At 31.5% G+C, this 123624-nt stretch overlaps 12 protein-coding genes and 1 long non-coding RNA gene across 17 annotated transcripts; 4 read left to right on the plus strand and 9 right to left on the minus strand.

Moving 5' to 3' along the window:
• Positions 1 to 6760: 6760 nt before the first annotated feature.
• On the minus strand, positions 6761 to 8799 carry LOC129892172 (uncharacterized). 2 transcript variants are annotated; one of them, XM_055967731.1, is made up of 4 exons: positions 8131 to 8799; positions 7541 to 7730; positions 7282 to 7428; positions 6761 to 7070 (listed from the first exon to the last, which is right to left on the minus strand). In XM_055967731.1, exons 1-4 carry the CDS (start codon positions 8365 to 8367, stop codon positions 7030 to 7032), a joined length of 615 nt encoding a protein of 204 aa, XP_055823706.1. In that variant the 5' UTR covers positions 8368 to 8799; the 3' UTR covers positions 6761 to 7029. The 2 variants fall into 2 exon arrangements, with proteins under 2 accessions (XP_055823706.1, XP_055823705.1); XM_055967730.1 differs by having other exon boundaries at positions 6762 to 7428; positions 8167 to 8799.
• A 4360-nt stretch (positions 8800 to 13159) lies between these two features.
• Positions 13160 to 15377, plus strand: LOC129892175 (uncharacterized). Its single transcript, XR_008767278.1, has 2 exons — positions 13160 to 13328; positions 14537 to 15377. It is a non-coding gene; the product is annotated as an uncharacterized LOC129892175 (long non-coding RNA).
• On the minus strand, positions 14870 to 16728 carry LOC129892173 (calcium/calmodulin-regulated receptor-like kinase 1). Its single transcript, XM_055967732.1, has 3 exons — positions 16415 to 16728; positions 15630 to 15783; positions 14870 to 14996 (listed from the first exon to the last, which is right to left on the minus strand). Exons 1-3 carry the CDS (start codon positions 16726 to 16728, stop codon positions 14910 to 14912), a joined length of 555 nt encoding a protein of 184 aa, XP_055823707.1. The 3' UTR covers positions 14870 to 14909.
• A 10192-nt stretch (positions 16729 to 26920) lies between these two features.
• On the minus strand, positions 26921 to 31395 carry LOC129892174 (uncharacterized). Its single transcript, XM_055967733.1, has 3 exons — positions 31042 to 31395; positions 30452 to 30641; positions 26921 to 30339 (listed from the first exon to the last, which is right to left on the minus strand). Exons 1-3 carry the CDS (start codon positions 31276 to 31278, stop codon positions 30191 to 30193), a joined length of 576 nt encoding a protein of 191 aa, XP_055823708.1. The 5' UTR covers positions 31279 to 31395; the 3' UTR covers positions 26921 to 30190.
• A 4667-nt stretch (positions 31396 to 36062) lies between these two features.
• On the plus strand, positions 36063 to 39508 carry LOC129891998 (scarecrow-like protein 21). The gene is made up of 2 exons (XM_055967511.1): positions 36063 to 36218; positions 37427 to 39508. The coding sequence occupies exon 2, from the start codon at positions 37512 to 37514 to the stop codon at positions 39258 to 39260; it is 1749 nt and encodes a 582-aa protein (XP_055823486.1). The 5' UTR covers positions 36063 to 36218; positions 37427 to 37511; the 3' UTR covers positions 39261 to 39508.
• Positions 39509 to 41306: 1798 nt separating this feature from the next.
• On the plus strand, positions 41307 to 45908 carry LOC129892614 (organic cation/carnitine transporter 4). Its single transcript, XM_055968198.1, has 2 exons — positions 41307 to 41844; positions 44538 to 45908. The coding sequence occupies exons 1-2, from the start codon at positions 41427 to 41429 to the stop codon at positions 45704 to 45706; spliced, it is 1587 nt and encodes a 528-aa protein (XP_055824173.1). The 5' UTR covers positions 41307 to 41426; the 3' UTR covers positions 45707 to 45908.
• A 3875-nt stretch (positions 45909 to 49783) lies between these two features.
• LOC129892283 (uncharacterized) lies at positions 49784 to 50841 on the minus strand. The gene is made up of 2 exons (XM_055967849.1): positions 50474 to 50841; positions 49784 to 49934 (listed from the first exon to the last, which is right to left on the minus strand). The coding sequence occupies exons 1-2, from the start codon at positions 50767 to 50769 to the stop codon at positions 49883 to 49885; spliced, it is 348 nt and encodes a 115-aa protein (XP_055823824.1). The 5' UTR covers positions 50770 to 50841; the 3' UTR covers positions 49784 to 49882.
• A 2899-nt stretch (positions 50842 to 53740) lies between these two features.
• Positions 53741 to 58990, minus strand: LOC129893113 (organelle RRM domain-containing protein 2, mitochondrial). The gene is made up of 4 exons (XM_055968608.1): positions 58768 to 58990; positions 56151 to 56219; positions 55953 to 56059; positions 53741 to 54130 (listed from the first exon to the last, which is right to left on the minus strand). The coding sequence occupies exons 1-4, from the start codon at positions 58922 to 58924 to the stop codon at positions 54005 to 54007; spliced, it is 459 nt and encodes a 152-aa protein (XP_055824583.1). The 5' UTR covers positions 58925 to 58990; the 3' UTR covers positions 53741 to 54004.
• Positions 58991 to 60589: 1599 nt separating this feature from the next.
• Positions 60590 to 62911, minus strand: LOC129892292 (60S ribosomal protein L8-like). The gene is made up of 2 exons (XM_055967859.1): positions 62344 to 62911; positions 60590 to 61106 (listed from the first exon to the last, which is right to left on the minus strand). Exons 1-2 carry the CDS (start codon positions 62781 to 62783, stop codon positions 60764 to 60766), a joined length of 783 nt encoding a protein of 260 aa, XP_055823834.1. The 5' UTR covers positions 62784 to 62911; the 3' UTR covers positions 60590 to 60763.
• A 4057-nt stretch (positions 62912 to 66968) lies between these two features.
• On the plus strand, positions 66969 to 70977 carry LOC129893348 (putative beta-glucosidase 41). Of its 3 annotated transcripts, none has more exons than XM_055968858.1 (13): positions 66969 to 67267; positions 67507 to 67573; positions 67681 to 67739; positions 68372 to 68447; positions 68717 to 68788; positions 68869 to 68956; positions 69046 to 69301; positions 69524 to 69639; positions 69731 to 69954; positions 70035 to 70066; positions 70147 to 70249; positions 70333 to 70441; positions 70543 to 70977. In XM_055968858.1, the coding sequence occupies exons 1-13, from the start codon at positions 67145 to 67147 to the stop codon at positions 70733 to 70735; spliced, it is 1518 nt and encodes a 505-aa protein (XP_055824833.1). In that variant the 5' UTR covers positions 66969 to 67144; the 3' UTR covers positions 70736 to 70977. The 3 variants fall into 3 exon arrangements, with proteins under 3 accessions (XP_055824833.1, XP_055824834.1, XP_055824835.1); XM_055968859.1 differs by having other exon boundaries at positions 67178 to 67267; positions 67670 to 67739; XM_055968860.1 differs by having other exon boundaries at positions 67178 to 67267; positions 67685 to 67739.
• A 1511-nt stretch (positions 70978 to 72488) lies between these two features.
• LOC129892120 (uncharacterized) lies at positions 72489 to 76066 on the minus strand. Of its 2 annotated transcripts, none has more exons than XM_055967668.1 (4): positions 75615 to 76066; positions 74159 to 74327; positions 73188 to 73290; positions 72489 to 73125 (listed from the first exon to the last, which is right to left on the minus strand). In XM_055967668.1, the coding sequence occupies exons 1-4, from the start codon at positions 75992 to 75994 to the stop codon at positions 72770 to 72772; spliced, it is 1008 nt and encodes a 335-aa protein (XP_055823643.1). In that variant the 5' UTR covers positions 75995 to 76066; the 3' UTR covers positions 72489 to 72769. The 2 variants fall into 2 exon arrangements, with proteins under 2 accessions (XP_055823643.1, XP_055823644.1); XM_055967669.1 differs by having other exon boundaries at positions 72489 to 73119; positions 75615 to 76063.
• A 3196-nt stretch (positions 76067 to 79262) lies between these two features.
• On the minus strand, positions 79263 to 80629 carry LOC129891967 (uncharacterized). The gene is made up of 2 exons (XM_055967476.1): positions 80063 to 80629; positions 79263 to 79510 (listed from the first exon to the last, which is right to left on the minus strand). The coding sequence occupies exons 1-2, from the start codon at positions 80502 to 80504 to the stop codon at positions 79461 to 79463; spliced, it is 492 nt and encodes a 163-aa protein (XP_055823451.1). The 5' UTR covers positions 80505 to 80629; the 3' UTR covers positions 79263 to 79460.
• Positions 80630 to 102546: 21917 nt separating this feature from the next.
• On the minus strand, positions 102547 to 104894 carry LOC129893377 (indole-3-acetic acid-amido synthetase GH3.6). The gene is made up of 3 exons (XM_055968893.1): positions 104468 to 104894; positions 103445 to 104373; positions 102547 to 103347 (listed from the first exon to the last, which is right to left on the minus strand). The coding sequence occupies exons 1-3, from the start codon at positions 104770 to 104772 to the stop codon at positions 102761 to 102763; spliced, it is 1821 nt and encodes a 606-aa protein (XP_055824868.1). The 5' UTR covers positions 104773 to 104894; the 3' UTR covers positions 102547 to 102760.
• Between the last annotated feature and the right edge of the window lie 18730 nt (positions 104895 to 123624).

The following is a 123624-nucleotide window of genomic DNA, read 5'->3' on the forward strand; positions in this document are numbered from 1 at the left end:
AAAGAAGAACGATGAATAAACATAGACGGGTCTGTTTTACTACAAATAAAACCTTGGGTTAGAAGAAATGTACTAAAGCGATGAAACCAAGAACGTGGTGCTTGCTTTAGACCATAAATGGCGTTAGTTTATTTGCAAACATGATGTGGATAATCTGGATGAGTAAAACCAAGAGGTTGTTTCATGAAGATTTTCTCATTAAGAACACTATGAAGAAAAACATTTTTGACATCAAGTTGTCGAATTGACCAAGAAAAAGAAACAGCAAGAGAAAGAGCAAGACGTACCGTAGTTGGCCGAACAACAGGACTAAAAGTCTCATGATAATCAATACCGATTGTTGGTAAAAACCTTGTTCTACAAGGCAGGCTTTATAATGCTTAATGGACCCATCTAAGTTATATTTGATACGATACATCCATTTATAACCAACCAAGTTCATATTATCGTTATAAGGAACAAACAGCCAAGTTTTGTTTTCTAAAAGTGCATTGAATTCATCAGCCATTGCTTGCTGCCATTTTGAATTTTTGACAGCTTGAGAGAAACAAGATGGTTCAACTTCATGAATCGTATTTAAGGAAAACAACTAAAGAGGCTTAGTGATTCTATATTTCAAACGAGTTTGCATTAGATGATTGGAAAGAGAGGGGGATGTGGGCAGATCGTTAATTAAAGGTAACATACTAGTCGAGGGGGACAAAATATGAGGAACACTAGTTGATGAAATAGGAGGATTGGAAGAAGTGGGAGGAACACTAGAATTTGATTCACTAGAAGGATTGTCGGATATAGATGAGACAATCGGAGAGGAAGAAGTTATATAACTTGGAGATGAAGATGTGATAGTTGTTGGGGTGAGGAAGCACCACAACTAAAGTTTGATATGATGAAAATATTGAAAATAAATTGGACACGAGAATTTTACGTGGAAACCCCTCTAAATGATAGAAGGGAAAACCACGGGGTAGAAGGATCTCACTATATTTTGTGGAGTACACAGCTCTCAAATACAAGGAGAAAACAACAATTAACACTTCTCTCTTGTAAAAGGAACAACTACTAAAGAGGACACTCAAGACTATAATATTTATCTTGGTGTAAAACTCTCTTTGTATTCTTACTCTCTCTTTCTGGGATGATTTAAATGAGGGCAGAATGCCCTCTATTTATAAGAGGAACAAAACGCGTAGAAGACGTGTTGCCAGTTTTTCTGTCAAAAGTTGCTTTTGGCAACTTTGACAATTCTTCCTCCTAGCAGCAACTTTTGATTCTGTCAAAAGTTGCTTTTGGCAACTTTGACTATTCTCTAGCAGCAACTTTTGACCACATTCTCCCACTTGAAGATTTAATTGAGAATCAATTAAGTCTTCACACCATCCTTTCTACCCAATTACTGCAATGTTACGTTTCTGCTAGGCCAATAGAAGATCAACACCATATGAACTTGTTACTGTTGATCGGCTTCGTAAACATATCTGCCAAGTTGTCATTAGTGTGAATTTTCTGAATATCCACACTGCCTTCTTCCACCTTCTCACGAACAAAATGATACTGAACTCGTATATGCTTTGTCCTTGAATGAAATGCCGGATTCTTTGCAAGATGCAAAACGCTCTGACTGTCACAAAACAGAGCAACCTTCTCTTGTTTTTGTCCGAGCTCCTCCAGTAGCATCTGCATCCATATTGCCTCTTTGCTAGCTTGTGTAGCTGCTACATATTCTGCTTCCGTCGTAGATGTAGCCACGATAGATTGTAGTTTTGAAACCCAGCTTACAGCTCCTCCAGCAATAGTAAACACATAACCTGTGGTGGACTTGCTTTTATCAAGATCACCTGCATAATCTGAATCAACATAACCTTTAACAGTAAAGTCTGATCCTCCATAACACATTGTAACATCTGAGGTACCCTTGATGTATCTCAGGATCCTCTTAACAGTATTCCAATGCTCTCTTCCAGGATTAGACATGTATCGACTAACCACTCCCACTGCTTGTGCAATGTCAGGTCTTGTACATACCATGGCGAACATTAAACTTCCTACTGCTGATGCATACGGTACTCGAGACATCTCCATCCTCTCTGCTTCATTGCTAGGACTCATACTTGAGGATAACTTGAAATTAATAGGAAGTGGGGTAGAAATTGACTTACAGTCTTGCATCTTGAAGCGTCTCAAGATTTTCTTCAAGTAGTTCTTTTGAGAAAGCCAAATCTTCCTATTATTTCTGTCTCGGTGAATTTGCATCCCTAGAATCTTGTTTGCTGGTCCCAAGTCCTTCATTTCAAACTCCCTAGCCAACTGTGCCTTTAAATTTGTGAGACGATCTTTGTTGGGGCCTGCTACCAACATGTCGTCAACATACAACAACAAAATAACAAAGTCTTCATCACCAAATCTCTTGTAATAAACACAAGGATCTGAACTATGTCTGTTGTATCCAAGGCTTATAATGAAGGAATCAAATCTCTTATACCAACATCTCGGCGCCTGTTTGAGACCGTATAGAGATTTGTTCAACCTGCAAACCAAGTTCTTTTTTCCCTGTTCTTCAAAACCTTCTGGTTGGAGCATATAAATTTCTTCTTCAAGTTCTCCATGAAGAAATGCAGTTTTGACATCTAACTGCTCCAAGTACAAGTCAAATGTAGCACACATCGCCAGGACCACTCGAATTGTTGTGAGTCGAACCACTGGAGAAAATATCTCATTTAAATCGATACCTTCTTTCTGAGCGAATCCTTTTACCACCAATCTTGCACGATATTTCTCCACTTGATCATTACCATTGCGTTTGATCTTGTAGACCCATTTGTTTCCAATGGCCTTCCTTCCTTGTGGTAATTGAACAAGATCCCATGTTTTATTTTTATGAAGAGCTTCAATTTCTTCTTGCATTGCTGCCACCCACAGAGATGATTCTTGGCCTTTCATAGCTTCTTGAAAGGTTGAAGGCTCTCCATCTTCTGTTAATAGACAGTATGCAATATTACTCTCCATAGAATAATCTGAGTGCCAAGCTGGTTCTCTTCTCTCCCTAGTTGACCGTCGAACTTCTGGAGTTTCGATCTCAGCTTGCTCTTGTTCTTCGTGCTCTGGTGCTGCTTCAGAAGAAACTGGAACTTCTTCTATTTCTTCAACTTCAACTGTAATAGTCTCTGATTTTTCTTTTGAAGTGCTACCTTCTTTTGCTTGTATCTTGTTTTCAACAAATACAACATCCCTGTTGATTACCACCTTGCGGGCTGTGGATCCCACAAGCGATACCCCTTGACTCCATCAGCATACCCTAAGAAAATGCATTCCCTGGATTTTGGATCCAATTTTGATTTTTCTTGGGTGTTGTACATAACATAAGCAGGACTTCCGAATATATGTAAGCGAGAATAATTAGCTGGTTTTCCTGTCCACATCTCCATTGGCGTTTTCAGATCAATTGCGGTTGAGGGTGAGCGATTGATCACATAACAGGCGGTTTTGACTGCTTCTGCCCAGAATGGTTTTTCCAACCCTGCAGTTGCCAACATAGCTCTTGTCCGTTCCAATAAGGTTCTGTTCATCCGCTCTGCTACTCCATTTTGTTGTGGAGTATATGCCACCGTGAACTGTCGTTTAATACCTTCTTGTTTACAGAAGTTATTAAATTCATCACCAGTGTATTCTCCTCCATTATCTGTCCTCAAACACTTGATCTTTTTCTCAGATTCAAGTTCCACCTGCGCTTTGAATTCTTTGAAAACTGAAAAAACATCTGCCTTCCTCTTGATTGGATACACCCAACTTCTCCTGGAGTAATTGTCGATAAATGACACAAAATATTTCGCTCCTCCTAGAGACTCCACCGGTGCTTGCCAGACATCAGAGTGAACCAGATCTAGTATTTCCTTGCTTTTAGCAGAGGAACTGCTAAACTTCAGTCTATTTTGCTTACTGGTAACACAATGCTCACAAAAGGGTAGTGAAACCTTTTTGAGCCCTGGAAGAAGTTTTTGCTCAGCAAGAATCTTCAAACCTCGTTCCGACATATGGCCAAGTTTACGATGCCACATCATCGTTGATTCTTCAAGTGAACTTGCTGACGCGGTTGATGCTTCTCCTTCTTGGTGTGTTTCACCTTTAAGCACATATAGATTTGCAGCAAGTTTTTCTGCTTTCATCACTACAAGCGCTCCTTTGGATATTCTCATGACTCCACTATGAGTCTTATATGAACATCCATTATCATCTAGTTGTCCTAAAGACAATAGATTCTTCTTCAAGTCTTTTACATGTCGTACCTCCTGGATGGTGCGAATCGTGCCATCATACATCTTTATTTTGATGGACCCAATACCAATAACATCCAAAGCATGATCGTTTCCCATGAACACAGATCCTCCTGAGATAGGATTATATTGATGGAACCATTCTCTCCTGGAAGTCATGTGCCATGTTGCTCCTGTGTCCATGATCCAGACATCAGCAAAACGTTTTCTGCCTTCATTATTTGATATTGCCTCACTGCATAAAATATCGCCATCATCCGAGGTACATGCAACATTCCCTTGAGCATTTGATGGCTCAGAGTGTTCACTCTTCTTCTTGAACCGACAATCTTTCTTGAAGTGCCCTTTCTTGCCACAGTTGTAGCACTTGATATTCTTCTTACTCCTTGATTGAGATCTGCCATGATTGTGACTCCCACTGGGGCCACGTTCCGTTGGTCTTTCTCTCACCATCATCAAAGCTTCAGCTTGTTGCGAACTTGCTTGTCTGTCTTCCTTATTTTTGCGCCGATTTTCTTCTTCCAAGACAGCAGCTGCAATTTCATCGAAAACTAGACTGTCTGTATTGTTCGTCAGGTTGATGATAAGTTGATCATACGAGTCAGGCAGACTTTGAAGTAGAAGCTCCGCACGTTCAGTCCCCTCTATTTTGCAACCCATTGTTGTAAGTTGCGAAAACAGAGTATTCAAAGTATTGATATGTTCAGTAACTGACATGGACTCTGCCATTCGAAGAGTATACAATCTTCTTTTTAAGAAGATTTTATTATGCAAAGACTTGGCCTCATACAATCCTGTAAGAGTATCCCATATTTCCTTCGCCGTCCGCTTTTCCGCTACACTAGACAACACTTGATCAGCCAGTGCCAAGTGTAGATCAGCAACTGCGTTGCTGTCTATGTCATTCCACTTGCTGTCATCAGCAAAGTCTGCGGGCCTGCCTTCAATTGCAGCTAAGCAATTGTCTTTTCGCAATATCGCTTTTATTTTCATTTTCCACAATGAGAAATTAGTCCCATTGAATTTTTCAACATCAAACTTTGTTGTACTCGACATTGTTATTTGCTTCACACCCTTCTAGATCGTTTCTGAATATTTTTGCGAACAATCGTGACAAACTGTACCGTCACCGAAATTTACTATTCACGTGAATAGTACTATTCACCGAATTTTACTATTCATGAAAAGTTACTATTCACAGGTAGTATCTTCGCATAAAATAGACAGAATAACCGAGGGCTCTGATACCACTGTTGGGGTGAGGAAGCACCACAACTAAAGTTTGATATGATGAAAATATTAAAAATAAATTGGACACGAGAATTTTACGTGGAAACCCCTCTAAATGATAGAAGGGAAAACCACGGGGTAGAAGGATCTCACTATATTTTGTGGAGTACACAGCTCTCAAATACAAGGAGAAAACAACAATTAATACTTCTCTCTTGTAAAAGGAACAACTACTAAAGAGGACACTCAAGACTATAATATTTATCTTGGTGTAAAACTCTCTTTGTATTCTTACTCTCTCTTTCTGGGATGATTTAAATGAGGGCAGAATGTCCTCTATTTATAAGAGGAACAAAACGCGTAGAAGACGTGTTGCCAGTTTTTCTGTCAAAAGTTGCTTTTGGCAACTTTGACAATTCTTCCTCCTAGCAGCAACTTTTGATTCTGTCAAAAGTTGCTTTTGGCAACTTTGACTATTCTCTAGCAGCAACTTTTGACCACTAGGGATAGAATATAAAGGTGACATGACAACGAGCGGGTTGGAAGAAGCAGAAAAAGAGATGGACGCAGCAGTTGAGTTAACAAGCTCTGAATATGAAAGTCTTAGTTCATGAAAGAGCGTGTGTCAGCTAATATAAACACGACTAGTTTTAGGATATAGACAACGATACCTTTTACAATTCGGAGCATATCCTAAAAATACACATTGTATAGAACGCGGGGCAAGCTTAGTAGAAACACGAGCAGATATATTCGGAAAACACTCACATCCGAATACTTTGAGAAATGAATAATTTGGAGGTTTCCCAAATAGCTTTTCAGAGGGAGAAATTTCATTAAAAATAGGAGTGGGTAGCCTATTAATAGTGTAAACAGCATAAAAAGCAGCATCAACCCAAAATTGAGAAGGAAGTTTTGACTCGTGAGAATAGTTCGTACAATTTCAATTGTGTGTTTGTGTTTTCCTTCAGCAACCCCATTCTATTAAGGAGTGTCCGAAAATGATTTGTGAAAGGAAATGCATGAGGTAGAAAAGTGAAAAAGCATGAATTTATTATCAAATTCTCCTTCCCCGTCACTTTGAAAGATTTTGATATTACTATTAAAAAGATTTTCAATCAATTTTTGATAAGTACAGAAGTGTGTGAAGACCTTATACTTATTTTTCATAGGATAAAGCCAAGTAAAATGAGAAAAATCATCCACAAATATGACATAATATTGAAAGCCTAAATTAGATAATATAGGCAATTGCCAGACATCTGAGTGAATAATTTCTAAAGGTGAGGAACTGCAATGATCAACTAAATTGAAAGACAAACGTTGAGATTTTCCAAGATGACAAGAGACACGACTATTGCTAAAAGAATTGAGCAAACTAATTAAATTATTTTTCCTAAGACTATCAAGGACACAAGCACCACGATGGCCAAGTCAACGGTGCCATATATCTCCTAGTTGACGCAAAGCAACAAATGGATGAGGAAAAGAATGCGTAGATGAAGAGGACACAAGATAAACGTCGCCTTTACTGGAAGCCTGGAGAAGAGGTTGGCCCGTGACTTTGTACTTAACAGAAGCAGAAAAAGAGTCAAACATTACGGAACAATTAAAATTAAATTATGACTAAGATTAGATACATGAAAGGTGGAGTTCAAATATAAATGACGAAATGCTGCAGGTATTCGACAATATCCAATTTTATTAATATCAAGCAAAGCTCTATTTCCAACTAAAACACGATCGCAACCATTGTAAGAGGATGTATGTAAAAAATTACCTATGAGCAGAGGCAGCCAAGTCAAGGTACCAGGTAGCATCATTTGTTTCACCAACCGACATTGTCGCAAAAAACTTAGGAAGATCACTAGCAACAAAAGCATGATTGAAACGATTTGAGCATTGCAATGCTTGGTGGCCAATAAAACTACAAATTTGACAAAGAAGAGTCGAGGGATGAGAACCTAAAACTCCAGAGGATGGAGAAGTTGTAATTGTGGACGGTGAGCCATAAGAGACATGAGAAGCACAATAAATACCTGTAGTGGTTTGTCTAGTAGAGCCGTTGCGAGGAAAGTTATTTGTCGTAGATCCTTGATGTTGTTGAAACCTGCTAGTTGAGCCACGACCTCGACCACCGTGGCCTCGACCTCTAGGAGAATAGGTACGACCCCTGCCGCGACCCCCTTGATATGAATGAATTGTACTTGAAAAATTTGAGTGTATATTCTGAGCAGCAAAAACATGTGAAAGAGATGGTGGATCAGGACCTTTAAAATGTTGCAAACGTTGCATGTAGTAACAACTTAGAACGAAGTTCCTCAAACGTCAATTGTCCAGAAAAATGAGTGATAATGCCAACTAATGTGTCATAGTCCTTTCCTAGGACAAGCAATACATCATCAATAAAGTCTTGATTTGAAACAGGTGAATTAATAGCTGCTAAGGAATGTGCGATTTATTTTGCATCTCTCAGATATTGATCAATAGATGTAGAGTCTGATTTACGCAGGGTGGTGAGTTATCGTTTTAAGTCAATTGATTTTTCTTGACTAGCATCCATGTAACGACGATGTAAAGACATCCAAATATCATGAGATGTGGGTAAAAAATGGACATCAACAAGAACCTCACGTGATAAGGTAGCAAAAATCCAAGATCTCACACTTTGATCTACTCGCATCCATGAGCGGTAGTTGGGATTAGGCTGCTGATTTCCAGAAGAATCACAAATAAATTGACTTGGAGGTGAAAACGAGCCATCAACAAATCCAAGTAAATCATGAGAAATCAAAAGAGAGGTAAACTGAGTTCTCCATGTCAAATAGTCTTCGACAGATTGAAGTTTGATGGTAACGAGATTCATAATATTTGGTGCAGCAAGAGACGCTGAAGAAGAAAAGGTAGAAGAAAGGATAGGATCAAAATTAGTAGAGCATGGAGGAACAAATGGTAAGCCAATAATATTTCCAAGAGACGTAGATAACGCCTAACCAGATAAGAAAGTCGGTATAGAGACCAAAGGAGATGGCACAGAAGGAAGAGAAAAGGAGGACGCCAAAGGAGTAGTGCTCACGGTAGAAATAATAGAACTGATATTTTGTGTAGAAATTGGAAGAGAACAAATTATTGAAGTAACAAGTTCCGAGGTAGAAAGAGATTAAGAAGCCATGACTGAACGAAAATAAGAAAAGAAACAAACAAATCGTGGGCTAAATTTGTACTTCTGATACCATGAGAGAGTTTTGATAATGGCTCATTATTCATCAAGAGCCCGATGTCATATTTTTATATAAAGATATAAAAATTCTAAATATACATGATAAAGTCTACGTAATTATACATCAATACAATGGACAATCCTAAAAGTCCTAATCTGATAAATATAAGGATCCTAATAAAAGGGTCATTCATAACTTTAATATTTGGATGGATAAGGACATCTAGACTCAAAAAGGTTAGACTAGAATTTTGTGGTGATAAATAATTCACAATTCCAATTTGTCCAACCCCACACGACTCGTATATAATTGATTCATATTCAATCTGCTCATTTAAAATAGAGATAAATATAAGTAAATTTAATTTAATTTAATGAACAATTCTTTTTTGACTCGTATGAAATGAGCTTTCCTTTTTCAACAATTGAATGAAATGATAATTAAATAGAAAAATCATTAAGGAAAAATTACTTTATTGAGTGCTTTTTAAAAATTAATTATTGATTTTAGCGATATTTTTTATTTATTACTATTTATAGCAATACATAGCAATACTATGATAAATCTACGCTTATATTAAAAGTGAATTATGCATACAATATAAATATATTATAAGTATTTTAAAATATATATTATGTTTGTGTAGTAAGAAACTGACATAATATATTATAAGTCTATTAAAGTATGTGATAAATGTATTATCCATCTATAAAACTTGTATCATATATGTTTTATAAATAGTTCTCTGCAATATGTATTAAAACTGTATTATAAGTGTTCACTGAATTATTTTTTTATTGCTATAAATAATAAATATTTTCTTATATATTTATGTAAGTTTCCTATAATTAACTTGGAAAAAGCCTATAGGCTTGTAGCTATGACTATTAGGTTCCACTCCCACCTTAATATAACTCAAAAAGAAAAGCAAAAAATAAACGATTTTGAAAAAGATTCTACTAAAACGGAGATGTAAGGGATAGTTTGATAGCTAGTTTAGTGGTGAGTTGAATCAGGTGTGGAGCTTATCTTGTTCGAGGGGTGTCAAGCGATACTTTTTCATCAAAAAATTATATTATATATATAAATCAAAATTTGATTTAATAAATATATATACACAATTGTTGACAATACTTCTTGACACAAGTTAAAGGTTTGATTTCAAATAAATAAACTTTGCATAAAATAATATACAAATTTCTATTATAACTAATCCATACATAACTCTGACCAACTACCAAACCCCTAAATGCATAGTATTTCGATATTGTACTATGAAAATTGAAAATACTCCAAAGTTCCCAAATTATTGAATAGTTATTCTAGAAATGTTTATTGGCCTAATAACATGTCACACAATACTTTAGGAATATTTTACACTATGATGCCTAGTTAATAAAAGGTTTTCCTTGTGAGAATCCATAAGAACATTATATTAGATCAACATTAGGAAGAATGATATGTATTTGGTCATAATTAGTAAAAATGCAGATAGAAGAAAAAGGGGGGAAGTTGCCTAACAATTAGATCATGTGTAGCTTTATACCATAAGAGAATCAGGTTTCTTTTTTTGTTTTCTCCTTTGGTATATTTGTTATTTATATTGAGATTTGATAAATTTATATTCACGCTAAAAAAGTTTATGTCAATGATAAAAACTTTTATATTAAAGACGATTTCATATTTTAAACTTAAACTCGATATTCGTTATCAAAAATACAAATTTTTTGATTAATAATAAAAAATATACTTACCATTCCATCAAATTAAATTTCATTTTCCCCCAAAAGGGTCTTATCTTGGATACGCATGACATAAAGGTTTTATGGGTCATCAAGACCTGTAATTACTATTTTTTAGATGCGGTATATGAATAAAGCCCACCTCTAGCTCATAAATAACACATAAAATATAAATCGCACAAATCAAACATCGTGCAATCAACTCAATTAAGAAATATATGCAAATAATATCGAATTCAAAACTTTTCATTTTGAAGATTTCTTGCTCAATCTACACGAGCACGTCCATCATAGTGGCCGTCACAGAAAGTTAATCATTTCTTTTCATTATTTTAAAGAGGAATTCGAATCACCAATCCCATCATTTTATTCCTTTTTTTTTAGTGGAGATCATCATTCATTAACAAACATAAATTCACTACTTACTTAATTATTATTTCCTCCGTTATATTTCATGTGACATTGTTTAACTTGTAACATAATTTCAATTTTTTTTTATTTTAAATTTTATAGTTTAAATTATTTTATAAAATATATATAAAAAATTAAAATTATATTATTTCTAATTATAATAAAATAATATTGATTTGAAATCGATAAAAAAATAAAAGAAGCCACGTGAAATAAGGTAGAGGGAGTAGTGGATTAATCATCGTTTAATTATTTTTCGACAAGTACATCCAAATGCACTTTTAACTTATTTTAAACGTTAGAAGAAATCTTTGTTGTTGTTTTTTTCTTTTAGAGGAAATTAATGAAACTAGAATATTACTAGACACACTATTTCTATGTGACACACATTCTCTGTTACTAGAGTTTAAACGAATGCAATTTCCTCTAATGAATTTAATTGAATCCAATTTTTTGATAAAATTTAAATTCTAAATTTTAGTTCTAAAATTATAATATACTTAATAAACATATCAAACTTAAATTTCTAATTAATCATTGCACATGCTACTTAATATAACGTAAAAAGAGAATGAACGAGCAAATAGCGAGGAATTTTTATTTTTGAAAAAGATATATAGAGATTATAATTTCATTATCTGTAGGATCAATTCATTTCTCTCAAAATAAATTTGTCACACCTCTCATGCATGTATCTGACATTAATCTGATCATATATGAAATTTTTAAAAAAAGAATATTTATAAAATTTATAATTTAAAATAATTTTATAGATAAACATAGTCTTACTTTCCCTTACCGATAAGAGCCTTATTAAAAGGATTTTTTTTTTTCATTTCTCTTCATTTTCATGTATTATTTTGGTCCATTTAACTTCTTTTTCTTTCTTTCTTTCTTACTAGGAGGCATTATTAAACGGAGGACGTTGGAAATGTCACGTGTGCGTCCAAAGAAAGGTGCATAGGTAAAAGTGATGGTAAAATCAAGTTGGCATATTCAGGTCCTGAAGACCAAAAAACAAAATAATCTTTGCAGAAGACCCATAATATCAAAGTCAGCTAAAACGCGTAACGCGCCAAGTGGTCAAAAATATATGTGTCATCAAATAAAACAATTTAACGAGGCACAATATTTGTAATAAAGTGATAAATATTATTTTATTCTTAATTAAAAATTTTGAAATCAAATTCTCTTAGATATAAAATCGTCATTATTAGGAATTGATTTACCTCCTAATGTAGAATTTTCAATGCGAATTTAATTAAATTTTACTATGGATACTGAATATGAAATGTGAAAAAATAATTTAATAGCTAACCCATTGTTTTTAATTGGTCATTGTGTGTTGGCTGAATTAAACACTTGGAGAAATTATTCAGCTAGCTCCATACAGTGGGCGGGAGCATATTGTCATGTTGCCTCACACGTGATTGTCACCTCCTATCATAACCACCTGCATCTCTCTTCAAACTATGTTTATTTATCCCAACTGTGATACTCCTATTAAAATTTAATTAAATTTATATTAAAAATAAAACGCTTTCTATCAACATATGGAAATCTAACTTTCAATTTGTGCGTTTACATAAAAAAAAAATGATGTTTAATGTAATAAGTATTCTAAATTATAGAAGAACTGAATGTTATAGAGTTAAATCTAGATAAAGATCTCAAAATTTTTATTTAATCATTTAAACTACAAGTACTATAATCTTTTTTTATTGAACATATACGATAATTATTCCATGTTCTAATTTATGTGATATTGATTGACTTGATAGGAAATTTAAGAATTTTTTTAAAACTTGTGGTCTAAAATAAGTCATAGATATTTGTGTGATCTAAATCATCACGTTAAGGATGAATGTGAATTTTAAAATTAAATTATTTCTAAATATAAAAATATGTCATTCATTTTAGGATCGACTAAAAAAATATATATATATATCACATAATTTGCGGGAAAAAAAGAAGATATTTTCGACTCAAATTTTAGAAAAGATATTTATGCAGTTATTGAAGATAAATCATAGCTTTTAGTTTTTACACATTAATCTCAACTAATACATGTGTAAAATTTTACAGTTTATTTAGGATAAAATAATTAATCAGGGAAATCGTGTTTTGTACACAGTAAAAGAGCGCGTGAGTGTGAGAAACATTCTGCAATTGTTGAAATTAGTCGTCGGCGAAACCTTCCGTTAAAAATATTCCGTCAGTGCTTCCGTCAAATTCAACCCTATTAATACTCCATTCAAAATTACTTAATCAAAGGGTCAGCTCTCCCTGTTAAAATTCAACTTCTTTCCCCTTTATAAATATAAATAAAAACAAGCAATTTCACATTTTGTTGCTCAATTATTCTTTCTATATCTCAAGATATTAAATAATAGGGTTAGCTGATTTTGAAGAATTTCGAGTTTGCGTTTCCCCTTCTCCCTAAATTTTACCAGGTATTCTTCATTCTCAATTTCCTCCTTTCATTTTTCCAACACAAACACCAGAAATTCAAGTGTTTGTTTTCTTAATTACGAGGTGGAGAATCGAACTTATCTGAAAGTTCCATTAGTCAACCAACTTAGTTATTAAAATAACATTCACGTATGAGGTTTCGCTGAATCGAGACTGAATTTGACATGAATATTGTAGTTAGAGGCGGAATCAGGATTTAAAACTCATGAATTCGAGATTTTAGTTGTTTTTTTAAAAGAAAAGTTATTTGATTTCAAACTAAATACTTTGTACATATTTAACGGATTTCTTAAAGAAAGTTACTATTTGAACTATTAACTAAAGCTATTAGATTCGGCCAAACCCCGTGTTACGCACTAGCTTCACCACTGATCGTAGCTTAGTAAGGTTTCCCTGCTAAAACGTTTCTTTTTTAGTTTTATTATATTTCAAAGTCATAAATGAAAATTTTCAGTTACTTTAGAGTATGAGCTACTTCCTCCAAATTGACATAGTGAGTTATAAGATTTTTGAAACTTAATGAATTTAAACATGTTGAAATGTTTGTGTAGCTATAAAGATTTATTATTAGAGGTAAATGCAAAGTTGAAGTTAAATTATTTATAAAATTAAGAAAAAAAGTGTCAATTTCTGGAATTGAGTAACAAGGAAATAGTCTCCTTCTTTTTTGAACGGAGGGAGTATTAGTTTTGACACAACTTTTGAAGTTTTTTTTTTTATATATAATTATTATTATAACGGTGGTGTCCAAGGCAGCATACTTTTTAGGTTCTTTGGGAGGAGAGTGGAGATGGAGGTTATGGTAGGGTAGAAAGTGTATATTGTATCTAATTATTTATGTCTTCAAGGGGTGTAGATGTCTCACTTGTCGGATTATACTCAGTATGTTGGAGTGTATCTGTTATGTTTTGAAAATCCTAAGGATCATGGTTGTGAACTTGTGATTTCAATCTATTTGTCGCTACACATAAAAAGGTTCTCATATTGCAATCTCATTTACTGAAAGTGTTACATACTGTTGTTAATATCACATGATAGAATATCATATTTTGCCTTATAAAATTGTGCAACATGATGTTCTCTGTGTGCTTGAATTTGTATTTTCTGCTTCTCTAATTCGTTATAAAACCCTGTTTTTCGATCAACGAGGGCTGGCAAACTGATATATGCTTGTTTGTATCTTTTGCAGGTTGATATTTTAACAGATACTAACTGTTAAAGTGTGCGTACTGGGAACGATTTGTGCTTAGAGAAGCTAATGATAGCCATATAGTATGGAATCACACCAGCTGTATGGATATGGTGTGACTGATGCGAATTTGTCATATTCTTACTCTAAGACTACTACTCCTTCGATACCTAATAGGCTGTTGGGAACATTGAAATTTGATTCGGGAAATTCTCCAAATTCTCCATTTGTAAACTATTTTGATCCTGGTACCCCTACCACTTTAAGTGATAGCCTGGAGCAGCACAGCTCTACTGAAAATATTTCAGGGACTAGTCCTTCCAATAATTCCTTGCGGGATTTTAATCATTATTTCTGTAGGCCTAGCCCCTCTTCAGATAAGCATATGCTGACCCTTCTCTGCGCAGTATCCAACTAAATTCACCAGGTTTCTATGGTGTAGCCTTCCCAGTAACATGACCTGTGGAAACAAAAGAAGCAGGAAGTCAATTTAGTTTTAAAAAAAAACATTTACATCATACAATGTAGTTCAGCTATTACAGCATACATACGGTTTAGCACAAAATACGAATAAAAGGATGAGGCTCAGAGGATATCTTGATGAAAAGTTTTGTTAGCTTACTAATGCTAGGATTTGCCTCAACTTTTTTTAGTGTGCTGTGAAATTTGGAGAAAGCATTGTTCATGTTTGGAGGGTACATCAATTTTCCTGTCCCCTCTTGCTTATGATCAGTTGCAAGCACAGAAGCACTTCACCAGCTACTGAATCAAAATATGAGGGAAGTGGAAGTAAATATACCCTTCTCTTTTTATCTGAAAACCAGATGTTTATTAAAGATCACTTGGGCTTGTACCACTGCCATGTTGTCTAAGTGATATCTCATGATTTAAGGTAAACATTTTACGAGGTACAAAAAGTAAGTAAATTTATTATGCATTTTCCACAACTACACCATATTTTATCAACTGGTTATTTGGTGAACTGGCCTTTCCATGTGTTCATGTCAAAATTTACAAAATGTTTGAACAAGTTGACTTGTCAAACACACGGGATATCGTCCTGAAAAGAATTCTTCTGTAATGTTTAGAGTACCTCTGTTTGGAATTCTTTCTCCCCTTGTTTAGAATCAGTTGCAAGCACTTTGACAGCAACCGTCTTACCAGTAGACATCTGAGCTTTATAAACAGGACCATAGGCCCCTTGACCAATCAATGTGGTGAAGTTGTAGGTTGCTCTCTGCAAATCCCTGCCCATGAGTAGTGTATGATCATCGTCTTAATTAAGAATCGAAAGCATTACAGCATGTAGTCATGGCCCTAAGATGCAAGGTCTATTTATTGAAGACTGCAATTTTTATGTTAACTAGTACGAACGGAATTGCAAAGTCATGAATCAAATACATTAATAGGATATTGCCATGAGACAGAAATGCAAAGTCTTGCTACTGGATAATGTTCCTACTTTTGCACGAGATCCAAACAGTACAATGTTCGGAATTCTGAAATGGGAAAATCTAAAAGTAGCCTGACAGTGGATGGACGACCTTTGAAGTTGTATGGTCTAAGACAGTTTCTGTGATAGAGAGAATAAAAAAGAATGGCTCATTTCTGCTTTGGCAAGTTCTGTAGGGACAAGTGCTACTATAAAAGTGACAGTTTTGGATTTCGTAGGATCCTTCTATTTTATTCTACTTCCGGTGATCGAAACAACTATAATAGTATAAATACTGATTTTAAACAACCTCTCCAGTGATAAAATAATAGTCTTAGCAAAACTGCTCAAGTTCAATATCCCTTTCACAAACAATAAGAGTGCAGTAGATTGGAGACCATACTAAGGAGTTGCAATACTCTTTCCATTTTGTCAAAGATACATACTTGTAGGAGTACTCGAGTATACCGGATGCAGAAACCACATTCGACTTCCTGACGTTCCCCAACCACAATGACATGCCATTCTGGATAGACTTTGGTGATTCAGTACCCATTGAGGAGTCTGATAACACTGTACATGTATCAACACCATTTACACGAATAGGAACGGTGGCAGCTCTCCTAGAACTGCTATTCCCTATCTGAGGACGTCTCCTATGGTACCTCCTAAAGCAGAAAAATGCAGCTATAGCTAAAAGCACTCCTATCACCACTCCGATTGAGATGCCTATGATTAATCCAGATGACTCCTTCTCCATCTCTTCCGTGTTCCTCGATTCTCAGCTACCTATTCATTGATCCCATCGAGAAATAACTGTAAGAAATTAAAAATAGTTAAATCCTGCACTTGGTGGCTCAAGCATCAAAAGTCAAGGAGAAAAAAAAAACGCTAATACAACATTTTCCAACAATCCCAAACTAGTTGAGATCAACCATATGAATCCTCTATATCAATTTAGCTCCATTCGGACTAATTTCATCCCAATACAAGAGTCAAGAAAAATAATAAAACAAAATTTTAATCAAAATAATCTCCATTTTCGAGATGAAAACAAAAACATGCCTTGAGAGATTAAGCTTGCTTGCTAATTAAAAGTAATATATGAAACCATAATTGCAAAAGATAATCCAGCTCAAAGCTTAAAAAATTTCGAACATGCCTCCCGCTAATTCTCCAACCGAAGCAATAAACTGCAATACAATACGTATTTATCAGTTTTCACAAATCTATTTTCCAAACAGAGCACCGTATAAGAAGAAGTTCGAAAATCCAGATTTGGTCAAAACACGCCGGAAAACTTGACAGTTTCAAATTCAACAAAAAGATGATGAAAAAAAATCACTAAAACTTACGACTAAGCTTATTCCACCAGCAGCCAAAAGGAAAAATCTACGAATACATGTTCCAAACAACAAATCAAATGAAAACACACATCATGATTCGTACAAAAGCCAAATTTCATAAAGTAGACTAGTACAGATTAAAAACTAGTGAGAAAAAGTAAAAAAAGGATACTCAGAAAGAGCAATTTTTCAGGCGAAAAACTGTAAAGTGCATATTCATTCCTCCATTGTTGTACCTTGAGTGAAGCAGTTAACAAAGCGTGATGAAGAAGGATCTAGCCACGTTGAGAAGCAACAAAAAAGGAAGGAATCTGGTTAAGACCGTGTTTGGAATTTGCCGATAGAGAGAAAAATGAAAATTCAGGAAAATTCAATTGCAAGAGGCAAGAGAGCAGAGTGTTGTTTCTGGCAACTGGACTTGTTCTGACATTTTTTTTACGTTGACAGACTTTAAAACGCGCGTGACAGATGATGATTATTATTTTACATTCCCATAATGCCCTTTTAGTTTATATAATACTCCTTCTATTTGTGAGGCAATGCACATATATTAAGAAAAATAGATAATTTGAATCATATTTTTTACTATTTTTTTTTGTAAAATTATAAATAGAACTTTGGAAATAGTGTAATCTATCTCTTAGAAAATATAAAACTTCAATAAATAAAAGAATAAATATGAAAAAAAATTTAAATATTCATCTTTAAACAATTCAATTATTTTGAAATTAACATGTATTTTTCTTCTTGGGGTGAATTAAATATAGAATTAATGATGGTCTAAGCTACTTTTGGGACCCTTAAATAAATGTGAATTATTTTTCTTGTGTTACTAGGAAAAAGAAATTGAGAGAGAGAGAGACAAACTTTTCTCTTTTTTAATTTGTATACTAAATTTATTGATGGGATTAATCTGAATCATATCGTATACAATTTACTAAGAAAAAGTATTTTTCTTTTTTCATTTTATAAAAAGTTTTAATTGACAAATTTTTCATAACCTTTGATTTTGATGATTTATCATGATAAGGTTTTAACCTTTGAATTGAGAGATACATTTTGGGCAGAAGTTAGATGTCTAATACTTAAGAAATAACCTTCAAAATATCCACACCAAAAGATACTATATAAAGGTTGTTTATGTAACTTTACTACTATTTTCTAACTAACTATGTATAGAGTAATTGATCTGTGGATAATATGCTCGATAAAAATCAAATTTATCGAAGTTTGAATTTATTTTATCTTTGAATCATTTTTACACCTTTATGTCCTTTTTTTTCTTCGTTTGGAATTCATTAGTACACTCCTTGCTATTTTTTGTTATTTTCTTGGTTAAAAACTGTGTAATTACTACTATCATTGTTACATGATAAAGTGAATCCACGTTTACCATTATTTGGGTTTAATCCAGCTAAGCATGCAACTCCTTTTAACTTTTACAAGTACATAACCTCCCTTTATTGAATAATGCTTATCCAATTTTTGTCTCAAGATTTTACTCCATCAAATGACACAGAGATTACCAAGGTAAAAATTATAATCAAATCAATATATACATATAATATGTGCGTGCTTATAAATTTATTTTACTTAATTATGATTAGTTAGTTTATATACATTTTTAACTAGCTCGTTACTTTATTAAACTATGATAAATTAATATGATTAGATATTACATTATATATTTTTTACTGATTACCAATTAGTAACAGTAATAACGGATAGTTTTATCTACATTTTATTTTATTTCATAAGACATTGTTGCAACTTATTTTGAAGTTCAAAAAGATTGACATTACATCTTATGGCCCCAGTTGAATAAACAAAATAGAAAAGCTAAATTGAAAATTAAAGGACATAGAGCTAGCGCTAATGGAATTCAAAAAATATTTATGTATATATATGAATTAGAGAAATTCAAAATGATGTTTGATTATTTTATTTTATTTTTGTTCTTTTCTATTCTTTCCACTTTTTTTCAAACTGAAATAATGCTGGTGGCAATGGTTCGTATTATGTTATTTTTCTTTCTATCATATGTTGATTTTGTCATATAATTTATTTTCTAGATAAATATTTCTTATAATAAAGTCATTTTTTATTGTTAGATATCAGAAAATGTACTTTTTTTGGTTCTTCAAAAGAAACAGTTCGAGAAGGTTTTCGCACAATTATTTTTTATTAAAAAGAGAAAGAAAAAAAATGGACTATCCTCACTTGCGAGAGAAAAAGTACTATTCATTATGATAATCTTAAGAGAAAAAGTATTATTCATTATGATCATCTTAATTAACTCTTAACTTCAGGTTACTAATTAGCTCAAACTTAAATATTATTAATTAAATTCAGCATTAAATGTATCATATATACTAGCATACATGGACAAAATTAGAATTTGAAACCTATGTGTTTGAGATTTTAGTTCTTTTAAATTACTAAATTCTAAGTTTAATTATTTGTACATATTTAACAATTTTTAAAGACAATATTAGACTTAATCAAAACTAAGGTATAGTACCCGTAACCTCAACTCCGTTCTTGGCTTCATAAAAATATCTCCAAACTTTCTAATATTATTATTAAACTTTAATGTATATCTATTCTGGCCGGAAATGACTTCCGTTTACCAAATTTACTATGAATAATCTTGTCTATTTTTTTTTTGGTAAAGTAAACCTTACTAACAAAATTACATTAAGTCATATCAACCCTCACCAACCCATTTATCTAAATTATCAAACATCATACCATAAGTCCCCCTTAAAATATCTGTAAATAATTAGTACATAAGTTCAAAATATGAAGTATCAAAGCCGTACTAATAAAGTACAAAATTAATCTACCAATCAACATGAACCGACAAGGTTTAATTCTAATTAATCTGGTAAAAGTTCGTGTATGTTATGGTTGTATTTCATGCTGCACATTAATAACCATAAAGGGCAACTCAGCTATTCATTTTAGATATCGGTGACAAATGGACGATTTGAATTGAATTTGGACAAACTGAAAGTGAATAGACTCATTTTTTACCCATATTATAAATGGTAAATTCAATACGGTTGGATTAGATCGATAAGTCATTTTGGTTGAAATTTTCACTTTTAGATGTAGTACTATCTCAAAACTGTATTAATGTCGAAGCCAAGAATTATACTATAAAATTCAAAAATATAAAAAAGTGAATTCATGAAGAAATATCAATTGATTCCACTTGTACAAGAACAACTAGAGCACCGATCCTGCATACCTTTTGACTATTTTAACTTACAAGCCCTTTGATATTTATTATAAGCTGATTTGACTAAAGTATGAATGCTTAATTAGTCAGAATCTTTAGGAGGCCGAAGGTTGATTAATAATATAGCCATTTAATGGTACTATTAGAGAGTGATAAGTGTTTGGTCGGACTTATTAGGACTCTTAATCTGCATTGCCAATGAATTAGTACTATATTCCTTTTTTTTTTAAAAAGTTTGGAAATGATATACGAAAAATAAATAAATAAAGTGTAGATATAGACGGTTTATGAGTTTTGGAAGAAATAGCAATGGCAGTAATCAACTGTCAACCTAACCCAACCAAGTTGAATTTGATATATAAAAGTTGAAACACACTAATTTCAAACACTGACAAGATATGACATCCATTCCCAGCTCCCACGTTGAACCATGTTTGAGTACGACTTCCATATATGTAATATAAAATTAAATAACTTATGTAATTTTACAAATGAGTCTGAGAAGGATAAGATGTATGCAATCTTGTTTTTAAGTTTATAGGATAGTGATTTTGTTTTCGATTGATCTTCAAATTCTTCTTTTTTATTTGAATTTAAGATCAACAATGTGAACAAGCTTACATAGATAGAGTTATATGATAGCTTCATTTTATTATTCTAGTTTTTCTAGCTATATACGTCATATGTGTGTTTACTGATTGATTTTTTTTCTAATTCTAATTGTCTAAACTAAGAAGTTGACTAGGAGATTAGTTTTAACCTAGAAAAAAAGAAATTCAAAAATGACCTAGAAATTATATATATATTTCCAATTATACGTTTTAAGCGATATGAATCTATTTGAGTGAACACAAAGTTTAAAAATAAACAAAGATTTTAATTTGGAATTTGTGTTCTTAAATAACATGTCATCATACTATTTGTGTGATTATAAGACTTTTGAAACTTGTGATTTTAAAAATGTAATGTCAAAATATTCGATACGTAACTAATGGGTGATTATTAATTGATTCGTTCGTTTTGTAATTGTACAAAACAAAATTTCCTTTGTGAATAATATATGTATATGATCGTGTCTTTTCATGATCTCCGATAGTCTTTTATAACATATTGTGTAGATGTGTGAACATAATGCATGTGGATATATTGGAACTTTTTGTTTACCCTTTAATTTTAACATTAATAATTTTGAGTAGAGAAGAAAACGTGGTTGATGATAATAAAGATCTCTTTGGATCTAAAGACGTGCAGGAAAGTCACATCACATACATACTCCCATTCCTCAAGATTCACGAATTCAACATCTACCTCTAAAAATGTCCAACTACAATATCTTAGTTCTGTCTATTTTAATTTGTTTGTATTGTTTTAACTTAACATCTAGTTTAAGAAAAAAAAAATTATAAAATCTTATGATATTAAATTAAACATATGTCAGATATAACATATGTCAAATATATCAAAATATTTCTTAGTCTTGTGGTTTTAAATATGTCACGTGAAAATTTGAAATTAAGAATTGTCGAAAAGGAAGAAGCTATTCTTTTTAAAAAAGAATTAAAAAAAATAGAATAGATAAATTGAAACAAAAAGTGTATAAGTGGACGTTTAACCATGTTTCATTGTTAAATTAGAAAAGAAGTAATTTTTATGCTTAAAGTGGAAAAAAATACTTGAAAATTAATTATGTTTAGCCATAATACAAGTTAAAGTTGTTTTTGACTTTTGTGAGTAATTTAGAGTGAAAATACTTTTGTGTTATTTCTCAAATACTTGAAAAATCTGAGATTCAACTTCAAGTTGAATGCCCAAATATGTTTTCCAAAATTCAATTCGGAAAAAAGAAAATAATTTTTTTTCATAGTCAAACACTTTCTAAATAAATAAAAAAAATGAAAAGGGAGGGTAGATTGGTAACTTCAAGCTAAATAGAGAGGTGGGGGTATAAACGTCAACTAGGTAAGGAAAATTAGGTCATTAATGGTTACAGAAAAGAATGCTAATAAAACAGCAGAATGTTTTTGACGGGATATGTTCCTCTATCATATAAATAAATATAATAATATTGATATGTTAAAGCAACAAAAGCAAAATAAAGCAACAAAAGCAGAAAATATAATTTTAAAAAAAGGGGAATTAGGGAAATGTCATGACTCATGACTGTTTGGTAAAGAAGGGACCAAAATGAGAGCCAACGCCCAAAATTCCGCCGCATACCCTTAAAAGCCGTAACGCGGATTCTTGCGTACCATTTATTAATATACGTATGAAAAATAATTTTTAACTTATATATGTTATATAATTTTTTTTGATATGTAACGATGAAAGATGTTTGATTGGTTGTCCTTCACTATATATATGACTACTCCACTAATTGACCTGGAGATATATGAAATGAAGGGAGTAATTCATTTTACTCGGAGTGATAATCCGCTAAGGGGGATGGAAAATAAAATTTATGTTTCTCGGTTTAAGTTGTTTATTTGAAATTAATTAAGTTAATTTACTAAGCGTGCAAATCGAATTAAATTGAACACGTTAGTTTTATTAGTTTTAGTTATAACGGTTGTTCTGATTTTATTTTGCTTTAATAGTTCCATCATTGGATAATGGATATGGGTTTGAATTATAATTTTTTTCTTTATACTATCAAATTATCATAATTTTGTGATCCAAGAAACATGTTATCAACACATGCAAACACGTGCAATTTTTCTCTCTTTTGGAGGTATTAGAAATTGATTAAATTTGGATTTGCGCATTGTGAGCTCATTTCTAGGAACGACACTTTAAATTTATAATATTTTTTTTTCATTCCTAGAGATTCAAACTCAAGACATGTAGAACCTAACGGAATCTCAACCATTCCACATTAATCAAGGAATTTCACGACTCTATTTTCTCTTTTTCTTCCTTACTGTTTTTCTTTTCTAATGATATAATGTTTCTACTTCCCCTCCATAGATCTCCATTTTCCCTCTTCCTAAGTATTAGAGAGAAATTTTCGTCGAATTTTTGCAGATTTAAATTATATATATACGTGTGTATGCTGATAATATATAAATATTGTTGCGATTTTCTCTTGCAGGTTACCGATCATCTTTAATTTCTAGGTTAGCTACACGGACACACAACAGATAACTAATATTTGAATCATTTGGTTTTGTGAAAAATCATTCCATTTAAGAGTTAAAATTTTTTGAACTTAATTTTTTATAATATACTTTCTAATGGAGACGCAGTACTATCTATCTTGGTCTATCTGTTTAATAATGAAATTAATATTTGGGCCTGCTCTATTGATTATAGCTTCTGGGCTCAAATTAGGCCTTTATAGTTTGAACACCCAGTAAGCTTTATGTTGGGTCTGAAAACTCTTGGGCCCAACTTATTTGTGGAGATTAATCAGCCTTAAGCCCAAATGACCAGTACAACACGTCCAAATTTTAAGTAAATTTTACCTAAATTTCGTAGTGATGCTTCCCAATTACATTATGTCCCTACTCTTTTATAAATTACCCAAAATCCCTTCTTTTTGGTTACTTCCGAATACATCACGTACGTCCTGATATGTGATGTATCCGACCGATACATCACGTACATTGATGTATCAGAGAATATGAGAGAGTAGAGATTTTTGTAATTTTTTCAAATGATAGGGAATTTTAAACAATATGATAAAATAAGTTGTGTATTTATGTAATCTTTCCAAATTTGAATGGGTTGGGCAATATATATTTACTAGTTGAGTTATGTCCAAAGTGACCCATTAGAAAATAACAGCCCACATTGACCTGTATAAATGCCCATCCTTTAGAAAACTAAATATCATTTCGAAACATTGAATTGTATCATTTTGAGAAATCGAAAAAATAAAATCAAATTGTTTTATTGATTAAACTAATAGATTGGTTGATAATATTTATTGATATCTTAATAAAAAATGGGTCAAGTTTAGTGAGTTGAGCTATGATCCATTGTTTAATCTATTTCGACCCATCCATTTTAGCCCAATTAAAATTTAGGTGAATCAATAACCCACTCATTCGATAATTTAACCCATCTTGACCTGACACATTTTCGTTCAATCCGTCCAATTGTCACCTTTAGTGGAAATAATAAAACCCATCGTGGTAATTGCTTAAATTTGGAGAATACTCTTTTCCTTGAATCATATTGTTGATATTACCCAAGAAACTGGTTAATTCCATTCCACCTTCACATAATTTTATTTACACCTTGAGAGTGTGAGTGTGAGTGTGTGTATATATATATGCAATGGTAAAGGCCACAAAAAAAAAATACTTGTACGGTATTGTTTCAAGTTTAAGAATATTACACAAATTCCAATTTTAATAGTTAAAATAGGTAAAATTAAATTATGAATTCACCTTTGCATTCGATCGAGGGGTGGTGATAGGATTTTTTTAGAAATAAAGTTATGTTTAATATCGCAAAAATAAGAGTTTCATCATTTGTTAAAGATAACTTTTTTCCCTTCACTTTAAATAAAGAGATTGTGCTTTATTGAGCTTGTAAAGAACTACTAAAGAGATTGGACTCGCCCTCATGTAAGAAGTATTGATTGATATATCTAATTCAATAAAATTATTATCACTTGTTTTCGATTTTATATTTTACATCGTTATATTGTAGTTGTTATAACTCCACCTATATATACAGGATTTTAGGTACTTAAAATTTTTAACTTTTGACATATAAAATATAAATCTAGAAAAAAGTCTAAACATATTCTTTATCCATCTTTTGGTCTAAAAACAACCTTTTACTCTTTTGTTTGGTCTAATAATACTCTTCTGTTCACCTTTTTAGCTCACTCTTTTACGCTTAAAACTAACAACCCTCTCTTTATTTTGTATTTTTTCTAAATATTTATTATGTATCATTTTTTTATTGGATCAAACAAAACCCTAACTTTACTAGACTTTCCGTATCCGTATATAATAAGTTGGGCTCTATCCTTCCCGCCCACCTCAAACATATCTAGAGGGAAGAATCCGAGGGTAGCCTGATGATTCAAGGACAGGGACACTTTCAATAGGGTATGGTTCTTTTTTATCACCCGGATGACGCACACTGCTTTAAGTAAAGCACAGTGAATAATGTGCCAAACCACCTAACCAGTTGAACCGTTCTCTTATAGAACTGATAAGCCGTAAAAGAATGTTTCTTGCTTTCATTACTCATAGTTAAAAAAAAATTAATGATATTTTTTTCCATAATAAACTTCTAAAAGTATGTTTGAATGGACTTATGCAAATAAACTACTCTTAAGAATTTAAATGTAGGTGGGAACATAAAATTAGTGGGGTCTAAGGGGTACTATAATATCTTAGAGGGACCATAATGATGCAAAGTGAGAACATATGCTGCTAATTATAGCTACCGTCTTTTGTTACCCACGTGTTCTATGTGTTTTTCCCCCCTAATTAGTACCATATATTAAGTCTAAGAATATTTTTTTTAAAAAAAAACATGTATCTTTGTCTGGTTCATAATGTATATTAATTATTATTACATGGTCCTAAATCAAAATAATAATACAAATATGTCATTCCTCAAGCCACCATTATAACAGTACCATATTGTATTACCATGTAATCTTTGGCTTCAAAGGCATGACCTTAGTTAGGTAAATATTCAACATGAACTCTTTTTTGCCTTTTTATTCTAAGCTTATGTGCTATGGATAAAGTTTATGACGGATACAAAATAATAGATAAGGTGATCAAGAGAAATGCTAATATCTCATAGCCAAAAGGGTTGTCGCCTGGTTGGTGGTAAGTACCTTCTACTTTTGAGATCTTAAATTTGAATTATTAAAAAAGCAAAAAAGATGAAAGCTTTAGAGAGATTAGTTTAAAAATTATATTATGTATATAAGGTAAATGTGAGTTTCATTTGCAACTTGCATATCATAATTGTTAAATCTCTTTGTCATAAGAGTGTTTTTTTTTAGAGACTCCTTATTTGAATTCTTAACTCCACCACTGATCATAATTTGAAATCAAACTTATAACGATAATATGATAAACAAAGAACTTTATTTTTCTGTTAATGAGACGATAAATTATTTACGTACATATAAAATTCATCAGTACATAATTTGATTTTTTAATGAAGGGGATTCAATTAATGATCATTGAATACGTAACTCCGACACGTGATGACATGAAAATTCATGATTTATTTTATAATTTTTTTATTAATTTGCACGTGTAAAATTACGAACCTAGATCACTTTCAGTATTCCAAAGTCTTGATTGAAAAAATTGTAATTTATGATGACTTTTGGAGCTTCATTTTCTCTGAAAGGTGAGAGAGTTTTAATAATGGCTCATTCTTGATCAAGAGCCCGATGTCATATATTTATACAAAGATATAAGAATCCTAGATGTACATGATAAAGTCTACGAGTCCTATTTATACATCAATATAATGGACAATCCTAAGAGTCTTAATCTGATCAATATAAGAGTCCTAATACGCCCCTTCAATCTGGACGAGATATAGTGACGGACAGATTGTCACGTGAAAAACAAAATTGAGAGGAGGACAAGCCTTTCGTAAAAATGTCAGCAACTTGTAATCGCGTCGGGATATATTTAACAACAAGATTTCCTTTAGATACTTTGTTACGAACATAATGAAAATCAACATCAATATGCTTGGAGCGATCATGGAACACCGAATTTCGACATATATATGTATAACTGACATTGTCACAAAATACACGAACCGGTTGACGAAGATAAATTCCAAGCTCACAGAGAAGATGACAAATCCAAGTAGTCTCAACAACTGTGTAAGAAATTGCTCTGTATTCGACCTCTGTGGAAGACTTAGAAACAGTTGGTTGCTTCTTTGCACGCCAAGAAATGAGGTTTGAGCCCAGGAATACTGCATAGTACATCGTAGATCTTCGAGTATCCGAACAACCAGCCCAATCGACATCAGAATAGACAATGATAATAGAATTGGATGAAGAGCACGCAGAAATAAATCATTTGTGAGTGTATCCTGCAAATATCTAAAAATACGCTTGACACAGTGCATGTGAGTAGTTCGGGGAGCATTCATAAATTGAGAGACAATATTTACTGCATAGGCAATATCAGAACGAGTCATTGTCAAATATTGAAGTGAACCAACCATGCTCCGATACTCACTTGGGTCCGAAAGTAAGTTACCATCCTCAAGAGATATACATGTGCAAGATGCAATAGGAATACGAACAGGCTTGCATGTATGCATATGAAACTTAAGAAGTAGATGAACAATGTATTTTTGTTGAGACAAACGAAGACCATGTGAGGTGCTGACAACATGAACACCAAGAAAATAATGAAGTTCACCTAGATCTTTCATTGCAAACTGATGAGAAAGTCGATCTATGAATTGAGCAAGAAGATGTGAATGACTATCAGTGAGAATAATATCATCAACATACAACAATAGGATAAGAATACCTAAAGAAGAACGATGAATAAACATAGACGGGTCTGTTTTACTACAAATAAAACCTTGGGTTAGAAGAAATGTACTAAAGCGATGAAACCAAGAACGTGGTGCTTGCTTTAGACCATAAATGGCGTTAGTTTATTTGCAAACATGATGTGGATAATCTGGATGAGTAAAACCAAGAGGTTGTTTCATGAAGATTTTCTCATTAAGAACACTATGAAGAAAAACATTTTTGACATCAAGTTGTCGAATTGACCAAGAAAAAGAAACAGCAAGAGAAAGAGCAAGACGTACCGTAGTTGGCCGAACAACAGGACTAAAAGTCTCATGATAATCAATACCGATTGTTGGTAAAAACCTTGTTCTACAAGGCAGGCTTTATAATGCTTAATGGACCCATCTAAGTTATATTTGATACGATACATCCATTTATAACCAACCAAGTTCATATTATCGTTATAAGGAACAAACAGCCAAGTTTTGTTTTCTAAAAGTGCATTGAATTCATCAGCCATTGCTTGCTGCCATTTTGAATTTTTGACAGCTTGAGAGAAACAAGATGGTTCAACTTCATGAATCGTATTTAAGGAAAACAACTAAAGAGGCTTAGTGATTCTATATTTCAAACGAGTTTGCATTAGATGATTGGAAAGAGAGGGGGATGTGGGCAGATCGTTAATTAAAGGTAACATACTAGTCGAGGGGGACAAAATATGAGGAACACTAGTTGATGAAATAGGAGGATTGGAAGAAGTGGGAGGAACACTAGAATTTGATTCACTAGAAGGATTGTCGGATATAGATGAGACAATCGGAGAGGAAGAAGTTATATAACTTGGAGATGAAGATGTGATAGTAGGGATAGAATATAAAGGTGACATGACAACGAGCGGGTTGGAAGAAGCAGAAAAAGAGATGGACGCAGCAGTTGAGTTAACAAGCTCTGACTATGAAAGTCTTAGTTCATGAAAGAGCGTGTGTCAGCTAATATAAACACGACTAGTTTTAGGATATAGACAACGATACCTTTTACAATTCGGAGCATATCCTAAAAATACACATTGATTAGAACGCGGGGCAAGCTTAGTAGAAACACGAGCAGATATATTCGGAAAACACTCACATCCGAATACTTTGAGAAATGAATAATTTGGAGGTTTCCCAAATAGCTTTTCAGAGGGAGAAATTTCATTAAAAATAGGAGTGGGTAGCCTATTAATAGTGTAAACAGCATAAAAAGCAGCATCAACCCAAAATTGAGAAGGAAGTTTTGACTCGTGAGAATAGTTCGTACAATTTCAATTGTGTGTTTGTGTTTTCCTTCAGCAACCCCATTCTATTAAGGAGTGTCCGAAAATGATTTGTGAAAGGAAATGCATGAGGTAGAAAAGTGAAAAAGCATGAATTTATTATCAAATTCTCCTCCCCCGTCACTTTGAAAGATTTTGATATTACTATTAAAAAGATTTTCAATCAATTTTTGATAAGTACAGAAGTGTGTGAAGACCTTATACTTATTTTTCATAGGATAAAGCCAAGTAAAATGAGAAAAATCATCCACAAATATGACATAATATTGAAAGCCTAAATTAGATAATATAGGCAATTGCCAGACATCAGAGTGAATAATTTCTAAAGGTGAGGAACTGCAATGATCAACTAAATTGAAAGACAAACGTTGAGATTTTCCAAGATGACAAGAGACACGACTATTGCTAAAAGAATTGAGCAAACTAATTAAATTATTTTTCCTAAGACTATCAAGGACACAAGCACCACGATGGCCAAGTCAACGGTGCCATATATCTCCTGGTTGACGCAAAGCAACAAATGGATGAGGAAAAGAATGCGTAGATGAAGAGGACACAAGATAAACGTCGCCTTTACTGGAAGCCTGGAGAAGAGGTTGGCCCGTGACTTTGTACTTAACAGAAGCAGAAAAAGAGTCAAACATTACGGAACAATTAAAATTAAATTATGACTAAGATTAGGTACATGAAAGGTGGAGTTTAAATGTAAAGGACGAAATGCTGCAGGTATTCGACAATATCCAATTTTATTAATATCAAGCAAAGCTCCATCTCCAACTAAAACACGATCACAACCATTGTAAGAGGATGTATGTAAAAAATTACCTTCGGATGGGGTCATATGAGCAGAGGCAGCCAAGTCAAGGTACCAGGTAGCATCATTTGTTTCACCAACCGACATTGTCGCAAAAAACTTAGGAAGATCACTAGCAACAAAAGCATGATTGAAACGATTTGAGCATTGCAATGCTTGGTGGCCAATAAAACTACAAATTTGACAAAGAAGAGTCGAGGGATGAGAACCTAAAACTCCAGAGGATGGAGAAGTTGTAATTGTGGACGGTGAGCCATAAGAGACATGAGAAGCACAATAAATACCTGTAGTGGTTTGTCTAGTAGAGCCGTTGCGAGGAAAGTTATTTGTCGTAGATCCTTGATGTTGTTGAAACCTGCTAGTTGAGCCACGACCTCGACCACCGTGGCCTCGACCTCTAGGAGAATAGGTACGACCCCTGCCGCGACCCCCTTGATATGAATGAATTGTACTTGAAAAATTTGAGTGTATATTCTGAGCAGCAAAAACATGTGAAAGAGATGGTGGATCAGGACCTTTAAAATGTTGCAAACGTTGCATGTAGTAACAACTTAGAACGAAGTTCCTCAAACGTCAATTGTCCAGAAAAATGAGTGATAATGCCAACTAATGTGTCATAGTCCTTTCCTAGGACAAGCAATACATCATCAATAAAGTCTTGATTTGAAACAGGTGAATTAATAGCTGCTAAGGAATGTGCGATTTATTTTGCATCTCTCAGATATTGATCAATAGATGTAGAGTCTGATTTACGCAGGGTGGTGAGTTATCGTTTTAAGTCAATTGATTTTTCTTGACTAGCATCCATGTAACGACGATGTAAAGACATCCAAATATCATGAGATGTGGGTAAAAAATGGACATCAACAAGAACCTCACGTGATAAGGTAGCAAAAATCCAAGATCTCACACTTTGATCTACTCGCATCCATGAGCGGTAGTTGGGATTAGGCTGCTGATTTCCAGAAGAATCACAAATAAATTGACTTGGAGGTGAAAACGAGCCATCAACAAATCCAAGTAAATCATGAGAAATCAAAAGAGAGGTAAACTGAGTTCTCCATGTCAAATAGTCTTCGACAGATTGAAGTTTGATGGTAACGAGATTCATAATATTTGGTGCAGCAAGAGACGCTGAAGAAGAAAAGGTAGAAGAAAGGATAGGATCAAAATTAGTAGAGCATGGAGGAACAAATGGTAAGCCAATAATATTTCCAAGAGACGTAGATAACGCCTAACCAGATAAGAAAGTCGGTATAGAGACCAAAGGAGATGGCACAGAAGGAAGAGAAAAGGAGGACGCCAAAGGAGTAGTGCTCACGGTAGAAATAATAGAACTGATATTTTGTGTAGAAATTGGAAGAGAACAAATTATTGAAGTAACAAGTTCCGAGGTAGAAAGAGATTAAGAAGCCATGACTGAACGAAAATAAGAAAAGAAACAAACAAATCGTGGGCTAAATTTGTACTTCTGATACCATGAGAGAGTTTTGATAATGGCTCATTATTCATCAAGAGCCCGATGTCATATTTTTATATAAAGATATAAAAATTCTAAATATACATGATAAAGTCTACGTAATTATACATCAATACAATGGACAATCCTAAAAGTCCTAATCTGATAAATATAAGGATCCTAATAAAAGGGTCATTCATAACTTTAATATTTGGATGGATAAGGACATCTAGACTCAAAAAGGTTAGACTAGAATTTTGTGGTGATAAATAATTCACAATTCCAATTTGTCCAACCCCACACGACTCGTATATAATTGATTCATATTCAATCTGCTCATTTAAAATAGAGATAAATATAAGTAAATTTAATTTAATTTAATGAACAATTCTTTTTTGACTCGTATGAAATGAGCTTTCCTTTTTCAACAATTGAATGAAATGATAATTAAATAGAAAAATCATTACTTTATTGAGTGCTTTTTAAAAATTAATTACTGATTTTAGCGATATTTTTTATTTATTACTATTTATAGCAATACATAGCAATACTATGATAAATCTACACTTATATTAAAAGTGAATTATGCATACAATATAAATATATTATAAGTATTTTAAAATATATATTATGTTTGTGTAGTAAGAAACTGACATAATGTATTATAAGTATATTAAAGTATGTGATAAATGTATTATCCATCTATAAAACTTGTATCATATATGTTTTATAAATAGTTCTCTGCAATATGTATTAAAAATGTATTATAAGTGTTCACTAAATTATTTTTTTATTGCTATAAATGATAAATATTTTCTTATATATTTATGTAAGTTTCCTATAATTAACTTGGAAAAAGCCTATAGGCTTGTAGCTATGACTATTAGGTTCCACTCCCACCTTAATATAACTCAAAAAGAAAAGCAAAAAATAAACGATTTTGAAAAAGATTCTACTAAAACGGAGATGTAAGGGATAGTTTGATAGCTAGTTTAGTGGTGAGTTGAATCAGGTGTGGAGCTTATCTTGTTCGAGGGGTGTCAAGCGATACTTTTTCATCAAAAAATTATATTATATATATAAGTCAAAATTTGATTTAATAAATATATATACACAATTGTTGACAATACTTCTTGACACAAGTTAAAGGTTTGATTTCAAATAAATAAACTTTGCATAAAATAATATACAAATTTCTATTATAACTAATCCATACATAACTCTGACCAACTACCAAACCCCTAAATGCATAGTATTTCGATATTGTACTATGAAAATTGAAAATACTCCAAAGTTCCCAAATTATTGAATAGTTATTCTAGAAATGTTTATTGGCCTAATAACATGTCACACAATACTTTAGGAATATTTTACACTATGATGCCTAGTTAATAAAAGGTTTTCCTTGTGAGAATCCATAAGAACATTATATTAGATCAACATTAGGAAGAATGATATGTATTTGGTCATAATTAGTAAAAATGCAGATAGAAGAAAAAGGGGGGAAGTTGCCTAACAATTAGATCATGTGTAGCTTTATACCATAAGAGAATCAGGTTTCTTTTTTTGTTTTCTCCTTTGGTATATTTGTTATTTATATTGAGATTTGATAAATTTATATTCACGCTAAAAAAGTTTATGTCAATGATAAAAACTTTTATATTAAAGACGATTTCATATTTTAAACTTAAACTCGATATTCGTTATCAAAAATACAAATTTTTTGATTAATAATAAAAAATATACTTACCATTCCATCAAATTAAATTTCATTTTCCCCCAAAAGGGTCTTATCTTGGATACGCATAACATAAAGGTTTTATGAGTCATCAAGACCTGTAATTACTATTTTTTAGATGCGGTATATGAAAAAAGCCCACCTCTAGCTCATAAATAACACATAAAATATAAATCGCACAAATCAAACATCGTGCAATCAACTCAATTAAGAAATATATGCAAATAATATCGAATTCAAAACTTTTCATTTTGAAGATTTCTTGCTCAATCTACACGAGCACGTCCATCATAGTGGCCGTCACAGAAAGTTAATCATTTCTTTTCATTATTTTAAAGAGGAATTCGAATCACCAATCCCATCATTTTATTCCTTTTTTTTTAGTGGAGATCATCATTCATTAACAAACATAAATTCACTACTTACTTAATTATTATTTCCTCCGTTATATTTCATGTGACATTGTTTAACTTGTAACATAATTTCATTTTTTTTTATTTTAAATTTTATAGTTTAAATTATTTTATAAAATATATATAAAAAATTAAAATTATATTATTTCTAATTATAATAAAATAATATTGATTTGAAATCGATAAAAAAATAAAAGATGCCACGTGAAATAAGGTAGAGGGAGTAGTGGATTAATCATCGTTTAATTATTGTACATCCAAATGCACTTTTAACTTATTTTAAACGTTAGAAGAAATCTTTGTTGTTGTTTTTTTCTTTTAGAGGAAATTAATGAAACTAGAATATTACTAGACACACTATTTCTATGTGACACACATTCTCTGTTACTAGAGTTTAAACGAATGCAATTTCCTCTAATGAATTTAATTGAATCTAATTTTTTGATAAAATTTAAATTCTAAATTTTAGTTCTAAAATTATAATATACTTAATAAACATATCAAACTTAAATTTCTAATTAATCATTGCACATGCTACTTAATATAACGTAAAAAGAGAATGAACGAGCAAATAGCGAGGAATTTTTATTTTTGAAAAAGATATATAGAGATTATAATTTCATTATCTGTAGGATCAATTCATTTCTCTCAAAATAAATTTGTCACACCTCTCATGCATGTATCTGACATTAATCTGATCATATATGAAATTTTTAAAAAAAGAATATTTATAAAATTTATAATTTAAAATAATTTTATAGATAAACATAGTCTTACTTTCCCTTACCGATAAGAGCCTTATTAAAAGGATTTTTTTTTTTCATTTCTCTTCATTTTCATGTATTATTTTGGTCCATTTAACTTCTTTTTCTTTCTTTCTTTCTTACTAGGAGGCATTATTAAACGGAGGACGTTGGAAATGTCACGTGTGCGTCCAAAGAAAGGTGCATAGGTAAAAGTGATGGTAAAATCAAGTTGGCATATTCAGGTCCTGAAGACCAAAAAACAAAATAATCTTTGCAGAAGACCCATAATATCAAAGTCAGCTAAAACGCGTAACGCGCCAAGTGGTCAAAAATATATGTGTCATCAAATAAAACAATTTAACGAGGCACAATATTTGTAATAAAGTGATAAATATTATTTTATTCTTAATTAAAAATTTTGAAATCAAATTCTCTTAGATATAAAATCGTCATTATTAGGAATTGATTTACCTCCTAATGTAGAATTTTCAATGCGAATTTAATTAAATTTTACTATGGATACTGAATATGAAATGTGAAAAAATAATTTAATAGCTAACCCATTGTTTTTAATTGGTCATTGTGTGTTGGCTGAATTAAACACTTGGAGAAATTATTCAGCTAGCTCCATACAGTGGGCGGGAGCATATTGTCATGTTGCCTCACACGTGATTGTCACCTCCTATCATAACCACCTGCATCTCTCTTCAAACTATGTTTATTTATCCCAACTGTGATACTCCTATTAAAATTTAATTAAATTTATATTAAAAATAAAACGCTTTCTATCAACATATGGAAATCTAACTTTCAATTTGTGCGTTTACATAAAAAAAAAATGATGTTTAATGTAATAAGTATTCTAAATTATAGAAGAACTGAATGTTATAGAGTTAAATCTAGATAAAGATCTCAAAATTTTTATTTAATCATTTAAACTACAAGTACTATAATCTTTTTTTATTGAACATATACGATAATTATTCCATGTTCTAATTTATGTGATATTGATTGACTTGATAGGAAATTTAAGAATTTTTTTAAAACTTGTGGTCTAAAATAAGTCATAGATATTTGTGTGATCTAAATCATCACGTTAAGGATGAATGTGAATTTTAAAATTAAATTATTTCTAAATATAAAAATATGTCATTCATTTTAGGATCGACTAAAAAAATATATATATATATCACATAATTTGCGGGAAAAAAAGAAGATATTTTCGACTCAAATTTTAGAAAAGATATTTATGCAGTTATTGAAGATAAATCATAGCTTTTAGTTTTTACACATTAATCTCAACTAATACATGTGTAAAATTTTACAGTTTATTTAGGATAAAATAATTAATCAGGGAAATCGTGTTTTGTACACAGTAAAAGAGCGCGTGAGTGTGAGAAACATTCTGCAATTGTTGAAATTAGTCGTCGGCGAAACCTTCCGTTAAAAATATTCCGTCAGTGCTTCCGTCAAATTCAACCCTATTAATACTCCATTCAAAATTACTTAATCAAAGGGTCAGCTCTCCCTGTTAAAATTCAACTTCTTTCCCCTTTATAAATATAAATAAAAACAAGCAATTTCACATTTTGTTGCTCAATTATTCTTTCTATATCTCAAGATATTAAATAATAGGGTTAGCTGATTTTGAAGAATTTCGAGTTTGCGTTTCCCCTTCTCCCTAAATTTTACCAGGTATTCTTCATTCTCAATTTCCTCCTTTCATTTTTCCAACACAAACACCAGAAATTCAAGTGTTTGTTTTCTTAATTACGAGGTGGAGAATCGAACTTATCTGAAAGTTCCATTAGTCAACCAACTTAGTTATTAAAATAACATTCACGTATGAGGTTTCGCTGAATCGAGACTGAATTTGACATGAATATTGTAGTTAGAGGCGGAATCAGGATTTAAAACTCATGAATTCGAGATTTTAGTTGTTTTTTTAAAAGAAAAGTTATTTGATTTCAAACTAAATACTTTGTACATATTTAACGGATTTCTTAAAGAAAGTTACTATTTGAACTATTAACTAAAGCTATTAGATTCGGCCAAACCCCGTGTTACGCACTAGCTTCACCACTGATCGTAGCTTAGTAAGGTTTCCCTGCTAAAACGTTTCTTTTTTAGTTTTATTATATTTCAAAGTCATAAATGAAAATTTTCAGTTACTTTAGAGTATGAGCTACTTCCTCCAAATTGACATAGTGAGTTATAAGATTTTTGAAACTTAATGAATTTAAACATGTTGAAATGTTTGTGTAGCTATAAAGATTTATTATTAGAGGTAAATGCAAAGTTGAAGTTAAATTATTTATAAAATTAAGAAAAAAAGTGTCAATTTCTGGAATTGAGTAACAAGGAAATAGTCTCCTTCTTTTTTGAACGGAGGGAGTATTAGTTTTGACACAACTTTTGAAGTTTTTTTTTTTATATATAATTATTATTATAACGGTGGTGTCCAAGGCAGCATACTTTTTAGGTTCTTTGGGAGGAGAGTGGAGATGGAGGTTATGGTAGGGTAGAAAGTGTATATTGTATCTAATTATTTATGTCTTCAAGGGGTGTAGATGTCTCACTTGTCGGATTATACTCAGTATGTTGGAGTGTATCTGTTATGTTTTGAAAATCCTAAGGATCATGGTTGTGAACTTGTGATTTCAATCTATTTGTCGCTACACATAAAAAGGTTCTCATATTGCAATCTCATTTACTGAAAGTGTTACATACTGTTGTTAATATCACATGATAGAATATCATATTTTGCCTTATAAAATTGTGCAACATGATGTTCTCTGTGTGCTTGAATTTGTATTTTCTGCTTCTCTAATTCGTTATAAAACCCTGTTTTTCGATCAACGAGGGCTGGCAAACTGATATATGCTTGTTTGTATCTTTTGCAGGTTGATATTTTAACAGATACTAACTGTTAAAGTGTGCGTACTGGGAACGATTTGTGCTTAGAGAAGCTAATGATAGCCATATAGTATGGAATCACACCAGCTGTATGGATATGGTGTGACTGATGCGAATTTGTCATATTCTTACTCTAAGACTACTACTCCTTCGATACCTAATAGGCTGTTGGGAACATTGAAATTTGATTCGGGAAATTCTCCAAATTCTCCATTTGTAAACTATTTTGATCCTGGTACCCCTACCACTTTAAGTGATAGCCTGGAGCAGCACAGCTCTACTGAAAATATTTCAGGGACTAGTCCTTCCAATAATTCCTTGCGGGATTTTAATCATTATTTCTGTAGGCCTAGCCCCTCTTCAGATTTCCACCATAACAGTCTACTGGTTTATTCTGGTGAAACTTCCTTACTCCAGTATGCAAATCACAGTCACAACATGAAACATGCTCTGCTGCAATTGGAGACCGCTTTAATGGGGCCAGAAGAAGTCACAACATCCAGCCCCTCGGCAGGGGAAATTCAGCAGCCACAAGCATCAGGTCAGAGTTCCGGGATGTGGAACCAAGATGGCCAGGTTTCGCGTCGAATTGAAACACAGCCATCATATGTTTCCGTCTTTGGCATATCAGGCAACATAATTCAAAGTGAGAAGCGGCACAAAGCAATGGAGGATTTTCCGTTGCAGGGAATTCCCATTGGCAACCTAAAGCAGCTGCTTATCATGTGTGCCAGAGCTCTTGCTGAGAACAACTTGGATGATTTTGAAAAATTGATTGCCAAGGCAAGAAGCGCTGTGTCCATTACTGGAGATCCAATCCAGCGTCTCGGTGCTTACATCGTAGAAGGGCTTGTAGCAAGAAAAGAAGCATCCGGAACCAACATTTATAGGGCTCTCAGGTGTAAGGAACCAGCTGGCAGGGACTTGCTTTCCTACATGCATATCCTATATGAGATATGCCCTTATCTAAAGTTCGGTTACATGGCTGCGAATGGTGCAATAGCAGATGTCTGTAGAAATGAAAATCGTATTCATATTATAGACTTCCAAATTGCACAAGGGACTCAATGGATGACTCTTCTTCAAGCTCTTGCTGCCAGGCCTAGCGGTGCCCCTTATGTACGTATTACAGGTATTGATGATCCAGTTTCAAAATATGCCCGAGGAGATGGATTGACAGCGGTGGGAAAAAAGCTCGCAGCAATATCTGAGAAATTCAACATTCCGGTTGAGTTTCATGCAGTGCCAGTTTTCGCTCCTGAAGTCACCAGGAATATGCTTGATGTGAGGCCTGGTGAGGCTCTGGCAGTAAACTTCCCTTTGACACTTCACCACACACCTGATGAGAGTGTTGACGTGACTAATCCAAGGGATGAGCTTCTCAGGATGGTGAAATCATTTTCTCCCAAGGTGGTCACTTTGGTGGAACAAGAATCAAACACAAACACAGCCCCCTTTTTCCCTCGATTTCTAGAAGCTTTAGACTACTATTCTGCAATGTTCGAGTCCATAGATGTGACGTTAGAAAGGGACAGGAAGGAGAGGGTCAGCGTGGAGCAGCATTGTTTGGCAAGGGATATAGTTAATGTCATAGCATGTGAGGGCAAGGAAAGGGTGGAACGCCACGAGCTATTAGGCAAATGGAAATTGAGGTTCACAATGGCAGGTTTTCACCAGTATCCTCTGAGTTCTTACGTAAATTCAGTGATAAAGAGCCTCATGAGGTGCTACTCAGAGCATTATACACTGGTGGAGAAAGATGGGGCTATGTTGTTGGGATGGAAGGAGAGGAACCTAATCTCTGCATCTGCTTGGCACTGAAGGAAAAAAGAAAATTACGTGACAGATGTTAAAGAGCTAAAAAAAAATGGCAGCCGGTACATTAAGCTCCCACTATGTGCGGTGTCTGGGTCCGGGGAAGAGCTAGTTCTAGCAAATAACCAGTTTGTAGTTCATTAAGTAGGGAAGCAGATGAAATAGCCTTTCTGGCATGTCATGTAGTTTCACTGTTGCATAGATCATTTCTTGTATCACAAACTATTGTTTATAGACATCTCTCATTATGTTCATCTATTTGTCCCTTGGTTTGGAATTTTTCCTGCACAATCTTCAGGGATATGGCACCGAAAGTTTTAATGGAACAGATAAAAAAACATTATAGGGCCTAACAAAAACAAGATAAGAGTTTGTTACATTTTAAGCAAATTTCGCATCAACAAAACACGAGAGATATGTTGGATATATAAGAGAGTAAATCTTAGACTATAATGGCGCATTTTAAAGTTGTGCAAACCCTAAGACCAAAACAGATGATGAGTTGGGCTCTTTCCTAAGAGGGTGTAGAAAATGCCAAAGAGACACAATATTTAACATTATCATTGGGAACTATAAAAACAAATGAAAGGCCCAATTGGCATGCCAGTTCTTTCGTGTGTTTGTATGATATATATATATTTTTTTTAATGTATCTCACAAAATAAAAATAAATTTACATATCGCATGAGATATTTTTGACATAGATTTTTTTTTCCCGGGTAACATCCATAAATATTATCATTGATCAACAGTCAACACAATCACCTTTCTGCCCCTATTGTGAAGAACCTCACTTGTTCGAATTCTACACCAATTAATCTCATTAGTGTTAATAAAGAGTAATTTAGTATATTTATGCGCTGGTAATTAAGAGGTCAGAAACACGTCACTTGACATGTCAACATAAGGTGTTTAATATACACAAATTTGACATGTTAAAGTGTTTAATAGGTACAATGGCGAAATAAAAATGTCAGAACATATTTAGGGGGTCAAAACAATATCTAAAAGTATATCTGTATGGCAGAATGCTTTGTAAGACCAAATCCTTTGCAGGGTCCAATTATGGTAGTTCCACCAAAACTTCCAGCTCCATAACTGAAGTAATTAAGATGCATATCTTCATGTTTGTTAAAAATATTACTCAAATTCCCCCCTTCATAATGGTTTTCCTCATTTGTCACATTCTGTTTCAATACTTAAAAAGGAAATTAGTATATATTTAGTGTATATTAATCATTCTCCAATAAAAAGATTCATATAAATTACCTAAAATTAACGGCTAGATTTGTATCCAAATTCAAACAGGAACCAAATATAATTAACGAGCGTAATTGCCACTTGCCAGTTGGATTATTTGAGAGACTAATTAAGGTGATTTTGGACAGTTTTTTTCCTTTTTTTTTTCTGCTAACGCTTTGGAAAATATGAAACTATAATCATTTTATTAACTACTAAACCAATACGAATATGTTAATAATATTTATGAAGCAACATGATAAGATCAATAGTAGATTTAATTTGTTTCGAAGAACAATGTAAAATTGGTCAAAAGAGCAAATAGTATTTTTAAAATGATACTCTACGTATAAGTAGCGAGTGAAAATGTTTATTAAAAAGTATTATAATAAAAAAAAAAATACACAGACATATAAAATAAAAAAATTTAACATATAATAATGTAATTTTTCAATAATGGACCCTGTTACCGCCATAAAATTATGACGCTCATAATGAATATTTTTATAAAACACATTTCTTTTTATTTTTATTAACTCATGTAAAAAGAGGGTCGAAGTGATCCTGACAAGTTAACTTTGTGAGCTGTAATATTTGTTTTAAATAAAAATAATTGCTTCGCTAAAAGCGACTTCTATCCTCTGAAGCTGTAGGTGGAAGCCAGCTTCTTTAACTATTTGTGTGTAAATTAAAAAAGGCGGAACTTATAAATAATTTTTTAAAATTGACATTAATTTTTATTTTATTTGAGAGATTTAAAATGAACAAAATTTAATTAAAATGTCAATTTTAAAACAACACTATAAAAAAGAGAGGGCTACTCCTTTCTTTACCCTTCTCACCAACAAACCTGCAACTCACAAAAAACACAAATATAGCCGCCAATCCCCCCCACCCACACCCGCCGCACCACCCACGAAAAAAAATAAAAAAATGTCAAAATCGTCGTCGGTAGATCAAAATCTGCACGACGGAGACGGTGACCTTCGGTCACCGCTTATTGCCGACGGATATTCAAAACCAAAAAAAGTAACAATGGATCAAATGTTGGAAAAATACTGCGGCGATTTTGGTTGGTGGCAATTTAGACATTTTGTATTAACGAGCTTTGCTTGGGCTCTAGAAGGGATTCACACTATGGTTATGATTTTTGCCGATCGTGAACCGGGCTGGCAGTGTTCGACAAACCGGTGCGACTCGACTGGGAAAAGTGTGTGCGGCCTTGAATCGGGTTCGTGGGAATGGACCGGTGGAGCTGCAAGTTCTACGGTTTCGGAGTTTGGATTAATTTGTGGACAGAAATATAAAGTTGGGCTTATCCAATCCTTATTTTTCGCTGGCTGCATGATCGGTACGTTTCTAATCTCTTCGTTCAATTTGTTTGTTGAATTTTAAGTCGACAGTGAAGTTAGAAATTTTATTAAGAATATTTAAAATTAAATATATATGTATGAAAAATAATTTTTAACTGATATGTTTCGTATACTTTTTTATGTATATAATATAATTTTTTGATAAAAAGTATTCGACTGATCACTCTGAACTATGTTTCAGCTACGCCAATGTTTTAACTTGACGCATAATATAAAAATATATAATAAAAAAATGTGATTTTGAACTAAAGAATTAAACAAGAAAAAAAATTATTTTTTGAAAGAAATTAAAATTAAAAATAAAACAAACAAATTGAAATATAGAGTGATTAGAAGTACGTAGAATTAAAGATTAAATTAACATAAAGAGTTTATTTTCCAACCTTCTTTTACGATTAGGACAACATATCATAAAGTGTAGAAGTCATTGGAGGTGCAATTTCTTAGTAGTGAGTAGTGAGTAGTGGCAAAAAGTCCATATAATTATAATCCACCTAACTAGTTTAGGTTTGACGGATAACTTCTATAATTGAAATTATTTTAATTCAGTCTATTTAAAAATTAAACTGGAATATACGTAGACAAATGTTAATATGGTATATAATACCTGTTTCACAATATATGCTTCTTTTATGTGCTCCACAGTGATGCGTAGCCACATATTATATATTCTCTATACGGCTACACCTCACATAGATTACCTATTTATTTTGCAGAATATTTTTGGCATCTCTATTTTACCATAACAACATGCATCTCTATCTTTGGAATTTTGTCGTTTATTTTATCAGTTTGTACAAAGTTGACGAGGATGCATGTGTTTCTATTCGTTGGAATTATTTTTTTGGGATCTAATGTTAGAAAAAAGTACAAGGATTGCGTCCAAATCTTTGTTTGCTAACGAATTGTCAATAATTCACGTATAAGTAATTAAATATAAGGATAATATTATATATTGAGACGACCGACTCACTTTGGAATTCCCTTCTTGTTTCTTTTCGATGAAGTTCGTCGATATAAAACTTGCTTAATATGATCTACATCTTTTATATAATTTATGAAAATTTTTAATATTTATGAATGACCTTGTTGCGGTTTCTGGTCAACACAAACTAAAACAATAGCGATATGTATGAACAAAGCCCGTGATTGTGGGCAAATTTAAAAAAAGAAGAAAAGTTAGGATAAACCTGACAACTGAAAGATACATAGAAATAGTATATACTTTTAGGTCAGTATTAGAATATCCTTTTTCTTACTTCCCACAAATTTGAATATTAAAGAATATGCTGCCCCGATCCGTATTTTCCGTCGTTCCTAGTGTGAGTTTAATATTTGGTGAATTCTGACTTGGGTGGTACATCGGATTTAATTCAATTTTAAAAATTAATTTGTTTAATTAACTATCGTTCAAAATCATATGTTTAAGATGAAGGTTTAATATTTGGTGAATTCTGACTTGGGTGGTACATTATGAACCGAAATTAGTATCACAAAAATATATTTAAGATTTAGTTTGACCATAAAAATTAGTTTGTGAGATGAAAATTATTGTAAATTGTATATAAATCTGTCTTTAACTAAGCACATAGATTTAGAAAGAAAGTGATTAAAATTTATGATTTAAAGTAAGTTATATTATTAGTGTCTTTAACTAAGGATTAAAAAGTTTAATAAAATTTAATCATTTTAACTAAGTTAAAAAGAAAAATATGGATTAGAATAGTATTAAAATAGGCTGTTTTTGTTTTCCCTCAATAACTTATTATCAAGAATAAGAAAGATAACTCTGGAACAATGAATGTTAGGTGTCCTCGAGTTACATTAATTATTATTTATTACTCAAAATAAAATATACGTATGGACCAGAAAAAGCATATTATTGTCATGTTACTTAGCCAGAATCACTTCATCTTCTGGAAAAATAAATTATTAAATATCACTATTATTATTACTGTATTGTTGTGATCCAGAAAAGCATCCTTATCAAAACTGTCATATGATGAAAGCAGCTTCTTTTGACTTGTTGTCCATTTATTTAATATTAATTTAAAGCTCCCCTTACTTTGTATGACACGTTTATTTTTCCATGCATTATGACACGTGTTAGATTAACATCCAGAATTGTTGTATGATGCACCACCAAATATATTATATATAATTGAGATAAATATTGGGGAGTATAGGGAGAAGAAAATTTGTGTGGAATATTTACTTGGGAAAATTATTTTTTTACTTTTATTAAAGATATTATTTTTGAGAGGTTTATTTTCTTAAAAATAATATATTTCAAAAGTTTTGATTAATCGAACGTGAAAAACTTTCACATATACCCATAATCTTTGTGAAATGTGTTTTAAATAGTACGAAAGTTACTTCTCCGATAACTATATATAGAAGGGAAATTTAAAGAGAAGACTTGAACAAAACAAATTAGGAGTAACCTTTTTCCATGTTATTTCTTTTTATTTTTATTTTATTTTATTCTTAAAGATATGCTGATGTAATTATACATCGTGTAAGTATGAAACAGACAGATTAACTACGGGCGGAGATATAAAAAAAGTAAAACAAAAAACGAGTATTTGTGTTAGAACTTGATCGATAGTTAATATGCTGACTTAGTAATGTTAAGAAAATTTTGTAAAACTTCCAAATTAATAATTTTCAGGTGCTGGAGTATTTGGACATCTATCAGATTCCAAACTGGGAAGAAAAGGCTCCTTCACTATAGTTTGCATTTTGAATGCAATCTTTGGTTGTTTAACTGCATTTTCTTCGGATTATTGGACTTATACCTTATTCCGCCTTCTCTCCGGTTTCAGCACGGGCGGGACTGGCCTTTGTGCTTTTGTTCTTGCTACTGAACCCATTGGCCAATCCTGGCGTGGCGTAGCTGGAATGTCCACTTTTTATTTTTTCTCAATCGGAATAGCCGCGTTATCCGCCATTGCATATTTCTTCCAAACGTGGCGATCTCTCTACATTGCTTCATCGGTCCCATCTGTTATATTCGTTATCTTAGTACTGCCTTTCATCCACGAGTCACCTCGTTGGTGCCTCGTTAGGGGGAAAGTGGACGAAGCCATGAAGATCATGCACAAAATTGCCAAGTCCAACGGTAAACACCTACCCGATGGCGTTGTTCTCGCCCTCGATAATGAAGTGAATGATGACGGTCCTAATTCTCAATCCGAATCTAGGGAAGCGCCAAACGGATCCCTATTAGATGTATTGAGGCTTCCTTTGACTCGATTCCGGTTATTTTTAGCTGTGGTGATTAACTTCCTTTGCTCAGTTGTCTATTACGGGTTAAGTCTGAATGCTGTGAACCTCGGGACCAACCTTTACCTCAACGTTGCCCTTAACGCGGTCGCTGAAATGCCTGCCTATTTATTAACTGCATTAGTGTTGGACAAGCTCGGTAGAAAGCCGTTAGCGATATGGACTATGTGGTTCAGCGGTATTTTCTGCCTAGCCGGAAGCTTAGCGAAGGGTGATGGTATGTGGAAGGTGGTTCGGATGGTGTGTGGAGTGCTAGGGATTTTTGGAATGGCGGGGACTTACAATTTATTATTCGTGTATTCGATGGAGTTGTTTCCCACCGTGGTGAGGAATGCTGCGTTGGGATGTGCAACGCAGGCATCCCAGATGGGGGCGATTTTGGCGCCCCTAGTGGTTGTTTTAGGGGGTGGGATACCATTTTTTGTGTTTGCGGTTTGTGGAATTGCTGGAGGCTTATTGGTAATGTACTTGCCAGAGACTTTAAACAGGCCGTTATATGATACAATGGCTGGAATGGAAGAAGCTGAAGCAGAGAAACCAAGCATTATATCTTAATTTGCTGGTTTTTGAGAACTTTTTTTGTTTATTTTTTAGTTGGTGAATGTAACTTGATGTTGGGAGAACTACTTTTGAATTGTACTAAGAGGATTACTTGTCACAGAGTAATAGGGCAAGCTCGAAATTTTGCCCTATGGCGAGTAGCGTAAAAATTACATAACATTATAATATCTTCCAAGAAGAATCAATCACCATGTTACATCCCGTGTTACTTTTTATTTATAATGGAGAGTGTGACCAAGGGAAAAACATGCAATATTATTACCATTGGTATCCAAGACATTGACTAAATAAATTCAATCATTGGATCAGTATATGAGTGTCAAACAAAAAAAGCACCCAAACAATAGAAAATGTGTGTAGATTTATGACATTTATACAGAACAAACAAGGTGAGATTAGCAGGTTAAATTAATGCAGTGTCTTTGAAACATAAATTAACTTGTGTAGAAATCAATTTAGAATGAAAATCTTATTGTACTATAATTATTTGAACAGAATATAGTATTTATCAACAGTATTTCGAATGAAAATCTTATTGTACTGTGTTCAGCTCTAAACACTTCAACAAATGTTTAAAAGCTACTTTTATTCAATCAATCTAAGGAACTTGGAGTTGACGCCCACATAACGAATTGCTCGCTTACCAAGCCATCCTCGCTCGGCTCTAAACACTTCAACAAATGTTTAAAAACTACTTTTATTCAATCAATCTAAACAAGCTCCCAACTAACCATTTAAGCTACCAACTCGAGTTTTGCTTCAGCTTCTTGCATTCTGTCTATGGTATCATAAAGTGGGTTATTTAACGTCTCTGGTAAATATATTACTAAAAATCCTCCAACAATACCGCAGGCCGCAAACACAGCAAACGGCACGCTGCCCCCTAAAACCCCAACAATGGGGGCCACAATGGGCCACAATTGCAACGCAGCATTTCTCACCACAGTCAGGAAACAACTCCATGAAATACACGGACGTCAAATTGTAAGTAGCATCGATACCAAATATCCCTAACAATCCGCACACCATCCGAACCACTCTCGATGCCATGTCAGTACTCTTCAACAAGCTTCCGGCTAAGCAGAATATTCCGCTGAACCACATTGTCCCTACCGCTAACGGCTTTCGACCGAACCTGTCGATCAGTAATGCGGTTAACAAACAGGAAGGCATTTCGATAACCGCGTCAAGGGCAACGTTGAGTATAAATTGGTTCCGAGATTGACCGCGTTCAAACTTAACCCGTAATCCACAATGGAACAAAAGATATATAAAACTATTCAAAAAGGTGTGGAGCTTCTTTTTTTTATTCCGGGGTGAACAAATTCATTATATTATCTCTTTTTGCACTATTCATAAAGGTGTGGATCGAACTTGTAAATATGAGATTTTTACAAACGAAATGTGGAACACGTATCACTAGAAAAATACTTGTAGAAAACTTACTATGGACAACTTTTGTTGCTAAATATTTACTACTTCCTTCATTCTAGGTGTTGTGTTGTACTTTTAGAGAGTTAATTTAATTAATTTTTAAAATTAAATTAGATTATTTTAATATAGAAATTTAGATATTTAAAAATTATACAATTAATGACAACTTTTTTTCATATCAATATGATGAAATATACATCTTAAAATGTTAGTCAAAATTTATATTTTTTTAACTCTCAAAAAGAAAACCGTGACAACTAAAAAAAATGGAGGGGGTAAATTTTTTTATTATCAATTCTACGTAACGATGGATTATACAAAAGAATATGATAGGTACGAATTATTTAGTGACAAATTTCATAAAACATGTTAATTATTTAGATTACTCTAGTGAAGGATTGAAAAATGTAAATCAAAATACTTATCAATAACGTAAAACTTCAGATAATCATCAACTGACTATATATATGTTTACGCTGACTTCCTCTAGACCAAGTAAAATTGCCATTAATTACTTGGAGGACGGTCTATTAATTGTTCCAGTTTAATAGGAATCTTCTTTTATAGTACTATTATTTAATTTAAATTTCCTTGCAAATTTTTAGCCATCTATGATCTAACGATTATATCATTTTTATCATCATTCCTTTAAGTAATATTGGCCATGGCCACTGCAAAAATCAGGCCATGTGAGAATTTAAGTAAGACGTTTGGATACAAATTAGTTGATATTTGAAAAAAAAAAATCAAAAAGTAATATTTGAAATCAATCAATATCTATAAACAAACACTCATTTAAAATAATCATATATCTTTAAAAAAAAATTGAAACCAATCAAATTTCCGTACAAACGCCCATCTTTTATTTTATGTTATGTTATTGATTCTTTTTATCAGTTGCTTATGTTTAATTAGCTGATATTATGTTTAATTATTACTTGCTATCACATCACAAATAAATATAGTTACTATAGTACATCCAATTTCTTTATTATATGTCAACTTTCTCGGCCAAAGATAGACTCATAATCAATAATATCAGAGTCTTACTGTTCCACCACAACTATAACGATTGCTTAAAATTAAATATGGTACATACGTAGCAATAATTTATCAAACTGATGAAGATATATTAACAGCTACTTGGTTATTTGAGAACTTTGAAACCCTTCTCAATTTGACTTTAATTATCTTCAATAATAAGTTCTAATTTTTTGATGGAAATGTCATAGTCCTTTTTTCCTTCTTTTTTTTTATCACCACCAGCTAGTAAAGTATAATCTTCGCCCATCTCAAGGTTATCAATAATTAGACAAAGTAAATAATGTGGCTATAAGCTCTCTTCTTACTCAAATCTCAAGCAGGCACGAGAACAAGACTTTGATTCAAAATTCAACATGTTTTTATTTGAATACGAATCTGGGATGACCAATTTACCAACTCACTAAGTCAAAGGACCAAGTTGGCATCTAACAAGTTAGAAATAAAATAAATAGCATCCATGAGGGGACGAGAAATTGAGCAATAACAACCTCTTACATATACAGTCACCTTCAATGGCACACATCTTTCAAGTAACTTGAGAATGACGGTATGTCCTCTTTCAGATGTTCAAAAAAAATATTAAATAAATTGTGTTTGATCAATTTTTTCAAAAAATATTTCTCCATGTCAAATGATGTATTAAAAAACACATGATGTTGATCTCACTAGTACTAGGTACTCCATTATTTAAGCATAGAAATGATTTTAAATTATATTTTGTTCCTATTGCAAAAGTCATCAGTATTCTATACTTATTGCAAAGTCATCACCTATCGATATTATTTATAATTTTAAAGGGACTATTCGTCATGTCCAATGCCCATAATATGAGCAGGAATTCAATTTTATAATTTCTGCAGTCTATACATATAGCTTGTATAGTGGGCCTAATGACATGCACGTAGAGTAATTTACATTATTGTGTGATAAAATACCCATGCAAATAAGTATTTATCGTAGTTTAGAGGGCCAATTGCCCTTAAAAAACTAAATACAGTGATTGCTCGACTTTTTCGGAGCTACAAATATAAGCCTTTTTTTGAGCGGATGTCCTAAACTATTTGCACGATATTTTAGAGTCGCACTTTGAAAAATCTTAGTAATTTAGTTAGTTTGCTACTTGAATTTTTACCTTGTTAGTAAAGATTCGATTCTCCACTTTGTAATTTATTTTTTCTTCCAAAAAAAAGGCTGCTCTTTAAATTGTGTCCCTATTAATTTGCTGAGTTAAATTGCGCCTTTAACCTAATGAGATGAATTAAATTTGGTTCCATAAATCAATTACTCCCTTCGTTTCAATTTATTTGTCTTATTTTTTCTTTAGTTTATTTTAAAAAATTATCTCTGATCTTTTTTTTTCGATAACTCTTTAATTTTATCTTTCTACTTATCATTTTAAGACCACAAGATTAAAAGACACTATTATACATTCTACATATCTTTAGGTTAAGATTACAAGATTCAATTTTTTTTTACTATTTTAAATTTCATATCAAATCAAAATCGAAAGTATTTGCATACTACTTTTACTCTCGTCGCAATTCAGCAAAAAAAAAGAAGGGAAGATCACAAATAATCAGATAAAAACAGATAAGATAGAACATTTACAGGATATGCATACATGATCCCCCCCCCCCCCCCCAAAAGGTTACAGAGGAAAATAAAAGATTGTTGAGTAGTCTAAAATTAAAATTAAAAAGAAGTTGGGGAGAAAGCTGGCGCCAAAGCTGAAACTGGAATTCTCCTGCAAAAGTATTACAAAGATAACAATTATGAGCGGTGAAATCAGAATTATCATTAAGGAGATTCAAAATATAAACACAAAGAAATCATAAGCACGAGTAACTTGAAATAGGAAACAGAATTCGTTCTAGTACTTATAATCTCTTGCATATATAATAGCTTATAACTAAAAATTCCTTAAACTCAATAAATTTTGCTTAAACTTTACATTCAAGTAATAGTTACTACAATATTAGGTATGATGAGTACGAACAAATGCAATAACTTTTATTTAAACTGTATATTAATTGTAATGGTTAAGGCACATACCTCCCCTCCCACATGGCATAGTAATTTTCTAAGATATACTATAACAAACAAATTGAGTAATTTTATTGATATATAAAATAAAATAAAAAGAGTTTTCTCCGCAATCACATACATATTATCATCATTAAAAAAAAATCAATACTTGTTAAAAGACAAAATTAAATAAATAAAGATATATTATCTCTAATAATTTATTTAAACTTTTTAGATAAAACGTTTACAATAAATTACCTGGTGTCCTCGCAACTACGACGGGGTTTAGTGGCGGGTGAGGAAGTAGTTATGACTTTTCTCTTCACATTCCTAGGTGGTAGAGCGTTGTCTTCCGATATGGCCGAAAGTGACGGCCTCCAATTACTAGGGACTGAACCAACAGAACTCATTGGTCCACCTCTACCTCTCCTTCGCCTTCTGTTCTTCCGGTTAGCCGGCAGGGCCGGGCCAGGAACGAGAGGCCCGATGTCTTCAGGTGGGGGCAAACCTGAAGAACAGCCACAGCAGGCTATTAGTTCCAGAAGGAACTTCATGTTTATTTAGTTATTTTTGGGTAACAGAGAGTTAGGAATAGGAGATTAAGCTTTGTATTTAAAGATGACCCGCCCCTGTTTTGCTCTGTTTCGTGGCTAAATGGACCAAAAGAGATTGCCACCAAGCACTATTGTGGATGTTGGAGTTATAACAGGGGGACCCAAAGGTAGTTGGTAGTTATTGTCCTTGGTAGGGTAGTGAGAAGGAAAAATATCGAAAGCTATTACAGAGCGGAAAATCAAATTTTATCAATAAGGTGAATAATTAATCGAGCTATGAAATTTTTTATTTTTTTTTACTCATTATTATTTATTTCGTTTTATTTATGTGATAGTATATAATTGAAAATAATATTTTTCTGAAGAAAAGACTTCAGAAAGTCCAATACTAGCAACTCCGCTCTCAATAAAGATAAAATGGATAATTTAAAGTTAAATTATTAATAATCATGACTTTCTTATTTGAAACAAATTTAAAATATAGTCTATAACATATATTTGAGATTGAGGGAGTATTTTATATTTTAAGGATTTTTAACACTAATACACAGACATCAATCCAAATATTTTTCAAGGAGTTGAACATTACAAAATTAATTTTAAGCATTTATCCAAATATATTTCAACTAGCCTGTCCGTTGGAGCGAAGCTAGGACTTTGGAGTACAAGAATTTTATTTGAATTCCTTCTTTAAAAAATTATATATGCAATTCTTGACTTTTTTTACGTGTGTTTTTTTTTATATTCGTATTTTTTTCAACTCCTCACCGGATATATGACATTCATAGAAATTTGACTAATTCAAATTTGTACATGCCAAGACCATCACAAACATTATATACATTGGCAAGTGGATATCCATGTTAATGCTCATACATACATCCAAAATAAACATGATTGAATCGTATCCAAGAATGGTATAATGACCCGTCCAACAGTACTTCTAGAAATATATGGTACATAAATAAACTATTGATTAACAGATTGGATACTAGCCAACACAAGTACAACGTGGACAAAATGCCCCCAGATACAGGCAATAGCATTAATGTTGCATAAACAAATAAATATACTTTATTTTAACATCTGCTTCTTTTGCGGAGAAACTACATATACATTCATATTATATATATCAATTTTATTTATATTTTTAAATAATTATATATTTTTTTTTATCATATATTGAAAAAGCTAGATACATGTATTTTTTGTTATCAAATACGCTAAATAGAAAGGGAGGCGAGCGAGATGGAAGGAAAGTGAGGGAGGCGAGCGAAATTTATTTATGTATCTCATATACATGCTAATCTATTTGGATACAATGTATTTAGAATAAATTACACCTAATTTTAAAACCATATATCCTGAGATACATGTATCTGAACGCACCAAAATTTGATAAGATTCGTAATATTATAAATTAGAATATATTTAATTAATTAGTTCCTAAACTAGTGATATTTTCTTTTTTTATTATACTAACTTTAGCACGTGGCAATCCACTCTGCACACAGTTAGCTTCTACATTAGACAATGACACCATGGTAGACAATGATACTTTGTTACAATTGAGTGCCACATGGATTAAATGGAGCAAACCACTTGTTTTTTCATTAAATGAGATATCAGAAACGATTAGTTACTCTCAGTTGCAAACATCAAGTTTACTTGTGGATGAAGGCAAACATCCTATATCATACTCTTTCGTCCTATATTAGATGAGCAATTTCTATTTTACACAATGATTAAAAAATCATTAATAGATTGATTAATTTTACTATTTTACCCTTTGTTCATATTTTAGCCCCTTGAAAAAAAAAATTTGGTCTTCAAAATTTATTTAAACTTCCAAAGGTCATATTAATTGTAGGGGCAAAATAAAAAAAAAATTAATTCTATCCTGATTTAATAAATAATCAACTAATATGAGACAAATATTTATAATAAGATACTCATCTAATATGGGACAGAGAGTACATTCTAAGAAAAATGGACTATCTTTAGCCGCCTGTCACCAATAGTAGTACTTCGTTTTATTTTACTTTTCTTTTTAATTCGTTTGAGAAAAAAAATTCTAATTATAATAAGGTGACATTTTTATTGGAACGGACCAAAAAAAATGCCACAATGAGACAGAGGGAGTAGCATATTCATGACCGCAAAATTAAATATATTTTGATCTATTTAACATATTTTTAATTTAAAAGCATAACTCTTAGTATTTATTTATTTTCTTAAATTTCATGTCAAATTAAAATCAAACAAATAAATTGAAACAGATAAAGTAATTAAGATTAAACAGAAGTCCAATCATGGTGTCCAAAAATCAGAGGTCGTTTTGGTAGCTGGATAAGAAACAAGTTATTCATGTATTAATTCTTTTATACTTATATAATGTTTAATAGATAGATATGAAATATAATTTTCATGTATAAAATTAATACAAAGTTTATTGACTGACAATTTAAAAACTAAGACATGTATAAATTTACATTTTAAAAAACTATATGTATAAATTATAAGGAAGCCATAAAATAATGCAAGGTGAAATAACTAATACATGAATAATTAATCTCTACATAAATTCAATTATAACTAATCTCTACTAATAATAGGATTAGTCTAGCCAGCTACGAAACTACCCGTCACCCCTCAATAAATAAGAAAGATCTAGTATCAAGGGACAAGAAAACAACATTGATTTACCCTACAAAACCAAATAGACTTTTGAAAGAGACAAAACATGATTTAATTTAATAACTTGCGTGTCCTGCTTCTCACCAGATATTTATAGATTAGATGCAAATTGGAACTAAAACATCTTTGATTAAGGGAAATAACATGGTATATCCCAGTCTATATGTCATAATGTCAAAATCAATCTTCTTCACACTAATAACTTCAATCTCCCAAATGAACACAAAGATGAAAGACATTTTGTGCTTCAAAAAAATGAGTACTGAAACACAAATGCTGAAAAGTAACAAGTCTTTTTCATAAAAGATGTAAGCTTCTAATACATCACGTCTTTAAGAGAACTAAATAAAACTAAAAGGGAAGTTGCAAACATATTATTATATCCAAGTTTTATCTATGACAGAAATTTTACTTCCAAAAATAATGAGGTGAAGTTTTAGTATACAACAATGAAGTGCCATGATGCAAAAATCTTTCCTTAGCTTGTAAGATGGAAGCCGTTTCTTAAATCGCGATGAACTGCTCCAAAATTTACATCTTATTGCCTGCCATATGATGGTGAATTGTAATTGCCATATCCAGGTACAGTATTATTGTTCTGCATTGAGGGAGGCGGTGGTCTAGCTCTTGCATACTCAGCAAAGATAACCCATCCATCAAGAAACTACAAGAAAAGATAAGGAAACAGACAAACATGAATTAAAATTAATCCTTCAAGAACCAAATATCTTTCAAGAGCACTATAGCATATCATCAACGGCCATCCTTTGGCAAACCACTGGCAGAGCCACATATACCCAAGGGGGTTCGATTGAATTCCCTTCGTCAAAAAAAAAATTCTACTGTGTACACAAGTGAAAATTGTGTGTGCGTGCGTGTACATAAATATTACATTTTTTGATCCCCTAGACACACGAGAGCATTTTGTTTGAATCTCCTTGACGAAATTACTATATATGCCAATGGACCAAGCTAGTGAGACTACTTGATTAGTTTTTTACCACTAAATTCAGCTATTATGATGCACTGTCTCACAAACTTCAGCCTTAGGACCCCTCAACACCTATGGGAACTAGGAGTTACTAACTCTCCCCTTTCCTGATGCAAGTTAAGACCTTAATTATTGACAAGATAAGGTTACAGTTGCCTCCCTGGAATGGGGAAAAGGAAGTCCTTGAAGCTATCTATACAACAACATACCAAGAGAAATCCCATAGGTTGGATCTAGATGGATAGAGTGTATACAGACCTTGCCCCTAGTCCCTACCTCCCAAAGGTAGAGAGGCTGTTTCCAAAAGATCCTCAGCTCAAGTAACACATCAAAGACTCACATAAAACAAGTCTAAGCAAACCTCAATTTATTCTCCGTCATGAAGCTATCTATAAAGCATGAATATTAAAGTACTTAAATTGGCAACACAAGAAAACTTAAGTGCAATATGAATTATTTGATAAGAAAGTGATTTTCATTTCTCTTTAAGAAACCATATTCAGTCACGGTTCCAACTAAAAAAAGCAAAAAGAACTAGTTCAACAATCAAATGCTAAGTTGACAACCCTCTGTGCATGCTAAGGGGCAGTAGTGCAATGAGTATATATATACATTCTGAGTTTGAGAAAAACACATAATATGTTCTCTCTTTTGAGAAAGAAACCACAAATAAACCACATGCTAAAGTCATGCATTTAAAAGAACTCAAGCAATTTATCATAACATGTCTGACTTAATATTCACCAAAACATCCATGACTAAATATAATTCCAGATAAATGCAACATTGGGGCATTATTTTTTCAGAGCAAGTACGATCCATCCTTGCAATCTTGGTTTGTAAATGGAGACATAGATTCTACATAAAACATGACATGTTTACTTATAACAATCACTGAAACATGAATGATACACTCTAAGAAACTGACTTATGCTTAACTAAAAAAAAGGTTGAAAGATATGCTATTCCGTTACAATTTGTAGGATTCTTGAGGCCATGTAAAACTTTTCCGATCATTTCAATATTCCCTTGCATTTCAATGTTACTGTGTTTCCCTGTAGTATATTCAAGATTACCACATTTTCAACAGAATAAGATACGAGTCTTTGCCTATAAAAGGAAGACACCATATTGAGAAGTTCAGAAACCATTTAAGCACATTCCGTCATGTCATTATCATTTTGTAAGAGTTATCAAATATTTTACTACTCAATTCATTATTGTAATGTTTTTTTCTCTCCATTGACTAAATATATTTTTAAATCGTTAAAAAGATTTTTATAGATGGGCAGTCAAGGAAGTGCACCAAAAAATATCTATTCTGATTAATAAATCCAATTACAGACATAAAAGGCTTTCCAAGAATATAACTGCCACTGTAACATGAAGAAAGAATGGGTACAATAAGCATAGTTTTTTACACCAACATTAGGGCTATTAAGTAAATTTTCCTTAAATGGAAAAAGATGTACTCTGGTGTCGTGTCACAACTCACCTGGCCATCCATGCCCTTTATACCAGCTTCAGCATCTTCCAAGGTCGCATATCTAACAAACCCAAAACCTTTAGAATAACCAGATACTCGATCGGTCACCACTCTGGCTGCAAAAAAACAAAAATAATACAATCAATATACTTCCTTTAAAATGTATTCTTATCATAATTTATGTGCATGAGGATAAGTAAAATGTACCATGGACCACTTCGCCATATTTTACAAAGGCTTCTCGAAGCCCTTCTGAGGTAGTACGTTTGCTAAGCCCTGGAAATGACAAACATAGGAATCATTTAAGGATTCCAGTGACATTAAACATAATCAATTTAAAACAAGAGCTTCAGCACGTTCCAACTTCCATTACATGCTGCTGAACAGATATTACAGGCAACTAGCATAGAAATGTTTTAAGGATTCTAACAACACAATATGTGATAGAAGACTTAATTATTCCCGAAAAAAAGAAGGAAAAAAAATGTTGCTCCCTGTAAAATCACGGAGCCTGAAAGCTTCAGTATAAGAGGTCAAGAACACACATCATCCACACGCTACATTTCTTAGCCAGGATTTGCCCATTGCAAAAAGATGACAGCTATTTTCTACTCGACACCTTTGACATAGAAAGAATACGATGTTTCAATTATTTTACATTTTTCTAGAAAGATATTATGGTTCTTAAGATTCATTTGTAAATACTAGATGTTGGTGTAATATACCACAAATATAATAAATTATAGTTGAAAAATAAAATGATAAAAATGAATAAATAATTCATTTAGGCTGAGGCACGGATATCTCGCTCTCTTTTTCAAACTGTAACAAAAATAGAATCTCCTTAAAATTGTTTTTTACATGAAAAGTAGTATCACTTTGCTCATGAAAAATATTAGGTAAAAAGTTTTTTTTCTTTAGCTTTTCTCCGCTTGAATTGAGTAAGTACAAAAATACTATACCTGTACATCTCTTCTCTTCCATCTTTTGAAGAGAGCAACGTTGAGCACAATGATGTTGAGATCTCCTATCTTTATACCCGTACCTTTTCAAACTCCAAGGTTATTCAAACTACTATTTTTTTTTCCACATTTCTCGTCTAGCAAGTCTCTATAGAGACCGTAGCAACCTCGAGGGTTGATATGACGTATCAGGTTCATTTCGGTCATTCTGTGACTTAATCAGATCCGTTCAGTCTCTTTGTCGCCATGAACCCTCACGGTATTCCTATTTGCCAGTGTGATAATTTGGAGAAAGCTAACGAGGAAAAGTGGAACGGTTGTATGGTAGGAAAGTTTATTTTAGAAGAAAACACATTGAGATTAGAAGCTTTGGTAAATTTTGTTTGAGTTCATGCTCTGCTGAAATAAATGAGGGTTCATGTCGACAAAGAGGCCTAAAAAATTCGGTTAAGTCACAAAATGGCCGAAATGAACCTGATAAGTCATATCAACCCTCGAGGTTGCTACGGTCTCTACAGAGACTTGCTAGAAGAGAAACTGGGAAAAGAATTAGTAATTCGAATGATGATTATGATGACAATGACAATGGAGTTTGAAAAAGTGTGGATATCACAATAGGAGATCTCAAGATCATTGCGCTCAATGTCGCTCTCTTCAAGAGATGGAAGAAAACAGATGTACGGATAAAGTATTTTTCTACTTGCTCAATTTAAGCGGAAAAAAGATAAAGAAAAAAATACCTAATATTTTTCATGAACAAAGTGATACTACTTTTTATGTAAGAAATAATTTTAAGGAGATTCAATTTTTGTTACAGTTTGAAAAAAGAGAGCAAGATATCCACGCCTAAGCCTGAATGAATTATTTATTCATTTTTGTCATTTTATTTTTCAATTGTAATTTATTGTATTTGTGGTATATTACCAACAATTTTAAGGAGATTAAAATTCACTGCGGCATAATCTACACCAATCCAGCAGTAATAATCTTGACTTATCTCCTTCTGAATTCAACGGCCCAACAACGTTGTGTGACACAAACAACACCGGATTAGTTGAAGAGTCAAAGCTCCACATAAAAACACTTTTCTTTAACATATAATTACTCTCTTTTGTATAGTGAATATAGTTGAAGATTTAGAATATTTTGTTGTCTCAAATCTTTCTTTCACTACTACACAAGGCAATATTTCTGCACTTACATATTTCATCACATACCCAACACAAAGGAAAATGCACCATTATTTATAAGCGAAAAAGGCTTCCATGTAATCAATGGATAAAATGAGGGGTAATAATGAGTTATAAGAAACTAATGACCCCGAGAGTTACAAGAACTAATGGTCATATGAGTTATAAGAAACTAATGACCATGAGAGTTACAAGAACTAATGGTCATATGAGTTACATGAACTAATAGTCATCTACTGCCACAATTTATACCCACTTACATATGATGCACTTAATATTTTATTTTAATAATAAAATGCATATACACCAACACTAGATAGTATTAGAACATGAATGATAGCGAGGAAACTGAAATGACCAAGGATATACAAATGTTAACAAGCATATTATGCTACAATATCCGCTTGTTTAGAGCGAGGATGATTCTCATTGAAAGTGGAGTAACTATGACATATTGAAATCGAGATTGCATATACGCAAAAATAAACAGTAAGCACCTAAATGCATACAAAAATACATCTTTATTTTATCAATTAAAATCAAAGGTTATGCGAAAAAAGAAAAGAATCTGAGCCAGAAAACAGTCATAAAATATGCAATACAACTAAAAATTAGAAAAATGGGAACATAAATGAGAAGCTTATGAGGAAAATAAATGAAATAGGAATATACCAGAAACGAAGAGATTGGTGGATGGTTCAGCTGGCGGCGGCTTCTCAACTTGCTTCGATGGCGTATTGAGCGGAAAATTTGAGGAAAAGGTAGATAACAGAGCTCGTAAACACCGCGGTGACGTCACCGTCGCCGCCGTCGCTGCTCGCAAGGCCATAAGGGGCTTCGTTCCTTAGAGGCTTAGACCACCAGGGTTTTACAGAGATACCTAGAACACAGTGTAGATTTTTTGTTTCTTAAAATGTGAGCTCTATAAAGTGGGCTTACCAGTAGCAGTCCAATGGGCTGAATGGTAGCCCACAATTGCATGAGGTAATTTACCCAAATAACCCTTATATTAGTCCTCTAGACATATTTAGTGGGGTGTTTAGCCAGTAGTTTTGTTTTCAAAGTTCTACTAGCTACCAATGACTTACAAAATTTTAGAAAGTAATCTAATGATCATTTTCAATTTGTTGAAAAGAAAAATTTAGATTAAGGTTGTGTATCGATTGATTCGATTTGGATTTGAAATTTATCCATTCGGCTTATCGATTATCGATTTGTAAACATGTTGATATGTTATAGAAGCATTAAGATATTGACTTATCTGTTTATTGAGTCGGTTATCGATTTAACCGTTAAGATTTAAAAAAAAATTGAAAATTACTTAGAAATAAAGTGACAAACTAAATGAATATGAGTTGACAACTTGCATCTTGCTCAAAAGCAAACACTGTCACGCTATAAAATAACCGAGAGTTTGAAACATTCAAAAATAAAAGTATGAAAGTGAACTCTAAGTCAAGGACTTTATTTTATCAAATGGTATAAATATACTTATTTAATTGGGATAGTTACACCAATTGCCATTCGCCAAAAATAATTACCAAAAAAATGGTCATTCGTTGTGCAGGCATGTATAGTCAGTATATATTTCATATATAGTCAAACTATATTCAGTTTTTGAGTGTATCATAATGCATATTGAATGTATAAGTAATGTTCATAAAACATGACTATATTTGTTGTAAACTAATTAGTTTATTGTATATATTTGAAATTGTACCTAATTAATTTATTATCGAATTATCGGAACCGTTTAGAACCGATAACCCGATAATTTAAAAAATAGAAACCATTATCAAAATCGCTAAAACAAAAATATAATTTGACTCAAATTATCAATTTCAGTTCAAATTTTAACAGCTTAATTTAGACCGCTGTCTAAAAGCTTTGTAAGTTTCTATAGAAATAGAAAAAGAGTATCACTTACTGAATTTTCGTGATCGCATGGTTGGTACATTCAGCAGTATCTACTAATCTGCCATAATTTATAAACGTATACAGTATATATCTATATGTTTGTCAGAGAAAGAAGATTGCGTAATTAAATTGATCCCTTGACAGTTGTAAAGGTTGAAAACAGATTCTGCTAATTAAAAATGAACATTGAACTTAAATGAATCTATCTACTTCTCCTTTCAACGTGTAAAAATCATTTACAGTAGCTTTTAAGAGCGTAAACTGTTGGTCAAATTTTCCTTATAACCTATGCCGATTCCACAACCTATATGTGACCGTGTTCATGGGGGTGAATAATGAATAAATGTAGCTGCTCCAGTGTACTCCAAAACACAATGAGAAAAGGGGTTATGAAGGAAAAATACAAAAGAGCAACACACTTACTATTGCTTCAAGGGAACGAGTTGGTCAAGAATGGATTATTTCTTGCCAACCAGATTAAGAAGCATCGCAAATACAGAAATAACACGAAGTGGCATTAAAGACAGCATCACAGTTTACGCATGACAGAATTAAGAAATGATGAGATCAACGAAAATGAAAAAAGTTAGCAGCTAAATGAATCATAACGTTAAATGGCAAACTTTGTCCAATATGGATTTCAAAATTACTACTGAATACCCCACCAAAATTTAGTAAAATTTCAGCACTCAAATAGTTGAAAAGACTGATCCGGAAACAAATACGTAAAAACAGTGATAACGTAAACTTTTTAAGCCTTGTCAGCCTTAGCAGCTGTGGCAGCAGCTTGACCACGAAGACGACCAGTCCTCCTTGCAGCAATAAGACCAACCTTTTGCCCAGGTGGTGCATCACGACGAACAGTACTAGCATGACCAATATGTTGATGGTTACCACCACCATGAGGATGCTCCACAGGATTCATAGCAACACCACGAACCTTGGGCCAGCAGTTCCTCTTTACCCGGTACTTGTGGTATGCATTACCTGCTTTGAGCATTGGCTTCTCAGTACGTCCTCCTCCAGCTACCTGACCAATCATGGCACGACACCCACTTGGCACAATCTTCTTGGATCCTGATGGGAGCTTAATCCTGTCAAAAGTAAATGAATCGAATTAACACTTCAACAAACTTCTGATGTATGTGCCAACTGAGTGTGATACCACTGTCGCCCTAACAGAAACAATCAACTGAGAACAAAATTTCAAGTGTTAGTTTAGCAATAAAATTAAAGGAAAACTTGAATGTATTCCCATCAACTCATTGAGGATAAGAAGACAAAATATAAACACTGGTGTAGCTGGGAACCAAAGGTACTACTATCAGCTTGTCACAGGAAAAGATGTATTAGGTTCATGATATTGCTAATGACGCACAGACAATCATATATTTAAGCATCAAGATAGACATTTAAGTCTCAAACAAGCATAAACCTAGTGAGACTAAACTATTAGAAGTTCATTCAACCTTAAGGACACAGCTTGGCAGAAAATGCCCTTTCAAACAGCAAGTTTCATTCTGAAGTGGATCCAACTATGCGTATCTTCCTTCAGAAAGTGCATGGGCACAAACTGAAATTCAATGTCTCAAGCAGGGATCAAGATATGATCGTAGAAAAGAAAAATCCAAAACCGGACATTCATAGTCACTGTCAAGCTTCTATTCTACATAAGTGCTTATTCTAGTATAACTAATCAAAACTAAAGCATCTTTCCAAAAAAAATAAAAAATCAGGCCCATCAACACATAATGCTAATAAATCCCCAGAGAAAAACATTATAAACACCAGATAACACAGGCGTCACATAGACAAGTAATCAGATTATAGCATTACAAACACCTGGTTAATTTGGGTTTCTTCCATGATCCCACATTTATTGTATAACCACTCTTAGTTAATAGTACAATATAAAGCAGATTTTCAGGTTTGAATACTATAAAAGACAAGTCAGAACAATAGTCACCAGAGAATGAACAAGCACCATTAACACCTTGTTAGGCAGTATTATATTGTTGGTTTTCAGTCGTTCACACCAAATGAGTATTTACCAAAAATGGGGACTTTTCATCGTCACATATATTAGTGAACCATACAAAAATTTAAATAACAATACAAACAAATATTGTATTTAAACTAACAACACAATACAATACAATACAATAACAGATTAAGAAAAACTGCGATATGCATAAGTAGAGATTCTACAGTTCAAATTAAGAAGATCACAAGTTCTATGTTCAAATTAGATAGAAAATCAGAGCAACAGTGAGCAAAAATTTTACAAAAACTAACAAAATAGAACGAAACAGAAGGAGTGATTATGCATACCTAGTGGTTCCATTATCGGGATTGTGACTGATAACAATCGCATAATCACCAGAGCACCTTGCAAAAACACCACGGTCACCAACTTTGTGTTCAACATTGCAAACGACAGCTCCTTCAGGGATAGATCTGAGTGGCAACACATTTCCAACCATAAGAGTTGCCTTCTTCCCACAGTAAACGAATTGGCCAGTGTACATACCCTCCGCCGCAACGAACAGCTCCTTCTGATGCTTGTAACGGAATGGATGACGGAAAGTGATACGGGCTAACGGAGCACCTCTACCTGGGTCATGAATAACCTCCGTTATAACACCCTTCAGGTAACCATTTCGCTCGCCGAAGTCGAGTGAACGGAACCGGGCGGGGCCTTTCCGATGGTGCGTGTGGGACTTGAAGACGGACCCTGCTCCCTTACGCTGTGCTCTGATCACACGACCCATATCGCCGCCGTCTCTCTCTCCCGGCTGAGTTGAAGGAAATGGTATATGAAGTTCTGCAAATTAGGGTTTAAGAGAAGAGAAGAGAAGACCTAGTTTAAAATTCGTCTTGTTAAACATGCAGGCGGGTCCAATCTTGGATTTCAGCCCACTATTGATTTTCATAGCCCGTTAAAGAACCGCTTTTTTTAAGTTCTGCTACAATTTATTAAATTTAAATTTAAAAAGAATTGCGTTATATTACTTGTGTTAGCAAATTTTAAACATTTGGCTTAACAGTCTTAAACTTCATACATTTTTGTTTGAAATGTGATTTGACATTCCAAAAACTTCCAACTCTTATTTAAATTTTAATGACTTGTTTATTTGATTTCAGTCGTGGTACATTCATTTTTATGAATTAAATGTAAATTTAAGAAGATTCATAATATAAGTAACAGTCTAAACACTGAGAACAAGAAAGCATAACACTTACTGCCATGAAGTTTATGTTGATCAACACTGAGCTGAGCTTTTGAAAAAAGAAAAGAGGAGAATGAATATACTTTTATTTGAAGTTTGTCGAACCTGTAATAAATTGTATATATATTTAAATAGCAATATAAAAAAGAATTTCTTCACTGAATAGCCAATCAATGAAATAATACTTTAACTAGTTAATGTATAATTTTTCTATATATATTAATTGTAATATATATTAAATCTATATATTTTATATAATTGAATACATAATATATTCTCAACATCAAAATAGAGTACTTTTAATAATAGTTTGGCTTCCAATCAAACATTATTAAAGCCAAAATGGCTGTTACTTAAAGGATAACAATTTTCTTGCTTATGGGATTCGTCGCTTAGAAAATGTAAATATACGGATTTATGGGTTAGGATAACAAATTTCAAAACTAACTCTCGTGTACTTAACACTATGCAATATGTGTGTAATTTAATGAATATGTCGGAATTATTGATGAACTTTTTAGTGGTGGGCTACATATAAGAAAGAAGTTTAATTGAATCTTTTTCGTCGGAAAAATTATATCATATAAATAAAGTAGAAATAAATATCATTCCGTGCATATGCTTTTTTAAGTACTCTTGACTGAATTAAATATGCATTCTGATATTTTGTTGAATTCTCTTAATAAAAATTTTGTATTTTCAACACTTATCATTGATAGTAATTCAAAGGTGTTGATAGAAAGAATTCCACATGAGATTGGGATAAGATCTCTGATCTTCTTATAAAAATTGAACAATCTTTCTTTTTTTAGGTAATTTTTAGAGTGTAAAAGTCACGTACAAGCTTAATTTAAATAAAGTATGAGAGTCAAATCCATGAGAACAAATGCAAACCTCGCACTATATTGTGTGGAGGGTTGTGAATATACTAAACCCTTTATTACCTTCTCTTTGTGGTTTTATTTTTTAAATTTTACTTGGTAGGAAGATGGAAAATATATATATACACACTATAGGACAATCAATGAATAGGCATATATTGGAATTATATCTAAAATCATAACTGCAAGTGACTCTTCAAAAGTTATTTTTTCAAGTTCAATCAAATTAATCATCATTTATTTTTAATGCAACACTTTTTAAGTGGCGCATCCTTGAATATACTTTTTATATGTTCGAATCAGACCAATTCAATTTCATTTTTTTCATCTTGTTTGTCATGAAAATCGCTTTTACCTTATTTTAAATAACTTTATTTTTAACCATATCTCGATTAATTAATATGATCACATATTTATTTAAGTATCCTCAAATATTTATAACAAGTTATTTCGGTTAAGAGTTAAGGAACCGTTTGGTTGGAAACAAGTTAATTCTGGGATAAATTATCCCATATACATGGTGGGATAACTTATCCCAACTTATCCCATCACTATAGTATAAATGGTGGGATAAGTTATCCCGAACATAACAACCAAACAAGACATCAAAATTTTATTCCTAGACTATTTTTTATCCCATGACTATTTATTTTTATTCCTCACACCAAACGACTCCTAAAGTTATGCAAGTATTAATTATGTAGGAATAAGTTATGTAGGTATTAGTTATGTAGGAATAAGTTATGTAGGTATTAGTTATGTAGGAATAAGTTATGTGAGTATTAGTTATGTAGGAATAAGTTATGTAGGTATTAGTTATGTAGGAATAAGTTATGTGAGTATTAGTTATGTAGGAATAAGTTATGTAGGTATTAGTTATGTAGGAATAAGTTATGCGGGTATTAGTTATGTAGGAATAAGTTAAGCGGGTATTACTTATGTAAGAATAAGTTATGCAAGTATTAGTTATGTAGGAATAAGTTATGCAAGTATTAGTTATGTAGGAATAAGTTATACAGGTATTAGTTATGTAGGTATTAATTATGAAAGTATTACTTATGCATGTATTATTTATGTAGGATTTAGTTATATAGAGGATACAATCCATGAATTATTGATTCGTTATCTTCATACACACATATATATGGGCACACGAAATGTTTTTTTTAATTAAAAAAGTAACAAATCCATCAGGTCAAAAAAAAAACACTTAAAAGTTAATTATTGGACGAGAACAAAAGAAAAGGACTTAAACTAATTAAGACGTAAACTAAAATATTGAGTTGATAAACTAATTCGAACGTCTTGATAAATGATGAAAAATATTGAGTTGAAAGATTTAAAAGTAAATTAATAGGGGTAAACATGTAATTTACTATTTTAATCCATGTATAACTAATACCGTCATAACTTATTTCACTTTCTACCCCGCATAAAATTATACATAAATTTCATCATAAGTTATGTGAGTATTAATTATGTAAAATCAATACAAAAATAACTTTTATACAACATTTCAAAACACACCAACCAAACATTATATAAATTGAAAATATAAAAATCAAACATGGTATAAAATTAATAACTTCGCCCTTATACGGTGACCAAACGGCCCCTAAGAGTATAACCTGATTTATGAGTGCTGGTCGAATTGCACTAGGCCAACTCAAGACTTTCTTTTGAAATTATTTTTTGAGGTTCTCTTCCCAAATTTTACACGGTCTTCCACAAATCCCCACCCACTCTCACCCCCGCATATATAATTGCTTATCAAAAATAATAATTGATGAATAAATATTTATTAATGACTAATATATTAATGATACTATAGATATGATATACACATAATATATATAAAATTATTAAGAGTGACGCATTCAAATAGTAAATTTTCTTCACCTTCAATCCTGTAATTGTGAGCCTCAACGAGTGTTAGTGAAGCAGTCAACAGGAAAATAATATTAGAGGTGAAGTATAATGGTCACAACTTCACCAAAAGTCTTCTCTTCCACTAAAGATACCATTATTATTAAAAATAAACATAAAGTTGGCTCAATTCACTAGTTAATTTACTCACGTCTCAATTGTTTATGGGATATTTGTCACCTCCATTAGCTACATGTATCATGTAACTATGTTCATTAAGGTCAGTATCTATAAAAATAAATCAATTAGTTATTTGATTTTAAAATCACACGATTCTTCATTCACTTTATTAACCAATAAGTCACTCATAAATGTTTTTCACAGTAGAAAGCTTGAAACGAAAAGTTCAAATCCCATCAATAGCATACATTTCAGTTCCTTATCCCCCTCCCTAATATAATCTTAAAAAAAAAATCGATCAAATGCCATCACAACGATTATTATAAAACATCTCACATTCTATGCTTATGATAAAAAAAAACACTAGATCTTTTTATTATTTTATTTTTACAGTTTGTTATGAGTTACTATCGTTACCAAAGAAGTAGAAACCTTGAAGGTTACTTAGATGATGAGAGTTTAAACTAAATTAGGAGGAATAATAGTCGTGAAGGCAGAGGCACAAGAATTCAGCCGGTGGGTGCTAACATTTGTCACTCTCATATCACAACACGTAAGCAAAAGTACAAAGATGAAAAATGATATAATTAGATCGACGATCTCAATTTCAAGAATATAAAAAATTATTATTATACCGTGCGAATTTAAATTAATATCCTAAAACAAATATCTACCCCCGAATAAAAAGCTATAACGCAAGAGAAGGGCGAGTGTGTCATTTGTCTAATTTTCTTTCTTGCCTTCAACGCTTTTTTTTCCTTTTTGCTTAAATTAGCATATTTTTCTATCTAATCAAAGTTTTACATAAAGCTACTCCAAATGTTTTGCCTACTTCTTCAAGTATACAAAAGGTTTCTCTATATTAAGTCTGGCATTTTGCACTTTTTTTTTTAATTTTTATTATAACACCACCTAAACCAAACGTTGACATTTTAATTACCCCCTTATTTACACTAAAAAGACTCCTCAACCCCCATGAAAATCATATTTTCCCTATTCATCATCTGTCTGTCATGTCTTTTTGTGAATTCTGAGTCCATCAACCGTTTTGATTTTCCTGAGGGTTTCATCTTTGGAACTGCTTCTTCAGCTTATCAGGTTTGTTATTGCCCCTTCATCCTAATCCAAGTGCGAATTTATGTTAGAAGTTCCAGGTTCAGCAGAATTCAATAGCTTTGACTCGAATTTTGTATTTGTGTCAGAAATGAACTTTATACTTGTAAATAATCTATCTAGAACTTAGCAAAAAATTGTTATTATCCAGAATCCATAAACTTAAAATACTGAATCCGTCTCTATTCTAATCCGTACATCCCCGGTTTCTTTTGGTCTTGTAGTTTGAAGGTGCTGTGAATGAAGGAAACAAGGGAATTAGCATATGGGATACTTTCATCAAGAGACCAGGTAATGATTTTACTGGTACATCTAAAAGCTTTATTAAAATGTGTAATCATCTTGTCTAATTCTTCTTACTTAATTATATATTCAACGCCTAATTAGAAATTATATAGGAAGAATACTGGACTTCAGCAATGCAAACACAGCAGTGGATCAATATCATCGTTTCCAGGTAAAACAACAATTGTAAAGTTAATTCATTTCTTGATATCTCTCTCGAGGTATTTCAATTCTTTTTTGAAATTTATTAAATTTAATATTTACTATATTAAACTTTATTGGAAGCACAAATTAAAATCCCTTTGGTTAAGAAACTTTAAGGATAAGCAATGTCACCTAATCATTTCATAATTATGCACCGACTATTTTTTTTTTTTTAAAGTGTGAGAGAGAGAACATATGGGAGTTATCATCTTTATAAGATAAAGAATAACAATTGCTTCTATTAGTATCGAAATAGTCGACTGTCATGTAGAAACTAGCTTCAAAATATCATAAATAAAAAAAGAAATGTATTAAAATAAATACAAACATTTAATGTAATTAGATTAATCGACTTATTCTATAAAAGGAGATAAATAATTCAGAGTACAAAATATCAAGAGGTGACTTAGTCATCTTTAAAAGATAAGAATAACAGTTGCTTCCACATCAGAGTATTCTCTAAGGTACAAAAAAATAAATAATTGATCCCTCTTGTCAAAAGTAAGTTTAGTCGCTGACCAAAAAAAATAAAATAAAAAAGCGTTAATTTTGTCGTTATTTAACTAACTAGCACGAGGTGACTTTGACAATATTTTACAGTGTGACATAGACTTGATGAAGAATATAGGAATGGATGCCTATAGATTCTCAATTTCTTGGACACGAATTTTCCCAAGTAAGATTTTTTCTCCTTTTTATTACCATTTACCTGCTCTTTTATCTTTTATTGATGAGTTTAAATTATATACATTATCAGCGTAAGAAAACTGATCATCTTTACCTTTGTAGTGGTAATTTATGTTATTTTTAAGATTACAAATTTCATATCTTAATGACCTTATAGTAAATGAAAAATTTACATCGACTAGTGTATATAAATTAAAACTCAAGGTGTTTTTCTTATCTTTTACTTCCTAACTAGTGTGTAACATTCACATATCACAGATGGAACAGGGGAACCAAATCCAGATGGAATTGAATACTACAACAATCTCATAGATGCGTTACTAGAAAAAGGTTCCATTAAAGTACTAACATGCTATCTGAAAATCTAACTTTACATGAAACTAATTATTTTATTATTGTAACATGATCAGGAATTCAACCCTATGTAACTCTGTTTCACTGGGATCTACCACAGAAGCTTGAAGATTCGTATGAGGGATTTTTGAGTAATCGAATAATGTATGTCTGTTAACACTTAACAAGCATATGGTCTTTCAGGAATATTACAAGTACAAAGTTTCCAGCTGATGAAATCGATTTTGTTTCAGAAAGGAATATGAACGATATGCTATTACTTGTTTCAAAGCATTTGGAGATAGAGTAAAGCATTGGATCACCTTTAACGAGCCTCACGGTTTTACAATTCAAGGTTATGACTTGGGGATTCAAGCTCCAGGAAGGTGCTCTATTCTTTTGCACTTGTTCTGCAGGAAAGGAAAATCATCCGTTGAGCCATATATCGTAGCACATAACATTCTGTTGTCTCATGCTGCTGCTTATCATGCTTACCACAAAATGTTCAAGGTATTTCAGTTCGAAAGAAGAACTCTTTTTTGCAAAAACAATAACAAGGGAAATAATATATGGACATGTTGTTCTACATAGACGGAAGAGTGGTCAGTTGAACAGATGAGTCTGAAAATTATACTCTGTATATTTGGTCAAAATTTACTTTTTATAAATATATATATTAAATCGTGAACACCCTTGGTGGATTGTTGTTTTTTGCTTTGCCACTGATTCCAGGCAAGTCAACGAGGCAAAGTGGGGATAGCATTAGATTCTAAATGGTACGAGCCATGTTCAGATTGCGAAGAGGATAGAGCTGCTGCTAGTAGAGCGATGGATTTTGGACTTGGCTGGTAATTTTAGTCATTTATTTCTAATAATGTGAATGGAGTTGGAAGAAAATTGAGTGTAACTTACCAACTTAACAAAAACAAAGTGACTCAGGTTCCTTGATCCACTTCTCCTTGGGAATTATCCTCTTTCAATGCAGAAGCTAGTGGCTAAAAGACTGCCCGAGATCAGTCTGCAAGAGTCAAAACTACTGAAGGGATCTATCGATTTTCTTGGCATCAATCATTATACCACGTTATATGCACGGAATGATAGAGCAAGGATCGTGAAGTTCATGTTGCACGATGCTTACTCCGACTCTGCTGTGATAACTACCCGTAAGATATCAAAAGTAGGTACTATTTCAATTGGACAATAAGTCAAGAGTATCAACTGATAATCACCTTTGTTACTTCAGCTTTCAGGCGTGGAGTCGCAATTGGAGAAAAGGTATGCCTGATTAGTTGTTTCATACCTCTATATTTTGGCAAGTGGTGATCGTTGTCCTAAAGATCGGCGTCTTTCTCCAGGCTGCATCTGGTTGGCTACGCATCGTCCCATGGGGCATTCGAAAGTTGATGAATTACATCAAAGATAAATATGGAAACCCATTGGTGATGATTACTGAAAATGGTAAGAAATGTCATAGTCATCCTGGATAAGCAAAAAACAGAACATGAGTGACAAAAATCAATGGTTGAATTTCTTGATTTCAGGTATGGATGAACCTAACAAATCACATATAGCGTTACACGATGCTTTACAAGATGAAAGGAGAATAACTTACCACAGAGACTATCTCTCGAATCTCTCTGCTGCCATAAGGTGCTCAAACTTCAATTTAACGCATTTATTTATTACTATGTTTCAAGTTGTTATTCTGTTCTTACCTTAAATTTAACGGGGAAAAAATCAAACGAATACAGGGAAGACAATTGCAATATCAAAGGTTACTTTGTTTGGTCACTACTTGATAACTGGGAATGGAACTCAGGTTATACTGTAAGATTTGGACTATACCATGTAGACTTCAAGAATAATCTCACTAGGACACCGAAATCCTCTGCTAAGTGGTTCAAAAGCATGCTGACATCGGAGAGAAACCTGAACGTGCTATAATGAAATATGCTTTTCATTTGAATTCGACAATGCTGGAAGCAACTTACTGTAAAGTTTGAAAACTATGTACATTAGCATCATTGTTTGAACATTTCGTACCATAAACAAAGAATACAGAACACAGTTGAATACAATTGTTTAATAGAGTACAATAAATTCAGAGAAAGATGAAGCACTTGATGTCTGCTATCTTTTCTTTTTCTAAGTCCAACTCGTGTGACGCTATGATAATTGACAGTACTGAAACATCAACCAAGAAAAACTATAACATTCCAGGAACTAAACCAGCCTCTTCTGTAGCTTAAACAGAATAGCAAAGGGTACGGAGAATGGCGATAGTCTTTGTTAGTTCATGCAGACTCTAAATTGGAGCAAATAAGAAATGATCCTTTGAACTTGAAAGTCTAGTATTGGTAGTATAAGGTTCTGAAAACAACATATTATAAGTAAACTCAAACCTCTGCAGATTTAAGACGCATAATTTGCTCCAAGTACATTTGAGATACCTAAAGATGTTGCAGTAAATACGAACTATTGATTATTTAGTCAAAGCACATTACTCTCCTGATGAGTTCTTGTTGGTGAAATTATAAGATTACAAATTACAATTGAAAAATAAAATGAAGAAATTAACTTCACTTCTTGGCTGAGGCGCGGATATCTCGCTCTCTTTAAGGAGATTCAAGCCCATTGTAGTAAATTGTTTCACTGGTCCAGCAGTAGTCCTCTTGACTTGTCACCTCCAGGATACAACAGTCTTATAACAAAAATGTAACTCAACAAACTCTGGACAAGAGTTGAGTTTAAAGCTCTACACAAAGAACACCTCCCTTCAACTAATAAGAACTCTCTTTTTTATATAAACTTAACTCTCTCAATTTTTTCTTCTCTTATCTTACTTTCAAAACAAAGAAGACCTCTCTATTTATAGGAGAGAAAATCATACAAAGATGAAAAAATAATAGAATGCCATCATTATCATCATTAGTGTACCATTATGATTTAGTGCACCACTTATTAGTGATAATTAGATTAAAAATACATAATAATATGATTTAGTGCACCACTTATTAGTGATAATTAGATTAAAAATACATAATGGAATGATTTAGTCTTGCACTAAATAAAGATGATAATGAAAGACATTTTTATACACTAAAGAAAGAATAATAAAGATGACATTAAATGTCATCAATGGACAATTGCTAAAATTGCAATTTAATAAAATATTAAAATGATCACACTAACAGTTCTCGCCTTCAGAAGAAAGATGTATATTGCCACAGAAGAACCAAGAAAAAGAGAAGCCAGCATAACAGATAATGAGTTGATTTCTCATATGATCTCATATGTTGCTGTTGTAGTTGATACTATTTGAGAAATCAAACCAACAAATAATATGGTAGACTCAAACACCAAAACAAAATATAGTCATGAAGGCGCCAATGGTGTATCGAATTCCTTTCGCCCAGGTAAGATGTTATTGCCAGTTAGTGACATAAGCAAGAGTTAAGCAACTCCAGGAAGACCCACAAGCTATGTTTACGCATTTTTGAAGGATCTAACATGAATCCGACAACATTTTGCTATGTAGGAAAACCCGACATTTTTGGTATCTACATTCTTTTTACGTTTTTGCTGCTTGTAATCATGTTTGAAAACCAAATGTCGCAGTTCACTTGCTGAAAATTGCATCTTCACTCTTTTATACCATAGAGATTTGGTATTGTTTAACAAAAGAAACAACAGGATACAGTGTTAAAGAGCAGTGATGCACTTTAAGCTCTAGAATCCAAGCAAATTACACGACTGCTGAATGCAAATCAAACTTCATTGGCATAGATGACAAAGCCAAGAAACTAAAACATAAAACATTGTCTACAATGACTTTATTTTATTTACAAACCACTTCTTTAAGTCACTGGCAGACCTACCCGACCAAATACCCTCAATACCTATTCTAGAAGAGACTGGTAACATTTCGTCATGTAACTTCGGCGAATTCAAATAGTTAAAACTTTGAAGACATCATGATTAACTGCGTTTTGAGAGAACCACCATTATAACCATGACTGCCAAAGCCATGAAAGATGCCCCCAGTGTCTTCTCCACGGCGCCAATTTTAGCACTTCCATCCGCATCAACAAAAAACGTGTTGTCTCCAAAGAGATTGTTAAAGTAATCTGACAAGCTGTTCATCATATCAACCACTGTTTGTGTCACTGTTTGTTTAACATTCTGCAAAAAGCTTGTAAAAGAGTTCCCGGATTTAGCCTCTTCTGTCTCAGATTTGGAAAACGCCCTCCTTGGGGATGACTGAGAAAAGGAATCAGTATCAGCAACGGATTCATCTCTCTCTTGATCCGAGTCGGGGAGTAATGCACCTGCAACTATGAGAATGTAGTATGAAGCTTGATCATTATGAGAGATTTGAGAAAAAACAAGGACATACATTTCTCACTGGTTTTCTGTGACTCCAGGAAATCTTGAAGGGCTGGATTCTGCAGTACCGCATTCCACACATTTTGGTCACAAGCAATTGAAGCAACAACATTCTGGGAGGGAGAGAAATGAAGTCAACATTAGCAGACCTGGAATACTCATAACCTACAGACACTACTAAGACGGCACTACCAAGAGCTTCATGAAATCATTATGAGTGTCCACTGTCAACTCAGATGCCAACATTATTAACACCAAGAAAATGCATAAAAAGTACTTCAGGGGATTTCACTTTTAGATGTATATCGCCTGAACCCATCTAAGCCACTTTATGCTCAAGCCTCATGCTAAAATGTGAACAAAGAAATCTAATAACACCAGCCTTTCTCCAACCAACAGAATTGAATATAACAACGAACTACACTCTGCCACCAGAAAATAAGAAAATACGTTAAAGAAACACCTAGCACGAGAACCACAAGGGAAGGGGACATTATCTAGCACTTAAAACATTCTAATTGTTGAGTTATCTTGACGTTGATATCCTGCTGCTTCTTCAGAAATTTGAAGGAAGTATCTTCAGTATTGGACTCGGCTCAAATATAGCTCCTCTGGAGATGTCAACATCTAGAGAGGAGTACCTAAAGAAAAATCAAATGAGCTAAATAATGCTGCACACTCACAAGTATGAAGAGCTCTAAATTTTCTAGTCACTAGTAATTCCAAGAAAACAGACCCTGTTAGAGGAGATTTCACAAGTAGGGTTAGGGGTTAGCATAAATAGTTCCACTTTTTATGTTATAACTACAATATTTGATTCAGTTTTTGTAGACCTGAACTCCTTATCTGGTCAAATTGAACATATTCATATTCATTCCTCACCCTAGTAACGGATACTAAAGGATTAAAAGAAAAAATTGCTATATCCAGTTTCTATGAAAACAAAGAGAACCTGTAAAAATAAATGACAAAGAAGAAAACCTGAACGGCGGGAGTTTCATTTAGAAACCTAAATGCCTTCATAGCATGTTTTGGCACAGACTTTGTGATTACAGTCTCGGTGACAACACAGGCTTTGGAGAAAGGCGTTGAGCTTGAGTCGGATATACAAGATCCTCCATATTCATTAGCAGGTCCAGACAAATATACCCTGTAAATTTAAGAAGAGTTTTGAATTCACACTATGTAAGTAGTTGTTCACATCATCTATTATAGCAGATAAACATCTGTTGGAATATAACAGCAGACTGACATTGAGAAGTCCATACCACAACCAAAGTACATTAGCCTTTCGAATCCCAGACAATAAACCTTCTGGAGGCTAAATGTTAAAGGTTGAGAAAGTATGATGAAAAGGCTATGCATACCGGTATTAAGGGCAGAACAATATCCAAGTTGACAAGTTCGTTTTCATTTTTTTCTTCACCTATTCCAGGTCCAAAACTTAAGTTTGTCGATTCACTGACACAATCACACAGAAGAGCACATTTGGACTCTGGCAGTGTCATCCAACTATAGTACTTGTGAGAATGATAGCTTATGACTCGGAATAAGTTGAAAAGGCCCATTTCTTGAAGTAATCCAAAAGGCCTTAATAGCATAAATGACTTGCTTGACTTCCCTTGCCTAATACTCTCTCTATCGCAATTTATGTGGCAACCTTTCCTTTTTAGTCCTTCCCAAGAATAATGTCACTCTTCCTTATTTAGCACCTATTTGGCATCATCCTCATTTTATCCTTGTTGGTTCCCACTTAACACTTTATTATAAAGAAAAGTCAACTAAAAGTAAGTAGTAAAGTGAATTTAATAAGGGTAATTTGACAAAGATAGCAGTCTTCCTTAATTAATTCTTAAACTCCTTGCCTGCTCAAACAGTGCCACATAAATTAGAATGGAGAGAGCAGTATACATGTATAGCAAATGCTATCTCACGGTGCTTATTTGCAGTCGGTTTTAAGAGGTATCTCCTTTTCAAAATTTCAGTTCATATTGGAATAAACCAAAGCTGCATTAAAATGAGACAACATAGAATTGAACGTTGCACGTTTGCTACAACATGTCCCATTTTATGCTAAGGAACAAAAAATTGAGAAAGCATGTTCTTCAAAAATTGTAACTTTATCCGTCAATCGAATCAATCAACTGAGTAATCACTCAAACGCTGTTAAGTTTTACAAAAACCAACTACAAACCACCAAAGTTAGCTTTCAGTCTGGAGAGGTTAATGCTCTAAAACGCAATTAATCACAGATCCCTGAAGTGGTGACTTAGAATACAAAATACTTGCAGTTTTATGATTATAAAAACACAAACAGAAAACAATACTTCGCATAAACACTAGCAACAGATAACGAATTGATCAGCAATACAAATTGCAGGCAGAGGAGAAAAAACAATAGCACAGTAAATTGCATGAGAAATTAGTTATACAGTACTTTTCGAGAGCGTCTTTGAGATCAGAAGTAGCCTCTGTAGCTTCCTGAAGAGAAGGAGCTCCACCAAATACGAGTCGTGGCAGCGGCTGACCAGGATTAACCATCATTTCCTCCTCTCCGCCGGCCATCTCCCAGTCATCAAAATCAGAAACCATCTTTCGCACATGCGACACATCGGATGATACACTGTGAGAAGACGTAACCACGCCGTACTTGACATCTTGCGATGTTGACGATATACCGGAGACCGACACCGGACGGGCTACGTTGCGTGCGGCTGCATAAACTGGATGTTCCGCCGCCACAGAACTGAATCCGCTGTTTGCGACGGTGGCTCCGGCCAATTTCGCCGCTGCTCTGAATGCTCCTCCGCCACCCATAATTTTCGTGATTGTCTATTCGAATTCACCGAATGACGAAACTCTTAAGGAATGAAGAGATCGATTGCGTTAAGTGTAGGGGTAAACGTGGAGTCTGACGATGGACACGTGGCAATTAAGTGTTGCTTGCTTAGTTAGCAAGCTATTTTTCAGATAATACGAAATGTTCAAACTTTTTTTATATTTAAAAAAATAGTAAATACCTTTTGTGCAACATTTAATTATATGTATCTGAGATATATACCAATCAAATTAGATATAATTTATTTTAGCTACACAAAGCGTGATTCACATATATCCGAGATATACTAATTCTTACTTGCCTCTCTTGATCACATCTCACCTTTCTCGATCGATTTTCTCTATATGTATCTATATATCAGAATATATTTAAAATATATTTGGGATATCATATATATATATATATATATATATATATATATATATATTTAGCTGGATACATTCACTCTCGCCTCTCTCCTATCTCGCTCGCTTCTATCCTCTCATATTTGTATTTTAGAATATATTTGGTATCAGATACATACGTATCTGGTATCTTTGATACATGTACTTGAAACTAGATACATATATATCTAATTTGAAACATGAAGAAATAGTACATCTGACTTGAAATCTGATAGAAAATTATTAATTAATGTGATAATATGTAATTATTTTAAATCTTAGAGTAGATAAGTATTAGTGGTAGGGATACTTATAAAATTAAATAGTTTGATGTTACTAAAAGTTTATATTTGTGTTTAACTAAGCAATCTCTAACTGACATCACCTCTCAATTTCCTGAAATATGACCAAGGGCATAGCGGGCTTGACCATGTGCACAAATAGCCTATTTCGGAACCATTATTTAAAAGTTGTATCTATAATGTATAAAATTTTATAAGTCGAACTCGGAATCAAATTTAGCACTATCGATTAATGTTTTAAAATTTGTGTCTAAAATTTGAAAGTTTTAGGCTAAAATCAACCTTGAAGTATAGTCCAAACTTAGGTTATATCCTCATTCTATAATTGTATACAAAAACCATTCTTGGACTATTTCAAACTTTGCAAAAAATATTTTTCCATCAACTATTGTTAAAAAAAGAAAAAAAAAAGCTAAAATAAAAAAAGACATGTAGCAAGCAGGTGACTTCTCCAAATCTCGGGTGGGCGCTGATGTCACCATGACGTTAGCAAACCCTAAACAAGAAGAGGCAAAGATGCCAGATCTGAACACTGTTGAACTGGAAGAGATTGCTCAGGATGAGTGTTTGGATAACAAAGCCGAGGAGGGTGTAGTCAAGGAGAGAACTCCCAAGGAGAGTTATTTGGCTCATTGAAGTGAGGATCGGGAAGAGAGGGCCAACTATGGCAGTGACTGAGGGGGACTTGACAAACGAATTTTAAAATAAATATATGATATTTTAAAATAAAAATGAGAAATAAACATAATGGGGCATTTAAAAATAAATATTTTTTTTTTGGGTTTAAGTGTTCTTTTTTGCCGAATAAAAAACGATTCTCACTTCATGTTTAACATCAAACCAAATTAATTGACTTTTAAAAAGATCATTAATTAGTCACAATTGAGGAGACTTCGTATTATTTATTAAAACAAGGTAATAATGAGCTACAAAATTAAGCATTTTTTTGGTCAAAGCATGCAAAAGCTTTGGCTTAAACAAAACGCAACACAAAACGACTCCAATCATGAATAAAGATTTATCATATACACACACTTCCTTTTTATTTTTTTTGTTATACTAAGGTTAATTGGTGTGATTGAGTGAAAGTTACCGTATTGTCAATAAGTTCTCGTGCTTTTTACTCATGTTAAGTCTCTCACACCCTTCGGTGATTTTGACATATTTTTATCTGTTGAACTAGTTTTTAAAATTGAATTAAGCCTATTATTTATTTTCTCATTATGACATTTGAGTTAGGCAAATCTCAATCCTTTATTATCCAATGTTAGACCCCATCTTATATTATTGAGGTTCAAGGTGTATGGAGACATTGAATTTCCAACATTAGTTGGTGCTGGAATTAATTATGTTTTTAGCTAATGTTGTCATTAATCCCTATGTCTTAATTTAATTTTTGTGTTAAAGTAGAGCCAAAGTCTATTTTATATCAACTTGAGTTATACCAAAAGTTTATACCAAAAGTGTATTCATTTTTTCTTTTAAAATAAATACCGTACTAATCACTAACTTTCATTAATTTATTCTAATCAGTGTTGACATTCTAGTTTTCCCCAATTACAATATTTCTTAAAATCTTAATTCTACTTAAAAGGTTGTTTGCCTTTTTCCTGTGATGATGGGCTTTTCAATCATACAATTGGGATCCAGCAAGACCAATAAACGTCAAGGCTTTAATGGCCCACTTCATAATAAGTCCAGCAGAAAATGCATGGTACAATCCATGAAAGTGGGCCACACACCAAAGTCCGCATGGGCCCGTGGGCCCGTTGTACTCCCCTCTCCTTTTAGCATGGGCCCATCTTACGCACGTTAGAACAAAGCATCCTATGAAATTTGCTGGCATAAAAAGAGTAAAAATACACAGAGTCAATTTTCGGTCTCTATAATTGAAAATAGTCGATATCCTGAAATTTTACTTGTGAAACTTTACAACCTCATTATAGGATTCAAAGGTCGAAAAATGGCAAATAAACGCTATTTTTACTGAAAATTGAGTGTAAGCTCAATACATTATAAGGTATGATTTTCATTTGATTTTTCTTCTGGCCTCTGATGCAGGAGAAACTTGGTGAGCATGCACTAAAACTCTTTACAATTTGAATAAAAAAATAACATTGTAAAAATATCTTGTAGGTTATATTCAAATATCTTAACCGTAAAAATAAGAACTTTTGTAAAATGATTTGTAAAACGCAACAAAACCCTATATATATAAACTTGTCTGATCCTTCATTCCATAAAGATAAATAAAGATCAAATTGAACAAAAATAAAATATTTAATGTGATCCTACAAATTGAAAAAATGTGCTTAAATCTTATCCTTACATTTATGAAGTAAATAGACTGTTTAGTTTCTCAGCTCAAAAGAGAAGTAAATAAATAACATATTCATAATGTGTAATACAATTATTTCATATACATAGTTAATGTAATTTTATTTTTGAAAAAACTATGGTAGAGATGTAAAGGAGAATATGTTAACTATGCACATAGATTAAACAAACCAAAAAACAAAAGGAATTATAAAAAAAAAAAAAAAAGTTAGAAGTTTAGCATTTGCAAAAATAGGAAAAAAGATACTTTATAAACCCAAAATCTTTACAGCCGCATCCCCAAATCTCATTTTAGAGTCTAAAAGGATCCTATAATCAAGCCTGGTAATTTGTACTTAACCCCCACGCCCCCCCCCCCCTTACCCCACCCAACAAAATCCACAATTATTATGGACATTTAATAATTTCCAAAATGGACATTATCATTGATCTTCAAATCCCTTCTCCTTCCGACCATTCTTCTTCAAAACGCCTGCATATTCCACGGAATTAAAAAAAAAAACATAATCAATTCATGAAATTAAACACTTCAATATAATTATTATTTTATAATTAAAAAAAAAACATGAAAACTACTTGACACTAGTATGTTCTAGTAAGTGTTAAGTGACAGTACCTTAATTTCAGAAAAATGTTAAATCAATTCATTTCAAGAAAACAGTTCAGAAAATCACATGGAAAACTATAGTAATACAATAGAACTAAAAACTGCAATTCAGGAAGAAAAAAATGACATATATTCCCTCGAAATTAGTGAAATTCCAAATATTTCAAAAAATAAAAAAAATGAGCAAAACAAAAACGATGAAATAATTTTAAAAAGAAAGAAAAAAAAACCCACAAATAATTCATAAAAAAAAATAGACAACATGTCTTTACCCTTAATCAGTTAAAATATTTTTCATGGAGTTCGAGGTATAGTTATGAAATTACCTTTTTCTCGTAATGTATGGTTTCTCATCCTAATTTAATGAGATCTCACATCAATAGGAAATAATTAGGGAGAAAAAAGAGAAGAAATTACCATCTGGTTTGCAATTGGGAGGATCTTCAAAAAGTGAAAGAGAAAGTTGTTTATGAGCCAAACCAATATCAAAAAGTATAAGACCAGATGAAGGATTATCAACAATAATTCCTTTAACAGGTAGCCACACAAAAAGCTCTTGTTGAGAAAGTCCTTCAACACCACCAAGTGAACCATAAGTGAGATTAGCTCTCACAACACTATCATATAAAGCCATAGTATCAAATTTAGCTAAACAGGGACCATCAAGAAAAACTTCAAGGAGTCCAGAATCTGATAAATTATAAGATTTCACTTCTTTAGGAAGTAATCCTGCTGGTAATCCTTTAGATTTTAGCAAATCATGAATGGACATGGAAATAGCCACTTTACACTGTAAAAAACAGAGGAAGAACAACAACAAGTGTAAAATTAATGGAATTTTTTTTTGAAGAAAAGCCATGATGAGAAAGAGAGATTAGAGAGAGAATGTTTTTTTTGTTGCTGGGTTTTATATTTTGCTTAAAAATTTGTGGAGGGAGATTTGGAATAAAGAAAGACTATTTAGGGCAATAGAGGATTTTAAGGCTGATTTTACTATGTTGCCTTTGAAGATATAGCTGAATTAATTAGGTAAAAATAAAAATAACACTTTAGTCCCTTAATTATTGATAAGGATCAAAAGAGTGTCATAATTGAAATAAGAAAATTAATACTATGGTATTTGGTATATACTTTTTTTTGTTTAGTATTAAATAATAAATATTCAATATTTATTAAAAAAAATAATTAAAATACTATAGATTATAATTATTTAGGCATTGAAAAGTTGACTTGTTTTATCTTGCTCGAAATATTTTTTTGTGTGTAATTGATTAATGAATGGAACTAATTGTTCTTCTGTTTGAAAATTTTTACATATTTAAGTTATTAGTATAATATAATTGAGATATTTGTTGAAAAATTGAAGTCATAATTATGTATTATATATTTATATGTAAGTGAAAATTGAACAAGCTTTGATTATTGAATTACCGTAGCGTAGAATACGAAAATCAAACTAAAAACGTTGAATCATACAAAATTAATTTGGTTTGATAATGTTGTATAGTGTTTTTGAAAATCAAAATTATAAACTGAACTTCTCAGTTCCAATAGAGTATTTTAGTTCTACTTTTTAAAATGTATGTTTTCTATCCTTTACATATGAAAAATAATATATTTGAAATAATAATACAAACTTAACCTAACACATAAATAATTAAGTGATGGAACACTTAATAATCATGATAAATTTATAAATATTCAAAATTAAAATGAAACTAGTTTTAAAATTAAATTAATTAGGTGAACATCTCATAACTAAAATTATAAAATTTTAATAATTGAGAAGTCAAAAATAATATAATTAAAAAACAAAAAACAGTGGTTGAATTGATTGATTGATTTGGTTTGCCTTTGCATTGGGCCTTAACGACTTTCAAAGTTTTAATAATTTTCTCCTTATAATAAGGTCCTGGGGTCACTATGAATTATTGTTCTACGTCACGCTGGCTATTATATATACTTTGTCTGCTTTTGATTTCTATTTTAGTTTTTACCTATAGTGTGAAAGTGATATCTTTATTAAAATTTAATTAATTTAAATTTGCATATTGTATAGGCTTATATTTTGGTGTGGGCTCTCAACATTGTATTTATTATTATTTTTAAAGCTCAAATTTAAAATTTTTAAAACCTAATCTGTCATTATAAATTAAAATCTACTAATATATGAAATTACAATATCAATACATATAACTTAAATCATTCTTAAATTGATTAAGTTTATGTGATTCTACTCCTCATACAATCATACCTAATGACTATGTAAACGGTAAAACATAACAAGGAAATTTTCTGATTTTATTTTTCATAGTCATAAACCAAATAGTTAACATAACAAAGAATTTTGGATATATTTTTTTCTATTTATACATAACTAGACTTATATTTATTAAATATTGCAGTATTTTTTCGTTTATCAAACGTGGCAGTATTTTTCCGTTTATCAAATGCAAGGTTCGATCCAATAATTGTTAGTCCAGGTCTTTCTTATTAGACCCCTAGAAATTGTTAATTAAAACCCTTTTAGCTCATGACTTCCATGTATAACCTATTGTTTTAAACTATGACCTCTTAAACATTGGATGCTATTAAATAGGGAAATTATTCACAGATAAACGTTTTTCTTTATTGTACCTTCTCCTTTTTCATAGTCAAAGGTTAAAGTGGTCATGTCATTTTTTTCTTGGTCCTGTGAAAATCAAACGTACATTAATTTTTATTTGTATTTTTATTTCCACTCGATGTTCGGTATCTGCAATAGAATTTGATTAAATTTGGATTCGTATAGAAAAATCACACATTGGGGTAAAGTGCTACTTAACAAAGGTGACTTCATTCCGAAAAAAACTCAAACACGAAATCTCTAATTAAAAATAAAGAAATACTTATCACTCACCAATCACCACAATCCTTGTTGGTGTACATTAAATTATTAATATATATAGGGTGAAGCAATTCTATGAGTTTTAATATTAAATTTAAAAATATGTAGTTGTAATAATATTAAATTTAAAAAATGTCTTGGCGTATTCTTCTGTCTTGTTCTTGGGAGGAATGTTTCTGTTGTTCGATCGATAGTTGGCTTGACTTTAATAAGTATTTTTACCTTTTCCATATATCGTACAAAATACAGATTTTTATAATCTTGGATAGTTCTTCTGCCTAGTTGTAAAGCAATATAATATCCTTACTAGCTAGTGTTGACTATATTGATAAAAGAAAGACTATATAAAAGAAGAAGAAAAGACATTACAATAGACGGCAAAATTAATTGTTAGGTTCAAGTATCTTTAATTTTCTACGCCTAAGATGATAGTGGGATGGATGAATGTTTTTTGATTGAAAGTCTTGAATTCGAATTTAAGTCATATAAATAAAAATATTTTTTATAAATATTTTTATCTTTAATAAGTTATATATGTAACGTAAATTTAGATTAATTGATTTTAGAGAGAGATGACCTAACAAGCAAGGCGGAGTAATCCTTATTGAGAGGAGTCAATTGATGCATCTTTATTGAAATATTATATTGTTTAGATATGTTAATTTTTTAAATATATCACTATTAAAAATAGAGTTTTTTTTCATCACAATTTAATAAAAAATTTGTATTATAAAACATGATTGTTCTATTCATTTTCCGAATCAGCTTATTAGGAAAATCCACCACAAAAAATAGACTCCAATTGAGATTTTCTAATTTTTTCGTGTGAAAATATATATATTTTTTTCTTTTCTCACAAATTCAAATAAAGTATCCATAAAAATAGTTAGCAATTATTTTTCAATAAAAAAATAGTCGCTTGATATTATGCGTGTGTGTATATATATATATTTACATTTTAATTATTATTAATAAAAATTCAGAATTTGTCACTACTATCTAGAGGTGGTATCCAACACATTGGGAAAAAGGAACCGGCAAACCAACGGAGTCAGCACAGAAACACAACAAACTATTGGGATTTTCAGAGATTTGAAATTTGTCGTAGAAAGTGATTTGGAAAATGACACACCCATTTAAATCTATGATATAATTATACCGTGTGAAATATACTGTGGATTGATACTATCAAAAATATGTTATTAACAGCAGTATTAATACTTAATAGTAAAATAAATCTTGGACAACAAACTCAAATACTAATAAGTGAATTTTGAATGTATTATATAAACGCACAAAGTTTGAATTAAAACTATGAATTATATCGAATTTATATGTTAAAGAAGGGCTAGCTCCGCCTCGAGCTAGGGTACTCTAAATAATTAAAAAAATAGCAGCTCTTGCTTTTAGGGTGTGCAAAAAATCAAACGAATTGATAAATCGAATTGAAAAAAATGTTATTGAATTATTATGATTGGGTTATTAGGTTAACGATTATTTAATGATTTTATAAAAAATAATTATTGGGTTATCGGTTTGCTATTTGTTTTATAATATTGGGTTATTGGTAAATCGATTACCCATTAAAACTATAATAGTTTACTAATTTAATTTTTAGCTTTTACTCATACACAAATATCAAATAAATTTTTTTAATATAAATATATAATCAGTTAATCACTATATCATACTATTTAGTATTTAGTATTTTAGTATTTACCCTTTAGGCTTTGCCGTTTTAGGTTCAGGGACAAAGATTTGCAAGTTGCTACGATGGCGGCTCCATGAATCGTATATTTATTTTAAAAGTATTTTTTATTGGTTAAAATAAAATACAAACCGTTAAAGATCAAAAATCGATAACAAATATCTTATTGATTTGGTTATTGATTTAGTGTATTTAAAAATGGAAAATCAATGAACCGAATCGAACCGAATGATACCCACCCCTTCTAGCTGCATCATGCATTTAGAAGCTTAAACTTTACTTGATTTCTTGTATTTTATTTATTACGCCCTTCGTCTCTTTGGACTTGTCAAATTTTGATTTGGCACACCTATTAAGATAACGATGATTGATATATTGAGTTTACCATTTTACTTCTGTTAATTGATAGTCTTATAGCCTGTTTAGATAAGTTTTTTTAAAGCTGTTTATACGATGAAAACTGCTTATTTTAATCTATAAAACAAAAAAGCTGGGGTAACCCAACTTATTTTTTTAGCTTATAAGTTGTTTTCAGCTTATAAGCTATTTTAGATAAGCTAAGTCAAACAAATTCAATTATTTTTTTAGGCTTATTTTAAGCACAAAATGACTTTAAATTGGCCAGTCAAACACTCAAAAAAACTGAAAAAAGCTTATAATCTAATCCAAACGGGTTCTTAAATATATTTACTCAGTATAATTTTTCAAAAACATTAACTCAATATTAATAAATTGAGGGTACAATAGGAAGAAAAAAAAATTCCTTTCTTGATTTGTCAAAAATGATAAGCAAAAAAAAAATCAAATTAGAAAATATTTAATAAATATATAAAGACGGAGGGGGTAGTATTTTTGTAGCACACGACAATACCTAGTTGAGTACAAAAAAGAGTTATTTGGAGGGGAATATACTTTATAATTCGGGTTTATACATTCATCTACAATTTAAGCACTAAATTTATTACTCCTCTATTTCATATTATTTTACCTCTATATTAAATAATATATATGTTTTATTTTATTTGTCCAACATAGAAAATTAAAAGAATTCTATTCCTATCTACCATTAGTATTGATTTAGTAGTCAAAGTTAGAATTTTAAATTATAATTTTTTATAAAATACATTCTTAAAATATTTTATAAAAGCTTTTGTAAAAGTTATGCCAAATCAACATAAAATAATAGGAAACAAGGGAGTATAAGAACATAATTAAGAGTGATATGATCTTATTGTTATGAAAGTGGATGTTCCATTTTGTGGGATCCACTTAAAAGTGGGACAAGTTGCTCACTATTTTTTTTTCTTTCTTTGGCTGTAAAATGGTCATATTTTTCAATGAAAGAACACACGGAATTCTCTCATCTTCTTCATTCTCTCTTTCTCTTACTCTCTCCGTCTTATTTTGCTAAGCTAATTTATTTTATAACATATTATTAGCACGAGACTTCATCACTTTGAGCTATTTTAAGAAGGTAACAGAAGAGTAAGAATTTTATTTTTCTAAAATGTCGAATACCTCTAAACTTGAATTTGTTGCTCTTGATATATCTTTAAAATGCTACTCATCATGGGCACTAGATATCGAAATACACTTAAAATTGATAGGTCTGGTAGACACCATCAAAGATGACAATAAGGCACCTGGTCAAAACCGTGCCAAAGTCATGATATTTCTTCGCCACCATCTTGACGAGGGTTAATATTACAGTACCTCACATTAAAAGACCCTCTTAAATTGTGAAAGAATCTAAAAGAAAGATATGACCACCTGAAGTGGGTCATCCTTCCACAGGTATGCCGTGTTTTGTTCAATTTGAGATTAATGAATTTTATCAAGCAAGACAAACTTGAAAAAATATATTTCACATTTCCACCCACGAATATGCTCATACAGTAGAAATATCGCGAAAAGGGTTGTAAAAAAAATATTCTATAATTAATTTTTCAGATTCTTATTGCTAAACGCCACAATGAACTGTTAATGAAAAATAATGATAGTCAGCCCGTTGGTTTTTTGCCACTCTCTGAAGTGAATCAGACAAACTATAATCAACGAGAGAGAGGTAATGACTCCAATCGTGGTTGTGGTCGAAGAAGAAGTTATAATCATGATGCTCTGCTAGCACCGATAAATGATCAAGAAATATAAAATGAAGAGTTAAAAGCAAGAAGCTATACCAAAGAAAAATTCAGAAAGTATATATCATAGATGTGGAAGTGTGGGTCACTGGTCACAGACCTATCGGTCATCAAAACGTTTGGTTCAGCTATATCAGGCATCCTTGAAGGTGACAGAAAATAATCCAGAGACAAATTTTATCTCTGAAGATAATATTGAGCCTATTGTCATGACCCGCCACTTGATCATGAAGACGGGAGAAAGATCTAGAGTCTTGGAGAGGTTAATAGAAGGCTCTAGAATGTCCAAGAGAATTCTTGAAGAAGGTAGAAGAACCTAGAGTCTTGGAGAGGTTAGTGGAAGACTCTAGATTCTTGTAGAAGCTTGTAGAGAAGTCTTGAAAGACTTGGAATTCTCTAGAGTGTGTGGAGAGTTCTAGAGTAGGGACTTCTTTGTAAATATAGAAGGACTTGTATAGTAAATTTTATTTACACTTAGGCCCCTTAGGAGTAGTATAAATAGAGGGGACATTCATTTGTAGAAGATCATCAAGCAAACAAGCATTCTTCCAAAGCAATATAAAAGCCTTCTTCATAAAAGCTCTCTTGTCTTTCTTACTATATAGCATTCCCTTAGCGATCTAATCTTAAAGGCTTACTTGAGCTTGCAAGATCGTGAAAGATTCGTGAGTAAGTTGTCAAGTGCCGCACGGAAGTCTTAGTTGAAGTCTAAGTCCGTGACACTATGCATCTGAATGTAGCTTATTTCTTTAATTTCCCAGAAGGATATATGAATATTGATAATCCTGATAATATATAAATGATTTTTTATTTATTTATATGTACTAAATAATATGTTTATATTTTTTAAATTAATGTAAATAAATAAAATTTGTATAATGAGCCATGTTTGAATTATAATGTTTACTTTATTTCTTTTTGAAGAAAAATATGGATATGCCTCAAATTTTGTTTGGATCAATGATCAATCACGAGGATATTCGTGTAATTGATAGTGGAACGACTCATGCCATTTTTAAAGACGAAAAATATTTTTCCTACTTGCTTAGAAGAAAAGCAAATGTTACTATAATTTCGGGTAATTCAAAAATTATTGAAGGCTCCGAAAGAGCTACTATATTTTTGCCTAAGAGAACAAAAATTGTTATAGAAAATGCATTATTCTCTTCTAAATCCCTAAGAAACATGTTATGTTTTAAATGAGGCATATTACATGTGGACATCCAAGGGGGAGTGTTATGAAATTGAAAACTTGTTAAGTTTTAAAGATATCCGTAGAAATGGATATCATGTTGAAACACTAAATGAAATGAATACTGAATACCTTGGTATAACCAAAAGTATCTTACGAATGATGAATTTTCACGTGTTGCTTGTTATCAAGGAAAAAATTAATTGCCAAACCATCAACCCTAAAGGTTGACATCGAATTTCCTGGTTTTTTAGAGCGTATATGGGGATATGTGTGGACCTATTCATCCATCTAGTGGATTGTCTAGATATTTTATGGTCCTAATTGATGCATCATCATGATGGTCTCATGTGTGCTTGTTATCATCTCGCAACCTGGCGTTTGCGAAGTTATTAGCACAAATAATAAGATTAAGGGCACAATTTCCAGATTATCTAATTAAAGCTATTCGCCTTAATAATGTTGGAGAATTTGCATCCCAAGTTTTTGATGATTATTGCTTATCAATTGGGATAAAAATTGAACATCATATTGCTCATGTTCATACTCAAAATGACCTTGCAGAGTCATTTATTAAGCACCTAGAATTGATAGCAAGACCTCTACTTATGAAAATAAAATTATAATAAATATTGTTTGGGGTCATGCTATCTTACATGAAACAGAACTTGTACGTCTCAGACCGACAAATTATAAAAAATATTCTCCGTCACAATTAGTATTTGGTCATGAGTCAAATATAGCCCATCTACGAATTTTTGGTTGTGTGGTATACGTGCCTATAGCACCACCCCAATATATAAAGATAGGCCTTCAACAAAAGTTGGGCATATATATTGGGGCAGTGTTAAGAAAGTGGATGTTCCACTTTGTAGGACCTACTTAAAAGGGAGCAAGTTGCCCACCACTTTTTCTCTTTCTCTAACTATAAAATGACCATATTTTTCAATGAACACACATGAAATTCTCTGATCTTCTCCATTATTTCTTTCTTTTACTGTCTCATTTTTATTTTGGTAAGTTAATTTATTTTATAACATTTATAATAATTTTGACTATTTAAGAGAAACTAATAACTCCTTAAATAAATTAATATAGCTCCTTAAAAGAGGGGGAAAGCCCTACTATTAAAGGAGACTTGCAACTTGTTTTAATTGCAACTTGTGGCAAATGGAGACATAAAAGAGGTTAGACATAGAGAGGGAAATTTCAAAAGGACGAAATAAAAATGCATGAGTTAATAAACATGATTATGGTGGTATGGTTGAGATTTATGTCTTTAACTAATGATCTTGGATTTGGGTCACTAAAATGTAAAAAATAATGTTGGGACTTGGGGGTGTCAATATCAAAAATGGAGCGTGTAATGTGCGAATCTAAATTTAATCAAATTTCAATACGGATACAAATAAATATTCATGAATGAATAAATAAATAAATGTAGAAGCTAAAGTTGAAAAAAGGAAATCCCAGATCAGTTCATTAGGATGATAGTTGTAACCCATCAATCATTAAATCAAATTAAATTTCTACTTTTAAAATAGGAAAATTTGACCTTTATTTTCATTATTTTATGCTCAAAATTAATTTTCATTTCAATAATTAGGTCACATTCATTTTTTGACTCAACTTCACAACTGTTTTACAATAAAATGTCAAAGAACGAAATCATTAAAAAGTCATATAGTATAGAGGGTTTAGAATTTCTAAATATGCACCTAAAATTTCCGTTTGTTTGAATTTCAGATTTTTGGGATTTTTTTCTTTGAATAAGATCTCAATTCCAATAATTATAAAGCTAAATGGATAGAGTGATTTGAAATCTACGTACAACCACAAATAAAAAGATACTATTAATATAAATTGACGTCTCAAAAAAATAAAAAAAATCTCAAGCGATTAGCTAGATACGAGTAGCTCTCATGTAACAAAAAATCCACCTTAATATTTTCTAAAGAAAAGGGTTTTCTTTGAAAAATGTCACTTCAAGCCTTTTCGCATAAAAATAAACAACCGACAAATATTAATTTGAAAAACAATTTTGTTTTTTAAATGTCCAATATCTATATTAGAATTCGACTAAATTTGAATTCACGCATTATAGGACCAATGTTTTGAGGTGGCGCTTTCAATAAAAAAATTTCATTAAGGTTTCACGAGTTCCCTCGCTTTGCGCCCCGTCGGCCACTTCGAGAGCATCTGCGCTTACACTTGTTGCCCTGTTAAGTCTGACTACGCCCGCAGCTGACTACTTATTGAAAGACCGAACAGGAAATGAAAAGTCGTACTATCATTTGCTCACGAGTCGTCAGTCACTCGGAGGATTTTATCGACCGGAACGATTCTGACAACTCGGGGAATTGGCAGAAAGAGATAGGTCGGATACGAGAATCTGCCCAAAAGTCCTGACTTTTTCGAGCCGTTTCAAAGCAGAAGAGCCGTTTTCAAGTAGTGTTCGATCAATTACGTATTAATCAATATTCGATTGATTGGTCTGAGGTTATCGAACAATGGTGCTTGCGTTGCGGGAGATGCCCACCCGCAGGGTCCGGCCTGCTTCCCGCCCGAAAGAAATAATAACGAAAGTCCTTTTTTTTTTTCAAAAACAAAATATCCAATTGATAAAAATGGAATCGGGATTTTTCTTTCTTAGAATTGGAAGAAAAGATTGAAATGACTATGAAAACAATTTTTGGGCCAATTCCCCCTTCGTACTACCAAAAAATGAGATTCTTGCCGAATTCGAGATTTCCCGATCATTGGAAGCAATCTTTACTGGCACAAGGATCTCCTCACAGCAACCTCCACTACGATAAGAGACTCTACAATCATTATGAGCGGATAACCCTTTCCCTTCCCTTCTATAGAGAGGTTGCCCCTTTCAAGGACTCAAATTAGAAACTTCTAATTAAAGACATAGATATCCTAAACATCCTACCACAACTCATTATAAAAGTATCTTTTAAAATACTTGATCGTAATTATTCACATTTTCCCTCTAAATAGTTCTTTTTGTATCATTATACTTGAAAATGATAGGATCGAGATGCCATAGACATGTTCCAAATAAGTTCATCTACATTTTGTCCTTGCTATTTGGCCAGTGCATCTTCTCTCTTTATATCACATCAAACTACAACTTGCTCATTTCTTAAAACAAAAAAAATCTAATCCTTGATATATAATCTTATAACTAAGAAGCAACTTTTAAGCTCTAAAATATACACACCAATGAACCTAAACATCATCCATATTTACCAACTTGCTTAATGTACATAATTTCAAAACCAAGAATTTTGTTAAATAACAATAACATGGGAAATGAAAATTTAGTAAAACTTCATTAAATTAATATAGGTGACTATTCATACTCTTGATATTATTTATAGTGAATAAATTTTTATTGTTGTCAATAGTACAGATCAACGTCTTATCCGCACCCTCCACGTGTCCAAATTCTTCAATCGGAGGTTTGTTAAGAGTCAATCAAAAGGGAAGGTTTTTTTTTTCTTAACGACATTTTTTTTATTATAGGATCTCAAGTCTTAAACGTTGCTATTAGTCAAAAATGTTATATTGATATAAAATAAAATACCAGTTAGCTACAACTAACTGCTTAATTGTTTGGATGGTTGTTATCTTGTATTGCAGCTAATTGTTATTTTAATTTTAAATACTATACGTTTTGATTATTATTTAAATTAATTTATTGTATTGGGTCATTATCGCGATAAAAAGTTTCAAAGGAAATTTACATAAATATACTACATAAAGAAAATATTTACCATTTATAGCAATAATATTTTTTTTTCACTGAACACTTATAATACAATTATAATACAATTTTAATACATATTAGCGAGAATAATTTATAAAACTCATATAATACAAGTTTTATTCATGGATAATATATTTATCACATACTTTAATACACTTATAATATATTATGTCAATTTCTTACCAAACAAGTATAATATATTTTAAAACACTTATAATACATTTATATTGCATGCATAATTCACTTTTAATACATGACAGATATATCATAATATTGCTATATATTGCTGTAAGTGATAATAAATAAAAAATATCACTAAAATCAATAATTATTTATTAAAAAATATTTTTTCCAGTAATTTTTCCAAGTTTCAATTTATGTGTTGACTGACATTGTGAGGTCTTACTTATTCTTAATTTTTCTTTGCTTGTTATTAATAATTATATTTTATTTGTATCCTATTTTTTAAAAATAATTCTACAACATATATATTCTTCCCTTTTTTAAAATAACATTATATGTTTATTTTTTAAATAGTTGATATGTGATTGTATAGCGAAGGAAAATAATATAATCTTATAATACACTATAATATATGATATATTATGAAATGATACGTAACAATCATCGAATCAAGTTATAAGGATCAATAAAGGGATGACCGTGCATGGATTAATATTGTTGGCGGAGTCTTCGAGAAAATTAAATTAGCATATGGAGTATTCTTATTGCAATGTTTTTGGTATTAATTGATTGCGACATTTTACTAATTAAATTAATTCACGTTGAGGCAAATTAATTTTACCAAATAAATTAATTCACGTTGAGACAAATTAATTTTACCTCCCAATTGATAAAATGGTCCCCCAGGCCCTAACGTGGTATCTCCTTTAATTTTGGGCCCTTTTGACCCGACAATAATGGCAATTGTTAAGGGCTCATTTATGCAAATATACACCTTGGAAACAATATATTTTCGGATAACATTAAATTCAAATTTAATACCTGCGCATATTAAACTTTTGTCTAATGTCTGTAATAATTTACAAAACTTTAAATCGTAGTGTAACATTTTCTAAGATTTCCAATTTGCTAAAAAAGGCTATTTAATTGTGGTCTAGAAAATCTATATGTTACAAGAAAAATAGTAGAATGATTCTTTACTAAACAATTATCCAAAAAAAAAAAAACACTTCTATCCCAAGAAAAGCAAAAGAATGATCACTTTTCACCCTGTATTTGAAAAATAGCCACTATTTGAAATTTTAATTCACAAGTCAAACATTACGATAAGAAAGGATTATGCTATTTTGAATCATGCAAAAATATATTTTAACTGTCTCAATTTTATGTGGCACCGTTTGATTAGGTACAAAATTTTTTTAAAAAAGGAACGACATTTGTGGTCTAAATATCAAACAAATGGTTAAGCAAGGATGGCCTTGGGTTGACAATTCCCCATAAAAGTATTGGGCTTCTATTCACCATTGCACTTTAGGTTGGGCTGCTATTACACATGAATTATGCACATATCATATAATTCATCTATATATCGTAACAATTAGGTGAACGACTACTTATATTAATTCTTCGAAAAAAGGGGGGAAAATGTATGCTGGTACTAATGGCAAATACGACGTAATATCAATTTCAGTTTAAATGGTAGTATTTACTTTCCTTCTCCCTAGTTTTATGGAATATCATTTTTCCTACTCTTTTTTACCATTATACATTTTTAATTTTTTGTGTGATTCTATGTAAAAAGTCGCTTTACATATATAATAAAAATTCAAACATACATTTAAGCATGTAATAGCATCAGAAAAGTTAAATAAACATATTGAATACAATCAATTAGTGGCCTCTCAAATGAGCGAGTTGAATCGAATCTGAACGGATTATAATTTTCTGAAGTAATTTTGCCTAGACTACTAGTGATTATCTTTAAATAGAAGTAAGGATAAGATATATGAGGTTCAAGAAAGCAAACAGTAGTTCATAAAGTCTTACACCATACATAATGTCAGCCATTACTCGAATTGCGCCTTTTCCAGAATATAAAGACCATAATAGCATCATCACTCTGTACATAACAAAAACAATAATAATTGCAACTTCATCACAATACAAACAAATAGCTGCCCAATTTTTATTTAGAGAAAGGTACATATATATACCATTGGACCAACTAGTTTATCAATATGACAGAAATATGCGTAATATTATGTATCATTATATATTAAATGTACAATATATGAATATTTAATATAACGTATATACAATCAATACATTTTGTAGTTATTTTATAAACTAGTTGAAAGAAATATTCATGGTAGAAATTATCTCTTATAATTTATTTGTTAAATAAATAAATAAATCTAGTGACGACATTTAATTATTTTTTTTATCATAATAACGTCTCTTCAAACACAGACACAGCCAATACTTATGCTACACACCGCCTTTGAGTTCCCTATTTTTATATTTCTTTTTCCAAAACCTTTGTCTCCTCGTTTTTTATATAATTTTTTTCTATTCATTGTATTTTTCATTAAAATGTCTATAATTCTTGGTATTAAATGGACAATTTAAAATGTCGTACACTAAAAACTAATAATCTATATATAGTCAATTCAAACCACAAACTATTATGGGGTGCTTGAATTTTTCAAGACATAGCCAGATATATATAATCATTATTAATTATTTTTGTTATTAAAATAGTTTAGTCATATTAAAATAAACCATTAGATTCAATGTTGTGACTCATATTAAAGATTTTATTTAGCTACAGAACATATATATAGATAGACAAGGCTATAATTAATTAAAGCTTGTGTTCACTACCTAATTCAATAAGGGCAATTTTTTTTGGCTAACAAGTGGCTATGTGAGACAAAATTTGAATGAGGATTTTGCGGACTAATTTTGCAAATGGTTAGCATAGGTGCCCCGTCTCAAGTATACTGTGGATGGCGAATTTGGGCCCATTTCAATGGGCCAATATGGGCCTGAAATTTGTGAGGCCCGACAAGAAAGCAGTACAGATAAAAACCTCACGTGTGGGTGGGGTTTAAGAATGAAGACTTGGGGAAAGTGTTTGCAAGGATTAGTCAAATTCAACAATCTGTTTTCTTATTTGCATTTATTAAGGTGGGAGGGGGCCACACCTGCTGATGTTAAGTGTCTTGTTAACGGCAGACACGTGTGAGTGTGACATCCAAAATACGAGTGCTCTACAGGTTCTCATAAGCACGCTTTTGTTAAATCATCTGATATTTAAATTACACTTGTAATACTGAAACTCGAATTCATTGAAGGTAAAACATTCCATACTTAATTTTTTTTATTTTTAGAGTGCAAAACCCGAGATCATTTGTTAAATGTTTAAGGATCTGAAATTTTCCATCATGTCCCTCGGTCGTAGGCCTCAATGTAGGTATTCTAGGTTAATTAGTAGAGGATAAATCGCCTCGTAGATTTTCTATTCTTAGAGTGTAAAATCTGAGATCATACGTTAAAGGTGAAAGGATTTGAACTACCCATCATATCTGACGTTCCTCAGTTGTAGGCCTACGACACGTAGGTATTCAAGTTTCCCTTTTCTTACTAACTCGAATTCTTGTCGAGTAAGAAGGTTAATTAGTAGAGGATAAATCGCCTCATACTAAAAGATTTTCTCTATTCTCAAATTACAGAATCGGAAAACGCAATAAAAAGAATTTCCCTCTTCCTGTAGGTCGATCATCGTATGTTACAGGTAAAAGAATCTGAATTATCCCATCACGTCCTCCGATCAATGGCCTCCACGTACACAACACAACACAAAGTGTTTACAACTAGTTTTGTGAAATGGTGTGGGTGTGCCGTCGCTCTTGCAACTTTCGTCCATGACAACCCATAATGTGACATTTCACGTGATTTTGCGTCCAAAAATAAAGAAATTTGTTATATATATCATCATATCTTCTATTGACTTCCTTCTTAATAATTTAATTTAGTTCATCCTTCATTAATACTACGCGATTATTTAGTACATTATGCTCTTCTTTCTGCTTCGTCGATGGTCAATATATTATTCGATGTCCCACTTCACTTCATTTGCTTATAATACTCTTTAATTTTTTGGTTTGTATTTTTCAATATTTCAAAAATTATTCTCAAGCACTAACTTTCTTTTATTGTTACTAAATGACTGAAACAATAAAGCCATCAAGATTTAAATTTTGATTAAATTTTACCATCCAGTTTCATTAAATAGACCTAAATGTTATTAGAGCAATAACATATTTAGTGTAATCTCCACAAATAAGGTCTGAGTAGGGTGACGTGTATCAGTGTATGAACACCTAACAACTATAAGAATTAAAGTGACAGCTAATCTTTTTTTAATTTTTTTTTTACATTATTATTACTATTATTATTTGGGGGGGACACACATTTCTAGTTGTGATCAATGGAATGTACTGATTCAGTTATTTGGATTATGAACCCTGTCAATATCAAAATTCAACCTTCATTGAATATGTATTTAATTGGAGTAATAGTACAAATCATGGATCCAACTAATTGGCAACATCAAGTTAATGTGCAGTATATATATGATAATACATATATACTATTCCAGTAAGGATCTTTAAGATTGTCAAAATAAAGGTACACAAGATCTTTACTAATTAGAATCAAATTAAAACAGTATCTGATTCCATCATGTGCCCATCCTCTATTCTGCTCAGTTTTAACTTTTAATAGCAACCATATGTAATTTTAGTAAAATTCTTTGGCACTTTGGGTATTTTTGGTATTAAACGAAAATGTTTATTTATATATAATATAGCAGAATACTATGAGGTGAAATGGGGATTCGGGGACAGCAACAGTGGAATGATATCGCAATACGCCTCATATTATCGTATGAATAGTCTAGAGAAATATTGTTTGACACCACTAACGACCTCTCAATGTGGTCAACATTCGCTGGTCATGGTACTTTAGGCTCGAATGGATCCTTTTATTGGCTTATGCTTTATCTTTGTAACCTATGAATTTTTTTCCTCATACTTGTATTGCTTTGTCAAGTTATAACATATTTACTTACTATTATGCCAATATTTAACTGCTAATAGTCAAATTTAACGAGTTAAGCTAAGACGCCTCTCTTTGACCTCATATAAATTTAACTGCATCATTTTTAAGTAAACAGTATGTACAAACTATGATAAAACCATTTGAAAATATTAATTTGTGACGGACATTAAAGCTTTGAAATGACCATAGTAAATCACCTACAAAAGAAATGTGACAATTAATTACAAACAGAATCTGTTACACAAAATCTTAAATTTCAAACTTATACGGCTGAAAATTAAAACATTGACAACTGGAAATGTTTTAAATGAATATCCTGTCATTTGTACCTTCCAAAGAAAAAAGAAAAAAAAAAAACTTTGTTTTACATTTATTATTTTAGGACTAGGATTTGGTAGAACCGTGTGTTTTTCTCTCTCGTCTCCCGACAATGGTGATGAATATCTCTGTGATTAATAACAGTAAAGATTATCATAATCTTGATTTTTTGTTAGTTTGTTTTGACACAAATAAAAAGAGGACACAAAATTATTGTCCTCACAAACTTTTTTAAGTGCGGCAAGAGTATGGTAATGCATTAAATTTTGGTGGAGCTATCGGAACAAATCTCTTTCGTCAAAAAATTATATAATGTCATATAATTAATTTTTATATAAATGTAATAGATGTTAAATTATTTGATCTCTTCATACATTTATAACTTATTTATATATATTTTGAATTTTATTTCGTAAAAGTTGTGACTCTGTTACTAAGCCAATATATAATAAAAAAGCAAGAATGGATATATAGACAATGGAGGATGGATGTTGCAATCACCAAGTCACACTCATTGTATAGCCTATTGTCTCTCACAGTAACACTACATTTCAACCTCACCCTTTAAAAGTTTCCTCATTCCCTTCATTTGGTTAAAACATTTCAATCAACTTTTGTTTTATTTTGTATAATAATGAAATTTCACTATTTGATTAATTTGGATTCAGTCGATTCGTTAAAGGAGCATAGTGTTATCTACTTAAAAAGTTCAGTTTTACAGAACTTGAATGTTGAATTCGAAATCTCTAATTAAACGTGAAAAAAATATCAACCATCTCAATACACGCGTGGGTGGTTTTCAATCAACTTCAATCCACTCTCATTATCTCAATTATTGTTGGATGATGATGATGATAACATATTGCCATAAAAGAACCCTGCCCTAATTAAGTATGTTATTGTTGTCACCCTTATTATATATTCTCTTGCTTATTAGTTAACTTTTTATTCCACTAAAGGTGCTTTATAAGCAATAGATGGTTGGTTTATTATGTGATTCAAAGTTGATTTCTTGTCTAGTTGCTTAAATAAACCATAAATACATTAAAACTCATCTCTAACTTTCAGTCATTTGTATTAATTACGTATTTTTCAAAATCATTTTTCAATATCTAATTGTACTAAACATCAATTAATGTCAATTATTATTTTCTTAATTGATATGTCAAGTCCAAATGTGACAACTGACAGGTGAATATGTCCAGGGAATAGTTTTTACAACTAAGATTTCTCTGACTTCCACCACTTAATCACAACTAAATCAGTGATGATTAATTGATTAGTATAATTAAGATGTGTTTGATTCTTAATAAACGGTACATCCAATTTAGACCCTTCTTTTCTGTTACTATTACCTAGGATAATCTTCAAGGATCAAATGGATTCATGAAGATAAGGCTTTGATTTTCTGCATAATTGGGATTTGATTTATTGATTATTATGAGAAAAAGAAGGTAAAAATAAAAAATCGAAAATAAATCTGGAAAAAAAATCAGTTGGAATTGCACATGTCAAAGGTGACGTGGACGTGGATTCGTGATGTGTGATTGGGACTCACATCAAGGTGGGGTCCATTAAGCTTTCAATATCTCAGGGGAAGACGACTAGGATGCAACTTCCATCAGGTCAACGACACGTGGCGATATTCTAGATATGGTCCCCTTTTAGAAGCAATCTCCTTTTTTTTTTTAAAAAAAAAAAAGATTATTATGAAGGAAATTTAAAATATTGTTTTTTGCATGCATAGGCTAAAGTTATTCCTTTCCTTTTATTCTTATTGAAGCCAAGTTCATTTTATTTGGGAAAGGAAATTCGTTTTGTCCTCTATACATTTGTTGTTTAGCGTAATACATAAATTGACTCTTAAACTTAGCTTCAAATATTAAGTATGATTTTAAATATTTATAATGTATAAATAGATATTTTAACTATTCATTTCTTAAATAAAAAAACACGCGAATCCAACTTGACAAAACGCGCGATCGAGACGCAATTCAAACACATCATCAGATGTAATTTTCTAAACCCATGACAGTAAAAAAAAAAGCGAAAATAATAATTTTATCCTTAATGAATTCCTTTTATATATAAATATATCTTTATTTTTCAAATCAAAATCCCATTTTCTTCAATTTCTTTTTTTTAATTATAAAATACGAACATGTAAATTTTTTAATTATGTGGCAGCCACTGAATGGTTCAAAAATCCACGTGGGTGCGTTTATATATCATGCATTTTGTTTGTTGAATTCGCGTGTTTTTTTAATTTAAAAAAATAGATAGTTAAAATATTTATTTGTACACTATGAAAATTGGAGGTCATACTTAAAACTTAAAAATAAATTTAAGGATCAATTTATGTCTTGTGCCTTTGTTCTTGAGATAACGATAAAGATGCATACATACATACCTCCAGATTTCATTTTTGAAATTACAATTATTACTGTAAAGAAAATTTGTCTTGTTAAAAAAATATAATTTACTAGGCATTCAAACATCTTATTATAAAGTCGAAAAGAAAACAATACTTTAGAAATATATATTTATAAACTTTATATTATATTTGGACATGAATTTTCCAAGTATAATCGGTTTACTAATAATCTACATGCTCCTTTCTTTTATTTTATCCCTTTTTACATAGTTCCGTCTTCAATTATTTCTCGTGCACACATGTTTCTCTTTTTCTCGTACCTTCTAGCATTTCTTCGTGTGCGGCAGAAATTTGATATATTTTATTCAGAACTTTGATAATTATAATGCATATTTATATTTCACGTTGAAAATATAAAAGACAAAATAAGCAAGGGTACGTGTCAGCAGGAGAGAGATAGTAGATAGGCAATCTTAGTAGGAGAAATTAACAACCGAAAAAGCAGGATATATCGCAGCATGTCGCCAATGAAGAAATTTTTTGTATTTGTTGAAAAATGTAAAGAGAAGACAAATATAGATGATGATGATGATGATCTAGTTGGTTGCACCTCCACTATACAAACACCCAAAAAAAAGCCCAAATTAAAGGACTATTAACACAACCCTCATCTGTCAAAATCCAAACCCCCACCAACAATATTGTAACCTTATCTTAAATCAGAGTTTTCTGAATTTAAATCTTAAATATGAAGTTATTTTTGTTACATATCATTTTATCTTTAATGTGATTTTATGTTGCTAATTAAGATTTCATCAGACTCGAATTTAAACATTAAACTACGGATGTAAAACGAGGGGAGGAAAAAAATCCAAATCCACAACAACAAAGTTGTAGTGGAAAATAGATATTCATAAATGTCTTTTAATTTGACCTCAGCCGATATTAATGCTCTCTAATTTTGGTTGTGCACATCAAAATATGCTTAGACTATTGTAAAGTTAAACAAGTAGATACACACATCGTACGTGACAAATTTCACATAATTTTTCAAATAGAACGTGTGCATCTCAAGCGATTTATCATGTAGGACGTGTGAATCTCACACTATTTGCCATGTATATGTCTACTTGTTCAACTTTATAATAGTTAAGTGTGTCTACCTGTGTATATTCAAAATTGAAGAACGAAAATATCAGTTGAAGCCAAATTAAATGACATATTTTATGTATTATATAAAAAAATAAATATTCATTCATCTTAAATTTGAAGGTTTTGGATTCAGGCATCAAGTATTAGCCAATTTTAGGAAGGAGCATTTTACCTTCGATTTGAAACCTCTCAACAATATTTCAAATTTAGTTAGTTGTATCGAATATCGGATGAAAAAACAAATCACCACTCACACTCTCCACATAAGGCAAGAAAGGTTTAATGCAGAAAAAGAAAAGAGAGAATGAAAATGTGAGTTTCATTTTCTTAGTGAAATTTTGTCTGAGGAATTGTCCCTCTCTTAGGTCTGGCCTTGTCTTGAAAGCATTGGCCACTCCCTGCAGAGACCCCCTTCTCTGCTACTAATGTTTTTTGTTTGTTTGTTTGTTTAATATTAGGGGAGGGGACATTTTCTGAGTACAAAAATCATCATTATCTTATCTGCCTTTATTATTCACTGTTTTTTACATTTATATATATTCATGGACCACTATTTATTTATTTGCTTTTTCCACTATCTGCACAGACCCGTTGTCTTTTAACCACTTTTCTGAACTATTCTTCCATCACCAAACCATCATATGACCTTTGTTTTTTTCCTACTTAGTGTTGGAGTTGCATTGATAAGTCTCATAACGGGGATAAATCTAACCACAACTTTGTAGTTTAAACCATTAAAATTTATGATCTCTGATTAAAAATAAATTATTATATATTTATTACTATACTACGATTCTTGTCGGTTATATGAGCTTCTTTAGTTCCTGATCAGTCAAAGATGCCCACTTTTTTCTCTTCTCACTAGCTCTTTTATGTACCCAAATTCTTTACAAATGGATTAATTCTTAAAATTGGGTGGAAAAAAAGAACTCTTAAAAGTACTCAACTTATATGATACTGTCTGACAAAATATAAAATTTAAGAAAAAAGATTTTTTCTTTTGAAAGTTATGATCTAAACAAATTTTAGATAGTTGTGTGACTTAAATTATTTTATTAAGAATAAAATAATAATTTTAAAGTTAAATTATTTTTGAACTATAGGAAAATGACATTTTTTTGAAATAAAATAAGTGTTATTTTAGCTCATTCCATGCCCAAATGACCGTTTTGGTAATGTTATTTTCTAATCTAAAATTTCAATATATTGCTATGAAATAAGCTATAATGTCTCTTTTTGATCTATCATTTTATGTCATATGATGATATTATGAAGAGCTCGCCTTATATTCCAAAGTACACCTCATTCATCCCTGCTTTTCAAAAATTTCAAGAATCTCAAAGGATGATGCAATGTACTTAATTAGAAGTGTAGTATTCAAAGAGTTGGTTAGGAATTACAACTTGGGAGATCTTGATAATGAATTTGTTCTTATCTATTACTCCCTCTCGACCAGAATCCTACGACCAAACCGCTAATAAGATGCTAAAATTGAGACATAAGACACTTAAATTGGGACAGTAGAAAAAAAAATCTCCGAAAATGGAGAATATGGACTCATGGGCAGAGCCACCTTAGGCGGGTTGTCTAGTGCACCAACGAGCATGGTAATTATTCAACAGTCTCACTATTTGATTTTAGGTTCCCTAAGTTCTATTTATCTACATTGAGGTTTTACGTCAATCAAACAACTTTATGGAAAAACTTGACTGGAGCTGAGTAATAGTTATGTAGCACTTTAATCTTTTAGTTTAGTTTCACGAGGTTTAAAGATTAGTTTAAGTGGTAGCTCAATTATAAGTGACACAAAGTTGGTATACTTTTCCCCCTGAAAATAATGCTACATACTAGTAGTACTAAACTAACAATAGTACTGCCTTTGGATTAGAATAATTATTAAGGAATTGACAAAACTTGCATAAAGTTAACTTTAGTAAGTATCGCTTTGGAGAAATTTTTTTTATCTCAAAATAAATGTGTTTATATAATTGTTTTGAACCGTACTATTATACATATGAATAGTAAAATGAGTTAAAAAGATGAAACAGAAGAAATACTATTTTGGGACGTGGCTCATGAGAGATCAGTGGGCAGGATTCCTGCCCCAAAATAAGAAAACAATTCCCACAAAATGTGTGCTCAATTTCAATGAACCCCAAAAAAAAAAAAGTGGCAGCTGTCAGTATGAGAAGTTGCAATTTAACAAAAGGTAGAAGTTTTTTTTAAAAGAAAAATAGGAACTGTTTTTCTTTTTGTACATGACTAAATTCAAGATTCTACTATCATGAAGAACAAGTTAAATTTTACAAAGCCTTAAATACCAAAGATTTACTTCAGAAAAAAGTGAATTAAAAAAAAAAACCATAAAATTGGTTTGGGTCAACCTAAGCAAGATGGATGATGATAATTATCTCTAGCACTAAAATGATGCTCTCAAAAGAAACTTGTGCTAGCTAATTAAACCCCTTAATTAATTTTTAGTTCATGTTGTTCCATTGCTTGTGTCCTGGAACCCATTTTGGGCATTTGGGGCTGAAGTAACTTGACATCACTCTTGAATTCAATAGCTCAACAATTGGTGCAAATTTCACACATCTTGGTGTCTTGTACTGATTTATTGAAGCACCTAAACTTATAGCATAGTCCATTAGCTTGTCAAATGTCCCATTTTCCACAACCTTGATTTCCAATGGCCCGATGGATTTGTCCGACGCACGACCCTGGCGGTAGACGCTGTTTAGGGACTCTTCAATAGTGAGGCAACAATCTTCAAAGACTGATGGAGGAACTGGGGTTGAGCCATTCACATTCAGCTCCCAGTATAAGACATAGTGTCCTGGAATTGTGGTTGTATCAGCATAACTTGTATATTCTGTCACATGTGCATCAAATGGCATTAAATGTGTCACTGCATTTTTCACTGCGTTTTGTAGCTCTACTTCATCAGTCTTGTCTGAATCAATACTTAACACCACATTTTTCCGGCAGATGAAGTTGAATTGTGGCGCGTTGTTCTTGAATCCAGCTACACGAAGCACATCACCCACACGATACCTATAAAGTCCTGAAAAAGGATCAAATAAAAAAACGATTATAGCAGTCCCAATAAAACTTAAGAAAATTCTTAACATTTCATTTTTAAATTGACATATAAAAATTACCAGCATATGTTGTGACAATAAGCTCATACTCCTGCCCAATCTTGACATCAACTAAATCAACCAATTCTTGCTGTTCTTTCTCATTAAGTGATTTAGGCATGGAAATAGAATTGGTCACACCATTGCTTCTATGAACAGGCAAGAATTCAAAATACCCCATGGTGGGAATAAGGGTATAAGCAACTTCACTTGGCTTACAAAGGGGGTTCAGATTGACACCAAAGTAGCACTCAGAAGAAGCATACATAGTGCAAACAAGAGGGAGACCATTGCTGTAGTAATCAAGAGTTGGTATATACTGTGACATAGTACCAGTCACAATGACATCGATGTATTTTGTGTTAGGCCACAGCCTAGTAATAATCCCTTGCCATGAATCTCTACTACATTCAGACTCAACAAAATCAGCTAATTTTGTGTCAGGTTTAAGGATTTTCATCACCGACTCTCTAACCGAGGCGTCACCAATTTGAGAATTTATGGTTCCGGTTCTGATATCATGACAAAGAAGAGGCCAGTGCTTTTCCAAGAATCGAATAGCACGGATAAAACCCGAGGCAAAAACAGCCCCAACACGAAGGACTTCTTTGTTTTGACAAAGACCACAAAGCATTTGGGAATACATACTTTGGTAAGAATCAGAACAGAGAATTGTTTCATTTGGGCTTGTATAGTTTGTGTATGGATCAGGACGTCTATTCTTGAAATGAGGGCTTTTATAATAACTTGTTAAAACAGGACGAGCTGGTAATCCACCTGGGGTTTTAGCCTCTGATTTTATAAACAAAAAATACATTCCTTTTCCTTTTTCAAGGTCTGGAACAAATTGACTCATCACAGGCATTAAAAGACTATAGAGTTGTGATCTTCTTGCAAGTTCTTCCTCAATTGTTGGCATCAGTTTTCTTTCCCCGCCAGACGTACCGGAACTGCACATCCATGTAATTGATATTTTAGAATAAAGAATACATGAAGGAAACACGAAAACTCGAAATAGAATGAGAATGAGGAGTAATAACAAACCTTGTCAAAAACTCAGAAATGGGCTGAGAGCAGAGTATTTGAGATTTATCACCATTGGCGATACGAGTAATATCAGTCTGAATATCCTCATAAGTTATTGCAGGCATGATTTTCTTGAATGTTTCTCTATCAATATGACCATTAAGGCCATGGCGCTGCAAATACTCAACATGGGCATTTTGACTAAGTATTTCAGCAAGGACTCTTTTTTGAATTTCATCAGCATTTGTAGTAACTTCTTCAATAAACTGAAGAACTTTCTTATTGTTTTCAGTAACAGCATCTGTTTTTGGGGCCTCAGGCATGGTTCTTTTAATTAACAAAGTGAACAATATTGTGTGAGAAAAAATAGAGAGAGTTTGTTATAAAGGAGAAACAAGTGCTTATATGTGTGTGTGTTTTTTTTGTTTTTTTGGGGGGTTTGGTGTGGGTGCAAGAGTATAGTAGAAGGTGGGGGGCTTTATATAGAGGGATGTTTGGTTGAAGTTGGCTGTTGGCCTGTGGTCCAATTTCTATATGCTTAAAAGTGCAGAGGAAAAACAAATACTGTACCAAAATCCAGATATATTTATATTTATTTCTTCTTTTTTTTTGGTGGCTGGATAGGATTTTGATTTTTGGGTAATATACATAGGGGTTTTTATGTCAATATCATTTCGAAAGTGGAATATATGCTTTTGTGAATAGTAAACATATACATCTTTTATATTATAGTATCATTTTTTTAAAAAAAAACTAACTTAAATAGCCTATCGTGCAAAGAAAAAATATAATATGTATTCTAATAAGTATGAGGAGTAGATTAGTTAGTTGATTAAAACTTTTATATTGGTGGTAAGTTTTCATTTTCGACTTCGTAATCCTCTTCGAAGACCCTAAGAATTCTCTCGAGGATTCGCATCTATTAATGAGGTTTCGAGTGTTGGGGTGAGAAAATTTCATAATGAAATTGTTGATACATTAAAATCGTACCACAATTTTTTACTCACTTTGTTTTGATTTATTTATCTTTTTTTTTTGTAGTTTGCTTAAACAAGAATGTCTTTTATGTCTAATTTGACAATTCTTTAATTTTAACATACCACCACATACATGTTTAAAACTATTCCCTCAATGTCAAAAAGAAAGACCTAATTGATTTGATATGGAGTTTAATAAAATAAAGAAAACTTTTTATTCTTGTGGTCTGAAATTAAAATTATGTTAAATATATCAAAATGCTTTTTAATCTTATGACCTTAAACATGTCACGTGAAAAGTTGAAAATTAAAATATTGCCAAAAAAAATGAATCGTTCTTGCTAAAATAAATTAAAAAGAAAAGAAAATCATTATTTTTAAAATGAAGGGGATATAAGATTAAAAAATATTATGATATATTACAAATATCTATAGTTTAAACCACAGGATTCAGAGGTTTTTTTTTTTTTGTTGGCTGTGGATATAGGATATATATGGGTTTTTATGTCAATTTGCCTCTGGAAAGTTGAAAACTTGCATTTGTGACTAATAAAGACATACAACTTTCAAGCCTCTATATACGTTGTTGTGACAATTGCGACATAAAGTACGTATTTAAGATTCATCCATGGAAGTGCTCCGAGGAAAACAAGAAAATAAGTTGTTTAAAAGGAAAAAAAAAATAACTTTCTTAATAAAAATAGAAAAATAAAATTAAAAATATTATTCTTCGTTAATTGAGTCTTTTCGACCTTCTAATACACTTTATTTTCAACCTTAAACCCCCCACCCCCATTACTCACATCCAGTGATGGAGCGAGCCACATTGGGGTGATCCAAATTTCCTTTATCAAAAAATTATATAATTTATAAATGGTTAAAATTAATTTTTTATGTATATATAATAGTTATCGAACTCCCTTCAACTAATTTGTGTGTCTATTTTTTCAGATTTTGAATCCAATTAGTCAAAATACTGGCTCTATCACTGCTCACATCCCCACCTCCTCACACCCCTACTTTCACCCCTCCTTCTATAATATTTATCTATATTTTGTACAAAGAATTTTAGAATAATATTATTTATTTACGTATTGAACATGAATAAATATAATAATCCACTTATCTTTCTACATTAATTATGTCTTTTAGACCCTCCAATACACACACTTATTTTGTATAAATATTATCAAAATAATATTATTTATTTACGTACTGAACACGAATAAATATAATAATCCACTTATATTTTAATATTAATTGTGTCTTTTCGACCCTCCAACTCACTTATTTTCTATAAATATTTTTAAAATAAAATTATTTATTTACATATTGAACACAAATAAATTTAATAATCCAACTTATATTTCTGAAAAACATATTTAATAATCCATTTATATTTCTGAAAAAATACTCTAATCATGTATTTTTGCAGTAAAGTTATTAAACTGTCGTTTATAAGCAGTTGTTGTCTTTTACAAGTATCCAAACAAAGCCTAATTTGGATCTTTATTTGTACAATTTCCGGACGCCTTATCCGTTTGCCCCGATTTCTTTTCTGCGAGTTAATTAAAGTTAAAAAGCATTATTACTGCTAATTTTTTGGGCTTTTGTTCAAAAATCAAATAATAGTAAGTAATTAATAATAAATGGCAGCCTGATGCACTAAAGTTTTCGCTATGCGCGGGATTGGGAGAAATCGTAAGTTGAATGGATATTTTTTAAAATGGAGAAAGGCCTAAAATTCTCATTAATAATTTTAATTGGTCAAAAATTATAATTCATCCACTGTTCGGCTCTCAAATTTCTTTAATATCAATTTTTTGGCTTCAAAATATTCTTATTTTTAACGGATCACACTCATAAAGTAGATGCAATACAATATTACCAAATCGCATAGTTAATCGACATTTTAAACCCTTCTCCATTTAAATAATAAAGTACTTCATATAATTTGGATTTCAATAGTAAATTAAAAAAGAAGAAGTTAGTCTTCTACTCCTACAACCCCCCCCCCCCCCTCCCGCTCACTTTCTCTCTTCCATTTTCTTCTTCTTGTTCATGAATCTTGTCCACATTTTAAAATTTAGGTTTTTTTCAATTTGTGACAAAAAGAAGGAAAGTAACAATGACATTTATATAGAAATAGTTCGATGAAAAATGATTTAATTAAGAAACTTTATATGCATACTGCATCTTTATTTTGTGTGTGTCGAAAATTTAAAATAAAAGAATGAGAATAACATTTTCTCCTATTCTCACCCCTACCATGATTGTAATAAAATTAAAAGAATATGAACATGTAATTTCATTTTAAGTTTGAATCATTGATATCCTAATAATGAATAAGAATTTTTTTTTTTAAAAAGAGAATGAACAAGACAATTATATAATTGATAGAAAAAATTATATTTATAAAAATAATAATCTTATAGATGGACAATTAGACAGGGTAAGTATGAGTTTTAATTAAATCCCCAGTGTTGAGTTGGGTTATAATAAAATTGGGGTTTATTTAAAATAGACCAATGGGAAGATATCATGAAATAAATACTTTTTAAATATTATTTTCAAGCGTATAGGTAAAAATATGAATCATATTTAAGTTTTATTATTCATTTGAGAAACGGTTAAAATTTGGACTAATCAAATTAGGCAACATAATAAATAAATATTTAATAAATTTACTTTAGAGAAATTGTTAAAAATAAGGATAAATATGAGCCAAAATATTAATATCGAGAATATTTTTGAGCCAAAAAATGACATCAGGAGTATTTGAAAGCAGATTGAATAATTTTACACCAATTCAAATAATTGAAATACATTTTTCGTATAAATTATTAATACGCACTGGAGAAAGGATGATTGTCGCGAGCATATCGTGTGCTTGTATTTCGTACAAAGAAAACCAGGAAATTAGTTAGGAAATAAAGGATGTATATTGAGTTTTTGAAAATTGTATTTACATGAAGATTTCATTGCATATTGGACTAATATTAACTTGTTCTATGAGTGCATTATTAATTCTTTTATTTAAATAAAAAAATGGGAGGAAAAAAAATGAAATAAATCAATCAACTGAACTATGATGAATTGATTTTGGTATATACATAGTCTTTCTTATTTTTCAATATATGAAATAAATCAAATATACTCCTACACTATTGAAAATAGTTTAAATATATCCTTTGTTATACTTTCGGGCTAAATATATCTTTTTTGTTATACTTTCAGTTTAAATATACACTTCTCATTATATTTGGTACAAATTCGTCTTTAATTTTAACGAAATAACATTTGAAAATGTCAAAATTAAATAATTTATTTCCAATTTTAAATATCTAATTGTTTTTAGGATTAAATAAAATTTTCAAGTACTAATTTGTGTTTTTTTTTCTTAGAAATGACAAATATAAAATGCATTGCATAATTTTAAGTACTAATAAATGAAATTTGTAAATATTATTTGGGTCTTTTTTTTTTACAAAATGATAAGAAAGAATTTCGCAGTATTTTCTGTCTTATCATTTTGTAAGAAAAAAAAACTCAAATTAGTATTTAGAAATTTTATGTATTAATATTGTATTCGTTTCTAAGAAAAAAAATCAAATTAGTATTTGAAAATTTTATTTATTGTTAAAAAAATAAGATATTTAAAATTGAGATTGAATTATTTAATTTTGAGTTTTTCAAGTGTTCTTTCGTTAAAATTAAGTGCGGCTCTGTATCAAAGTATAATGAAATGAGTATTTTTATACTGAAAATATAATAAAAAAAATATATTTAGCCTGAAAATATAACGAAATGTATATTTAAATTATTTTCAAATATCATTTGGTTATATTTGATCCGTTTCCGATTAAATATTGTGGTTGTACGGATGTAAGTTTCCGTTACATTGTCCAAGGTGGAAAGATGACAGCTGGACGGAAAACACGTGTTGTATCAGGAATGTATTGTCTACCCATTTGACAGCTGGTTCCAAAGTCAGATTTTGACACGTGTACGAATAGGAGTCACTGATGTAAAATGCTTTTGTGGTGGTACTACTACTCCCTCCTCCTTCCGTCTATTCTTACTTATCTATAATTGACATAATCGTTAAAATATAATAAAGATATTTTTAATTTTTCAAACTAGACATATAAATAAAATAACTATTTTACATATACTGATTATTAAATAAGTAAAAATAGACGGAGGGAGTAGTTTCTAATTAAAACACCACTTTAATTTCTTCTTTCTTCACGTAATTTAATACTACTAGTATTAGGCTATTAGCGTACGCATACATACCATGGTTTAGTTTTCTTTTGTCATTTGATAACTCTCCTTTTTGTTCTCTCCCTTTCAACATTATCAAAGTAGTAACTTTTAATAGCTTTTTTTGATGGTCGTTTCATTGATAACGTATTTCTGATATTGTATTTATTTTACATACTTGATTATTGATATATTTTATGTTAGTCAAGAGTTTATTAGAAAATAACATTTTTATTTTCATGAGATAGAAGTAAAAATGTCTACAGAGCTCTCTCCTTGTATCATACTTGTGAGATTATTACAATGGTATATATTGTTGTAGTTGTTGTTTGACCGAGAAAAAATGATAGAATATTCGGTTTTTAATATATAATAACCATATAGGTAATTTTAACATTTGATCTCTCGTAGAAAAATTGCTAATATTGTTGTATTCTACATACCGAAAAAACAATTCTTATTATGTTTTACCATATAATAATCTAGACATTTTGATTTTTTTTAAAATATATTTAGTACATGCACCAAACGAGTCCTTGGGGCCGCAATCTCCTGTTTTTCGTCCGAAATATTCATGGAGCAAAGTCAACAAGGGGCATCTAGAAATTGTGTCGTATATATATCGTTTCAATTCTACATAAATTTCAATGAAAGAAAGAAAGACAGAAATATACGTACGAATTTAAACTTCTTCATAAATTTCAAAAAAAGAAAGAAAGAAAGAAATGTACGTATAAATTTAAACACACAGCTAGAGAACCTAAGTTTGTTTGATTAGACATGCAGCACCATTTGCTTTCGAAAACTAATTTTTTGTATAATAACCCTCCAACATTAGAAAGCAACAACTAGCATATTAACTGATTTAATTAATGCGAACATTATTTTAATATATGAAATACAAATTAAGATAAATTAAGGAACAATGTTGATTTAGTCCAAGAATATGTAGCAAAAAAAGGGGTCAATGTAGATACATCAATTCCGAGTCTAGTTGCTCATTGATGTTAAAACATCGTAAGAATTAAATCAAATACTTATAATATACTAATGACTCTTAATTAGTTGTTATTTATTTTTTAATTGTGGTTTAGTTGGGAGTTGTGATGTCCCCTTTGTCAAAATATTATTAAAGCTAAAAATAAAGAAAATTTTCTTTTGGTTGTTGCCGTCACTTTGAAAAAAAGATTTCGATTTTTTCTCTATATCGCATTAGTCCAATTCTTTGTTATCATCCATTAAATTGTGGTTATCAATATTACTACGAATTCTCACAACTCAACTAGATGTTTGTTGAGTGCATAAAACAAATAGGATATGGAGACGAATTTAAAGGTGTTATGTACGTAATTTATTCTGATGTAAGCATTATATTATCGTTCGTAATAATAAAAGTATAAATAAATTGGAACAAATCAACATTATGATAAGAGAATCACTTCATCACCGAAAGTTGCAACTACCTTACTTCAAATCTATCATTGTTTTTTTGTCTTCCTTATCTTATTTTTCTGGATGAATTAATGAAACATTTTTTTTAGACACATAAAAGCAAAGGAACAAGAAGGAAGTGCTTATTTAGTATGGACATTGGACAGGTCATCAACACGACAACACCTGGTCGCCAAATGTACAAATAGTTGCCTCTATGCGTTGACTAGTCAAGGGCTGAGGAATGTGGACGGTCGTAATTTAAACTTTGAAAGACAAGTCAACTGATCTGACGGATAATAGGTGGACAAGATTAGACTCAAAAACAAAACCATAGTATGTAGCACTTCCCATAATTCAAATTTAATAGGACTCCAACAAGATCATATAAGGAATATAATTAAAAAAAAATATAAAGTAGGATAATTCTCTTCCCACATTCAACAAACAGGTGATATACAAGAATAATTTTGAAATTGGGCGATCTTGAAATTTTAATCCCACTTGTCCTACGGCTAAACCTTTTATTCACAAATTTTACCTCATTGGTAGAAGTTTTAGCCTTGTTTGTTCATGGTGAACGCTTAGTGAAAAGTTTAAGATTATCTATTTTTTAAGATTGTAATTTCATGCTCAATAAGCACTAGACACGAGTCTAGATTTGCGTCAGATTGAACCCATTAATTATGACGCTTTGTAAAATTTCTACATTTTCAAAGCTTGAATATATAGATCTTTAATTAAAAATGAAAAATTTTCATTTATTTTCTCATATTCCACATTAAAGTATCAAATCTTTGAAAAATAGATTTATCAAATTTTGATGAGATTAGAAGGAGAGAAGAAACATTTACTCCCTGAGTTTCAATTTATATGACTCAATTTTTTTTTAGTTTGTCATAAAAAGAATGACATATTTTATATTTCGTAATAATTTACCTATAAAATTTCCATTTTACCTTTAATAAAATGAATTACAGCCACACAAATATTTATAACCTATTTTAGATTAAAAAAAAAATTCATTTAAAAAAATTGTGTTAAATTTAACTAATTCATATAAATTTGGACAGAAGGAGTATTAGCCTTGGGCGGGCGCACCGAGGTAGGTAGGACCGGGACGCAGAAGGGGCGCTTAGTGGTTGGTGTTGGGAGTAATATAAGCCGAGGATTTTATGGGAATGTATACGAACAAAGAGAAAAAATATAGGAAAAAAAAAGAATGTATCCATTGAGAATACCCACATTCCATTAATATTTTTATTTTTATAATTTAGTTTGTAGGTTGAAGAGGGAGACATAGACAGTAATGCAAATCTTTGACCGTTGACTTCTTATCACCCCTTTAGGATATTTTTCTTTATTTATTCATTAAATCAATTCCTGAATTTTTTTAACATCTCGAGAACAAGGAGATTTTATATTTTACTAAAAATAACAATATTATTATTATAAAAATATGAAATAAAAAGACGTGAATGTGTAGTGTTTAAGTTGGCAAGCCAAGTGGGAATTATCATCTATCCCTCAAATCCCTGCCTCCTATCTTGTCCCCCATTATTCCAGCCTTACGTATTATTCTTTATTTATTTTAACTATGATATAAATTTATATTTATATCACACATATATATATATATATATATATATATATGCTTGTTGACTATTAGTTCACTCTATGATTTTCAAATTCTTGAAATATTAGTAAAACGTAGTAATGTATAGTTTCATATTGGATAAGAACGTTGACTGAGAGAGCTTGTTTTTGACTATGTCAGTCACAAATGGATCCTAAATTTAAGTTTTATAGGTTCAATATTTGACGATTTAAGAATTAAGGGGTCATTTGGTAGCTGTTTAAAACTGTGTAGATATTAGTAATACATATATTAGTTACGATAGAATTTATATATTACTTTATTAAAGGATTAGTTATCCATATAATAGTCATTCATGTATTACTTATTTAATCTTCCATTCTCATAAAATTATAAATAGGTTCCTTCCTAACTTATACAGTTATACCTATATTGTCCTATATTAGTTGATCATTATACATAATTAATAAGAATCTACCAGCACAATGCTCCATAAAAAAGTATTAAATTCAGATAAATCTATCAACACAACATTCCATAAAAAATATTAAATTCAATTGAACCTAACAATTACATATTCGTTTAGATCCAAGCCCACCTTTCAGTAATTAAAATAAAATATTCGACAAGTGAGGCTTGCTCAGTTGGTTAAGCACCTCCATCCACGATAGGTAGGTCCTTTGTTCGAGTCACACTGGAGGGGAAGTGTGGAAACACTATAAATCCTCCAAAATGGAGGTAAAAAAAATAAATAAAATATTCATGTATTTTTTCATTTACAAATCACAAATATGAAATTCTATTGGTGCACATTCAATAATTTGATGAGTCGAAATACCTGCCTTTTGCGAATAAGATAGGACGCCAAAATCGATGTGGTCAATCTTTAGGCTTAACGTAATTATAACTAAGATCTTACTCGAGCCACTCTTATACTTTTTCAACTCAAACAACTCACTAATACAACTTATATGATTTGAATCTTTTACACGTTTTTTTTGTATTATGAACTTAGTTAATGAATTATGAAGAAAAAAAAAAGTCTTGGATCAACGATAAAATTATCTTTGTGTGATTTATAGATCACGGATTTGAGCCGTATAAATAGTAACTTATCATTGCATTAAGATAGATTTACTATAACAAAAACAACTTTTAGTGTCAATAAATATACACATTAACATAAAGGTGCTAAAATTTTATCGTCATTAGTTAATTGTTTATTGAATTCAATATTGCTATATACTTAATTGTCATTTATTAATAGTCTATAAAGTAGTGACTGTTTATGTGACACCTTTAATGTGCATTTTTTTGTCAACATCTGGTAACGCGGAATGATTTTGTGCGTATTGTTTTTTCTAAAACCTGAAATGAAATTAGTAGTGCGTGGTTGTCAGAGAGGTTGATTATTATACGACACTGCCAATTAATATTGTACAAATATTTACTTGTCGAGTGCATGCCAAGATTCTCTATACCCTGTAAAAACAAACACCTTTAGTTTTAACTTTTGATATAAAGGTAGACAAGAGGAATCACCTTTGTGCAGCATCGATCGATCACCACGTTGAAGAATTTTTCGACTCTGAAAAAGAGATATACCATGGACTGATCAAAGTATAGTATTAGTACATCTCTAGTAATGATTTGCCTCATTGACATGACATCTTCATCATATATCTTCTTAATTTCTATAAAATCTACTACTAATTAATAGGAGAAAAATACTCCTATATATTAGTAGTAATTTACCATCTAATTTGGAATTTGAAGTGTATAATTTTTTTTTTTAAAAAAAATCTATAAACTTGTGCTAAAATTATATGAGTTCAGTTGAATAATAACTAGCAAATATATATTTTTGTATATTAAAGTACGATATACATAAAATATACACTTTTGATATAAAATAGTGTTATTTATATAAATATATTGGACTATTGAATGTAATTGTTTTTGATCAACCAGCCAAATATGTAATTTGCCAATTGTATACCTGCCCCTTGTGGTGGGGTGTGTTGGGGGTGGGGGGAGAAGCAGCAAGGAAGAAGGAAAGGTTGGTTTGTATTTTCCCATGCAGAATTTTCTATAACGTAAATGACAAAACGCACAAGCACGTAAGCACGTGAAGTACAAGTTGATCAAAGGAAAATCTTGATCACATACCAAGTTGGACCTATAATTATAATGCACACAGCACCATCTTGTTGCACGAGCAAAGTCCTCTAACAATTATTGTATGAGTTGCGATGGGATAATAGTGATTTTTTCATTTTTAATCAGATATTTGGGGTCAGAGCCCAAAAGTGAATTTTTTTTATTGAAAGCGCCACCCTAGAAACTAGCCTTGTATATGTGCAAATCCAAATTAATCGACCTCGCCAATATTAATAGAGGACATCGAATGCAAAAGCGAAAAAGTGAAAAATATAAAATAAAATAGGTCTAGCTAATAAAGCTAGCTAATGTAGAATACAAATTCAACGCGACAGCACATAATTAATTTTTCTGGCTTAATTCTTACTTAAGAGACCAATTATGTGGTCCCTAATTTTATGTTTCCCTTTCTGTATGGCATGCACCATTATTAAATTTTAGCTAATCTTGTTTAAATGTAAACCCTATTCCTCTAAGTGGTACGTAATTATCACTGCATCGTTAATTTATTTGTGACATTCTTTTCGTCTAACTATCGCTGTTTAAGAATCTAGTACATACGTTAGACTTCACTTTGACTACCTATGCAAATTGTCTACTCTTTACTTTTTCTTAATCACATGATCAACAATCAAATTATAGGTCTTGTCTGGGTAGAAGAAATATATACTTTTTAAAATTTTCACATATAGTGCATAATTCGCTAAATTAATTCGGCCAAAATAATTACAATTGCTAGTCAATATACATAAAATATAGACTAATTATATATTAAATATGCATACTATTGGTATTAATATACAAAAAGTCTACATTTACTGGCTATTATTGGGTGGTGGCTGTACAGTGTAACAACCCTTTTATTAGTATCCAGAGTTTAGTATTCGTTTTTGAGCTCGAGTAGTTGGGATTAATGCCAGAAAGTTCCTCTTTGAGAGTATAAAGTGTTTCCGATCAAAATTTCTATTGAAGGATGAAGAAATATTTATCATTTTGGATGTTTGTTTTTGACCATATTCCGTGATCTGATTAGACTTGTATTCTTTTCACTTTTTTTTTTCTTTCTATTACAATTAATCGCTTTATTGGTAGTCTTTCTATATATGTCTCTGTTTTTAATTTAACACATATAAGTTTAGTTTTATCACTATCACAATATATCTCATTGTTAAATTGAATATTATACTTTTCAAATTTGAAAGTTATAACAATTTACACTCTGCGTTCTCTTTTTATCATTATGTAACTGATCATATACGCTTTCAGGAAGAGGGCTGCCAGTAGTTTTTTTTTAAGAAAAAAAAAATAAATTAATTCAAGATACTATAACCACAAGACACAGCAACTTGATGGACTAACCAACATGGTTGTGTTGCACTGGTATGACTGTTCCACACTAAATCAGAGGTCTTGAATTTGAGCTCTGAGTATAGAAAAAATCTTATTTGGAGTGTCACCCCAAATAGACTCTGTGGTGCGCATTCAGATTTAGTCGAAATTGCGCAGTTAATGGGTGGAAAATAAAATTACAAAAAAAACTCTATGGACTAAAAGCTCGTATATATAGTCCTCTAAATAGTCCCAATTATATGCTAGCTAAAGGCTAGTGTTATTTAATGAGTTATTTTATTCTTCTTTATCAAATAAAATAACTATCGTCAAATCATCATGAGGCTTTGGATACCTTTAAAAATTTTCTAGAGAAAATAATGTTAGGCTACTGACTGAATACAAAAATTGATGATGTTGGAGATTCTTCTACTTCTTTTATAATTTTTTAATATTTTTTTTCTGGCATGATTAAGACTACAAGATCAAAAGATATTTTTGTACATTTTATGATTCTTTAGTTTAAAACGTAAATAATAAAAAGTTTTTTTTTCTTTAATTTTGTGATAAACATGTCAAAACTAGACAATCAAATTGAACATGGACTCTTGACTGGTGAAATTGCATTATATTCATGGCACTTGGACCTAATATTAAATTTCAGCACGATCTTCATATGAAATTTCCCCCCTACTAGTACACGTTACTTTTACCCCTTCAACGTATCCTATAGTTGTGCTCGATTGCATATATGTACATGCATCTATTGACTATTGAACACATTGTAAGAATCATAACCGCCTTCACATTATTTTTCGGTTATCTTTCAAAAACAATCCCTTTCATATCGTACCAAATTCCATATATAGGTGAAACAAGATAAGGACAATAATTGGTTAAATAGGAAAAAAAAGTCCGGTTTTGTTTTTGAAAATATATATTGTCAAGGAGTCTTAATTTTTTTTTAAAGGAAACTCCATAGCAATATTCTGAAGTTTCAACTACGAAATTAGTTTTTAATTACATTTACTAAAAATGGATATTTGTGAATTTTATTAGTGAATTGTGTTGGGATATGACCCCTGTTTCATCCAAAGGCCAATGGCCTAATCCTATTTGTAAAAAGATTGGAATAATTCTCCTAATTTGGTTTCCAGTTCTATTTGGAAAACGATTGGATTTATAATTCTATTTGGAGTTGGTTTTGGCTTTAGAAAAAAGTATCACTCTATAAATAGGATGATTTGAGAGAATTATGCAATTGCTCATTGGTAATGTCTGTGATAGACATTAGGCACATAAGAGAGGTTTTTGAGAAAGCTTTCAACAAGAGAGAAGAATAGGGTGTTTTTCGCAGCAGTTTTTCCTCTCCGACCATAAAATTTCAAATTGTATTTTCCGATTCATTAACCGTTGGATCGGCCTGAAATTTTTACTGAATGTTTCTAACATCTTACTGTTTGATTTGAGCGGTGAAGATCGGATTTAAAGATCAGAAACATCCAATTTAGGTTCCGAATAGTAGCTCTATTTTTGGTGGTTTTCTTCCTACTACTTTTGTTGATATAGCTATTGCTTCTCCTTGTTTGACAATTGTTGTGTAGCCGTTTAAGAGAATATTTGTAGCCCTCTTATTGTTATAGTGGAACAATTCGGATTTCGAAGATCCCGTGGTTGTTACTTTCGATATGAAGGATTTTTTCACGTTAAATTTGATATAATTTTTTATTATTATTTTTGGGTCTGCATTCTTCCGTCATAACAGTTTGGCGTATCATCTTGTTATTCAACTAGGTATCGAGAAAACATTAAGGGTGTTATTGAAAGATAATCTTTGTCATGTAATTTTAAATTCTAGTGATGTAACTTGGTGACAATATTGTTAAGTTTCGCTTTCACCTATAGAGATTGAAACAATATAACATTAATTATTTTATCAATTTTAACGACTAAAAATGGTTATTTGTGAATTTTTCCCCTAATTTAGTGTTTCATAATGTTATTCAGATAGGTGTGAAGATCATACATTTTCCAGCACTCAAATTAGTGATATATAAAGCTGATGATGCAACATAATTTATATGCAATTCATGTAAGGCTCATTTTGTAGGAGGGATAAGAGATAGTTAATTTTTGAAATTAATTTTAGAATAAGTTTATCTTATGTTTAGTTGCAATAAAATTACGAAATAACTTGTCTCAAAATTAATTACTTTGAGATCATAGTGTTATTTTTATTTCACAATAAGAGTGAAATAAAAATTCTAAAATGATTAATTCCGACTTAAATTGTTCCCAACTAAATGTGCCTATAGAGTATATATATAAATGAATGGTACTTTTTTTTGTACCAATTTCCGGACATATATTGTCCTTGAAAGTAATGTATATTTCAAATGCAACCAAGAATTGGAAATATCGACCACTTGCATGCCTTGATTCAATTTAAATCTTTAAGTCATATATGATGTGATCCCAAAAAGAAGAAAATAAATTAAAAAGGAGACAGCTAAATAACAAATTGATGACATCGAGAACCATTACCTAAGTCAAATCACTTTCAATTGCTTGGATATTTTCCCATTTTCCTTTTAGGTTCTTGTTTTTTACTGTCCAACAAAATTATCCATAGTTGCACTATTCAAAACTCAAAATAAGGCATCTGTTCATTTATTCAAAATTTTGTTTCACGTCAGGTCAAGTCATGAGTTTTGCATAGAATAAAGGAAATTTCAAAGAAGGTGAAGATTATGGGAAGTATTGAACAAATTGTTTTTTTTGGAAATAACATTTTTACCCTACAAATATCGGAATTATGTTTACATACCTCTCCTCATATTCAGCTTTTGTTATTACAATGAATATATTGTTGTAATTGTTGCTCAGATGGGAAATATTATCGATCGACTTTGTTAAACGAATAAGTAATACTCTTTTTATCATATTAGTCGAGTGCACTAACTACAATAAAGAAAATTATATTACTAACTATTCCCTCCGTTCTCTTTTACTAGTTAAATTTTGATTTGAACACATATTAAGAAATCAATAATTGAAATAGTGAGTTTACCATTTTATCCTTATTAATCACTAAAGTCATTATTCAAATTCCAAAACATTTTGATACTCTAAGTCTATAGATGGATTGATTATTTAAGATTTTAAAAAAATCTACATATTCCAAAGATATTAATTCTCTCAATAAATTGAGGATATAATAGATAAAAAAAAATTATACTTTGTTGATTTGTAAAATTTGTCAAGAGGAAAATCAATTGATCACTTTGATTGCAATGACTTTCTCTTGAGAGTTGAAAGAGAAAAGATTGTTGAGACTCAAGTCTTGATAACACAAATCAAAAATTGACACTTGTCATAAAATGAACGTTGAATTGATCAAATATTTTATAAAATGTTCTAACGATCAAAAAGACAAAAACCTTAGACCTAAATAAAAGTTAGTACCACCTTCATTATAAAAAAAATATATTTAAAATATATACATATTATAAGTTCATACATTTATCCTGAGTTGTGACAAGACAAGTGTGGATCGAAATGTCGCCGAAAACTTGGGCTTTTTCATTTCTCCAATATGCTATATGAATCAATTATTCTCAACTTTGTGTTTTTGCCTTTCACTTTCATTGATGGACAGATTGTGACTACTATACCCTTCTACGTTTTTCCTAAACAAATTTATTTATATTTTGAGATGTTTGTTCTTTCTTTTCTTTCTTACAAATGAATTATGAATCATTTCTTTTCTCATAATTTTTTAGCATGTCCTCTTCTGTAACTGTATTTTCATTTATTGCTTGATTTTATTATTCTTTACTTGATCCAAATGTTTATCGTAAAAATTTTCTCAATATACTGTCGTACACATTATTCTTCTGAGGTCTGAAGAGGTGAAATCAAAAATTTCGTTAAGTATGTTCGTAATTTTAAAATAGTTTTTGTTAAAAAGTTTCACATCGATAGATGGATGGAAAATTGGTCTAATTATATAGGCTTGGACAAACCTCTCCTCATTAGCTAGTTTTTGGGGTTGAGTTAGGCTCAGGTGCCATAGATTTACATGTTACTAGAGCCAGACTCATCGCAACTTGTTGTTCATCGATGTTGGGCCACCTTTTATAAGTGCTCACACTCCAGTTGAGGTCTAGATGTGCAAGGGAGTATTAAGAAGTCCCACGATAGTAGAATGAAGAAAAATTAGTCTCCTTATATGGACGTAGTCAAACCTCCACTCATTACCTAACTTTTGGAGTTGAGTTAGGCTTAGGGGCCATACATTCAACATTCTACTCTCCACCACCCATATCAAAGAGAATTTCCACGTGCTTAGCCTATGAAAAAGAATCAGGTCCGCACATGAGTGAGCATGTTGAAAATACTATTAAATAATAAAAATATACTCTCTCTAACAATTTAAGCTTTTAAATGAGATGCTCACACACGTCAACCATTTTGACCTATGTACTTCGCGTAGTTTTCTCTCTATATATATAGTATATTTTTATAACTAATGATGTTCAACTATATAACCACCTTTATTGCATGTGGCTACACTATTGCCCACATATAAAATTACATAATACGTAATTATTGTTGTTGAATGGGTTTTCTTTTTTATTTTTTGGTCTATTTGGGGGATTTTAGTGGTGTGGGTCGAAGAGCATTTCTTTATCCTCTTACTGTAGTATTGTCGGTCAAGTGCTCCAAATATAAGGGACACTGTTCATGCATTATTAGTGTTGACACTGAATAATGAAACCAAAAAAATTACAACAAAATAAAGGGGCTGTCCAATTATTCGGTTACTCTATAGTATTTATAATTACAGCTGTCAGCCTTACAAGTTTCCACTTTCTCAAAAGGAAAGTATTTACATTTGGAGTACACAAAGTTACTGAATGCCGTTAATACTTCTTTTGCCTTTTTCTTTTTTCATTATGTTGATGAGGAGTTCATACAGTACAACCACATAAATACTATAAAAAGATTAAAAGTTAAACAGCAAAGAACAATTTGGCCTTTTTTCAATGACATTTTTTTCTCCTTCACAAGATGATTGAGATGTAGAAATCTATCCATCCTTTCGTATGCAAATTAAATTATTCCGTAATTATAGTTTTGAAATTATAATTTTCGGACTAAATCATTCTACCTAGGAGGAGGAAATAATCTAAAGTTCGATGCAATAAGAAGGGATATCTAGGGTTATGTCTTATTCCGCGTATAAAACGATCACTTATAGTCAGTTTCACTAAGTGCCTTAATACCTAAAGTATATTTTTAATCGTTTATTATAGAAAGTTGGGGTATTTGGTCAAACTTTTGCTAGAAAAAAAAAGACAATATTTCAAAAGCTGGGAAAAAATTGCTTATCCTCCCTTAAATACTTTTTGAAAATTTAGTCAAACACAATTTCTGCTTTAGCATTATCAAATGAACATTTCAAATTGATTAGCCAAATATGAATAATTATAGTATATTTTTCGAAAAACATTTCTAACAAAAGGAAAATCCTTTCAAAAGTGAAGATTTTTAAAAAGTAACTAAAGAGTTTGTTAGATTGTCATTTTGATTGTAATAGTAACAAGTTTCAAAATGTCAACAGATAATTAATCAAAAGCTTGATTGAGGGGTCCTAAACACCGAAAAATCATTTGTAAGAAAGTTTTCCTAAATAGGAAAGGAATAATTAACATAATGAATAATTATAAGATAGTGGGGGACGTTATAATGGTTATGGACTAGGTTTAATACGTTAGTTGAAGGCAATAGTAGGTTAAAAAATTTTTAAAAAAAAGTTAGCAATATGGAAGACCTTGATTGTGGCCATAAAATCACATGCTAGCATCAATAAAATGAGTTTGTCCCTCACTTTTGGAGGTAGGATTATAAGAAGGGGAAATATAATATTTTTATATTGGAGATGTTGGATTCAAGTCCCCTAATACTGTTCAATTATTATTGCCTAGCTAGCATGCAGGAGAGGATATATATTTTCTCCTGTTTTAATCTGATGTCCGATATCTATATTTATATTAGAGTTAAGGGCAAATTCAAAGAATAACGATGTCCTTGTATATGTGTTAAATATTTATTACATATATATTAAGTTATGAACATTATTACATATTAACTTGAAATCGTTATAGATTTTCATATCATAGATGAATCTCAACAAGAATCAAAATGAGGCAGGGGAATCCCAAATTGGGAGGCTAAGCAAATGCTCCCTAACAAAAGGTGAGTTCATTTTTAAGATTCAAATCTGAAATATCTGATTAATGATTATTTACTACTCGAACATAATTCTTGTTAGTAGAGGATAAACATTAATTTAAAGCACAAAACATGACAAGATAGATTAGAAAGTTGGAATACTTTTAATATCTTTTTTCTTTTCTATGTTGAAATAATAATAATAATAATAATAATAATAATAATAATAATAATAATAATAATAATAATAATAATAGTTAGTGGTACGTACTGATTATATAGTATATTAATAATTTAAGAATAAAAAGATAAAGAAGATGACACTAGTTATGATTCGCAAGCATTGAAATGCCCATCCTTAATCACAAAACACAAAGGTTAGATTCCCCACTTTCCATAGTAAAATCTTGTTTATGCTCCCTAATCTAAACACAAATAGTAGGCTAGTGATGCAGACAATAGGTGTTTAAACTTTAAAGTCCAATCCAAATTGATTGGTTCATGGAGATTAAACCTTTTAGCCCATCCCTTCTTGTCCCCTCTTTAGCCCAACAAATTGGGCCCATTTGCTAAACAAACACGCTTGACCACTAAAAGTACTTTAAAAAGTATCTATCTTTTATTTTTTAAAACAATATTTACTATGGAAAAAGTGAAAGACTTGAATTGAAAAGATAGAAAAGAAAAAAGGAGGGGCAAATACTTGTGCCCACTTTATATTATTTTCTATGGTTTTGAAAAGAATTGGCTTAGGGTAGAGATTAAGATTTAGCAAATGGTAATGGACCAAGCAATGTGGGGAACACATTCATGCAGAAATTGAATTAATTATAAACTAAACTACATGTCTAACAGAGCTCAATTAAATAGATTTTTAGGTTAGATAAATTGACATTTATAATTACACTATAGTTTCAAATAAGTCAAAGTCGAATTTTTTTTGGGACTATTTCTCGATTTCTACATGTCATTTTTACACATAGATCATATTAATCTTCTCTACATTGTTCAAATTATGTCGGATGTCCAAGAAAGAATGAGTTATAGGCGCCATTAGCATAAGAAATTTTTACACCATCAAGAATTCTAACAAGCGAACCAAAAAAATAAAAAAAGAACCTTGGCGACTCGTATCGAAAGTAAAGAAGATTTCCTCCTATTTTGTAGACGGGTTAGGT

This window comes from Solanum dulcamara, chromosome 6 (assembly GCF_947179165.1).
Source record: "Solanum dulcamara chromosome 6, daSolDulc1.2, whole genome shotgun sequence".
Taxonomy (NCBI): domain Eukaryota; kingdom Viridiplantae; phylum Streptophyta; class Magnoliopsida; order Solanales; family Solanaceae; genus Solanum; species Solanum dulcamara.

What these genes read in the sequence shown, in the direction of transcription:
- LOC129892172 (XM_055967730.1), bottom strand. Translation starts at nt 8,367, where the DNA reads ATGAATCTCGTTACCATCAAACTTCAATCTGTCGAAGACTATTTGACA. An exon ending in GGATGCGAGTAGATCAAAGT is followed by an intron (nt 7,731 to 8,166) that starts GTGAGATCTTGG and finishes TTTGCTGCTCAG; the next exon opens with AATATACACTCAAATTTTTC. An exon ending in TACTAGACAAACCACTACAG is followed by an intron (nt 7,429 to 7,540) that starts GTATTTATTGTG and finishes TCAAATTTGTAG; the next exon opens with TTTTATTGGCCACCAAGCAT.
- LOC129892173 (XM_055967732.1), bottom strand. Translation starts at nt 16,728, where the DNA reads ATGGAGAAGGAGTCATCTGGATTAATCATAGGCATCTCAATCGGAGTG. An exon ending in ATACTCGAGTACTCCTACAA is followed by an intron (nt 15,784 to 16,414) that starts GTATGTATCTTT and finishes ACTCATGGGCAG; the next exon opens with GGATTTGCAGAGAGCAACCT. An exon ending in AGAAAGAATTCCAAACAGAG is followed by an intron (nt 14,997 to 15,629) that starts GTACTCTAAACA and finishes TTGTTTCCACAG; the next exon opens with GTCATGTTACTGGGAAGGCT.
- LOC129892174 (XM_055967733.1), bottom strand. Translation starts at nt 31,278, where the DNA reads ATGAATCTCGTTACCATCAAACTTCAATCTGTCGAAGACTATTTGACA. An exon ending in TTGCTACCTTATCACGTGAG is followed by an intron (nt 30,642 to 31,041) that starts GTTCTTGTTGAT and finishes TTTGCTGCTCAG; the next exon opens with AATATACACTCAAATTTTTC. An exon ending in TACTAGACAAACCACTACAG is followed by an intron (nt 30,340 to 30,451) that starts GTATTTATTGTG and finishes TCAAATTTGTAG; the next exon opens with TTTTATTGGCCACCAAGCAT.
- LOC129891998 (XM_055967511.1), top strand. Translation starts at nt 37,512, where the DNA reads ATGGAATCACACCAGCTGTATGGATATGGTGTGACTGATGCGAATTTG.
- LOC129892614 (XM_055968198.1), top strand. Translation starts at nt 41,427, where the DNA reads ATGTCAAAATCGTCGTCGGTAGATCAAAATCTGCACGACGGAGACGGT. An exon ending in TTTCGCTGGCTGCATGATCG is followed by an intron (nt 41,845 to 44,537) that starts GTACGTTTCTAA and finishes AATAATTTTCAG; the next exon opens with GTGCTGGAGTATTTGGACAT.
- LOC129892283 (XM_055967849.1), bottom strand. Translation starts at nt 50,769, where the DNA reads ATGAAGTTCCTTCTGGAACTAATAGCCTGCTGTGGCTGTTCTTCAGGT. An exon ending in CGTAGTTGCGAGGACACCAG is followed by an intron (nt 49,935 to 50,473) that starts GTAATTTATTGT and finishes ATACTTTTGCAG; the next exon opens with GAGAATTCCAGTTTCAGCTT.
- LOC129893113 (XM_055968608.1), bottom strand. Translation starts at nt 58,924, where the DNA reads ATGGCCTTGCGAGCAGCGACGGCGGCGACGGTGACGTCACCGCGGTGT. An exon ending in ATATGGCGAAGTGGTCCATG is followed by an intron (nt 56,060 to 56,150) that starts GTACATTTTACT and finishes GTTTTTTTGCAG; the next exon opens with CCAGAGTGGTGACCGATCGA. An exon ending in TAAAGGGCATGGATGGCCAG is followed by an intron (nt 54,131 to 55,952) that starts GTGAGTTGTGAC and finishes CTTTTCTTGTAG; the next exon opens with TTTCTTGATGGATGGGTTAT.
- LOC129892292 (XM_055967859.1), bottom strand. Translation starts at nt 62,783, where the DNA reads ATGGGTCGTGTGATCAGAGCACAGCGTAAGGGAGCAGGGTCCGTCTTC. An exon ending in CCCGATAATGGAACCACTAG is followed by an intron (nt 61,107 to 62,343) that starts GTATGCATAATC and finishes TACTTTTGACAG; the next exon opens with GATTAAGCTCCCATCAGGAT.
- LOC129893348 (XM_055968858.1), top strand. Translation starts at nt 67,145, where the DNA reads ATGAAAATCATATTTTCCCTATTCATCATCTGTCTGTCATGTCTTTTT. An exon ending in CTGCTTCTTCAGCTTATCAG is followed by an intron (nt 67,268 to 67,506) that starts GTTTGTTATTGC and finishes TTGGTCTTGTAG; the next exon opens with TTTGAAGGTGCTGTGAATGA. An exon ending in TTTTTGAGTAATCGAATAAT is followed by an intron (nt 68,957 to 69,045) that starts GTATGTCTGTTA and finishes ATTTTGTTTCAG; the next exon opens with AAAGGAATATGAACGATATG.
- LOC129892120 (XM_055967668.1), bottom strand. Translation starts at nt 75,994, where the DNA reads ATGGGTGGCGGAGGAGCATTCAGAGCAGCGGCGAAATTGGCCGGAGCC. An exon ending in ATGAAACTCCCGCCGTTCAG is followed by an intron (nt 73,291 to 74,158) that starts GTTTTCTTCTTT and finishes TCTCCCTCCCAG; the next exon opens with AATGTTGTTGCTTCAATTGC. An exon ending in ACAGAAAACCAGTGAGAAAT is followed by an intron (nt 73,126 to 73,187) that starts GTATGTCCTTGT and finishes ACATTCTCATAG; the next exon opens with TTGCAGGTGCATTACTCCCC.
- LOC129891967 (XM_055967476.1), bottom strand. Translation starts at nt 80,504, where the DNA reads ATGGCTTTTCTTCAAAAAAAAATTCCATTAATTTTACACTTGTTGTTG. An exon ending in TCCCAATTGCAAACCAGATG is followed by an intron (nt 79,511 to 80,062) that starts GTAATTTCTTCT and finishes TGGAATATGCAG; the next exon opens with GCGTTTTGAAGAAGAATGGT.
- LOC129893377 (XM_055968893.1), bottom strand. Translation starts at nt 104,772, where the DNA reads ATGCCTGAGGCCCCAAAAACAGATGCTGTTACTGAAAACAATAAGAAA. An exon ending in ATTTCTGAGTTTTTGACAAG is followed by an intron (nt 104,374 to 104,467) that starts GTTTGTTATTAC and finishes ATGGATGTGCAG; the next exon opens with TTCCGGTACGTCTGGCGGGG. An exon ending in TATTGTCACAACATATGCTG is followed by an intron (nt 103,348 to 103,444) that starts GTAATTTTTATA and finishes ATCCTTTTTCAG; the next exon opens with GACTTTATAGGTATCGTGTG.